This window comes from Myripristis murdjan, chromosome 23 (genome assembly GCF_902150065.1).
Source record: "Myripristis murdjan chromosome 23, fMyrMur1.1, whole genome shotgun sequence".
NCBI classification, from domain to species: Eukaryota; Metazoa; Chordata; class Actinopteri; order Holocentriformes; family Holocentridae; genus Myripristis; species Myripristis murdjan.
Window position 1 is genome coordinate 9229251 of NC_044002.1, and position 141812 is coordinate 9371062.

Genomic DNA, 141812 nt, shown 5'->3' on the forward strand with positions numbered 1-141812 from the left:
ATACAGTACAGGCCAAAAGTTTGGACACACCTTCTCATTCAATGCGTTTTCTTTATTTTCATGACTATTTACATTGTAGATTCTAACTGGTCCCAACTCCATTGATAAAGCAAGAAATTCCACTAATTAACCCCGATAAGGCACACCTGTGAAGTGAAAACCATTTCAGGTGACTACCTCTTGAAGCTCATGGAGAGAATGCCAAGAGTGTGCAAAGCAGTAATCAGAGCAAAGGGTGGCTATTTTGAAGAAACTAGAATATAAAACATGTTTTCAGTTATTTCACCTTTTTTTTGTTAAGTACATAACTCCACATGTGTTCATTCATAGTTCTGATTCCTTCAATTAGAATCTACAATGTAAATAGTCATGAAAATAAAGAAAACGCATTGAATGAGAAGGTGTGTCCAAACTTTTGGCCGGTACTGTATATATATATAGATAGATATATAGATATATATGGAGACAATATCAGAGTCCCAGTCTATGACAGTTTGATTCTGTTTCATGTGTGTTTCTGTCATGGTTTTGTGTTTCTTGTGTTTTGCTTGATTCAGTTTCATGTGTTTCTTTTGCCTGGTTCTTTTTAGTGGTTTCACCTGTGTCTTGTTTTCCCCTCCCAGTGCCACACCTGTCCTGTGTCTGTTAATCATCCCTGATTGTTCTGATCCCTCCCAGTGTTTCCCTCAGCCTATCCTCTGTGTTCTCCTGTCTTGTGCTCCAGCCCCTTCCCCAGGTGTGTCTTGTTTGATCATTTAGTTCTTGTGTATTTAAGTCCTCTTTTGAGTTCTGTTCCTGAGGGGTGTACTACAAAGCAGGTTTAGTGGGTTAGCGAGGTACAGTGGTGTGAAAAAGTGTTTGCCCCCTCCCTGTTTTCTTATTTTTTTGCATGTTTGTCACACTTAAATGTTTCAGATCATCAAACAAATTTAAATCTAAGACAAAGATAACACAAGTAAACACAAAATGCAGTTTTTAAATGAAGGTTTTTATTATTAAGGCGAAAAAAAAATCCAAACCTACATGGCCCTGTGTGAAAAAGTGTTTGCCCCCCCTGTTAAAACATAACTTCACTATGGTTTATCACAGCTGAGTTCAATTTCTCTAGCCACAACGGGGCCTGATTACTGCCATACCTGTTCTCAATCAAGAAATCACTTAAGTAGGACCTCTCTGACAAAGTGAAGTAGACCAAAAGATCCTCAAAAGCTAGACATCATGCTGAGATCCAAAGAAATTCAGGAACAAATGGGAAAGAAAGTTATTGAGATCTATCAGTCTGGAAAAGGTTACAAAGCCATTTCTTAAGCTTTGGGACTCCAGTGAACCACAGTGAGAGCCATTATCCACAAATGGCGAAAACATGGAACAGTGGTGAACCTTCCCAGGAGTGGCCAGCCGACCAGAATTACCCCAAGAGTGCAGCTACGACTCATCCAATAGGGCACAAAAGAAGCCAGAACAACATCTAAAGAACTGCAGGCCTCATTTGCCTCAGTGAAGATCAGTGTCCATGATCCAACAATAAGAATGAGACTGGGCAAAAATGGCATCCATGGGAGAGTTCCAAGGCAAAAACCACTGCTGACCAAAAAGAACACAAAGGCTAATCTCACATTTGCCAAAAACATCTTGATGATCCCCCAGACTTTTGGGAAAATATTCTGTGGACTGACGAGACAAAGGTTGAACTTTTTGGAAGGTGTGTGTCCCGTTACATCTGGCATAAAACTGACACAGCATTTCATGAAAAGAACATCATACCAGCAGTCAAACATGGTGGTGGTAGTGTGATGGTCTGGGGCTGCTTTGCTGCTTCAGGACCTGGACAACTTGCCATAATTGATGGAACCATGAATTCTGCTCTCTACCAAAAAATCCTAAAGGACAATGTCCGGCCATCAGTTCATGACCTCAAACTCAAGCGCACTTGGGTTATGCAGCAGGACAATGATCCAAAACACACCAGCAAGTCCACCTCTGAATGGCTGAAGAAAAACAAAATGAAGACTTTGGAGTGGCCTAGTCAAAGTCCTGACCTGAATCCTATTGAGATGCTGTGGCATGACCTTCAAAACGCGGTTCATGCTCGAAAACCCTACAATGTAGCTGAATTACAACAATTCTGCAAAGATGAGTGGGCCAAAATTCCTGCACAGCACTCTAAGAGACTCATTACAAGTCATCGCAAATGCCTGATTGCAGTTTTTGCTGCTAAGGGTGGCCCAACCACTTATTAGGTTTAGGGGGCAAACACTTTTTCACACAGGGCCATGTAGGTGTGGATTTTTTTTTCACCTTAATAATAAAAACCTTCATTTAAAAACTGCATTTTGTGTTTACTTGTGTTATCTTTGTCTCATATTTAAATTTATTTGACGATCTGAAACATTTAAGTGTGACAAACATGCAAAAAAATAAGAAATCGGGGAGGGGGCAAACACTTTTTCACACCACTGTAGTTGTATGGGGACGTCATTTTTAGGAGACAAGGTTGACTGTCACCGTGGAAATGCATTAATCCTGTTGCTGCTTGGTTGCAGATAGTTTGTCTGTTTCTGCAACATAATGCAACGATTCCCATTTTTCAAACCATCCTCGTTGGAATAATCTCTCAAAATTCTCGAATCTTCCAGGAAATTTGTATGCTGGAGAAGGGCTCGTTCTCGTCTGTGACACCGGTGGCCCCTAGTCATCCCAGAAATTGCACAACAAAATCAACCCTTTGTTCTTCTTTCATTTAACTTACCCAGTCCCCACATTTAAAACCATCCATCAAGTTTTGCAGCCCAGTGAACCCCAATAAACTATGGTCACATCGCTTCGTTTTTTTACACTCATGACTATGCACTTGCTCACCAGAGATCCAGCCAACAACAGCAAGGGCGGAGAATTTCCACTTGTCTTGATCTCAAAGGGTTTGGTGTGGTAACAGTCAGCAGCATGGCTCCAGTCAGCCCCTCCAAATGTAGCTTCTGTTAGCTTGCTCTGCTGTCCTTGCTTGTGGTGCGCCCCCTCAGCCCTTCTCTGGCCCTCTTTGACTTGCCTGTCCACCTACCTGTCAATACCAAACTGCTTGACTGTCAACTCTTTCCAGGTGCACTGCTTTAATGACATAAACCCAAAGCAAAACAATACACCAAACTTGCAGACAAAAGCAAATCCACTCCCAATTATTCAAAAAAGTCCAACTCAAGGAAACATAATAGTCCTTTTAAGTCACATGTGGTTTTATTATGACAAACGGTTCAGCTATGGTATTACTGAATCTGAGGCTTTTTAACAAAGATTTAATCACTCAGAGTTTAGGTACAACCAGTAACCTCAAAAGAATGTTACACAGTTCTTGATGCTGCTGATGACTTTTCATGCTTTTTAAGGATATGAACCAGGATATGACCCAATTAATTCTCAAGTTGGTCAAATCTGTTTTTCTGGCTGTAAAAGAACAAGAAAGGTATCACAAAGGTATCTTTTTTTCCCAAAGTAAAGTAAATATCATTGAAATTGATACAAAGATTAAAGCGTTTCTACAAAGACTAAAGACGAACAATGCTGTTGCTCCCTCTGTTAATTTGAAACTTGGGCCTGAAACTTGTTCCTTTCTCTGTTTTGGTCTTTCAAAGTTACTACACTGTGGAAATACGTCAGTAACTTTATAGTCAGTAACTTGGTTGTTATGACTGCAAAGCCATAGTTGAGTGTGTTTTTTGCTCTTATTGATCTAATCTTAAAATTGACAAGATTTCTGATTCACAAATGCAAATTTCTGAAGAAAAAAAGTTTATAGTATTTCTAAAAGAAAGAGAGCAATGTATTTCCACCGCCAGTAATGTGAAATGTGAAAGCAACGAAAATGTTGAATATGTGCACAGAATTGAGCCTTAATTTAAAACTCTTTCTCCTTTTTTTTTTTTAGTATTCCTACCTGTGGCTTGGCCTACAAGAGCTAAGATGCTTAGAAAGTCATCAGCACCACATAGGGAATTGCACCCCAGGAAATTCAGGGTGTTGGAGCCATGATTTGGAATGAGATGCAGTACAAGCAAAAGTTTAGAATCTAGTAATTGCGAAAGTAATGGCATGAAACTTCCTCCAGGCAAAGGAGCAATTCCTAAACTAATAAAATCTAACCTGAGAGCAAAGGAGGTCGAACTAAACTACATTATGACAAAGGTGAAACAGCATGGGTGGCAACCATAAAAGAGACAAAAATACAGATTACAGACATAATCTTGAAAAACTTACCAAGTGATGTAAGAAAATAATACTAAAAAGGAAAATACCACTGAGCACATGAATGATTTGAACAGGAGGTTGTTCCATCAATCACAACGAATAACAACAGACAATGGCTGTACAAGAAGTAAGCAATTTGGCATTAGGATGAAACGGCACTTCTACCTTTCCTAAAAAAAAAATCCATACTTGCACAACTTACTGTTCACGTGCCATTGGTTAAGCTACTGCAGAAAAATATATTTTAGTACAAGTCACGCAGAAACTCAGTCTAATCTTTTGTTTCCAAAATCCTGTTTGCTGATGTGATTTATATCCCACGAAGTTAACCCCAGTACCATTTGTTGAGATCATGAAAAACTTGGTAACCTCTGTGTTTTTGTAAGTAATCACATGATCTGCAAGCATGTTCACGACCAAACTGTGCTTGAATGACCTTAAAATGTTCTCTCCAGTTGAAGTATCTGCTGTACTCAGTAGGATGCTGGTCGAGGTACAGCAGCCTCTCTGCCAGCTCCTTTGGACTGGCAAAGTCATCCACATGGATGAAAGAATCTCCTGGGACATAATTCTCATAATTTTGTCTTGTAGGGCCCAGGACTACTGGCACAGTTCCCAATTTCAGGGGATTGTACAACTTCTCTGTGATGTAGTCTGTGTGGATAGAGTTTTCAAAGGATAAGTAGAACTTACAACTAGATATTATTTTTGGAAAATCTTGGTTATTTACACGTCGATCAAAGGCATTCCCATAAACGTCTATGTTGATGTGGTTTTTCAGCTCATTGTAGAACTGAACTCTCTTAAAATTGGGGTTCCAGTTGCTCACAATCCAGCAGACCAGTTTGTCCTTGGCTGGCAGTTTGAAACTCTGATCCCTGTCTGTCACTGGAACCAAGTACCCATAAGGCACTGGGATATCTGCATCGCGGCGATAATTACATGTCAAGTTGAACAAGTGATCGAACCCAGGTATTCGACCTGAGTTTGCAGGCGACTCGGCGTTTGAACACACCCATTTCTGAAACCAGGGCCGTGGCTCCTTTGGCATGTTGCCCAGATCTCCATGGATGTCCCTGTGATGGAAGAGCACACCATGGGCCTTTCTGTACAGACTCTTGTCATCTGTCAAGTGACATCCTGTGATACCGAACACTCTGCAGCTCAGATCAAACTTGAAGCCAAACGGCCACATCCAGATCAAAATGATGGTGTCAGGCTCTGCATCCCCTTCTGCAGCCTGGATCTTCTGCACCTGACTGATGTTCTGCTCTGAGGAACAATTTGGTTGTTGTGGACACACAACTGTGGGACGGGAATGATTGTCTCCCTCCTTTTGAGAGACCATGTGGATGCTAAAAGTGGGGATGCTGATGTCAGGTTTGTAGTACACGATGAAGACACCCAGAACACACAACACCATGAGGGTGGCGAAGACACAGTGACGCAGCCAGACCCACGGGAGGACTGAAGAGGACATGGCTAATCCTAGGAGAGAGAACAGAGATTGACTCCAAACAGAAGATGTGATTTGATAATGATGCTGTCTGATTCACACTGTATAATACTGCCTGCTGCACAGAATATACAGAGAAGTTCAGCATTCACATCAGCCACTGCTGATGTTGCGTTCCTTCTGAATACTGTGTTTGAACGGTGCTTCTTGGCTTGGATCTCAGTTATAAAACAACAATGATTTTTTTAGAGCAAAGACAGAATAATATAAAATGTGTCTGTCTTAAATTTTATTACAGTTTTTCTGCGTTGCTTTAGTGCATTTCTCAGATCAGAATTGAAAGTCTCAAAACCTCTAATTCAACCTCCACAACATTAAGTCACTTGTGCACATCACAGTAGCGATTTCTCATTGCTTTTAACAAAGAGCAAATGCTTTTGTACATCATGCAGTTTTGTCAGTGCAATTCTCTGTTGTTTTGTAACATTATCATCTTAGAACAATTAAGCTTAGAACAAGAATGTGACTTCTCCCATTTTACTGTATATTTAGGCCCCTGTTGTACTCATTTACATTAGGTCTACTGTGGTGTTTTACAGCACTGTAGCCTACATACAGTAAGGATTTGCCATTTACAGTACTGTGCTACAACATATTTTAGAGTGGGAAGTATTGGATGCGATATGATTTACAGTGATATGATTTACTGCTTACTGTAACTGTAAATTCACTCTGAAACACATAGGATTGCAAGACTACCTCAGAGAGGTGGAAGAGGACTCATTTTTACTCCTCAAGGCCAATACACCTGGCGGCATAATCAGGTCCTTAAGTGTCTGGCAGCTACACTGGAGAGTAGACGGAGGGTTGTCAACGCCCTTCCTCCACTGTCCTCCCACCCGACTTCCTCAAGACAGTTCATCCGCAAAGGTGAGAAGCTACTCAAGACCTGCACACCAATATCAGAGGCCGGGCAGCTGGGTGCAGCATGAGATTGGAGGCTCCTCCCGACCTTGAGCAGAGACTTTGCTTCCCAACAGAAATTGCCACGACTAACCTCAGACCTGACCTTGTGCTCTGGTCCCCTTCAATACGAAGCGTATACATCATTGAGCTCACAGTGCCCTGGGAGGATGCTGTGGGGAAGACCTGTGAGTGCAAGAGGCTTAGGTATGCTGAGCTGGCAGCTGATGCAGAACAACGGGGCTGGAAAGCCACAGTTCTCCCAGTCGAAGTTAGCTGCAGAGGTTTTGTGGGCCACTCAACATCAAGGCTCCTCAAGGACATGGGAATCTGAGGACAGGCCCAACGTCAAGCCATCAAAGCCCTGTCTGGAGCTGCTGAAAGGGCCAGTCAGTGGCTCTGGATCAGGAGGAGAGAACACCTGGGCTCCGAAATAACAGCATGCTGTCATTGGGGGTGTGAGAGGTGGAAGGGCTAAAGTGGAGGGGGGCACACCTGGGACGCCAGATGATGCTGTTGAGCCCTCTGGAGGTGTCGTGGGCCTCATCAACGAAACACCAAAGAAGGCGGGTGCCCACCTGACGACCCCGGTGAAATCGTCAGCTCCTTCAGCCACCCAACCCCGAAATGTCATCATCTGTTTCACAACAGAGCATCTGATATCGAGCAGGAATGGCTGAGATAGTCGCTCGAGGTATAGGCAAGGATTGTACCACCTAGTCCCAAATTTGGTATGCGGTCAGGCGCAAGCTCGGCTCAGGGAGGAGGACGCCCCTGCCAAGCAGAGTCTCCAGCACTCTGAATCTTAACATCTTATCCTGTGTATTTAAAACTCAACAAGAAGAAGCCATTGGCAAAATGGTGATTGCAAACAATGCCATTAGACTGAGGAAGATACAGAGGGCTGTGACAGAGGACAGCAATATGTTCAGGAACATCCAATCAGTTTCCATCAGTACAATTGACAGAGGTTGGTTTCAATCTAGCCACAATTACAGTTTTTTTTCAGTCGCTTTTTCAAGTATAATGAAACTGGGATCCATTTTGTTGTCATCTTCACCTCCAAACCACAGCAGAAGTTTTCTTTTGCAAAACCCTTGCTAACCCTAACCCAAATGTGTTCATACCTTTTTCATTGGATTCACACATTTTTCACGCTTTTTTGCACAACACTTCTCATGTGTCATTTACATGGCCCCGACTCCATTGACTTCACTGTGGTAGTCAAAAGCAAAACATCTGCTCACAGCTGATAGAAATGAGCTGAGTCAATATCAATATAGGGTACCATTTGGCGTCCCGAGCAGAAATCACTCACTTTTCATGAAAAATTTGCAAAATAACAAAACTCTGAGGGTTTATTATAAATGGCCAAACATTTAAACACACATTGGTACAGAGATACATCTTTAAAAGGGTGTTTTTCATATTTAAAAAAAATGTTCTATGATTAGATGCATGTGATTTTGCCATGTCCCAAACTCCTCTCTACTAACTTCACTGAGTGAAATAAGTAGATAAATGATATACAATGTACAAACCTTTTACATGCTCTTGTTGCTCTCATCAAGTACTTGAATAAAATGAGTCAATTGGATCATTTATGGTCTAATTTCATAATAATAATAAACGTTTTGCATGTGTCCCTAGATTTGATGTCCACCCCGTCATTAGGTGGTTACTGCCACTAAAAGAAACCACCTGCTGTAATCAGTGACATCACTACCACTGCTTTGTCTTTTACAAATGGAGTGAAGAATAGCTCCTGCAGAGAGAGTACATATAAACATTTATATTTTGACATTTTCATCATTTTATGATTGAACTTGAATGTGTTCAATCTTAATGTGTCCACCCTGTCATTGCAAAAAATGAATCTATATAAATGCTTTTCAGAAATTCAAAATATGTTTGTTAAAGTATACACAGTCACCTTCCTAACTAATACATGTTGCTAGCTAATGGCCCACCATGTGCTCATTAAATGCAAACTTCAGCCAAAAACGTCCACCCTGTCATTGTCCACCCCGTCATCAAGTCTAGTTTTATAACAGTTTTATAAGTTTTTCAGTGTTTTTTTTTTTGTGATAGGCCTACATTTAGGGACCAACATGTTTTTGTTTTGTTTATATTAATCTTGTTTTTTTCATCTAGTTGAAGGTTTTATTTATCTATTTTTGCTGTTGTTGAGTGTCATTTCCAAATGTAGCCGACCTGTGCACAATTCAAAATACAGTAGGTGAAAAAAGTCATGTTTTGACAAAAAACATTTGTTGACAAAACCATAACATTGTTTCCTTTAAATATATATGAGGCACTTCACTATTGTCCACCCTGTCATGCCAAGGTCCACCCCGTCATGTTCATGTTTTATGTGAATAAATAATTATTTTCACAAGTTATCAAAACCTTTTGTGTGATTTTGCTCTGAAGAGATTAGGGCCAAACAGTATTATTTCAAAGTTTGACCAGATACCTTTATTTATAGAGTTTATTCAGAAAATAAAGTACAACTTTCACAGATTTTACATATACAAACATATTTTTCCATAATTTCTGTATTTTTGAGAGATGTTTTCCAGAAACTAAAATATATTCCTGAACGAGGGACCAAATACCTTTCTGAAAATGTACATTTTGTAATCAATATATGATTAGAACATATTTACTCTATTTAGAAATTGTCCCATGACAGGGTGGACACATTTTGCAATTCGCTATGCTTGCAGTCAATTTATAAAAGGTGCAGGAGCTTGACCAACATGCATTTCTAACAGCTTAAGGTCTACTTTATACAATGGATATGGAGTTCAGTGGAAAATCTCATCTTTTTTTGTGTGACATTGGGAAGTCTCAATGGCACTCTATACTGATATTGACTCAGCTGCATCACTGTGAAATCACTAGTGCACCTGCATCACTACCCTTTCCACAAATCACCATTCACCAATCAATCAGTATGCACCTACAAAAAGGGGCCTATAAATTGTATTCTATATATTTTTTCTCAACTCCTTTGAGTTTTTCTGTGTAATACTGTATGTGATTTACAGTATTTCAGTTTTTGCCATCAATACAGTAAAATTTCACTTCAAAGTCTTTCTGAGTTTGGATGCAATTCTTTACTGTAAGTTCACATTTGAATGTGTAGCACACAGGAGAACCTTGTTCAAACTGATAGCTGTATTTTGTATTGTGTTGTGAGCTGTGTTACAGTACAGTAGAGCTGATTGAAGGAATCTACTCATTTGGGCATAAGTTGAGTTGTTTGAGGGAAATGTTGGCTTTTGCTACTTGTTTTACAATATGTAATGATGTAAATTGTCAAAAAAATATGACTGCAATACACACAGGAAAAAGTAAGGTTGAACCTGCTCAGACTGAAAAGGGTATGTTGCATTTTGGTGTTGAGTATGAAGTGAGTGAGTGGCAGGATTAAGTCGCTTGACTGCAAGTTGTATTGGGCGGTGACAAAATGTGCTTTTGCTGCATGTTTGAAATGTTTTGTCATGGTAAGAGCCTTTTGCAAACAAAATGTGTTATTTTGGCCTCTCATTTGGCCTGTGTATTAACTGTTTTGATACCATGGTTTCTGAGTTGACAGAGGAGGTAAAGCGATTGAAAAAATACTGTAAAGGCGTGATAGAAATCGGATCTGCCAGAGAGCTACAATTGATGTGCCAGGCCAATGAGGAGGGAATATTACGATGTGTGCAGCCATCTCAGACAATGGTATACTCACCCATATCCCCCTCATTGGCCTGTACAACACCCAACATCTACTCACATTTTTAGACGCCCTTTACAGGGACATTATCCCTGAAAATGAAAGAGGTCTGGTTGGAGACCACCTAACCAAATACATGGTCATTTGGGATAATGTACGATTCCACCATTCACAGCTGATAAAACAGTGGTTTCTGGCACATGAGAAGATGATGGTAGAGTACCTCCTCCCTGCTCCCCTTTCCTCAACCCGATAGAAGAGTTTTTTCTGCCTGGAGGTGGAAAGTGTATCACAGCAGAGTCCTGCAGAGGATGGATTCGCCATTCAAGACGGCATTTACATCAGTGTGTTGCAAGGGCCGACATTGGCCGCGACGTTGATGAGAATATGTGGCCAGACAGACAGGAACGTCTGGATGCACCGGAATAATTTACTGTATCCCTGAACAGTTACAATACAAGGATACAAGGAAGTTTATTGGTCATTATACAACAGGTTGCATAATGAAATTAAAGTGTGGTTCCCTCTTGATTGATGAATTGATTGTATAAAAAATAAAATTATTAAACATGGAGGAGTTCAGATGGTGCATTTAGTAGTCTCACAGCCTGAGAGAAGAAGCTGCTCTGTAGTCTGGTGGTACGGCAGCGGATACTTCTGTATCTTTTGCCTGACGGCAGCAGGGTGAACAGGCTGTGGCTGGGGTGGGTGTTGTCTTTTAGGATCCTTTTGGCTCTGTGCAGGCACCTCACCTCCCCAATATCACTAGCTATGTTTACATGCGCAAAATTTCTCCAATCTGATCTAAACCTTGGTTGATCGGAAATTCCAAATCCACTGTTTACATGTACACTAAATAAAATGATCTGATCATGACGTGCGTATACATGCACCAAGCGTTTAATCAGAATAAATCATTTGGGCATGCGCGGAGTTGTCTAATTTTCTGGAAATAGTAGTAGAAGAAGAAGCTGTACTTCTGCCTGTGTTGTAAACAAACGCCGCGTTGTCTGCACGTCCTCAGCTCGTTCACTCTTTGTGCCTCTCACATTTTATTTTCCTCCCCTCTGGCACAGTGTCTGTTTATGTAGGTTTTTTTTTTTTAATATGGACCTTTTGGACCGCTTGCTGCTTGCCGAAAAACGACCGGCTGCCGCAAAGGTGGAAACGCATCACGCTGACGTAACACACATGCGCAGTGGAGATAATTTTACCCCAACCAGGAAGACAGGATCCGAATGGATGTGTACATGGACACCGTTCGGAATAATGATCGGCATAAACCACCTCTCTCTTTCGGAAAGAAATTTCTTTCCGAATGGACCGTATCGGATCACAATCTTCCGATTGACGTGTTTACATGAAGCATTTTTAACCTGATTTGGCCTTTATTCCGATTATTTGTGTCCATGTAAACATAGCTAATGATGCTTGGTAGATGGGTACCAATGATGTTTTGGGCAGTTTTAATCTGCTGCAAATAAAAAATCGCTGCAAATAAAAAAAAAAAAAAAAAAAAAAAAAAAAAAAAAATGCTGCAAATAAAAAAACGCTGCGTTGCAAATAAAAAAAGCAACGATGCAAAGAAAAAAGCTAAAACGGAAGTGAATTACTGGGGACTGTTATTGCCGATGCACAGGTGTTTTTTTATGTGAGAGAAGAAGAAGAAGAAGAAGAAGAAGACGACGCAAAACAAGAAGAAAAACGAACAAAGTTAAAAGTTACTGTTTAAACAGAGGTTGTACTGCATTAACCTACATATAGCCTATAAAATAAACACACAAGAAAAAATTCAATAATTTATTGGTAATAATGCAACAATAAAACTGAGAACTATTCATTCTTCCACCAAGCAAGATAGAGTGGACAGAATGGTTGCCAAACAACACAGCCGCTAAGATTGCTTTGTGCCATCCTCATGTCACATCAGGCTATCTGGGCTCGTTAATGTTGAATTGGATATTTCCATTAATAGTGCAGTTGTTAAAATAGTGTTCAATTATGTTTGGACTCCCCTTTGCAGAGACGGTGGTGTGCGTTTTGCGACAGGTGCGTCTTTGCACAGACGTATGCCTAACGTCGGTTGTAACAATAACAATAAAAATAAAGTTATACTGTTAATGTACCATACATCGGCGCTGTCTTGGGTGGAGATAAAAGGCAGGTGGATCAGGAGGCAGCAGGGAGAGGTAGGCTATTTCTCTCAAGAGCACAATAAAAGTGTGAATCATACTGTATTCAGTGCCTTGTATACTGTAATCAATCACTTCACAAAATACAGAAATATGTAACTTTTAGTTAGAAATGTAACTTTAGGCCTATAGTTTTCAAAAAGCCAGGCTACCATCATCTCAGTCAAGATCTGGTATCAGAAAACAATTACAGAGTAATGAGAATGACAAAGGCATTTGACTATCTAATGGTGACTTGTCATTTTGATGACACCGACAGTTTCATGGGGATAAATACTTGCTTTTGAGACATAAACTAATCATTTTGAACAAGTGCCACGCTTTTGCAGGTTATCCAATAGGTTTTGCAGTTTGTACTAATTGTGTCGTGAAATGCACTAAATCTTGTGCAAATGTTATCAATCTGAGAAATGCACTAAAGCAACTGAGAAAAACTGTAATTTCATTATTATTATTATTATTTTTTAGCATTTATTTAACCAGGTAAGTATTGTTGAGACAGCAGCATCAACACTTTCATATACTTCATTTGCGACAAGGTGTGTTGAAAAAAACTGCACTAAAACAACATCTACTACATTAGAGGGAAAAAATCTGTTTGATATCGGACATAAAAATGGCCATCAACTGGTTTCATAGCATTGCAATGAGAAATCTTGAGTAAAACTCTCACCTCGAAGCAGGTAAACAGCTGTAGCAAAATGCTTCACAGAATTTTATCAGGTCATTCAGATCCTTTCAGTAAATGTCACCGATACAAGCAGCTGAATTTTTCTCCTTTCTCAGATAAAACTTTCCACACCTGTCTTGATAATGAAGATGTGAACTGGCTCTGTTTTTGAGCTCAAGTCATGTTTCAAGGAAGGACCGAGCTGTGATCTGTTTAAGGAAATGACTACACAGTTTGCTTGATCAGTTTAATGTTTAACCCACATCAGAGACATTGTCATCACATCATGGACACAGTATTTAACGCTTCAGTCCATCCCTGACCAGGCGCTTACTGTGGAGTGGCACTACTGCTCTGCTGAGGTGACTTGATTTTATTGGAAATGACTTAAATCTTCACTCTATTTGGGCATTGATATTAGACAATATGCCAAAAACCCATCAAACCCAAAGAAAAGATATATCAAAAAAAGTTGGTATTTTTTGATTTTGAGACCACTCAAACCAGTGGAACTCATCTTCCCGTGCTTGTAGTGGCTCAATCACTGGATGGGGAGCGACAGATCTGGAAAGGGGCTGACTGTGCTGTCATGTTCCTTCTCCACTACCGGCAAAAACGTCACCAACACACGACTTTCATTTCCCACTATGGGAAAGGGTTTGATCATCACATCATTTTTGAATGCTTATGTGAGTCAAGGCAAGTCACCATTTGTCATAGCCCAGGGAAGTAAAATCATTCTGACTTCAACCTTAAATTTACTGACTCGTTCTCATTCATTCCCATCCCACTCAGAGAATTCCCTAAGGCGCTGGGCTGTAAAACTTAGGTTTTACAGGTTTGCCATGCCATTGTAAAATCAGTGTAACGGGGCTTATTGCTTAACGTTTATAGCATTCACAGTCCCTGTTTTGTTTTGTAACCCCACCCACCAATGACGTGGTGGGTTGCGTCATCGGTTCTTTCTCTGGCTCCTGTTTAGCCCCTGCTCGGAGTTGGTGCTTGCTTGGAACCAGTTTGGAACCAGTTTGGCCCGTGCTTGGGCGGTGGAAAACCAAAGAACCGGTACTAAGTCAGGCACCAGCTCCGAACCAGCCCTGGAACCGCTTTGGTGGAAAAGGGGGATTACAGAGGTTTCAAGAACCCATTCCGCTAGAGCCTAGAGCCGCCTTATATGGAGGGCGTACGGCTGCTACCCGTCTGCGTCATGTTGTCGGAGCGGATGAGCGTATAAATTATGTTGATTTCACCTCCTTGTATCCTTTTGTAAATGCCCATTTCCAGTACCCCTTAGGGCATCCAAAAATAATTAGAAAGGATTTCAACGACATTGAAAATTACTTCGGGTTGATAGATGCTAAAGTTTACCCTACACGTCAGGTGTTTTTCCCTGTACTCCCTATAAGAAACGACAAAGGGAAATTGATTTTCACACTTCGCTGTTCATGTGCATTCATAAACAATCAGACTACTGCATGTACACACAATGTTGAAGAGAGGGCACTTCGTGGTGTGTGGGTAACGGTCGAGCTTGTAGGATCCAGGCCTCCCAGCCTTGAGCCCCCACCACCAAATGGCATGTCTGCCGTTTGACCAGGGCCTGACACAGCTTACACAACAACTTTTGCCAGGACTGGGAGTCGTAAATGTGTCCTATTTGTCACCCTGGGGCCACCTGGAAAAATACTGAAATAAACATTTTCCCTTTTCACAGAGAAGTACGAAGGGACTGGAGGATGGTCTCTTTCCCCCTCAATGACTTTAATGGTCTCACTGGCCAACTGATCCCTGATTTGCAAATCAGAGGTCAAAAGACAAATTCCCAAACCGTCTGGCACACACACACACACACACGCACACGCACACGCACACACACACACACGCACACACACACAATGGACATTCTGAATCCTTCAGGAGCTTTGTTGAATCCTAAAAAGGTGGACTTTATCCTTCTCAATGGACTGTGCAGCTGTATGAGTAACCAAACGGTCAGCAAATCAGTAACAAGGGTCAGGCTTGTTGGAGAAGCCTAAGTTACATCTGCTTGAATGAATTGGTAGATGTGGATGCGACCGTGTTGTGACTGCGTATGTCATGTTTGGTATCATTGCGCTACTCAGGATAAGGTGAAGTCAGTTTTTGGGTAATCTCCAAAATTCCTCTTACAGGTTGAATGATATGAAAACCTGTTAGAGGAATACTTTCATCCCAGGGCAATTAATTCCCTGTCTGTGAATCTTCTGCTGCAACCAGCTGGCCCTCCGTCGTCAACGCCGCGAACTTCAAAACTCTGGCAAGATCTGCTTCCAGGCTCAAGCAAGTAACCGAACCCTCTATTTGTTTAGACTCTGGTGCAGTATTTTAACTTCATTGGTTTACACCCCGCATTCCCAAATTGATGGTAGAAATAATCAGGGCTCACTCTCTGAGGTACACATTGGTTCATTTTTATGTAGCCTAGTTGTGATATCTGTTTTGGTGCCACTTTTCAGTCACTGTTTGTTTGTTATCCATTCCATGTTTTTCAACCCTCTTTGCCCATCCATTACATGCCTCATCGTTTGTTTGTCTGTTTGTATTTTGTTTGCCTTAATCATATATTCATATATATTTCATTCTACCATAGTTAGTTGTTTATAATCAGTAGTTGTCGTAATAAAGTGTGTTTAAATTCACGTTCGTTGTTGAGTGGTTTTGTGAGTGGAATTCTTGATCCCTAATCGGAAAAGATCTAACTATTTGCTGTGTTTATGATTATTTCCATGTCAAGCCTATCATCTCTAAGGGTGTAATATTCCCGATACAAACAATTTTTTTTGCCTGATCACCAGAAACATAGTTCAATCGGTCATTGTTACATCTCTCCTCCGGCCAAGTTGCCGTAATAAACTAATCATCACTCTCAGGGTGGTGAATAGTTTATTCTTATCATTTCTCCATTTATTTGTGATGGTCTATTCAAGCGAGTAATCCTACAAGCTCATTGAAGCATTGAGAAAAGGTTATATTTTGGCTGAAATTTATGAAGTGTGGCACTTTGAAGAGAAATCAGACGAATTGTTTAAAGAATACATCTACACTTTCCTTAAACAGAAGCAAGAGGCTTCAGGCTACCCTCCCGGAGTTGAAGACCTTCCAAGTCAATGCGCTTACATCCATGATTATAAAGAGAAGCAGGGTATTCAGCTCGATCCTCAGAAAATCGTGTACAATCCAGCAAAAAGACAGATTGCTAAATTTCTACTCAATTCTCTCTGGGGAAAACTAGCACAAAGATCGAACCAGCTCTCAACCAGTCTGGTGAGCACACCTGAACGTTTTTTTGAATTTCTCTTTTCTAGCAAATATGACATTTCGCAGTTTCACTTCATAAACAACAATGTTGCACTCGTTCAATGGTGGTATAATTCTACGTCTGTTGTCACCGGGCAGAAGTGTGTTTTTATGGTTTTATTTGTAGTGGTTATGCATGCTTTTATGTTTTTATTATTAATGCATGATTTTATTTGAATTTGGTTTTGTATGTATTTGTTGTGTTTTTACCTTTGTTGATTTTTATGTGCATGCAAGACCGAGTTTTATATGCACACTTCTGTCCTTAATTGGTGGCCTGGTGAGAGAGTACCTGCACCTGGAGCTGTTGTGATTAACAGCTTTGACAGCCACTGGGGGAAGGGGAACAGTACTCCTGCAGCCAATCAGCGCTGGGGAGGTGGGCCTCACCTGCGGGGCAGCAGGGTGAAAAGATGGTTAGTACCCTCTGATGTAGTGGCGGACCTGTACTCGCTGAGTTGTCCTTTGTCTCCACAGGGTTTTGTGCCGAAGGCGAACCCGCGGACTGAGGTGTGGCGCCAGGACGTCACCGATTGTTTAGACTGCGCCGAACTCAGCCAGGAGAAAATTTAGCCCTCTAGGACCTGTGGTGACTGTGGGGTGGGATAAAGGAAAATCATTTTTGTAATAAACCCTCTTCCATGTATTTTAGTCTGTTTGGTTATTTTAAAACTCTGCCATCCTGATTTCAAAGAACCTGTTCTTAGAGTCCTAGGCTCTTAACTCCTAGGTGGCATTGTCGCTAGTTTTTGGTTCTGATCATTTTAATTCTACAGTTTATTTATTTAGTTTTTATAGTTGTTTTAGGCCTTTCCCGGACAGCCGCTTTTACACTGTTTTACCACCAGGCGATGCCAATGATTTTCTAGCAGCATTCACGACGTCCTATGTGCGACTTGAACTCTATAAGCAATTCGATTTACTGCAAGAACGTGTTCTGTACTGTGATACCGATTCTGTCGTTTACACACCCAGTCCCAGTGATCAATATAACCCTCCACTCGGTAATTGTCTGGGAGATTTGACATTAGAATTAGACCCTGGTGATTTATATTTGTAACTGGTCAGCTGCAGGTCCGAAATCATACGCCTATCTAACAGAACGTGGCAAGGTGACTTTACGTGCTAAAGGGATTACACAAAATTCAGAAAATTGTAAAAAATTTAACTTTGACACTCTCACAGACCTGGTAGAGGACTATCTCAAAGACCCTGACACCCGTTGTGAAATCCCTGCCCAATACAATAAAATTACATGCAATATGAAAACTTTTGAGCTCACTAAAACAACATGTAATCAACTTTGCAGTTGTCTTTGAGGCGTCTCCTTGCAGATGGGAAAACATTACCATTTGGGTATTAATTGCAAAGTGAAATACATGGTATTTCCAAAAAGACTGTATAGTTTTATGATGGGGTGACCTGATGACCTTTCTATACAGTTCTTTTGGGATAATATTATGATGATTATTCTGTATTGTGTATTATACTTCAACATCTATGCTGTATTGTGTATTATACTTCAACATGTATTCTGTATTATTCTCCATGAATTCTGTATCCTGTATTATTCATGAATCATGTATTCATATATCAATAAATCCTTCTTCATTGATCATCTTCTGTCATCCTTTTCAGCCAGAGATCTATGCCCATAAAATGAGCGTTCGCAGTGATCTAAGCCCTCAGTTTACAGAAACATTGGATGCGAAACATGGAAGAAGTGTATTTCGACCCTCGCTTCCAACTCCCGTTTACAGCACTCCTTGTAGGAGCGAGTGGGAGTGGCAAGTCATTTTTTGTCAATGACTTGCCACTTACTCCAAAATATGGAGCATACTCTTTCAAGACTACCTGATCAGATAATCTGGTCCTACTCCTCCTGTCAACCTATGTATGATGAATTGGCTAGACATGTGAAGATTAAATTTATTGAAGGAATCCCTGACTCTTTGACAGATGAAAATATTTTTCCATCAAACCAGCACAATCTTTTAGTGGTTGACGACTGCATGGATATCGGGTCCAGTCATGATGGATTAATGAAGGCATTTACAATGTACAGGCATCATCGAAAATTATTGGTAATCTTTCTAGTTCAAAACTTGTTTCATCAAGGGAAACATAGTAGAACAATCAGTTTAAACAGAAATTATATAGTCCTCTTCAAATCCCCGCGTCATAAATTGCAGATAAGAATTTTAGCGCAACAAATGTTCCATGGACAAAGAGAAAAATTTTCTACAGATTTTTAATGATGCGACCAAAGATGCGTATTCATATTTAATCGTGGACTTAAGGCCTGAATGCCCAGAACATTACCGACTGAGAAGCGGGATACTCCCTCAGCAGTGGCCTGTAGTTTATCAGTATAAAAAGTGATTTAAAAATGTCGTCATGGGATCATTTCATAAAATGTACATGATTTCACCCCAGCAACTGGAGACTTTAACCCAGAAGAAGGCGGGTAGTGAAAATATTGGCGAGAGAGCTCAACATGTTTTGGAAGAGAAAATGGAACGTGTGTTAAAACAACCGGCCCTGCATACACCAAAACCTTACCTTATAATGATCTACTTGAAAAATATCTGGCTTTACTCAGAAAGGAAGAGAGTCGAGGTCGTGAAATAGTTTTGAAACTGCCTACCGCGTCCTCTGAGAAACCAGTTGAAGATGTTGAGGGTCATATGAGAGTTGAAGAGGAAGAACCTCCTGACAATATGGAAGAAGAGATTTTAGAGAATATAGGGTCGCACAATCGGAAAAATGTTGCCTATATTCGTCAGAAGCTTCGTAATTCAGACCTTCTAAGATGGAATCGTTCAGGCGAGATCATTGTCCAGGACAAGACTATTAAAGGCTCTCATATTTTCGATTTAATGAAGACTCTGCCAAACCGCCGCTTCCATGCACAAACTGTACCTCATGGCTGGGATATATTTTTAAAAACAATTTCTGAATTAAATATTCCAATCACCACTGTGATGAACATGCACACGAGCAATTATGGCTTAAACCCTCCAAAACCTTGAGCGAACCGGTTCCTCAGATACAACGGAGTAAGAGAAAACGTGGGAAAAAATCTCCGCTGTCAACATCACTATTAGACAGGGGTTACAACAGGACACTTTCTAAATGGTCTGGCGGTGTAGTGCAGCCGTATACACCGAAAGCCTCTGAATGGCGACTGTCTACACCGATCCCCTCCAAATGGCTGGACTTCCACTGATAAAAATGAATTCATGCAAACTGTATGTTTTTTTTTTGTTTTTTTTTAATCAATAAATGATTTATTGAAATAGATTTTTTTGAGAGAGTATTCATTCAGAACAAATACAACAGTCATTAAATAGTTTTAAAGAGCATGCTTTCTGATGACATGTTTTAGCAGTCTTCACGCGTGAAATACGTTTAGCATATTTCCTGACAAACTTGCTGACAAGAGCATCATTCTTTTTTAAATGATCAGAATACAGTCCCATGACTTCTTGAAAAGAGAGTCCTTTAAAGCGTTGGCAGAGGAAGAATATCACGTGGGCGCCGCATGACGCAGAATAATCGTCTTGAGCTTGGAGTTTGTTGTAGCGTATTTAATGGGAATTCCAGGTGAGGAATGTTATAAAACTTTCAGGATAGAATAGAAAATCCGGTCCATGACCATAACTGTCGAAGAAGCTTGATTTGTCTTGTTCGCCTTCAATGATCATCCCCACCCAGTGTTAACGACTAGATAGCATGGTCGTTTATCAATCATAGCCGGTAGTAAATCACTAGGCCAAACACCTCCAAATGACTCGCTTAAGGATAGATTCTATGTGAAGATTGTTCATGTTGCTAGTTTTAATAGTTGATCAGAATGGAATGGAATGGAATGTCTTTATTGTCATTGCAACGAGCACAACGAAATTGAAAGGCGCAGTCCTCCCTAGTGCCATTTAAAAGGTTATAGAAAAGAAAACTCACAAGAACATTTTAAAAGAAGACACACAAGAAGACACAAAAATAAATTAAAAAAAAAAAAAAAAAAAAAGTTGTAAAAATATTGCACATTATATTATATTGCACTTATGTTCATAGTCCAACAGTATTTAGTGCGGCTATGGCTCTTGCATAAAAACTGTTTCTCAGTCTGTTTGTTCTTGCCTTTAAGGCCCTGAAGCGTTGGCCAGAGGGCAGCAGTTCAAACAGCACATTTCCAGGGTGGGTTGGGTCCCCGAATATATGCTGTGCCTTCCTGAGGCAGTGGGTATTAGAACTTGTCGCTTCGAGTTTATTTCTATGACACTGTCATAACAGGCGTAGACAATCAACATCATAGTCCTCGGTAATGCCACTCTGAATCTTAAATCCATCTGGCATGTCCCATGTACTGAGGGTGAGAGAGCTTCGCTGTCCATTTCATCATCCTTCAAGAGATTGAAGAGAAATAATGTGTAATAGTCCAGCGGCTACGCGCAATATTTTGATGGAATCGTGCACTTTACAATACAAGCATGAAATCTGGCACACTGTTAGAGCATGCCCTAAGGATCATTTTTGGCTATAGGGACAGCGCAGATTTGTCCCGTGGTAACCGTGGCAACCATTTTTCAAAATGGCTGACACCTGCTGTGATTTTACCTGCAACTCAGGTTCTAGACCACCTAGGATCTTGATCCTGGTGGCTAATCCTACATTTTCATGGATGAGGAATACAGTGGTACTATTTGCAACATGCTAGCAACTACCTAACTACATATTTCTGGCATTCAGTTAATTAAATAGTAGTAAAAAACATCAAAATATGTATTTTGGTAGAGTATACTGTTTTCTAAGATGTTGACATATGCCAGCTGGTGACGGCTGGTGATTGGCTTCGCCAGCAGGGGGCACATTATAGCACTAATTTAGTAGCGCTCTTTCTCCATCACTGTCTGGGGTCTGACATCATGATGAACGTCTGGGCGATATCTCACCAACAGCCAGATGTGCGATCTTGAACAGTCGACCAGAAAAGAACCACCCAGCGGACGTGCAAGTGAATCCGTTCTCTGTGCTACACTCGGCAGCATTTCCGTAAGTCCCACATACCCCTGGTCGTGCACCAGCTGCATGTAATCGATGTAGTCTTGAATGGAGCTCTTCAGTTTTTCAAATTCGGTGGAATAGATTCTCAGTTGTCGAACCTCAGCTGGCATGCTCTCATGGCTGTATGGTGGTTCAATTCAATTCAATTGATGTGACCGCATTTCTTAGGGAGCAGTTGTTTGTTCCTCTCCTTATCTGTATTCCATATGTGTATTCCAGCTGTGACACTCTGGAACATTCTCAACCATTTCGGTGTAGTTGGCCTTGAGTGAGATGACATCATGGTCTAGGTTAAGAGGGCGGGATCCTTATCTGTTATCTCCCTGCTCTTCCCATCCACCCAGGCTTCTGCTTGTCACATATGTATTCCACTTGTGACACTCTGGAACATTCTCATCCATTTCGGTGTGGTTGACCTTGAATGAGATAACGTCAGTATCTAGGTCAAGGGTCAAGGGGGCAGGACTTATAATGTTCTGGAATTATTTTTCATGATTCCATTGATGCGACGTCATCACATTTTGACAGAAGGTGATGTCACACTTACATGCTTAGAGTGTCACACAGGAAAAGTCCAACTTACCAGTGTGCCCAGAACAGTGTTGTCTTAGGGAGCAGTTGTTTGTTCCTCTCCTTATCTGTATTCCATATGTGTATTCCACCTGTGACACTCTGGAACATTCTCATCCTTTTCGGTGTGGTTGGCCTTGAGTGAGATAACGTCAGTATCTAGGTCAAGGGGGGGGGGCGGGACTTATAATTTTCTGGTATTATTTTTTATGATTAAATTTATGTGACGTCATCACATTTTGACAGAAGGTGTATCTAATATTCTCTAGAAAAAAACAAACAAACGATAGAATCAGTAAAAGGCCAAGGATAAGAGGTGGGTTTTAATGTGCAGAGGCAGATCATTCCACAATTTAGGAGCCACAGCAGCAAAGGCACAGTCCCCTCTGATCATCTGCTCAGTTTTAGGCACACTCAGGAGTGGCTGATCAGCTGACTAGAGAGAACATGTGGGTGTGTAAAAGTATAGTAGCTCGTAATATGCCTAGGAACAAAGACTGAACTAGATACTCAAATGACTTTCCTTGCTAGGGGCCAGGCAGGATAAGCTGCCAGGTCCCTCTTGTATTCATGTGTGTTCTTCTTCTTTCTTCTTTCTTTCTTCCGAGGAAGTCCTACTTCCCATGCATGAAAAATCACCAAAGTTTGCACAAAGGTCCAGTCCCATGCCAGATTACCTCAGATGCCAACACAAGCCAATAGTCCTGATGGAGATGCTACAGCAAGCCTCTAAATTTCAAAACTTTGAAAATTCATAACAAATCAACCATGCATGCTACAGCTTTGCAACTTTCACTAAAATGTATCCCCAATACTGAAGAAACATTTGTGCACTTAAACCTATTGCAAATTATGCAATCCATCACTCTTTTTTTTTTTTCAAAAACTGTAAAACTTATTAAACCTATCTCCTCCCACAATTTTTGCTCAAATGTCACCAAACTTGCTACAGAGTATCGTCAGACTGTCTTACACAGACAATCTACACAGATTTTTGATTTATTAAAAATTGAGCCTACAGTGCTTAAAAATGTTTGACTGTAAACAGTACTGTAACCATTCAATTGCAAATTGAATGGTTACAGTAAAATCTTCAATGTTCATGAAAAAAAAATTGACAAAATTTTGGAGTCATGGTAGATGATGTGTAGCAAATTTCAGAACTGTATCTCAAAAACTCAATTTTTGACAGCATTTTGAATTTTGTTCATGTGAACAATTGGAGTCAATGCAAGAATGGCATTTCACTTATGAAGCAAATCAATCATTGTTAAAAAACAAATGATCAACATCTACATGCTGTCTAGATGCAATATATGTATCTTCAGATTTTTGTCTATATAATTGAATTTTTGACAGCTGTTTAAAATCTGTCTTTCCATACATGGATGGCTGCTGTCCTGCATGTCAGTGATTGGTTTAATTTGTGAAGCTACATGTGGAATTTTAGCTCAGTGAGATAGAGGCCAGTCCTTGGTGTCAAAGATTGCAAGTTCAAGCCTCAGCTTGTGCAACATTCCCACGTGTGAAAACTCATCAAACTTTGCACAAAGGTCCAGTCCCATGCCAGATTTCCTCAGCTGCCAACACAAGCCAATAGTCCTGATGGTGGCGCTACAGCAAGCCTCTAAATTTCAAAACTTTGAAAATTTATAATAAATCAACCATATGTGCTACAGCTTTGCAACTTTCATCAAAATGTAGCCCCAATACCGAAGAAACCTTTGTACACTTTACATTTAAACATCAGTTTTTCACTTATGGAACAAATCAGTCATTGTTAAAAACAAATTACCAACATCTCCATGCTGTCTACATGCAAAATGAGCATTTTCAGAATTTTGTCTTGATGACTGATTTTTTTTTTTTTTTTTTTTTTTTACAGTGGTTTGAAATCTGCCTTTCCGTGCATAGGCGGCTGCTATCATGTGACTGGCTTAGTCAACTTGTGAAGCCTCACATGGATTAACACTTGCCCATTAGCTCAGTGAAATAGGAGGTGCTCCTTGGTCTCAGTGATTGTGAGTTCAAACCTCAGCTGATGCAAAATGCATATTAAAATGCCACTTTTCTTTTCATCTTCCTATTCTGCACTTGTTGCTCAAAATTGCCTAAAATTGCCCAGCCCCGACCATTGCTGCGCAGCAGCTATAATTTATTCTGTGCTTTATTGGCATGAGTGATGAACAACCATTGTTGCCAAAGCAGATCGATAGATAACAGATAAAACCAATATCAGTCGATCAGAAACATTTATTTTGGAGCTTTCTTCCTCTAATGTGTTGCAACATATAAGATGTGCTGCAGGTAATGTTGCACACTGATGTTTTCCCCACATAGTTACTGTGCCCCCAGGGAGTCAGGGAGACATTTAGAATTTGGGGTGATTTTACCTATTTTTTCCCCAAGTATTTGTCTCTTATTATTTTTTAAAGGTCAGAATGGAGTAAAACATGCATTCATGCTCTAAGGCAGCTTGGCCTTAGAGCCTAACTGCTAATCAAAAAACTATGAAAAGAAAAGGATGAAAAAGAGCAGCATTGGATCTAGAAAAATAGAAATGAGGTGGCACGAGGATGGCATGGAAATTCCTACTAAACCGTGTGTGTCTATGTATCTACCTGGATAGAGGGATTTAGATATTTATTTATGTTAATCATCTCCTCCCTCTCTACAACACTCTGCATTGTAGGACAAAAATGCTGATACAGTTGAGTATGTATGTTGATATTCATGATTATACTGCAGTTCCATACTTGTATAGTGTGAATGGATTGAAACATTACATACTCAATACTCAATAGCATGCTCAATAGCATGCAGCAGGCTATAGTTTTGGACACAGCTCTTTTCTCTGCAGACTAAAATGCAGGACAAAGTGAAACCCACTGAATCACCTGTACATGAAATGCAATATACAAATACGGCTGCCTTGTCTTACCTCAAAATACTGTGTTCTGCACTATTAGACCAGTAGGGACCGCCAACTCTTTGCCAAAACTGCTGCCCCACACATATGCTGAGTAATAAGTAAATTTGATTTGTAGTTGTTTGACAGAACTACTAATGGTACCCTCCAGACATAAGATAACATGTTTATCTGGAGCATGTTTATCTGTGGCTGCACAGAAAGCTGCCAGGGCCATCAGGAAAACCCAGCTCTGTGAATAAAATCAGATTTAGAGCCTTTGTGTATTCCTGACACACACCTCCCCGGCCAGAATCAGTGCTGGCCTGGTTCTCTACTAAAGTATGACTAACAATACTTCACATACTACTCACAAGCTTAACACTAGTTAAATTAACCAGCTTGCGGCTGCTATGTCATCTCATGCTGCATACACTTTTTTTTTTTTTTTTTTTTGCTGCATTTAATTTTTTTTTAGATTGTCCAAAAATTGAGGAGGCAGCTGGCGTGTGGAGTCCTATTCTTAAGGTGGCAAGTGCTACCCCATGCCACCCTGGTAGATCAGCCCCTGGCCTAGAGGCTTTTCTTTGTAGCATTGGCTTTCTGTGCACTGGATGTAATTGTTAAGAGACAAGTTCAAATGTATTTAGAGCCCCAAATTATTTTTTACAGTCTCAAAGGGCTTTACAGGCTGTAGCAGCCACCTAGGCTATGTAAGTCTCCTGTATTTTCTATGTCCTGTGGTTTTGGTGGTGGGTGTGTTCACCGGGGCTCTGGTGGCAGTGGTGGTGCGCAGATGTTACTGTATTCACCTGTCGACCTTTTAGCACTGACAGAAGGAGGGTGGAGCTTGGGAGTGAATATTTTCTGTTCATTGCATTTATGCTCGCCAATTTATGGTTTGGTAACTGGTAGCCTACCAGTTCCTATTTTTTTTTTTTGTGTTCATGAAGAGAAAAAATAAATGGTCAAACACATGGGCTACTGTTCCCTCACAGCTTGTTTGGACTGCACACACAGGCCCACACGCCCACAGGTTATAGCAAACACAACAGGATGAAAACAAACCCATGGTGTTAAATTACCTCGGATGAAAACCTTACAGTAAAGTGCAACCTGTGTTTACAGGCTCTTCACTGTTGTCTCTGCACTTGTACAGTTTGGCCATAGTTGCACTCTGCTATCAGTCTGCTCTTAAAATATTACAAGACATGATTAATTTCAGTCCATAGGCCAGACCCTAAAATTTCACTTGTCAGTACCACTCAAGCTGGCAAAACTTACTTAGTGGCAGGTTTGTGACAGTAATCAGCTCATAAATATAACCATGTCCTACAGTAAATCACATTTTAGATGTTGGTGCATAACCTAGTGTAGGCTCCTGGTCAGGACATTTATCAGTGTTTTATGATATTGTATTTGGTGTCATTTCAAAAGGACCTTCTTGGGTTTCACTCAAGCCCAGTTGTGAATCCTTCTGACAAATATCAGCATCGCTTGAGGCCTTCAAACTGTAAATTACACACATTCCCCCCAAATTTTTGCCTGAACTTTGTAGCCTTACTTTCTTATTGTTCTGTGGTATCTAGGAACATCAGGGGGGCAAAACTCAAAATCTGGTATACACTCTTTTTAAACTTTGTTCTCTGCACTCACTGCTGTCCAACAAGTGGCAACTGGCACGCACAAATGGAGCTAACCGTGATCCAATGATTCTGTGAGTGAATTTCACCTACACCTCATAGAGAGGCTCAGCATCTGAAAACAAGAATTTTTAATTTATTGCATAGGAAGGAGACAATTTAGTTTCAAAATGTTTGGGAATTTATTACATTTCCAAAGAGCAAAGTATTTCAAAGCTGTTTTACCCAAAATGGACAGAAAAACCTTACATGGAGAGCAGTGCTACAGAGCTAAAAGTCTAGGCTAAGATTGCAAGCTAAAGTTTAAAAGCAGTTGCTGCAACAGTAACAGCATCTTCCCACAGTGAGTAGTTTTCCACTTTTACTTTCTTCATACCATAGAATGGTACAGCAATTTCAGGAACTGTGATGCTATCACAATTCCTGAAATTGCTGTGACAGGATCTCTTAGTGCATCAAGATTGGCTTCTCAAATTTCCATCTCACATGGACAAGTGACAGGCATTTTTGTTTTGCCTTAATAAAGCCAGACCTGTCCAGATGTGCTCAGATATGTATGTAAAATAACTAGAGTGACCACCTGCTAATAAGCCCAATGGGGGACAAGAGGTATGATTCTGAGGGACCATGTGGGACACTGCCCGGCGTGGTGGCGCCCCCACTCGGCGGGCAGACTCACCGATACCGGTTTACCGATTTCTAGCAGATACCACTTTACATGGTATATTAATGTTGCCCTGTTCCCCTAACATATGTAATTGCTGCTGTATGCTCATGAATAGGGTTAATGAGCCCATAGCTTTCAATGTGTTTTTTTTTTCTAAATAAAAGATATTCATAATATTTTAAACATTTCAATTAATTGACAGATGAATTTCCACTAAAGATTTACTTTTTATTTAAAGTGAATGAATTGCAATGGAAAATATAAATATAATTAAATAGCTTATAACAGTGTTAATTTCGTTGGCTATTTTTCAATTTAGTTTTAGTCTTAGTCTTGTGTCAAATGCTCTTATTAGTTTTAGTCATATTTAGTCAACTTGAATTCTTTTTTGTTTACTCACATTTTAGTTGATGAAAAGTCTTTGCATTTTAGTCTAGTTTTAGTCGAAGAAAATCCAAAGTATTTCAGTCTAGTTTTAGTCAATAGTCTTTTTTTAGTCTTTGACCTGGGCCCTACATTTGCTCTGATTGCAGAAAGGTTATTTAAAATAACCTTTCTGCATGCAACAGTATGCAAGTTTAGGTAAACTTGCATACTGTTTATTCAGATTTGTTCACTGATGGCACATGCTTCAGTAAGTGAAGTCAAGTTTCTGCTAAGAGCTGCTCCTGCCCAACTGGAGCCCTTAGCAAATTTTGATATGAGGCCCTCCCAGTGTACACTGTTACCCACCACGTTTACAGTAAGTACAAAATCTGTGCATAGGAAAATGCCATTTAACATAACAGTCATTATTAATATGAACAAACAACATCTGAAATTAAAAATAAATATGGTCATCAATTAATAATAACAAAAAAGTATCTGGCTATATTAACGTTGAGGTTGTTGCAAAATGTTGACATTTCAGAGGTGAATGTAGAGTACAGACAAAGATGTGAACAGGCAGTAATCCCTGAATCTCAAGTCGCCTGTGTACAGAAACTGGACCTGAGCCAGCCTACCGCCTTTTATAATTACTGATAAGGTGCTGTTAAAAAAACAACTTTTACCTCAAGTCTCTGTTACGGCAGTCTGAGCTAAAAATAGCTTAGCAGTCCATGAATCGATGTCATCACTTTGCATCATTTTGAATGCCATGGATAAGCATCTCTAGTATATGTTGTGCAGTCCTGAGAAATGGACAGACATTTAGAAAATAAAAGTGCTGTGTTGTATTCTAGAGCTTAAGATCCACCATTTCACGCAATGTATTGATGTTTTAATTACTGTGGAGTTTTGTGAACAAAATGCAAATAATTGGGGAGGCAGATTTAATACCTCCATGTTGCTTCTCCCTCTTTTTTCGTCTTCATGTCATAATAGTAATACTTTTAAATTATTAAATTATCACTGATCATCATCATTATTATTATTATTATTTATTATTATTATTATTTTTTAGTCGTAGTAGTAGTAGCAGTATTATCTCAGGAATTAAACATAATTCTACTGAGTTGTCAACTAAATTGTTACGCTTTTCACTTTAATTCAGAATTTTTTGAAAAATATATTTGGGAACAAGTCACCCAATAATTAATTGAAGAGTTCATTTGCAAAAACAGATATCTCCATTTGAATTTATTAAAACCTTTTTAAACTTTTTGGAATTTGATTAAAATTTACTTGATATTTATTTCTATTTTTATATGTTTATTTAGCCTGGTATAATTTTTATTATCCTAAATCATGTTTTGTGTGTGTGTGTGTGTGTGTGTGTACTCCAAGCAGTATCAGTGAAAAAAGTATATTCATTTTAACAATGGCTTTTATCTGTTTTTGCAAATGAACTCTTCAGTTCTAAACCTTTGTTCCCAAAATTTGTTCCCCATTTGCTGATGTGTTTTGTATAACAGGAAGTTAGCCCCAGTACCATTTGCTGAGATCATGAAATGCTTGGTAGCTTCTGTGTTTTTGTAAGTACTCACATGATCTACAAGCATGATAGATACCCAGTGTTGTTCTTTTGACCATAAAATGTTCTCTCCAGTTAAAGTATCTGCTGTACTCAGCAGGATGCTGGTCGAGGTACAGCAGCCTCTCTGCCAGCTCCTTTGGACTGGCAAAGTCATCCACATGGATGAAAGAATCTCCTGGGACATAATTCTCATAATTTTGTCTTGTAGGGCCCAGGACTACTGGCACAGTCTCCATCATCAGGGGATTGTACAACTTCTCTGTGATGTAGTCTGTGTGGATAGAGTTTTCAAAGGATAAGTAGAACTTGCAACTAGATATTATTTTTGGAAAATCTTGGTTATTTACATGTTGACCAAAGGATTTCCCATAAACGTCTATGTTGATGTGATTTTTCAGCTCATTGTAGAACTGAACTCTCTTAAAATTTGGGTTCCAGTTGCTCACAATCCAGCAGACCAGTTTGTCCTTGGCTGGCAGTTTGAAACTCTGATCCCTGTCTGTCACTGGAGCCAAGTACCCATAAGGCACTGGGATATCTGCATCGCGGCGATAATTGCATGTCAAGTTGAACAAGTGATCGAGCCCAGGTATTCGACCTGAGTTTGCAGGCGACTCGGCGTTTGACCACACCCATTTCTGAAACCAGGGTCGTGGCTCCTTTGGCATGTTGCCCAGATCTCCATGGATGTCCCTGTGATGGAAGAGCACACCATGGGCCTTTCTGTACAGACTCTTGTCATCTGTCAAGTGACATCCTGTGATACCGAACACTCTGCAGCTCAGATCAAACTTGAAGCCAAACGGCCACATCCAGATCAAAATGATGGTGTCAGGCTCTGCATCCCCTTCTGCAGCCTGGATCTTCTGCACCTGATTTATGTTCTGCTCTGAGGAACAATTTGGTTGTTGTGAACACACAACTGTGGGATAGGAATGATTGTCTCCCTCCTTTTGAGAGACCATGTGGATGTTAAAAGTGGGGATGCTGATGTCAGGTTTGTAGTACATGATGAAGACACCCAGAACACACAACACCATGAGGGTGGCGAAGACACAGTGATGTAGCCAGACCCACTGGAGGACTGAAGAGGACATGGCTAATCCTAGGAGAGAGAACAGAAATTGACTGACTCCAAACAGAAGATAATTAAATGATCATGCTGTCTGATTCACACTGTGTAATACTGCCTGCTGCAGAGAATACTCAGAGAATCAGGGGCAGATCTGCTGTGCTGGCATGGGATGACACCTCCCACCCTAAAACAGGTTTTGCCACCCAAGTTTGGGCAATCTAATTAAAAAAAAAAAAAAAAAAAAAAATACATACTAGTTGCTGGTTGGAAATTTACAAGATTGAAACTCCAATGTCTGAGTACAAGTGAATGCAACCTGATATGACAAAGCTGCAGGTACAACCCTCCTCCCCTCCACCAGCTGTGGTAAACTCTGACAATTGAATCTACCCGTCCTCCTCAAGCACTCTGTCAGCATGCATTTTTCACAGCGACTTCACTAGCAGAGGTGAAGAGTAATGAAGTACATTACTTGATTACTGTAGGTAAGCCTGTTTTCTAGTATCTGTACTTTACTTGAGTATTTTTTGGGAACATATTACTTTTACTCCACTACATTTCAAAGACAAATACTGTTCTCTTGACTGCGCTACATTTCTGCGTCATTACTTGTTACTAGTAAGTGTAGCTTTAAACACAGCTGTTGATTTTTTTTTTTTTCTAAAATGCAATTGGCCACACACTCTAAGCAAGCAAGACATGCACTTTCAAAGTAAAATGCATCTGTGCTCTTTTATTTTTAAAGCACAAATAACCAAACCGGGGGTGGGGGGTTTGTCTTTACTTACTACATAAGTAAAGACAAACACTAGGATCTGACAAAGGAACACAATGAACACCAGCAGGAACAGGTGGCAAGGGGAGTAACAGGGAGCTGACAGGCCAGGGAAACCCAGCCAGCAGGACAAACAGAGTGGGTTCATTTTTTTTTTTTTCCAGGAAAAAACTGTCTGTGCAATGAGTCAGAGGCAAGTCATGGCTACATTTAAACCACAAAGAAAATGAAATTCAGTAGCAAATAAGTTTGTTTAAAATGGTAAATATCAGTAGTTGGACTATTCAATAGTTTAAATGAGCAAAACAAAGAATACAGTGTCACATTAGTCATAACAAATAACAATCTACTGATTCATGAAGACAATACCGATAGTACAAAGTGAAATCTTGAGTAAAACTCTCACCTTGTTGTAGAAAAAGTGCTTCACAGGATTTTATCAGGTAATTCAGATAATTTCAGGAAAAAGCAAAAGTGACAACCAGCCAGACTTTTCTCTTCTTGTAGGCAAATTTTCCACCGTACAGTATGTCTCAGAGTTCTTCATTTGCCAGCTGGTTGGTACAGTGATGCTTTTTGTGGCAGCTGACATTTGTATGTGTGACATGAGCTCAATGCCCTGACCACATATATCTGTCTTGTGTTTCTGAGGAAGTGAACGGGTGTTTCTGTGCAGCGACACGCCTTTTCAGGAATACAGAGCTGATCTTCAGATATACTCAAAGAACATGCCTGCGCATTGTGTTTGTGTAGTCCAATGCTCAATCTAAAAAATGAAATCTTTAGACTTTATGTGGAAAAGCATTTGACATGGTGAGTGTGCAGATCTACATTTTAACAGTTGGTCCAGGCAAACTCACTTTAACAATAACAAAATCATGTAGCCTAGCAAATCGAGGAGTACAAGGGTCACATAAAAAAAGGAATACTAACAACACAATCAAGTTCATAGGGGCCTTTCTCACTGCATCGTTATGCTACATCTCAATACATACAGTACAGGCCAAAAGTTTGGACACACCTTCTCATTCAATGCGTTTTCTTTATTTTCATGACTATTTACATTGTAGATTCTCACTGAAGGCATCAAAACTATGAATGAACACATGTGGAGTTATGTACTTAACAAAAAAAGGTGAAATAACTGAAAACATGTTTTATATTCTAGTTTCTTCAAAATAGCCACCCTTTGCTCTGATTACTGCTTTGCACACTCTTGGCATTCTCTCGATGAGCTTCATGAGGTAGTCACCTGAAATGGTTTTCCAACAGTCTTGAAGAAGTTCCCAGAGATGTTTAGCACTTGTTGGCCCCTTTGCCTTCACTCTGCGGTCCAGCTCACCCCAAACCATCTGGATTGGGTTCAGGTCCGGTGACTGTGGAGGCCAGGTCATCTGCCGCAGCACTCCATCACTCTCCTTCTTGGTCAAATAGCCCTTACACAGCCTGTAGGTGTGTTTGGGGTCATTGTCCTGTTGAGAAATAAATGATCGTCCAACTAAACGCAAACCGGATGGGATGGCATGTCGCTGCAGGATGCTGTGGTAGCCATGCTGGTTCAGTGTGCCTTCAATTTTGAATAAATCCCCAACAGTGTCACCAGCAAAACACCCTCACACCATCACACCTCCTCCTCCACGCTTCACAGTGGGAACCAGGCATGTGGAATCCATCCGTTCACCTTTTCTGCGTCTCACAAAGACACGGCGGTTGGAACCAAAGATCTCAAATTTGGACTCATCAGACCAAAGCACAGATTTCCACTGGTCTAATGTCCATTCCTTGTGTTTCTTGGCCCAAACAAATCTCTTCTGCTTGTTGCCTCTCCTTAGCAGTGGTTTCCTAGCAGCTATTTGACCATGAAGGCCTGATTGGCGCAGTCTCCTCTTAACAGTTGTTCTAGAGATGGGTCTGCTGCTAGAACTCTGTGTGGCATTTATCTGGTCTCTGATCTGAGCTGCTGTTAACTTGCGATTTCTGAGGCTGGTGACTCGGATGAACTTGTCCTCAGAAGCAGAGGTGACTCTTGGTCTTCCTTTCCTGGGTCGGTCCTCATGTGTGCCAGTTTCGTTGTAGCGCTTGATGGTTTTTGCGACTCCACTTGGGGACACATTTAAAGTTTTTGCAATTTTCCGGACTGACTGACCTTCATTTCTTAAAGTAATGATGACCACTTGTTTTTCTTTAGTTAGCTGATTGGTTCTTGCCATAATATGAATTTTAACAGTTGTCCAATAGGGCTGTCGGCTGTGTAGTAACCTGACTTCTGCACAACACAAGTGATGGTCCCAACCCCATTGATAAAGCAAGAAATTCCACTAATTAATCCTGATAAGGCACACCTGTGAAGTGAAAACCATTTCAGGTGACTACCTCTTGAAGCTCATCGAGAGAATGCCAAGAGTGTGCAAAGCAGTAATCAGAGCAAAGGGTGGCTATTTTGAAGAAACTAGAATATAAAACATGTTTTCAGTTATTTTACCTTTTTTTGTTAAGTACATAACTCCACATGTGTTCATTCATAGTTTTGATGCCTTCAGTGAGAATCTACAATGTAAATCATCATGAAAATAAAGAAAACGCATTGAATGAGAAGGTGTGTCCAAACTTTTGGCCTGTACTGTACATACATACTTGAAATTTCCCCACCGTGGGACTAATAAAGGAATATCTTATCTTATCTTATCTTATCTTACATACATACATACATACATACAACCATACATGTCAGGATGCAGCTGCAAGCAGCAAATAGAGGAACCAAGTGGTTAGAAATAGTAAGAAAATGGATGTGCCAATAGTGGTTGGCTGTAGCTTTGGAGCCACCGTTTTTTTTTTTTTTTTTTTTTTTTTTAAATCCAAATCTACTTTTCTCTAGAATATTAATAATGCAGTCAAAGGGTACAAAAATGTATCTAAAATATAAAATTATGATCTAAATAGCTGTATTTCCATACCTTCAAGAGGTTAATATATAAAAAGATGAAACTGTCATATGCACTCATATTTGATTAATTTTATAGGTCTATGCAATATAGGAAATGTGTTAATATCTTATATACAATATAATGTGATAGCTGATACATTTATTCCTTAAACTGTCATGCTAATACAAGATGTTTTAATACAGAGGAACTAATGACTATTGACAAAAACTGTACCATGAAGCTGTATTTTAGGCTTAATTAATGAAAACCCCACCATAGCTATCAGAGAAGTTATGTAAGATTTTTCAAAACAAATGTCCAAAATGTTGAATGGCTGTTGAGCAAAAGCAACAAAATACAAAATAATCAATACAAATTGTTGGTGGTACAATGAGTTTAATTATTAAATAACATGCTGGGAAAAATGCTCATTAATAAATAATTCAATTGTTCCTGTGGAAACTTTACACAAGTGCACACCTTTCTGCATGCACCCAACACCGTCTCTTTACACACGCCTCCATATTATTATTTCAGTAGGCCTCTACACACAATATTCTGCCCTTGCCAGGATGTTGCTGATTTCTAGTTGGGCAGATAGTTAGACAGCTCCCTCAATAAACATCCAGGAGTCAGCAGGTAAGTTTCAGATGTTTAGTATGAGAAGCACTGTGATCTGTGGGCTAATACAGATATAAAGAATAAATAAATAAAATGTTACAGTTTGTAATGTATTTACTTTTCTTTGACATCAACGCTAAGTAATTAATCATTATATAAAACACAAATTCACAAAAACATGCTGAAATTATCCGGGATTAGCAACTATGTTACAACTAACTGCTGATTAGCTTAATGCTAACCTAACATTGAAAATTCCACAAACGGGCTAACACGTTAGCATCGCTCCCGTTTTTAATTTTCCATACAACTATTAACTGCTTCAGAACACTGGTAACAGGTAAATTTAACATAATAAGGAAGGCTAAATATGACTCACAGACATGCTCTTTTAGGGTTCAGCAGAGAATAGGGAATGAAAAACTAACAGCTTTTCTACTTAGTTTGTCAGTTGGGAGGAAACCATGGCAACCCAGCACAACAGAACCCAGTCAACATTCACTGAAATTCTTAATTCTCTTAGAGGGGTAACACACACACACACACACACACACACACACACACACACACACACACACACGTCTACATCATGTGGATAGACACATTGCCACACAAAATACACACAGCCAACAACAGAATATCATTGGACACACATAACCCTATTATATTTGTCTGTGATGCAGAACTTGACTACTGGTGATTTTAAAAAAGACATTCAAGACAAGAACATTTGTAGGCTATTCTTAAGAGCTTTTAAGTTAAACCATATGGTTATTTTCTTCGGTCTCTGCTATTTTTCAATCATGGTTCATTGAAACCTGAATTCAGATTCAGATTCAGATGAACTTTATTATCCCTCAAGGGAAATTTGGTTTGGGCAGGAAAAAGTGCCGGATGCATCTAAAGTTGCAACATCACAAAAGTGCATCCTTGATGCATAGTAACACATAACATGAATACAGCCACTTACATGAGTATAAAAAGTGCCTGGCCCCAAAACAAATACACTGGAGCAACAAATTAAAGTTAAAGTTAAAGCTCAGCACTCAAAGAAGGTAAAAAAAAAAAAAAAAAAAAAAATTAATGACAATTCATGAAAATAAAAATGAATGAGGTAGTATGTACCCCAAAGAATTGAAATAGAATAAATACTCAGTAAAATGCAACCACTGGTAAATAAGAAGTTATTGAGCACACAACTAATAAATAACAATATTGCACTGTCAGTATTAAAACACCGGATGAACCAATGGCTTCACTAGTCAGAGTCTAGCACTCTATCTTTCTTGTGAAACACTGCCTCCTGCAGGGAGTGGAAAAAGTTAAATTGGAGGTCCTCTTGCTTCAGGCCTGATTCTGGAGAGGGGTCTGGGAGCGGACAGGAGGACCTGCAGAGCTCCTGGGACACGCCTCTCTGGGAACGACCGGATCGACTGTGAAGGACTACCACATAGACTCCCATCAACTCTGATCCCCAAGTTCGATGTGCTGTGTTTCAGGAACAGTACTTCCAAAGCAATGAATATAAAGTCAATCTAACATGGTATGGTAACAGTCCCAAAGAGTGAATTCCTAAGAACCAACAGTCATTGACCTTTGTGGCATCATTGATGATAGATAGTGGAGAGGCTGCAGCTTCTGATGTCTGCACAGAACCATCACCACAGGCCCTATCTCTCTAAAAACCCCATTGTACCTACAGACAATACATGGAGCTTATCTGACTGGACAAAGGGCGGCAATTTGTTGCAACATGAAAAGTAGCAGTGTTATTACAATCCAATTTGAATAGCTCCCACAAAAGTCTGGTGCAAGATAATGGAAGGCAGCACTGGATGGATAACCATCGGGAGCTGTCTTCTTCCTGACTAGACTGCATGTATCAGGTGCTGATGGGCTCTTCTGTCCCATGACCGGACTGCAGAAAGGCTGTTAAGTGGGCTGTGACTAAAAGTGAACAGAGTGACAGGTGGCGGGTAATACCGGGTGCATCCGAAATCTCTGAAAAACATCCGAAATCTCTGAAAAACAAAGAAACTTACCTCTAACTGTTTTTTCAAAGCGGTCTCCTAAACATCATCTTGTTTATCCCAGTTGTTATCTGTTTACCCCAGAAACTTACTCACTTTGTATAACTAGAAAGTTAACCCCAGTACCATTTGTTGAGATCATGAAAAGCTTGGTAGCCTCTATGGTTTTCTAGGTAATGACACGTTTTGCAAGCATGATCGAAACCCAACACTGATATTTTAACCTTAAAATGTTCTCTCCAGTTGAGGTATCTGCTGTACTCAGCAGGATGCTGGTCGAGGTACAGCAGCCTCTCTGCCAGCTCCTTTGGACTGGCAAAGTCATCCACATGGATGAAAGAATCTCCTGGGATATAATTCTCATAATTTTGTCTTGTAGGGCCCAGGACTACTGGCACAGTCCCCATCATCAGGGGATTGTACAACTTCTCTGTGATGTAGTCTGTGTGGATAGAGTTTTCAAAGGATAAGTAGAACTTACAACTAGATATTATTTTTGGAAAATCTTGGTTATTTAAATGTTGACCAAATGCTTTCCCATAAATGTCTATGTTGATGTGGTTTTTCAGCTTATTGTAGAACTGAACTCTCTTAAAATTGGGGTTCCAGTTGCTCACAATCCAGCAGACCAGTTTGTCCTTGGCTGGCAGTTCGAAACTCTGATCCCTGTCTGTCACTGGGACCAAGTACCCATAAGGCACTGGGATATCTGCATCGCGGCGATAATTACATGTCAAGTTGAATAAGTGATCGAGCCCAGGTATTCGACCTGAGTTTGCAGGCGACTCGGCGTTTGACCACACCCATTTCTGAAACCAGGGCCGTGGCTCCTTTGGCATGTTGCCCAGATCTCCATGGATGTCCCTGTGATGGAAGAGCACACCATGGGCCTTTCTGTACAGACTCTTGTCATCTGTCAAGTGACATCCTGTGATACCGAACACTCTGCAGCTCAGATCAAACTTGAAGCCAAACGGCCACATCCAGATCAAAATGATGGTGTCAGGCTCTGCATCCCCTTCTGCAGCCTGGATCTTCTGCACCTGATTGATGTTCTGCTCTGAGGAACAATTTGGCTGTTGTGGACACACAACTGTGGGACGGGAATGATTGTCTCCCTCCTTTTGAGAGACCATGTGGATGTTAAAAGTGGGGATGCTGATGTCAGGTTTGTAGTACATGATGAAGACACCCAGAACACACAACACCATGAGGGTGGCGAAGACACAGTGACGCAGCCAGACCCACTGGAGGACTGAAGAGGACATGGCTAATCCTAGGAGAGAGAACAGCGATTGACTGACTCCAAACAGAAGATTTTGATTTGATAATGATGCTGTCTGATTCACACTGTGTAATACTGCCTGCTGCACAGAATATACAGAGAAGTTCAGCATTCACATCAGCCACTGCTGATGCTACGTTCCTTCTGAGTACTGCTGCACCGTTTTCTAGTTGTAGTTTTATGTTTTACCCAAATCCACCTTCACCCCCAATAAATCTAACAATAAACCAGTAAATAAACAAACAAACAAATACATAAATGCATGAATAAATGATTACATAAATAAACAGACCTGTACTCTATTTAGTCAGTGCAAGCAAACTCACTTATCTCACTGCATCAACAACAAAACCTTGCAGCCAATAAAAAAACAAAAGAAGACGGACATCAATAGAAACAACAGTATAGGAGTATAAAGGAGAATATACATTGCATTCATAAAAAAAAAGAAAATAGCTTAACTACAGTGAAAAGTAGATACTCTGCTTCTTGACAAAACCTCACACAATCACCCGTCATACATGACATTTCATACACTTCCCTCTCAGCCGGTCAAACAACACAATAAAGCTTTTTAAGGAATGACAAACCTCAGGCTTCCATAGTCACACAATGCATGCTTTTGTGGCTCTGCAACTTAATACTTAACTGATTTTCTATCAGGAAGTTAAGCGTTTAGAGCGGGACATTAGATACCCAGTTTTTTAAGCAATTTCTTATCACACACCCCCACGGTGACTGCATGATTTTTCATACGCCTATTTTATATTATTATTGTTATCATTATCATTATTCTTTTTTCTCAAGTGATTTCCACATTGATAGGATGCCTGCTCGTTGATTTCCTTCACTTGCCCCACCTTAGGCTCCTCAGATGAAGCCAAATTGTAAGCAGTCGGCACACCTTGCTGAAGGCTACAGAGCCGAGACGTTCTTGTTGCCAAAATGTAAAAAAAAAAAAAAAAAATTGAAAGACTAAGGCTGGAGTGTGAACCTTAACTACTAAGAAACAGCCTCTGGCATTTTTATAGTCATTCAGTGCTGCAGCAGAAACGCGCTTGGGCTATAGGCCTATAATAATGGATGTGTATTTATTTATTTGTAAGGCTGGAAGCAACAGTGATTGATGAGATTTTTCCCCCTCCTCCAATCCGGGCGGCACTCCTAGCCTATAAACGAGCGCACAGAAACTTACATTGATTTGGACGAGCTTTCCAGAAGAATCACAGAGGATGGAAATAGTCTGGGTCAGCATCCATCCGGTGAACTTGAGTTTACCTGCATCCCTGAAGCTGGCGGCGCAGCTCTCCTGGCGTCATGCGTTTCCCAGGCAGAGACTCAGGGTTTGGCGCAGGTGCGCCCTGTTGTAATTATATCCTCATAACAACCACATGCAACCTATTATTTATTTAACAATTAAAATGGGTGGCTGGCGTTTCAATGTTTGCAGACTTGAGGGCACGGATTATGAATGAGATTTCTAAACCGAGAGCACAGATTTACACATGGCTGGCTCTTTATTTCAAGCTGACCTCAGGGGGCTCCGTACTTCTCTGACTCAGACAGATGGGGGCAGTACTGCGCCTTTAAGCATCTGAACGGCCGCAAACTTCACTAGTCGAAGAAGAAGAGGAGGCAGCAGGAGTTGGTGATGGCGGTCGATTTGACTCCTCGATTCAGACGCTTGAACAGCCAAACGCGAAGTTTTCGTGAAAATGTGCAGCCTGGTAAGCAGCTCACGTTTCGGTGGTGAATTTGTTTGCGCCCAGTTTCACAAACACAATGAAGAAATCTTAATGTTGAATGGTTTGTGGGGTTGTAACAGTGGTAGCCCGCTAACATAGGGCTAACATGCAAGCTACTAATAAACAGTGTAACGTTTCTCAGACAGCCGCTTCTGCGTTGGGAGGGTTACATGGTTTTTTCCAGTGAAATGAGCTGAATTTCTCTCTTAGCTCACAACAAAAAGTCCAGAACTTCTACTTGTGAACTATTTAAGTTACAGGCACTTGAGCATTTGCAGTTTTTAAGACTTCATAGCTACATGTCAGTACTTTTACCGGATGTGGTGGTTGTCACGTTAGTAAATTAACAGACTTTATACTTAATTTCATGTCAGGGTCATTCTCCAGAAAAGGTGGAATCTGGGTGATACAAATCTGCTGAAATGCATTCCTTTTTACACCCCTAAAACATCATTAACAGCAATAACTAACTTCTTAACTTCATGAATCCACAACAAGTCAAGCTTAAAGTATTTTTATTATTTTTATACATTTAACTAAAGAATTAGTGTGCCGTGTTTTTGTCATTGGTGTTACCAGTAATGTAAGCAACATTAAATGTTTATAAAAATATTTTTTCTCAACACAGCCTGAATATTTAGTTAAAGGCATATTAATAGAGTGATAAGACCATGAAACATATTTGATTATCTTGTTTTTTTTAGGATAATATTGCACATTTAAACAACCGTGAAGGAACACATTTGATTTGCACCACAGTTTTGTTTTCTGTCAAACCAACAACAATTAAAGGATTGACAAACAACATGTTTGATACTAACTCAAAAGTATCAAATAATGATTACATCATGAATCAACAAACAAATTATTGCTAGAAAGTTTAAAAAATACATTTATAATATCACACCCCTGAAAAAAACATGTAGTAACACCAGTGACGCAATATAACACCAATGACTTGACAACAAGACATTATTTATTTATTTATTATTTTTATTTATTTATGTGCAGACAACAACAAATCAAGGGTCAAGACTGCCTGTACTGTTCTCATCAGATGTCTGTCTCTTGCTTGGTTAACATGCCACTGCTTTCTCTGAAGTAAAAGCAAACAAGAATAATGATAACAATTAGACAAAGATTTAAATATATTCACCTTTTTTCTCCAAGTAATGTCTTTTTGACGCTCATTTCTATAGGAATGTCACTGGTGTTACCAGGAAGAAGAGTAACACCAGTGATGGTAACATCAGTGACAATTTGGGAATAAAACTACAATTTGAACAAAATGGTTGCCATTTGTCAGTCCACATGCCTTCAGTCAATATCTAAATCATTTAACTCTTCAATGTAGTACATTTTTATGATAAAATGTTTACCCCTGGGGCCATGGAATGGGTAACACCAATGACAGACTTAAAAGCTTTACGTAAAATTCTAAGATAAAATGACATTTAAAACAAAGAAAGTAAGATGTATCTGACTTACCTTATGCCTGTGTCCACTGCACTGCACAAAATAGCCTCTTGATCCAGCAAGTACCTCAAGGTCAGTTCATTACTTCAAAATAAAAGTGCGTTGTGTAGCAGTAACACCAATGACGTAATTTTGGGTGACTGATATTTATTTGATATTATTATTAATAATAATTTCTATTTCTTTATCATATCAGTGTTGTATTCAGTGTATGTATTGTTATGTAAATGTGAATGAGCTTTAATTCATGAAAAAAAGTATTTTTAAATTAAAACTACAGGCTTCACTTCCATGTATGATGAAAGTGACAAGACAATTCCTTGAACTTGGCATTTTAAATAAATTCCTATTTTATATTTTTTTAAATTTTTATATATTTTTCTATTTGTATCAATGCAAAGACAGTCTTTATTTACTAAACATATATAATGAATGTGATTATTAGGTCAACTTAAAGTATTTTGGCATCTGCGAAAGTAAGTGACAGCACTTCCCACCATTTTTGGAGAATGACCCGTCACTGGTAATACTTGTAGGTCTGTATTTGAGTAAAAAATTGGATAGTACCGCGTTTTCTTTTAATGTAGTATTTTCCATCGTGGTATTAACTCAAGTAAAGGGTTTCTAACTTTTCGCACCACTTCTGAGCACAAGCTAGTACAGGGAGGAAATACAGCTTTAGCCTTTATTCTGATCACTTTCTCTGTGGGCATTCTTGGGTCTTTGATCTGAAGTGAATCAGTGTGTGTGTCTTTGACATGACGAGATTTTTATGAGCTGTTTGCTACAGATTATTCAAACTAAGCAAAGTACAATCAAGCTAAAATTGCTTCCTTAACCTTGAGAAAACTGTAACCTATAAAGACCTCCACTGCATCACGGTTGTTCAGCTGACTGAGGACATCTCTTCCAGGTCCGTTAAAACATACTTTTTATGGGAAGCAGCCTCTTTTGACCTCTCCTTCTCACTCTCTGTCCCCTGTTAGGATACTCAGGGCCCTTTGGTGCCACCCACCTGTGGCAGAACATCATAAAGGCCCTGCAAACACAGGTGGAAGTGCGTCGTCGTCGTCGGCACCTCCGCATTCATGCCGAGTGTTTCACAGGCTCAGATGCTGTGGACGCTGTCCTCAGTTATTTGATGCAGAATGTGGTGTTTTGCGCCAGTGAGGTGTCCCGTCTCAAAGCAGCACGGCTCTGCCAGGCACTGATGGAGGCCAAGGTGTTTGAGCCAGTGGGTACAAAGCTTTTTCGCCGAGATAAGGAAATGACCTTTGAGGATAGTAGTTGCAGCCTCTACCGATTCCTGGACTGTAAAGCCTTTCCTGGCTCTGTCAAGAAGGACCATGGCAGTGACACAGAAAACATGGCACCAGAGGAGCTGGAGAAAAAGAGGAAGAAGGGCTCCAGGTAGGGTTTGCTTGAAATCCTCACTGTTTGATATGCTATGTACTATATTACTGACTTTTTCCAGTATGGAGCGCATAATTTGCAAACTAGAGGAACTGTTGGATAAATTGAAACACACAGGCCTTTTGTACACACACTTGAGTATAAATGAATCATCATAATGATGCCAGTTTCATGTCCTGTCCCTAGGCTGAATGAGATGAGGACTATCTCGAATCCCCTTGCCGTAGGGCCGTCAGACAGGAGGGTTGAGAGGGTGCTGAGATACATCAACCTGCGACCCTCCCTGTTCCCACCTCTTGCCACAACCCCCTCCTCCACCTTTTTCTCCAGGACAGGTAAGCCTGACCTAATCTGTTTGCCAGTATGAATTCCTCCTGACTGATGTCCAACGGTTAAGCAAAGTTTAAGCAAGAAAATTTGCTTGTTTTTTCATGTTTAAAGTATATAAATTCAGTAGGTGATGTGAGGAAACACATCAGCTCAAGAAACTGCAAGTGTCTTTAAAAGAGCTGACAGATATTATTGTTTTTTTTTATGTCAGTTCATGTTGGCCATATTTCATGCTGGGCAAACATAAAGTCAAAGAAATGCACTAGGCAAAACTGTAAAGCTTGAGCTAATCGTTGTCAGGCTACAGTAGGCATCTTATGCATGAGATTGACTGTACAAACCCTCTAGGAGGACAGGGTGGACAGATATTTTACGGACGTCACTAAACAATATTTTATTTGAAAAAGCATATCTGTCTTTATCACACTGTCACACAGATCAAAGTCATTACTTTGCTCTTGGCTTATTCCTTTGCCTTTTGTCTATTCCATATTTTTTGTCTCTCATGCCCTCTCTCTACTCACTCTCTGTGTCTCCTGCATCCTGTCCCTCCCCTCAGTGGTGGATGATGTGTGGAAGCAGCAGACGCTGCTGCAGCTGCTGCAGATAGTGGAGCTGCCCATGCTGGACTGCATCCTGACTTCTCCTGCCAAGGTGCAGCCCCAGTCTTGCAGTGCTCCTCTGGCCAGCCACCAGCAGGACTTGGTTATCTCCAACACCTGCCTGGAGAGAGAGCTGCCTCACACCCTCAACCTCCCCCAGTGAGTGCTCCAGTCGACACACAAAAGCTTATTGCACGCTCACAAAACAGAAAACCAGAATGATAATACAAACACACACTGGCAAAATCGAAAATGTGAGGTGATTAGTTTTATGTGGCAGTTAATACTTGACTATACTAATTTAACATTTTATTTTGAAGGTTAGTATCATCAACAACATGAACGTTAAACTGGATAGTTCAATTACCTAACCAGTGGCATGCCACACTATGACAGGCCTCATTTTTTGTCTCATCATCTTCTTGTTTCAGGCTGGATGTGTGGCTGTCAGCAGCAGCAGACTGCCTGGAGCTCTTTCCTGATCAGCTGATTGTGGTGGCAGGCGAGCAGCTCCGCCAGCAGGGCGATGATGCTTCCTCAGAGGACAGCCAGGCTGAAGGGTTGGCCTGCCAGAAAAGGCTGCTCTTTGACACCATGGCCAAATACTACAACGGACAGGAGAAATCACCACTGCTATCTGGACGCTACCTGGATGTACATGTTGCAATTCTGGATTTGCTGGGTACGATGTTGTTGTTTCTGTGTTTGTATTGTGGCAATGGGAATTGTGGAGACTGATTTTAGGGCCCAAGCTGTTACACAAAATCAGATAAATGTTATGTATATATAGAAGTACTGAGACAGATAGTTACTCTGTAAGGAAACCGGTCTATTGTCTGACATGGTTTTGTTGAACTCTGAAGATGAATGCTAATTATTAAAAAATATCGCCTTGAATACAAGGCCATCATAACCTTAATTGAAGTATAAATTATAACTTGTGGTGTTTTTGCATTTCCTTAATTTTTAACGTGAAGTTTATATTTTCTTCTCTCCATTAAAATCGTAATTCTTTTCTTCTCACCCCTCTCATCGCATTACTCGCTACTTTAAAGATGGAGGGAAGGTGGAGGAGGCGATCAGGGCGTCTCAGCTGTGTTTGCGACTGCTGGAGGCAAGTGTGAGAGATGAGATCCGAAGACTCCTGGCCTTCATGGCCACAGCTGCTCACCTAGATGCCATCCGTCTGCACAAACAGGTATCCACTTAGCCTCCTTGTCTATATTAACTTGTCAGCTGCTGCTGTTGGTGCAGGTTTATTTCTAATATGAATGGACTTAATCAAAACACATAAGAATACAGAGCCATTTCTTCATGTGACAGGTGTCTAGCAACATACAACAGACCCAAACACTATTTCAGCTTCCACTTGTTTTTACAGCCGATGTTGAATATTATTCAGTCAATGCCCTGGATGTTATATCTTCATGTAATCTTAAAGTTTCCAAGGATGTTTCAGTGGTTGGTATTTTGGAATATGCTTTTGGCTAATTTGTGTTTTCTCTTTAAGATTGATAACAGGGTTTTGGTCAGCCGGACCTTTCAGAAGACCATAGTTCAGAATCATGAGCTGACACGAGCCCAGTGCGAGACTCTAGTGCTGTTTCTCATGGACAACCACACGCAGCTCTTCAAGGTGGGCTTTTGTTCCATGCCACCACTCTTTTGAAATTTGGGTTTCACAATGTGTGCACCCTGGAAGATACTGACGATGATTCACACTTCCTTATTTGCTATTTGCTCAATAGAGAAACTTCATTGCATGAATTTCACTCAAGTTTAACCAGTGTTGTTGAGTGTCTTAAGTTCCCCTTTCTGCTGAGTTCATTTTGTTTGTCACATAAATGTAGACTGTAAATCTGCAGGTACCATTTAGACACTTAACATTTTTCCACCTGTAATGATAACAGACTCCTGAATCTTTGACTGAAGCTGTGAGGAGAGCGCTGAGAACTATGCAACAGGGCAAAGACCCTGACTCCATTTCCAGTAAGTCAAATACAACTTCAGAGAAATTTACTCACAGTGGATGACATTGGACAATAAACTATCAACTGAAATGATAGAACAATTAATCTGCCCTATAATATCAGTAGAAGTTTTCACCTTTGATGTACATGCCTTCTTGGTTGCTTCCGTTTGGAGTAACATCAGAGTTTTTGGATCTACTCAAAAACAAATCAGAACCCTGCAAACTGTCTGTTTGTACTTGGCTTTACATGAATACACCAGTGATGTCGGTTTTAAGTTTGTCTTTGTCCTTTTTATGTTTGCGCATAGAAAACACATAATTCATGTTATTTAGACATTTCAAATAAAGCCTTTTGTGATCCTACAGGAATAAATCAGTTCATTCCTTGATAGCTTTTTTAATAATCAAAACTTTTTCTTCAGAGGCCCTATTTAGCCAGGAGAATATTTTAATAATTTGTTTGTCTGTTTGAGCCTAATGAGAACTGCTCATTTATTGTAATTGATAGGAATATAGAAACACATGCTGTTAAGCTACTTTGAGGTGCTGATTATGGAACAGTTCATGAGAGTCTATGAGTCAAGAGACAAAACTGATCGCACACTACTCTGGACTCATTGCAGGATCTTTTAATAAATCAGCCTTACTTATACTTACTGTAGTTGAACATGGCTTTATAGTATACTGTGGATTTAGGATGTGACTGTCTTCAAATACAATTAATCACCCAAAAATGATGGATTTCTAGAAGTATAGTGCTTTGAATTAATTTTGGCTGAATTAATTTAGATTTTAATGAAATATTTAAGTTGAACACAAATTCCCTCTTCGTTAGAGCAGATTCTCAAGGTGTACCTGAACTCACTCTACAGCATAGCGATTGCCTGAATGATCCCCCCTCTCTCCCCCTCCACACTGTGTTGCAGCGTTCACCTTCTGCCAGCAGGTGACGCCACAGCAGTACGAGGACCAGCGTGAGGCGGCCACCCTGGAGAGCCTCAAGCAGCTTCTCCACAACATCTCCCTCAATGACAGCATGCCTGTCAAGGAGAGGAGGAGGCTGGTGAAGGAGTTTGAGAAGCATCACCCTGTTGTCTTCCTCCAGCACTTCTCCAGCACCTTCTGAAAGAGCACACGACCAAATGATACGGGTATGACTTCCTGCCAGGAAATAGGTGATGATTAGTAATTAGTGTTCAGGGCTTGTATTCACAAAGTTGGTGGGAATGCGTTTACAATGTCCAATGATAATGAGTTTGACACCTCGTGGTTCTCATCAGGGATCTTGAGGTCCGTACAGTCCCAGGTACTTTAAGACTGGAATGCAGGCTCACATTTTGGGTTTGTCCTCAGATTCTAAAATAACCTCTAGACCTCTGATCACATCTGTAGAGACGACCATCACTGTAGATTTCACTGTGGAAAATATAAGTACTTCTGCTCCACTATTACCCACATGGCATTAGCCTCTCCAAATCCATTTAGTTGAGTTTTAATCTGATGATTTGTGGTTGAGTCACAGGGGAAAAATTTGTTTTCCAACAGCACTGGATGTGTTCTGATGTTTGTTTTGTAATATGGTTTAATGGATGAGCACGATAATTTGCTGATACATTTAGGCTGGAAGGATTGAGCACTAGATTTTTGCTGTTTCTTTGGGCACTGTCTTTATAATTTTTGACTGTTTTTTTTTTTTTTTTTTTTTTTTTTAAATAATGTTTTACATTTACAACCCATGAAGTATATGCTCACCTGGTGTAGGTTCTTAACTGATGTCTGTCTGTGTGTTTGGCTGTTCAAACTCAGCTGCTGGTGGTAAAAGTTTGCTGTTCAGTAAGGGCAACATTTCTGATGTTTTGACAGATGGATGTTTTACAGATGAGAGAATTGTGTTTTAAAGGAGCCACTTGTCTTTGTGTGCTAGGCTGTTCTGAGATTAACATAAAACAATAGAATGAAAATTTTAAAACAAGTATTAATGAAATAAATTAGTGTTTATCATCCATTTATCTAGCTGCTTTGTGGCAGAAACTCACAGCTTGCACACTAATTGACATATTGCTAACGTGTAGAAACTTGATATGGGTGAATTTAACATGCTATCCTTGAGTCATTTAGCTTGGCTTGATTAGGGGGGCATACGAATTTCAGAAAGCAATAATATTTCTACATATCAAATGAACAACACTAATATAGCAGCCATTGTATGTTGGCAATGGCTGGTAATGGCAAATGTAGCACTACTGTAGTTGAATGTGATTGTGTACCTAATTTATTCTATTAGAAATGGAATAAGAAACATTCTCTGTAAAGATTTTACAGTTAAAAGGTACAATAATATTTAAGGCTAACCATAACTGAGCTGGAATAATTTTTTATATACTGTACTTTTTTTTTTTTTTTTTTTAGGGATTTTTAAATCTTTATAGTTCCACTAACTTTGTGAAATGTCTTTTATTTTAACTTTGCCTCACTGATGGCATTACCTCTATTGGGCATTGGACTTGAAAATGATGGAAAAGGGCAGATTAAAAGTTTGTATATCCTCAACAACATTTAGGCATCATGTTAAATTTTGGTGAAGCAGGATGGCTACCAGTGGACTTTCTTTTTTCATTTTTGACTAATCAAGGAAGCCGTGTTCATATAAAATGTCATTTGAAACATTGAACCCCCACCCCGAAACACCCTCCCCCTCTTAAAATACATGTTATATTAGAATGCACTTTATCATGCTGAAACATGCCTTGTGTTGGTGAAATTAATGATCTATTAAAACTTTGTGATGTTCTATCAAATAAGGCTTTCCTGTTCGTTTTTGTTCTTTAGTGCATTGTTTTCCAAAGTGAGGTCCAGGGACCACCAAAGGTCTGGGTACCCAGCATGGAGACTGGTTAATTACAATGTTATTTCATTCAGGGGGACAACACAATGACAAGTTACTTGGATGACTATTTTGATCTTTGGTTTTGCTGCTCAATTTTTTACCTCCAGACAGTTTGATAATTCTGTACAAGACCAAGACCACAGAGATCTCAGATCAGTGTGCAGCACAGTGTTGTAAAAAAGCTGTCCTGCGGTCCTTGTGTTTTTTGGGGTCCCTTCCCTCTGTCAGGAGGTCAGTGAGAAGGAGCTGTTCGGCATAAAGACAATACAGTGTGTATATGGAGGTGCAACTCAGGTCTGTGTGACTGGATGGTTAAATTCAGGAAAAAAACTGTGAGACGTGCCTGTTGCAACACCTGACTTCTGCATGACAAACCCTGTAAGTAATGAAGGAAAACCCGGAAGTGAGATAGCTCTTGGACTAGCATGCTAAGCTAACTAATTTCAACGCCACTGGAAGACATGGAGGCTGTGTTTCACAGCCACCACTGACAGCTGTAACACTGACTGTTCTCGGAATAAAAAAGAAAAGAAAACGGAGACCTTTCTTGATATTAAGGTAGGTGCAGAGGTTTGGGGGTTGGCATTTTGGTGGCGAAACCAACGCTGCATTGTTTTTAATAAGACACGTTAGCTAATAACAACCACAGCTCACTTAGCTAAACGCAGCGCTACTTGGCTTGGCTAACGTTAACTGGTGTGTTAAACATAAAAGTAAATGCGTTTCAAGGTAGTCAGATAACACCAACATGATGAGGCTGTTAGCTGTAGTAGCTTCCTCTGTAGGACGTCCACCTCAGGTTGTGTTAGCCTGCTGTTAGCTAGTTTAATAATAGTACGATAAGCTGGTTTGGTATGTGCGTGTAAGTATCAGCTAGCTGGCACAAGAAGCGATTTCCCGAGCAGACGTGACAATCATGAAGACGTTTGGTTGGTTGAACATGCTTTGACACGCTCCCAAGCCGGTAAAATTATCTTTTTAATCTGTTTTTTTTTTTTTTTTTTTTTTTCGTGGACAGTTTGTCGGGCCATGCTCACTTGGCTATGTACCTGAGCACTGATGTCATGCTGCTAACCAGCTAAACATGAAGCTAGCTCAGGTTGTCTTTGATCAAGTGGTGCTGATGATGTGCATTTCCCCTCAAACTTCACATCCTCCCTCGCTCTGTGGTGTTGTTTGTCCGACCACCAGCCACCAGTGTTGACACACGCCTGTTCGTGTCTAATTGCTACCGTACAATGTCATCGTCGTAAAAAAATGCATCAGAGAATTAGTTTTAGTGCACAAGGTGTCTGACACATGGAGGGTTTAGTGATGTCACTCCAAAGCTTTCAGAGACTAGGATGGACTGAAACATGACTTGATTGGTTCTTCTGCTAGTTTAAAGGGAGGCGTTAGCGATATTTTCACTCTTTTGGCATGAACTGAAATTTGCTATGATGTTGACAGTCCGTCTGCAGACACTTGGGTGTTGTTTTAGGCGATTAAAAAACATCCAGGCTTTCTCAACACAGCTCTGTGTCTTAAATTGAAGTCTTGCTCGTTTTGGATCAGGCTGAACACCACTGGCTCTCACAGAGACGAACAGGTTAGAGGTTGAAGCAGAGAAAGATGGACACACTGACAAAACCAGTTGTCAAGCTGGCAGCATCAGATATAGCCATGGCTGCTGATTGCTTTTGCCTCCTCTCCCTGAGTGAGCTGATTTTGGCTCTTCACACTCTGTTATAGTAGTTGGCAGTGGCAGAGCGTTAACATCAGCGACTTGATTTACAGCAGCTATGATATAGCATCAGTATCAGGCAGATGCACAAGCAAAGCTTCTTGTTCACTGAGAGAGCGTTATAATTCAAATAAATCATGTCTCTGCACCAGGCTGTTGCCAGATAGATGCTGTTTGAATCAAGCTAGTAATTGATTATTCCTTTTTATACATGCTGTGTTTGTGCTTTGGTTGGCACTTGAAACTGCTCGCATGAAAACATTTATCTCAATATTGCTATATTCCTATCAGCAATGATCTTTTATCTATCACCGTACTACCTACCTACTAGCTAAGTAACTCCCGTCATGTTTAAATGAGAGCCGTAATTGAGGTGTGCTTAAGTTTGCTGTTAGTGTGTCCTCTCATAATTGAGGTGACAGCTTGGGCTGGCTTGCTGCTTAAGCTATTCTACACAGCCAGCACAGGATGTTAGCTTGCACTTTCATACAAGTTTGTCTCATTTAAACGCTGACGAAGAGGAAGATGTAACTGCAAGAGCATGTGTGATGGATTGTTGAAAACATAAGCTGGAAGGGGTTGGGCTACTTCTCCCTTCCTTCCTCTTTGCCAGTGATTGTAGTTTCTACGTTCGACCCGCTCTGGTTTTTCCCTGTCAACTCAGGCCTGTATTTTTGAATCCTTTACCTGCTAACCTGTACTCGTGATCTGCCCTCTCTGTCTCTCACTGCAGTTGCCAGATCAGGCTTGAACATGGAGTCCATGCTGAACAAGCTAAAAAGCACGGTCACCAAGGTGACCGCCGATGTCACCAGCGCTGTCATGGGCAACCCGGTTACTCGGGAGTTTGAGGTGGGACGACACATTGCCAGCGGGGGGCCTGGCATGTGCTGGAGGATCTACAATGGCACAAAGAAGTCCACTAAACAGGTGTGTGTGTGTGTGTGTGTGTGTGTTTAAATCCAAGCCCTGACCACTCCAACACATCTCATACATTATGTTAATTTGATGGTATAGGGCGGTGACTGCGCTAGTGTTGCTGAGTGTTTTGGGGGGCTTGATGATGCAAATTCAGCACCTTGTTGCTTTTCTCCCTCTAGGAAGTGGCAGTGTTTGTTTTCGACAAGAAGGTGATTGACAAGTACCAAAAGTTTGACAAGGACCAGATCATCGATTCATTGAAAAGAGGGGTGCAACAGCTGACCAGACTCCGTCACCCCCGGCTGCTCACTGTGCAGCACCCTCTGGAAGAGTCGCGGTTAGTGGAAACACACACACACACACACAAGCAGACAAATAGTCTTGTACTGCAATTTTTCCCTTGAATGTCGAGCCCTCTTTTGAGATCTGACTCATTCACTTTGCCCTTGTTAAGTGTGTGAGTGTGTGTGTGTGTGTGAGTGTGTGTGTGTGCAGAAGCGAGTTATGATCAAAAGACTCTGCAGACTGGTCCCTGAATAATGCATGGTCCGTGAGAGCAGCATAAGGTTTAGGCTGACTTGCAATTTCTCACTTTCTCTCACACTGTACTCCTACTTTGATCCTCGATAGGTCTTAATTATCTCTAATTTTTACATCTCTCTCTTTTTGCTGTTTTGCTATGCTCATGTAGGTAATTGGCGTATCTGTTGAAGGATGACTCAGTATTGTCAGAGCAGTTGTTTCAAATTAAATGAATATGTTATTTCTGTACTCTGCCCTCAGGGACTCCTTGGCGTTCTGCACAGAGCCAGTGTTTGCCAGTCTGTCCAACGTGCTGGGCCAGTGGGACAACCTGCCTAGTCCTGTACCCACAGACATCAAGGATTACAAGCTGTATGATGTGGAGACCAAGTATGGCCTGCTACAGGTGAGAGCACAGATAGATAGACTGAGGAATTAAGATGCATTACTGTACCACCATTTACTTAAACAGATAAGCACTTTAATTTGACACACAACAAAACACCATAACAAAATGAAAATCACAAAAAGTGATTTTAATGTAAATAGTTGTTGAATGAGGTAAAAAGAACATACATGACACCCATGTTATCACAAACTGACCTCACCATATGACCATCAGTCCTGACTGATACTAGCCTCATCATGAAAACAAGAAATCCAACTTTCCAGCAGGTTTTGTTAGTTTGCAGCTAAGACCTGGATGTGCACATTCACATGCAGTGTCCTCTCAAAGCCAGTTGAGCCTGCTCAGTTCCAAGCCGCACCCCTCTGTCTGCTGAAAATTGAATACCAGACTCCTTTTCAGTTTTGTGATGTAGACTGCAAAGACAGTTAGCTTTTTACCGAGCTATATTTGGAATTGGACACTTGGATCAGTGTGTTCTTTTGTCAAGTGTGGAGATGCCTCAAGTGTCACAGATGATTTCTGTTACATCATTGCTTCTTTTTCCTTGCCTCCTTAATTTATTTTCATTTTGTTTAATCCTCTCTCCTTGCCTCTCTCCCTCTGCCTGTCTCTGATTCTGGTTGTTTACCTCTCTTCAATTCATAGGTGCTTTATTGGCATGAATTACTATACATAACTTTTCTTAACTTAAATTTTCCCTCTCCACCCACTCAATCTCCTCAGATGTCGGAGGGCTTGTCCTTCCTCCACAGTGGCGTGAAAATGGTCCACGGCAACCTGTGTCCAGAGAACATCATCCTGAACAAGAGTGGAGCATGGAAGATCATGGGTTTTGACTTCAGCATCTCGTCTATCAACCCCTCAGATGCTGAGGTGTGTTCATGTGTAAAACAAAGTGACTGTTAAGTTGTAACTGTAATGCATGCAGTTGTTTGTTTATTTGTTATGTGATATTTGAGCTTTATTTCCTCATCAGACAAGTCAACAGTGAGCTCGACATCCCCAATAACTTATCCAAATCACCCATTTTTTTTGTTTTGTTTTTGTTTTTTTTGTTTTTTTTTTGAAGGTGTTATGTGTGTTGTTTGAGACATTGCTGCCTGGGGACTTTTTGGCCTGTGGTTGGCCAGTCAGTTTAATTCTATAGATGCTGGATATATGAGTGTAAAAACACATCATTTCCCAAAGGTTTGTGAAATTTGACCCAGCAGTGTCTGAGATACTGAGTGTGAAGCTCAGGGTCCTGTTGGCCTGGTGGTGGTACTGCAGGGGGACAATGAGTTTTCAAAATGCCAGACCGCAGTGACAAAATCTGTCATCCCCCCCAAGTTTAATCCAAAACAAGCCAGCAGTAGTTTCGATTTTCACTTAAGAAAAAAACAAGAAATCCTGGCTACTCTAAGGAATAAACCAAGCATTTTCTGAGGCGTTACTGTAAATGGCTATGTCTCTCTCTTTTATCAGAATTGCTCTTACTGGTGTTGGACACTTTACAAGACAGTAACACAAGAGAGAATCAACATACTAGCCGTACAGTTAGGACCTCACATACAGTGCAGACATGACACACTGTAGTATAGCAGCTGTAACATAAACACACAAGTATACATTCAAAGCCAAAGAATTGGTCCTGTGTAGCAGCAGAGCAGCGGCTCAGTTGGGGGTGGGGAGTTTGTGATTCCCTCGTAGTAAAATAGTCCAGTGTATACTAGTCACAACAGTGAATGGGTTGAACAGAATAGGACCAACTTGATGGCTTTCATATTAGCGTCCATGCGTGGGTTAGCAGGGTTCAGTCAGTCTGTATGCTCACACACCTTTATGTCCTCTCACCCCCTTTCAGCCTAAGTACACATGTAAAGAGTGGGAGCCCAACCTCCCTCCACTCTGCCTGCCCAACCCTGAATACCTGGCCCCTGAGTACATCCTGTCCGTCAGCTGTGACTCTGCCTCCGACATGTACTCGCTGGGCGTGGTCATGCATGCCGTCTTCAACGAGGGCAAGCCTGTTTTCCAGGTCAACAAGCATGACATCTTCAAGAGCTTCAGCAGGCAGTTGGACCAGGTGAGTTAAAATCTCACACTTGGCATGTTTTCACTGGAGAGATGTACACAGCTTATGATGAGGTAAAGGCTGGGAATGGATTCAACACTACAGGAGTTGAAACACCACGCAACCTCACAGTCTTGTGAAAATACAAGCTCCCACGCTACTACACAGAGCTAAAACAGACATGGAGGTGGGGCATTTTTCTTTCCACACTTGCTGTGTATGTTATTCCTTCTCTCGTGCTTATTTCTCTGGCACCTGATGGTGTCTACTCAGATTCGTTAGTCAGCTCACATTACTGGATTAAGTCTTGCCCAGACTGAGTCATAACAACAGGAGGCAAGATATTTCAAGTCTTGAACCCCCTCACAAGACATGATCATCTGTGCCAACTGCCCATTCTGACAATTTCAAGCTAGTGTGGATATTGTCCGATCTTCAGAATCAGCCATGACCCCAAATTGTGGCTAGAGTCAGCCTGTTTGTTGCGCAGGGTGTCACCAGTCAGACACTTCTCTCAGTCTTCCTTTTCATCCCTTCTTTCACTTCTGTAGCTGAGCAGCATGAGTCCAGCTCTGCTGAACAAGATCCCAGAAGAAGTGCGGGAGCATGTCAAGATGCTGCTCAGCGTCACGCCCACTGTCCGGCCTGATGCTGACCAAATGACAAAGGTTTGCAGCGTCCCTGCAGCACACACAGGCACATTTGTGGCATATCATCTTCTCATGTGTTTTTGCTGATAACATCTTGGTTACTGTTTGAGGGCAAATATATTTTTTGGTGTAATCCAGATCCCATTTTTTGACGATGTGGGAGCGGTGACCCTGCAGTACTTTGACTCCCTGTTCCAGAGGGACAACCTTCAGAAGTCCCAGTTCTACAAAGGCTTGCCCAAAGTGTTGCCCAAACTACCCAAGGTAATAACCTCCAGATGGCTTGTCTACAGGAAATATCACCATTAATTGGTACATGTTAGAGTCTGGTGATTCAGTGAGCTCATAGGGATTGGCAGTAGGCCGAGTCCATGGCTGATGGAAATTCACTTAGGTTTATTTATTTATTTATTTATTTCCCTGTTGCTTTTCCGGTAGCACTTGACATGCATATAGCTTCCCTTGCTAATGAACAGATTGACTGCAAAACACTGCAAACATTTGCAAATCTCCCAGGTTATAAAAGTTGATCTTCATTGATCCCAAAATCATGTTGAATACAACATCTCACTGTGACATCTGCTGGCCAAAATCAACATTGCAGTGAATGAATAATAATATTTTGGATGTAATCATCAAACTGTGTGAGGAATCACACTTAATTGTACCACCTTATGGTGATGTTTAGACAAGTCAGGCAAGTCTGTTAGTCACTGCAAATCATGACTGCACACCTGTAATAAAGTTGTATTTTCAGTCTCAATACAAACTCCTTTAATTGAGTTATTGTCATTTCCTGTCAACCAGAAACTGTAAATAGAAAACAAGTGTTTGTTATATTTTAGATGTTTTGTATAGTCTGCAACTACTGTCTTGACTAACACATTGACACTGAAACACACATTGTCCAAAATAATGCCCAGGTTGATTTTAAATCCGGCATGTATTTATTTTTTCTGTAATTTGAACTGTAATTTTAAGAATAAAAATGATTCCTTGCCAATTTCAAAATTATTTACAAATCATCTTGACTACTCCATCTTTTGATTTTGTGCATGTGTGTGTTAATGCTCCTGGCATGATGCCAAATGCATCAGAGCCTGGCACTGTATGTGGTAATGTTAGTTGATGGATGACGTACTCTGTCCTCCCAGCCCCAACAGCAGTGTTGACCTCAGTTGCTCTGTGGGGGTAGTCGATTTGTCTTTGTGCTGTTATGAAAACTCTTCATCACGTTATTGCCCCTGTAATCTCATCAGTACTCCATGTAGACTTGCACACATGTGGGTGGTCACAGCTCCCACATGCATAACAATCTCACACATGGACATTGTGTTCTGTTTGTTGTATTTTATCCTCCTCGTTTTTCTGTTTTTGCAAATCGGAGTCCTTTGCACAATATACCGTCTGTTAAAAGTGCTACTTGCACTAACATACAAGACCTATATTTTCAAATCAAATCAATGCTTGAACCTCTTCCCATGCCCTGTCTCTCAGAGAGTGGTGGTGTATCGGATCTTGCCAGCGTTGACATCGGAGTTTGTCAATCCAGACATGGTTCCCTTCGTGTTGCCCAATGTGCTGCTGATTGCTGAGGAGTGCACCAAGGAGGAGTACATCCGTCTCATCCTGCCTGACCTCACGCCTGTTTTCAAGCAGCAAGAGCCCGTCCAGGTACACACACACACACACACACACACACACACACACACACACACACGCATACAAATACAGTACATAGACATGTAACTCTGCACCAAGTACTCCAAATTCCACAAACACTGTCCATTTGTCCATTTAGAAATATTTGCAACAGCAACGCTTTTCTCTTTGATCCTTTGCTATGGTCTGTTGTTTGGTGTTTGATATTTCACAGTGATGCTGCATGGTTCTGTATAACCCGACAACAGAGCATGCTCTATATGTTAAGGTTTGGTGTGGGACTGTATCAAAACTTGTCTCTCTGTATTTTTCTTTCCACGCTTCCTCAGGCTAGCAATATGGTGAGTGGTCTTTGCTATGAGTATGCCTCAATAGCATGAACTAGTCTGTGCGTTGCGTTTGCTGTAATACTAAAAATGTTATTATTAACCCCACTCAAATTATAGTCTCCCTCCACACTCACCCACCACCTTTACTTACCACTGAGAAACGGGATAGAGTGCTCTTGCTCTTGCTTTTTATTTTTCTTAACCGTATGTCTGTGCTGTGCAGATCCTGCTGATCTTCCTGCAGAAAATGGACCTGCTGCTGACCAAGACGCCAGCAGAAGACATCAAGAACAGCGTGCTGCCGATGGTCTACCGAGCTCTGGAGGCCCCATCTGTACAGATCCAGGTACAGGGGGCAAGAAGGGGCTGCTCTGGGGTCAGCAGACCTCCCCACTGTCAACTTAATATCAGCTGTTAGTGAGAGATATGTCATATGGATGAGTTTACATGGGAAACATCACCCTAAAGAGAGTGGCATGATGGTCTAGCACACAAAACCAGCACACAAAACTGGGAAAAAATATGAATTCCCCCTTTTCCCTCAAAAAGAATGTAAAAAAAAAAATAAAATAAGATGGTAGCTATTTGATAGGTGTTAAGACTGTGGGCGATGGTTGTAGATGAATTTGAATGTGGTAAAGCCAATTGCTGGATCAAAAAAAACAAAAAAGCCGGTTTATGTAGGCGTTACTGTTTCTGGTTGTTATTTACACAACCTATGTCAACATGATAAAACACCATGACAAATGTAGCACACAGTGTTGGCAACTTGTCTGTCTGCACACGGGAACCTTTGAACAGTTTTTTTCTTTCCTCTGTGCAGGAGGCCACAGCTTTTCTTTTTTAGGTTCTCTTGAATACACATTGAGAATGGCTGCTCTATTTGGCATCGTAGAGATATCATATAATTCATAGCATCTTGTTATCTGTGGCCGACCAGGAGCTGTGCCTGAACATCATCCCGACTTTTGCCAACCTGGTCGACTACCCCTCCATGAAGAACTCCCTGATCCCTCGCATCAAATCAGCCTGCCTACAGACCTCCTCACTAGCGGTGAGTTACCGACAAACTTCTGTCTTCTTTTTTTTATCTCATCCTGTCCCTCTCAACCATTCTACCTCAACACAAATATATATTTTTCTGTACACATTTACTGTATCATGTTTTTCCTTCCTTTTCTAGTGCTACTTCTGATGCTACCACCCCTCTTACTCTAATACCTGTTTTTGTAAAACAAAAACAAAAAAAGCTGTTACCAATTGAATTTAATCTGTCTGTCAAAATGTTGTTACCTCTGGTGATAGACACTGCTGCACATATACAAAAATTCAACTTTATATTTATTCTGGTTTTGTATGCATCTGTGTCTTTGCATAGGTGCGTGTGAACTCTCTGGTGTGTTTGGGGAAAATTTTGGAATATCTCGACAAGTGGTTGGTCATCGATGAGATCCTGCCCTTCCTACAGCAGATCCCCTCTAGAGAACCAGCAGTGCTCATGGGCATCCTCGGTAAATCACAGAAAATACCGACAAAGAGGATATTTTTTTATGACTGAAACAATTGAGCAGCCTCCTGGCTCAGTGCGGGGTTGGTAATTTGATATCCTCCCCTCCTCAGGAATCTACAAGTGCACCTTCAGCCACAAGAAGCTGGGCATCCCCAAGGAAAACCTTGCCACCAAGAGCCTTCCTCACCTCGTCTCCCTCAGTATAGACAACAACCTCAACCTTAACCAGGTACACTCAGCCGCTGAGCAGACTAAATTTTAGACTACAGTGTAATTTTATATTTTCTCCTGCAGTGGTTTTCCTTCCACTCCTGATGAACACAGAGGAAACATTGCAGATGGATTTATAATTTTACTGTACATCTCAACATATTCTGTACATGTCCTTTAATCTGTAAATCTGATATTATTAACAGCTAGGAAAGCACATCCACTAGATAGACCTATAACCTGCAAACATCTGCAAACCTGTTAAATTAGCAAATTATCCTCTGATTATTCTGCTGACTTTTTGTTGTATTTAAAAAAACAACAACCTCTATTTGCCTTATTTTTATTTTTTATTTATATCATGTTATGCTGCTGCAGTGACCATTTCCATCCTTCAGATGTCATCTAGTTTAAATGACCTGCTCTTATTTCATACGATAAATTGTGTGTTTCAGTTTAACTCCTTCATGGTGGTGATCCGGGACATGCTGAGTCGCATGGAGGCTGAGCACAAGACAAAGCTGGAGCAGCTGCATGTCATGCAGGAGCAGCAGAGGTCTCTGTCGCAACGCTGTTCATTCCAAACAGTAGAACCCCTATTATTCATTCTGATTAAATATTTAATGGTCATACATATTGATGGGGATTGTAGACAACACAGGCCCAGACCTGGCCACGCAGGGGTAATTGGATCTCTTTTGTAAAGTAAAGCGTAATCATGCTATGCTGGATGATGATGATAATGATGAGGTAGAAAATGCTTTGATTCATTTTCAGTATGCCCTCTGACTTTGTTTGTATTTTTCTCCCTGACAGGAGTATGAATATCTCCAACCAAGGGAACCAATCAGAGGAGACTAAGAGCACACCCAGCCCTGGCAACCAGGTGAGAGGTCAAGAAAGAGATCAGAGAAGATTGGTGAAATCACAAGATTTCACATGGATTTTGTTTGAAGAGAGCCTTAGGGCTCCTCCTTGGATTGTTGTACCTCTTTACCAAAGTGACCCCTTGTTGTGTCCTTTCAGATTGATGATATCTTTGGCAGCACAGGTGTTAACGGGAAAGAGAATGGCTCTTCAGCACCGGTCTCCCAACCTAATAGAGTATGATAGCAGTGTCTCAGCTCAACAACACTAATTTCCACTTTTGTCTCAATTAGCTCATTTTGTTCACAGTGTTGTGTCTTTGTTCATCTCTTCATCACGCTTTCCATGCGTCTCCTCTCTCCTCTCCTCAGATGTCTCTGACACTAGAGGAGAAGCAGCGATTGGCTAAGGAGCAGGAGCAAGCAGCCAAACTGAGGAACCAGCAGCCATTAGCACCGCAGACTGTCAAACCAGCTACTAGCACCACACAGGTAACACAAACACAGATACTTGTCCACAAAAACAACTCAAGCTCACTCAATCATTGGTTCTGACGATCCCCCTCCTTCTGTCTTGCAGGCGAAGGATCTGACCAGCAGCCTTCTCAACAGCATGACTTCTCTGAACAACCTGTCCTTAGCCAACACAGCGCGACCAGCAGCCGTTCAGGGCACCACCATCTCTGCCTTCCCCTCCAGCAGCCCCATGGTGGGCTCCATGGGCGCACCGGTCTCCAACGGCTTCAACCCGGTAATGGGGTTCCAGGCAGGGGGCATGGGGATGAGCATGCGTCCCACAGGCCCCGGCCTCTATGGAGGCATGGCCACCACCACCAGCACCCCAAATTTTGGCGCCCTCACTCAGAATCAAGCATCCTTAGGGCAGACAAGTAAAGCCCCAGACATGTCAGCCTTGGACAATCTGTTTACCCCCAACAAGCCCAAAGTCACCCTCAACCAAATGGGTCCCAAGGCCAACCCTGGAACCAGCAGTCCTTGGCTCAATCAGTTTGGTTCAGCCCAGAACACACAGACTGCTCAGCTGCAGGGTGCACCTTTAGCCATGGGAGGGGTGTCCACCGGATTTGGGATGCAGGCTAACCCTTTTTTCAGTCCGCAGAACTTTTCGCAGCCTGCTGCTGCCTCTAGCATGAACCAAGGTGGGCTTAAACAGAGTGCATCTGTCAACAATGATCTCAAAGACTTATTTGGCTAAATGTAAACAACAAGATGACAGATGCAGTATATTCTTTTAATGACTGTAGACAGAGGAGCCTTGAATTCCTGCAGTAAAAGACCTTGATTGAATGTGAAAAATTCAGACTCTTGCTCCCATTCAGCCGGCCACTTGGCGTAAACGGTTAAACTTCACCTGAATTCCATTACTACTTGACCAGAAGGACGAAAGGCTGTGGTGGCAACTTCTTATTCTATACCATGTTCTTAACAATGCTGGGGATATCCCACTCTTTTGTACTTGAAACACTTTTAAGTGTAAATGCTATGGGTTGATTCCAGCTTGGTTTATTCAGGAAGTTGTGTTCAAATGTGTGATTAAGAGTGGACCGAAAGTAAATTGTTTTCATTTCCTGAATGAATTGCATCAGAGTTAACCCAGAACCTAAGGAGACATTTGTCTAAGACAGAAAACGTGGCTTCTCCGGCATACATCTGCTCAGTTGCTCTCCTCTTGCTTGGATTTTTGGACACGTTTATTGCTTTTCCTGACTATTTTAAGACAAACCACGTGTCTAAAATTATCAGAGGGTTGGCGTAAACACAAAGATTGCACCAAAATGTCTGAGTCCAGTGGGAGGTAGCATGAAGTGTAGCACTGACAAGCCTCTAATCACTGATCTGCATCCAGGACGCTCCTCCATTGAGACAATCTATAAGGGGTGTAGAGAATCAAACTGTTGCGGCCTAGATAGGGCAAACCAAGTAGCCCCTCCGAGGCCTGTCTCCATGGTAACTGATTCTCTGCAGCAGCAGTAACCTCCATTTTGTGAACTCAGAATGGACTGATGAGACATCCTGTGTCTAATCTTCACTTTATCCTCCGGTCTCATTCTTTTATCTCATCGCTGCTCTCATCTGGAGCAAGTTCTTTAGGTATAAAGCTTGCTCTCCTAGATTTTATGATTTGATTTATGCCAACTTGTTACAAAGGGTAATCTTTATTTTTCTCTGGTCAGTGAATTTTTGTCAGTCCTGTCTAGAAATCTGTATATGTGTGTGTAAGAGGGTGGACGGCATTTCACTTCACCTTTATGATAAGGACTTATTGTTTCCATTGAAATGCAGTATGAATGACTGGTCCTTAGGATGAAACTGGAGTAGGATGAATGCAGTAGGTCGTATAGCAGTGTCCTCTCATGAGGTGCTAATGGAAAGGGGAACAAAGACTCTATACACTGCTTAGGCTGTTGTGCCTTACATGGGTACATGTTTTTCCTACAGCAAAATTCTTCACAGGTTAAAAGTAGACAGACAACATCGAAGTGTTGACACCCCTCCTCCCCTCTTTATTAGCTGTCTGGTAGGTCTGTTTGCCTTTTAGATCACTTCTTAAGTTGTTTTGTTGCGTGTTACTGACCACAGAAGTTCTATTCATTGATTTTAGCAACTTTATATTAATGATTCCCAATGATTCCAGTGACCAATGTTATATTTCACACATTGAACCAGGTTTGCTCTTGTGAGTCAAACCTTTTTCTATGGCTTTGAGGATCACTGAGCTTATCATTTCTGTTAAATGATGTCTACAATAAAGATATCACTTTATATAGTTTGATTTGAGCACTTTTCAGCCTACAGGCACCTGTGCTGTTGATATAGTATGAAGAATATATATAGTTATTTAAAAATGGAGCACTCTGCGAAGGCCTTGGTATTTTCATGTTCTTGTGAATGATTGGGAGGCCTTAGAAGAGTGGTGTGCAATAATCCTTAGGGGTGGTTGAAGGAACAACCGGGGGAGCATTCTGATTGGCTCAGGCAGCCTCCCATTGTGTCCTTTCCTTCAGCTGCACTGATCGAGAATAACCACACACCAGATTTGCTAAACCGATATAAGTTAATGTGAACTCTGTTGTTTTTTTGAATTGCACCCTTGATCACATTATGTTTGTCGAAAATGCAAAATTCTGATGGGGATTGTTGTCCACATGCTGAAGTAAAAACACCTGTTCTGTTGATTGGTTTTGTTTCTTACTATGTGTAATAACAGTTTCCACTCAAGCTGTGTAGTAGTTGTTCTCTGCTGGTGAATCTGAAGACATTTCTTCAGGTTCTCCTCATCTTCCCATGGGCCAAACAAGAGTTCAAAGGTGATACAGCAAACCCTTTTCTGTCTCTGCAGATCTACATCACAATTTTTATTTGGCTGTAGCTCGCAGAGTGTGTGTCACATATCCTGGCAGGACCCCCAAAGCAGAAAACAGACGCCTATTCTTCTACAAGAGTTCTGATCCTTGTATACTACTGCTGTCATTTATGTGTAGTGTGGCCTTCTATGGACCCTGTCTTGTGTGTTAAGGGCTGTTCTCTGAGGGTGTTCAATGAAAATCTGTACATATAAAGGAAAATACACAATCTGATATTCTCTAAGGGTGTTGATTATTTCTGTGATGGCTTGGACTGCAGACGCTAGAACATCATGCTTTATTGGAGAATAAAAAAGTGCACTTTCAACGCATTATAAACCAGTTATATGCAGTAGCAAAGAAGAAGTTGAGGAAATACCTCATGGCTGGTGGCCACTTGCACAACAAATAGGCAGTATTACATTAAATACAAAGATTACCTTTGTCTTTAGCTTTCTGTAATTAACTAGTAAAATCTGATTTCATATGTAACAGTTTCGTTGCAAAAAAAACAGTACCAGATGTTTTGAGTAAAACAGAGAAAACCAATCAATCCAAAAATTAACACAAACAATATTCAGTATCCCTCTTACAGTCAATGTCCCATATTTAAATTACTTTGACTGCATGTGTTTGCATGTTAGAAATGTGGTTGAACCACTCTGGTTTCGCCTAGGGAGAGGAACTGGAGCAGGCAGTGAGGTAAGAGGCTTTACTGACTCACAGGACCAACACCAAGTTCACTCCCGACCTCGGCACCTGTCGTCTCAGTCACGGCTAGATCCGCCGAACTGATCTGGTGGTGTTTGTGGACAGGTTCCTCTGAGTCATGGCTACAAAAGACAAGACACCAAGTCAGTCTGGACACCAAAGCATTACACTATCACATCATCAGAAAACTGCGCTTCTCAGCTCGGTTGCAGCTCACCTGAAAAGTCCAGCTCGTAGTTAAAGTTCACGGTAGTAAATGTCATGGTGCCGAGTGGGTTTTGCTGATACTGGATCTCGATGTCCTGACTGGAAATGCTGCATCCGTCATGTCCCTGCAGGAGGCACAGGGCCGTGACTGAAAACCCCTCAGTGTGTACGTTTCAGTATCACTGCTTTTTAGCTTGCTTAATTCAGAGCCATGAAACTGTCACGCTGCTGGCACGATGCTATGACTAAAGGAAGTCAGCTGAAAATCATGTCAGCGGCTGGTGCCAAAAACAGCCCATTTGTTGGTATGACCCATTTTTAGAGTGTTTGCATCCAAAAACTGCATATACGGAAGGATATATAGTCTTTGATGATGCCGGTGTGACAGTAACTTGGACTTAATTTGCTAAGTTCCAGGCCCACACCTGACACGGAGTCTTTTCTAGTGACAGTGTTGGTTTGAGAGAGGGCCAGGGTGATAAAACTTTCAGTTTCAGTCCACAATGAATCATCATTTCCATGACTCACTACTGAATCGTTGAGCTCACACTCAGTTGTTTACACCGATGCCTGCGACTTGGTCGAGACACTTGGAGATGAACACATTATTTTAGACTTACGCTGACTCAAAGTTTATTAACTACTCCAAAATGCCTCCATTTTTACTCAAGAAAAAAGAAGGCTGCGTCTTACCTTGAAATAATTGTTCCATATTCCACTGACGTCTAGGAACTGCCATTGTGGCTGTGCACCAACGCTGTAGAGCAGAAACATTCATCCTTTATTTACACATCCACCCGATGTGATTTTTTTTTTTCTGTCATAGATTTGAAAACTGAAAACACAGCATGGCATGTACAGCTTTTGTAAAGATGGCTGCAGCTGACTGAACGTGTCCTCACCTGCTATTCTGCTGACTCCCGTCGACAGCGGTCCTCCTCACTGCTCTTGGGGTCCCGATGCTGTTGTTGACTTGCTGCATTGCTGTGAACACCACAGAAGGTTTAATGATGAAGCCGTGTAGAGGATGTTTTACTGGCAAAACAAACTGTTGTGTTCAATGAAAGCAACTTTTTATGTGTGTGTGTGTGTGTGTGTGTGTTAGTTACTTGAAAAATTCAGGGTGTATGAGAATCTGTTGATCCTGAAGTGCAGCTGGCCCTGTGGGTTCTGCTGATACTGCCTCTCAATGGCAGCGCTGTCATACGCACATATCTGCACACAGAGACACACAGCCTTCATGAAGAGGGAAGACACACTGACACTCAACCACACAGCCACAGCCGTCCTTATTCACTAACACGTTCATGGATGTTCACGACTGACACTGAGAGCTGTAGGAACATTAATGAATTTTCAGGACTTTCATCACTGATTGTCGTTCAGTCAGTTCTATCACTTTCGCTACAAAGCTGACCCTGTCTTGCCTGTTGTGACATGGAACAGCAGGTAAACTCAGGTGTGACTAATGCCATTAATTCAGCTTCTGGTCCATTTGGCTCTAACAGAGCCAGAGTCCTGCTGCTGCTCATGCTGGCTCGCTGCAAAGGCTCTGGTTCATTTAAATGGAGTAGAACCTTAATTACTGTCATTAATAACATCTCTGCTTACCTGCTATTTCATGTTAAAATGGCTGCTCAGTTGCACTATGTAGGGTTTAAGTCTTATTCTGAGATTATGTTTTTTTTTTTTATTCTAGCTGTTTAGCTAATTAAATCAAAGTATCAGAGTCCGTTTCATGGATAAAGTGTGCAAAAAAGGTGAAAACAGCTCTGAATGTGCTCGTTTCAGCTTGATAGGTAAAAGGTTAAATTCATTAGAAAGAATTCAGTCGAATTCATGCTGAAGAGTCCAAAGTGTTCTTCAATAAGAAAAAAAAAAACTTGATTCTGACCACTAAGGACATTTTAAATGCATTATTTTTATTGGCATTTTATAATTTGTAAAGTATAGTTTTTTGTTTGTTATAGGTATTGATTCATTCATTCGTCTCTCATCGGGTCATTATTGTCTCTGTGTGTCTTGTCCCTTCTTTCAACACTGCAGGGCATTCAACTTTTTGTTTAACAGAAGTGATTGTGTGACTAAAGGTTGAATTGCTTGTCTCCTGTCTGTGCTGCTACTACGACTGCCTACTAGTAATAAAAGTGCTAATGATAAAGAAAAGGTAAGAATGGTACGAGTGTACTTGCTCTCAGGTGACACACAAGCAAACCAGCCACACCAAACCGAAGCCAGCAGACATACATGTTGTTGCCACATGACTGAGTCCACCTGACTTACATGAGCTTGATATTCTGACCACATCCCCTCCTCTCCCATGAACTCCCACTTGTAGCTGGTGGCAGGGAGCTGTGAGGAGGAAGCTGTGGGAAGCACTGAAGCTGACAAGAGGCTGCGAGGAAACAAAACACCAACACTCACACACACAAAATTATTCACGTGGAAACCCACCAAACACTCCAGATTTGTGACAGTGTGGCTCTCAGCGTGTTTGGAAAATATAAACTCCAGATATTTTCATAGGTAGGCTCCAAATGTACATTTTCAGCCCAGCTTTTTCTCAGTGTTCTTATGGCTTTATTTGATTTTATTTAGTGATTTCTTATCATCCAATCACTATTTTACTCTCCCATTTCTGTTGTTCTACTGTTATTTTATTAGATTCTGTCGCAAGTCAAAAGGGCATAAAAAACACAGCACGGCATGTACAGCTTTTGTAAAGATGGCTGCAGCTGACTGAACGTGTCCTCACCTGCTATTCTGCTGACTCCCGTCGACAGCGGTCCTCCTCACTGCTCTTGGGGTCCCGATGCTGTTGTTGACTTGCTGCATTGCTGTGAACACCACAGAAGGTTTAATGATGAAGCCGTGCAGAGGATGTTTTACTGGTAAAACAAACTGTTGTGTTCAACGAAAGCAACTTTTTATGTGTGTGTGTGTGTGTGTTAATTACTTGAGAAATTCAGGGTGTATGAGAATCTGTTGATCCTGAAGTGCAGCTGGCCCTGTGGGTTCTGCTGATACTGCCTCTCAATGGCAGCGCTGTCATACGCACATATCTGCACACAGAGACACACAGCCTTCATGAAGAGGGAAGACACACTGACTCAACCACACAGCCACAGCCGTCCTTACTCACTAACACGTTCACGGATGTTCACGACTGACACTGAGAGCTGTAGGAACATTAATGAATTTTCAGGACTTTCATCACTGATTGTCGTTCAGTCAGTTCTATCACTTTCGCTGCAAGGCTGACCCTGTCTTGCCTGTTGTGACATGGAACAGCAGGTAAACTCAGGTGTGACTAATGCCATTAATTCAGCTTCTGGTCCATTTGGCTCTAACAGAGCCAGAGTCCTGCTGCTGCTCATGCTGGCTCACTGCAAAGGCTCTGGTTCATTTAAATGGAGCAGAACCTTAATTACTGTTGTTAATAACAGGGCCACAGATTTGTTCTGGTAGCCAGACAGGCCTTGGTTTCCTCTGCTGAACAGGCACCAAGGCAAGCTGCAGTCTTGGTGCCATCCCAACAGGAAGGACCTCCTGTCTCAACTGGGAGGCTGGATTTGGCATCCTGACCCTCGCTGCCTACAGCTACAGACAGTTAGGAGTACGATTGTGAATGCTGCTGTCCGCCTGGGTGCAGTATGACACCAAGTGGAGGCTGTTCTCTGACTGGTCTGCAGACAGGAATGAGGACCCAGTGCACTGCTCTGTGCTTCCGTCCCCTGAGGGGGACCCGTGATGGATCCCCCCCGCCCTTGGTGTTGGATGCTCTGTGCTTGCCTGCCAATGAGCCTTTGCTTTTTGCCTGGTGCAGGCCCTCAGAGCCTACGTTGAAGCTACCGCATGCATACAGCAGTCAGAGCAGCTCTGTCCAAACAGACCCCAGTGTTTCTTGTGCAGCTGAGTGTCCAAACCAAACCAAAGCCAACAGATATATAGCTTGTTGACACATCAAGTCCACCTGACTTACATGAGCTTGATATTCTGACCACATCCCCTCCTCTCCCATGAACTCCCACTTGTAGCTGGTGGCAGGGAGCTGTGAGGAGGAAGCTGTGGGAAGCACTGAAGCTGACAAGAGGCTGCGAGGAAACAAAACACCAACACACACACACACACACACACACACACACACACACACGCACGCACACAGAAAATTATTCACGTGGCAATCCACCAAACACTGCAGATTTGTGACTGTGTTTGGCTCTCAATATATCTGTGAAATCTTTGTGGAAATCTAAAATCGAGATATTTTCACAGGTAGGCTCCAAATGAACATTTTCAGACTGGCTTTTTTCTCAGTGTTCTTATGGCTTTATTTGATTTCATTTTGTAATTTCTTTATCATTCAATCACTATTTTACACTTCCATCTCTGTTTTTTTATTGTTATTTTATCCCACTTGTTTTTTTTTATTCTTACTTTTTACATTTTCTGTTTGTTATAGTTTAATGCTTTTCAAATGTATGCACACAACTTTCTGTGCAGTCTCCACTGCCTTATTGCTCAATTAATGCATTTTGACTGACTGATTATGTAGGCCAGTGCTTCCCAAAATTAAGAAACCAGAAAAGTAACTAGTAAATTTATCAATTATTTGACTATTTTAACACTGACACTGAAAAAAGTCTATTAGAATGTCAGTTTTTAGTTCTATAACTCTGCACCAAGTCATATCTTACAAAAAACCTGTTGGTTGAGGCTGTTTGGGAAGCAGCCATGTCCAAGGTCTGCATTTGACATAAAGGTTTAAACTTTTCAAGATGAAACCTCTTACCTCCCTGTATGGGAAGCCGTGGAAATGAATTTTGGACGTCTCCGGACATTCCTGTGCACGCCCGTGTGGTGGTTTGTTTGAGTCATGGCTAACGAGAAAATGCGGTTAGTGACATTTAGCTGCAGCCACACACATTCTTTGAAACTAGCCGACATTTCCTTGTTCACAGATGTGCAAAACTGATCACAAGTGTGACGTACTGGAAAAATCCAGGATGTAGGATATGGAGCCCACAGTGAAGCTGAAGGCCCCCTGAGGGTTTAGAGTGAACTGATGCTCTATGTCTGTACTGCTGACAGAAGAGACGGAGCTGCTGGTGCCCTGACGGAGGGAGAGAGGAGACACAGGGCAGAGGAGCACGGTGACTGATGATGCTTTTGCGTTCAAGCACGAAAATGAGCATAAGACTCAATATGGAAGACCCCTCCTCACCTGGGATCCATATTCCCTCCAAATCTTGTCGTCTCTGAAGTACCAGCCGATGTCCTCCGCCTGGCCCTGAGGTAGGAAGGTGAGCCTGTGCACCCTGACAGCAGCACTCTGAGTCTGTAACCTGTCAAAGTCAATGGACACCTTCCTGCAGAGACAATAACAATAATGCATATATTCTTGAGCAGGGTAACACCAATATACTGCTTGTCTTTTTATTTGAAAAATCAATTCAAATCATACAATTGGTGTCATCCATCTCAAGCATGATGGACATGATGGTTTGTTTGATTGCATATTTAGTGTAGACTTGCTCAATACTCCACTGGTTGTTTATGGGAGGCCCTTAACCTGAACTGATTCTAATGTGACTTTTTGATGAGATTCCTCACAAGTATCCATGAATATGTTACAATTATTATTCATATTTTTATGATAATTAGCACCATCCAGGGTTTCACAGGAGAGGATCCCATCTTCTAAATGCTATTTCAGAAGTTTTACCATGCTGGAGCTAATTTATTTTCTACGGGAGACACTGATCCTTGTGATTTTCTTTTACTGAAAATGATTAAATTTAAAGGTATGAAGTAATGATGTAAAACAGCAGCTTTGATTTTCCTGCCAAACAGCATTGAGAGCATTCTCTCTTGATCTTTGAAGGCTTATGTTTGTCGTTGGCTTTGATCACCAATGTAGATTTGTCTGAGAAATGAACATCAAATTGCAATCTGCCTTGAAGAGATGTGAGAGAGGCTGAAGAAAACTGTGATGTGAAGTGAAGGTGAGGCCGGTCAAATTCAAACACACTGACCCATGGCTGGCTGTGTTGATGGTGATCCCTTTCGCTCCTGGTTGGCAGTAGTGGGCCTCGATCACATGGTCGTTGTCAATGCGCAGATATCGGTGGCCATCTGACAGCTGCCACTCATAACGCTTCCAACTCACTGTCAAAAGGAAGAATGACAATCAGGTGTTCCCTAAAAAACCTATGTTTCTCTTAATAACCCATGTTTCTCTTAATAACCCATGTTTCTCCTAATCAAAGGCTGCAGTCAACACCACTGTCACACTAAGGTTGGCAGAGTAGTCCAGGCGGCTTTCATGGCCTTGGACAGGCTGCCATGTTGGCTGAGGTCAGATTAGAAACCTGGACGGAGGAACTCAACATAGCATTCACACGTCAAAACTAAATTTTGTCTCATGGCAATACATAGTGTTCTCTAAGGGTCCAGAACATCAAATTATGGAGCAGATATCATTAGAACTGTATGGATTATAAATCTTAATCTTAAAGTTAGAGCACATACAACCCGACCTTTGCACTCAGGCCTACTGGTTCCTTGTACTGATGGTGATAGAGGAACTCTATTTCTATATCTCTTTTATTATGTTTACTTTATTTCTACTAAAACATCATGTGACCATACCTGTGGCAGACTGGCCTGGAGTTCCCTGCCAGTGGTTATATTCCTGTCAATGTCAACAAACAGTTTATCTACACCAGACATACCTTTAAAAACTTTGATCAGAAGCAGGAATAAAATGGAATAAACTCAATATAGATCGTTTTCCATCAGACTGATTACAACTACATTATAATCGCAGGACGTCGAAACTCACCGTGTGGCTGTAAGGAATGGCAGCAGACACTGTGACAAAAATAACGACAGAGGCAGATTCATCAAACACGGAGGGAAAAGAGACTTAGAATAAACCGCGATTATATCCTTGTGATTATAAAAATGCTTTGAGAGTTTCATTAAACCCACTTACTTGTTGTTGAGACAGCGATCTACAAGCTTCACCAGTCTAGTGAAACTGGCCCAAGCTTTTTAAACTTTTACTTTCGGTTCTGCTAATTTGGTGCTGATGCATGTTATGGGCAGTGACGTCACCCCAAGCCAACCAATCAAACAATGTACTGAAGTTTATTAATCTAATTAGTGCAACTCTAGTATTTTAATAGTTTCAGAGTTCTTCAAATACAGAGGAACCACATGGCAACTGCACAATGAAATTATCCTTTTAAAAAAATACTTAAATAACAGTCATTACTGTGTTGGTTATTTAAAAAGGCATGTACAAATTGAAAAATTCAGGTTTTTTTTTTTTTTTTTTTTTAGCTTCCATCATTAAACATCTTAACCTCCTTATGGTAACAGATTTATTTTCACTTTAATCTAAAAGTGCAGTTTTCATTACAGTGCGCTTGTGTTACCTTGCTACTATACATAACTTAAGATCAACGAAGGCTTCAAATATACCTTGCTCCTAGTTTCAAGTAATTAATTTTGTGATTGGGGACTTTGTTAATTATGATTCAAAGCAGTGGAAAGCAACTGCACCAATGATTAAATAGCTGCTCTTTTGATTAATTTCGCTGATTGATTAATGACTTAAAAATGAAAGGCTAAATGAGTTCACCTAAATACTGGAAGTCCAATTCTTTATCCAACAAAAATAAAAACAATGAAGCAAACACTGAATGAGGTTGTCACCAGCTGTAATCCTTTATTTTCTTTTCACATTATGAAATATACCTGTGATCATTCCCCAGCGTTACATGTCCCAGGAATTTCTACAGAGTGGGAAGTCCCTGAGATTGGATATCCACCCTGGAGAAGTCATGCATTTGAGGTGCACTGTTTAGCAAATGTAAACCTCCTTAAAGATTATGTGCAAAAGGCAGCATAATGCACTCTGGATATTGCTCTGAATTCATTTTAAAGATACAGAAATCATGTATTGCATCAGATCAGGCAGTACATTCATACATTAAACACTTTAACAACAAAATTATGCTCCCTTATCTATATCAGTTCATCTTCATCCTCATATTTAGCACCACTGTTGCTGCAAAAATATAACCATAATGTGCACACTTGTGGCATGGCAGTGTCCGTGCTGTATCTTTGGTGCTGAGTTATGACACAAACCAAAGTACCACACATGATGGCATCACTTGTTAGGATACGAGAAACAAGAAGTCACTCAAAACTGTTTTTTTTTTTTTTTTCAAAGGCAAGAGTCAATCTGTCAGGCAAGATTTGGCTTTGTTAGACTGTTTCCAAAAAAAAAGAAGGCATACAACCCAAAAGATGAAATAATCATGCCCCAGGTCCTAGGCTAATTGGAGCATAGTATTAAACCTAATGTTTCAGATCCAAGCAAACCCATGACTCATGGAGGGGCAAGGCAATAATAAAATGTGCTCCAAACACCCAAAACCAGAATAATCATGTAGTAGAATACACCGATATTATATTATACTGCAGTACGGTACAGTATAATGCAATTGTAAACTGTCTCGACATCTTCTGCAGCCCTCCTCGCTGCCTATAACAGTCGTCTGATCTTGCGGGAGCGCTTGGTGCTTTGGTTGGTTTGGGTCAAAGCTGTAAAAAACATGGCATCATGGTTAATCAAATGCACAAGAAACACAAAATATGAATGTCTTTTTAAACGGAAATTGTATTCTAATAGTGTCCGTTAGTGGTGGATTATCTTTTCTCTGATGACAGGAACAAAAATATAACCCAACCTCTGAAGTCCAGCTTATAGGTCTGTCCGCTGACGGTGAACAGCATGCTGCCGTTGGGGTTTCGCTTGAACTCCTTCTCAATGTCACTACTGGAAAGGGAGCATTCATTCTGAGAGCCTGTCTGCTGAAACAAAGCCATTTGACACATCATTATGTTTCTCAGCATTATGATATAAAAGTTGAGGTTTACCGGATGAAATGGTTTGCAATGTTACCGTACCCTGATTTTGAACGAGTGCCATGTTCCCCTGTTTCCTTCAAACTGCCACTGCGGCGTCTGTGCTGGTGCTGTGGCGCCCAGAGACAGCCTCTGGAAATGTGACGCCAACAAGGGAGCGCTGTTCAGACAGAGAGGAACATGTAAAGCATCAGATTATGTCTAATTCATACAGTTACACTAGACAGTTTGTCCACACTTAACAAAGGGTTGGTGGGGCTGCAGTTGATATTTTCCTCAAACAAGGAAGGGGGCATCTCCTGTAACACACCTACAAATAAATGGTATTCTTGAAATGAAAGTTTTTTACAATTGTTGATTTTTTTTCTTAACTTTTCTTAACTAAATTTCTTCACTAACTCTAAAATCCCTACACTGAAAAAGTAAGCCTCCAATTTCATATGTTTTAACAAGTTGTAGATGATTGTGTTATAGTACAAAGTCATTCACAGGTTTTCGTACAACATTCAGATTACTGTTTATTGTAAGGCTTAACTGGGGGTTTATTTGGTCCCAGTATGTCTCATGTCTACTGAAAATAAGCTAAATTTTAGTTTCAATACAGGCTTTAGCCAAATGATAACTACCAATGTTAAAGTCTTTTCACGTATTTACAAAATGAAACTGTTGGCTGGGTTTAGTGAAGCAATATGATGAATTTTGCAGCCTCATATATCAAACATTTCTTAAGGCCTGTTTTGACAATAAATAGGCCAACAGACACAATCCAAACTCACCCTGCAGCTGCTTGGTGCTGTCGGTACTGTGGACGACGGCAGACCTTCCTTTTCCTCTTTGCACTCACCTGATGCATTTCTAATGAAAACAACAACAACAACAACAACACAACAACAACAACAACAACACAACAACACAACAACAACAACAACAACAACAACACACACACACACACACACACACACAGACAAAAGAGAAAATAATGAAACCAGTATCTCGGAAGTAATCATCGGTGTTCACCATACTGAATTTAGTCAGAAGTGGGTGGTAAAATGTACAACATGAGCTGCACCTCTGAACCTAATCTCAAAGGTATCAGTGCCGATGTTGAAAGTGAAAGAGCTGGTGGTGTTACTCTGGAACTTCTTCTCTATGTCAGCGCTGTCGGCAGGACTGGGGTTGCCCTTCGAATCCTGAAAAAAAAAAAAAAAAAAGAAGAACAAACTCAATGTTCACAAACACCGAGACAAAAAAAACAAAACTAAAATGCACTACCAAGTTCAGATTCAGATTGTAGGCAAAAAGACAAGGATCCTTTGTTCATTTTACTGGCTGTACCTTTTCTCCATACTTGGTCCATTTACGCCGGAAGCTGCAGTACCAGAGCCACACGGTCTTCCCATCATCCAGCCGTCTCACTCGCAATTTTTTTCCATACACTCTCATCTTCTTAAAACCTATATTCACCACCCTACAGGGAGGGAGACCCATTAATGACACTAAAGAGAGTGATCATCAAGCCATACCTCTCTTTATTGTGGATGAAAAGTTACACTTCCAGTCCTTACCCATATGGCGTGTTGTAGATCTTGATGCCTTTAGTGTTGGGCAGGCAGTACTGGGCCTCAATAATATGATCATTATCAATTTTCTTCCAGCCTTTGCCGTCATTCAGCTGCCACTGGTAGAACTGGCCGTTTGTGAGCTTTGTCTCTGAGTTAAAAAAGGGGGGAAGAATTTTTACTTCTGTAAGTAAGATTTGAAAGCTAAATATATGAGCACTATGCGAAGTAATCGTTGAGTTACAGGTACTGATCAATGGCTATATCAAACCCTGACATATATATTACAGTCCTGTTGTGCAATTAGGAAGGAAAAGTCTTACTTATTGCTTCTTTAAACCAGAAAAAGCATCTCTCTCTCTCTCTCTGTCCTTCTTGCTCACCTGCAGACAAGGCTGTGTCCTCGGCCAGGTTGTCTTCCTCAGAGCAAGCTGTTGCACCTCTGGGGTGTTTGAGCTTACAGCTGGAGCCATAGAGACAGTTTCCTCTCAGGGCGTACTTGCAGAAGTGCAGGTAGTGGCATTTCTTACCATATTTACAATAGCCTTTGTTGTAGTAATTGCAGGGCACCCCCTAAGACACACACATCACAGCTTATACTGAAAATATACGGGGGTACATGGTAAATAACTACTGTTATGATGTGAATTAAAATGTGAATCATCTCTAGGATGCAAACAACTATCAGCTACATTTGCAGAAAAACATTCATTTGCTGTCCTCCACTTAAATGACAATATTTTCATATAACCCCCATTTAAGTGACTATATTTTCTCAAAACTTACATCTATTTGACACAATTAACCATGACGTAGAAGATGCATTCATCTCATGATGATTTATGCCAGCCTAAAAGGTGAGCAGTCTTATTCTGTAAATGAAATAACTGGCTTTACCCTCCACTAGATCTCTTTTCATAGCATAATGTGATAACAGTATGGCTGCTTTCATCATGCTCCATATGAAACCACTCCCTGCTCCAAAATGCAAAGCCCTACTACTTCCATGTGCCAGCAAAACCAACCTGACACTGGACTGAGCGAGAAGTAAAGATTTCTTCCTCTGAATAGTCAGCACTGTCCGTGTCCTCCTCTGAATCACTGGCGCTAGAATAATCCTCCGAGGAGCTTTGCTCTGCCAACTCTGGGCGGAAAAACACGAGAGAACTGGGATTACATTCAAACATAATATTCAGTGGGTGCTTTAAATCACAACATATAGACATCAGTTATGCAGTAGTAAATATAAATATGATCTCCAATCTGTGATCATTAAAGGAAAACAACCACAAACATAAAATCAATTACATTTCCAGGAGAGCAGTAATTTATATTTTCCCTTCACAGATCCTGTTCTCACATCAGCTTGATACTTCTAGTTTACGCAAAGATTTGGGCGATTTTCTTGTGTATATTTAAACTGAAGGCTGCAGTTCCTGCAAAGTTAATGGTCTAATTTGGAGGTGTGAAGTTCTCATCCAACAACAGCGATATATTTATGGCTGACCCAGGTGAGAGGAAATCCCTGACTCTAGTTTACACCATGCTCTTGGCCTTGGATCTGAAGTGATATTAAAGTGGCACACTAATGGAAAAAACACTAATATTCCCGTGGGAAGTTCCAGTGTGTGTCTGCACACACTGTGACACTGTAGTGACCTTATCAGACTTGATGGCGTTTTAAAATCTCTTGTGTCACTGTAATCTTTGTTTTATATTTTATGACTGCAGTGTACCATCAACACTTGATAGTGTAGAGTTACCTTATCATATTTAAGATACTGTTTTTTAAGTATCTAAACATTTTCTGATGTATATTTTGTTGACCTGTTGCTATACTGCATGAGATATTTTTAAAGATATTTATAGTATGTCTCTAAAATTAATTAATAAGATTATTATACAGTGCTCTCTTCCTAAATGGTTGTTCTGTGTTGCTTTTAATGTCCATCTGCATGACAAAGTATATAGTTTATAGTATTCCCCTCAATATGTCTGGAACACAGTGAACTACTGCCCCCTATTGACCAATTTTATAATATACTGTCATAAAACACAAGTATGGACGAAACTGGACTAATATAGACCAACTGGACCAAAACAGCAGTGCCTGCTGCCACAGAACAGCCGCTCAACAGTCTATTTACACACTGTGCAGGTTACAGGACAAATGCTCTTCAGAATATGGGATTTGGCCTATAGTATACAGTAGGCGACTGCTTTACTGTGAGGGAGTTTCACGCCCAAACATGATAAATGAAACTGAAAGTAAAATTAAGAAAGAAGCAACACATTATTCCTATAATAGGCAATTATTAATAGTTGAAACTTGTGGTATTTCACTGGAAGTTTGTGCCCAGTTGCCTATGAGCTTCCTCTGATCTTATCTTACTTTATGAAATTGAACGAATCGCCTTATTGTAACAATAAGGCGATTCGTGTTGCAGTGATATTTATATAGACCACTATATGTATTAATTTTTGGCTGTAATAAGTGGCTATTTTGCGGGAAGTTGGATTATGTCAAGGTAAATAATCTAAAATTGATGAGTTTGGAGACAAAAATCACGCGCAAACCAAGCAGGCAGACTAGCAAAGATCCGTGCGGCGACAAAAGAGTCAAAGTGTCACACTTTAGAGAGACAACAGAGAGACACAAACAAGAACAATGTGACATGACCTGGACAAGAGCAAAGTCACCAGGACCAACAACAACAGAGCTGGAGGCCACTTACCTTCAGGACTGGCACACGCCATGGTGTGGGCTGCAAATGAACCTCAGTTTCGCTTTCATCACTTCAAACTAAACTGGCAACAGTTCCTCACGACACACTGTTCAAGTTAACAGTCATGTGTCCTGCCCAAGTGCCCATGAGCAAGACACTGAAACTCGTATACTGTAAGACTGGCAGCTAAAAGTTTATAGCAGGAAATAAAGTTTGAGTATCTTTTGTTTTTCTCTTTTCTTGTTTCATTCATTGGTGACGACGTAGAACAAAATAAACATTTATTACAGATTATCTACATTTTCAATCAGTTATGCAGATTTGCGGACGTTTTTATCTTACTGCTGATGTCAGCCCACGCATTTCTGATATGTTTATACTGTCTTGTGGGATCATTCAAACCGAACATACTGACAGCGGATCACACAACAGGTAGCAACAAAGTGATCTCCTCAGCTATGGTATCTGTATTACAATGAGGCAATCTGTTTTGGAGCAGCATTTAGAGAGATCCAGTAGAGTCATGAAGGAAAGTTTCACATACGGCACTCATGTTTTACTGGGCCTGATACATACTGTGGTGACAGTGCAAGTCTGTAGGAGGTTTTTTGGTGTGAACATGTCATCTGAAGCCTATCACTATTAGTAAAACAGATATAATATAAACACGTTATTGTAGAGTTAAATGTTAATGACAGTAATCTCAGTGACTGTGTTGTGGGTTTATGAGGTCACAGCGGCCGTGATGTTCCAGAAGTTGATGCTGGCCTAATGAACTTGCGTTGAGCACATTTCTACAACTTCGTTAGCGAAAGCAACTCTGAGCACTTTGAAAATGGCACCCGACGTACTTTGGAGAAATTTGACCTCCCGTACTGCACTGGAGGTTTCCGCTCTTTTTCTCCACCAAGTCAACTCCGTGACTGACTCCGCCGCAGCAAATGTCAGCTCCGGGTACGACTCTGGATATGAATCCGAGGATGACTCGGATGACATGGTTCAAGCCCTCCTGTCTAATGATGAACATGCGAGGCAGGCGGTGATCGACTGCCTCAGCACGCCTGTGGGGAACAGCTGTGGCCCCCCTGCTGCTGAGCACATTGCCACAGGTGAGAGCTGCTCTGTCCTACAGTCTTACCGCTAACCAGAGCTGCAAACTAACAAGGGCTCATTCACAGGACAACTTCCATCTGATCTCTCACTTGGTTGGTGAACATAATGAAAAAACTATACAATAATGCTGCAATGTAAATTTGAGGCCAAGAAGAGAAAACAGTGCCATAGATTCATAAATTCCAGTAAATGTTTCCCAAGAAAACTTAATGCTGTTGCTTCATTTTGATGCAGAGGGAAACAAAGGAACAGCACAGCCAGTGAGGTTACTGCCTTTGGCCTTGGTTTCTGTAGCACTTTTAATAGTTTCTGCAGATGCAGCCTTCTAGTTTTTCTTAAAAACGAAACAGTCGACACAGGATATTTACCATCAATATAAAGCAGGTCTACCAATTTTTTTTATCTCCAGATTTCAGACTCAACAATGACCCGGGTCTGGATAGAGGCTGGCCTTCTGACCCATCCTCCAGCACTTCCCAGAGCTCCAGCAGCTGCTCTCTCATCCCTGACCACGGCAGCAGCAGTGGAGCATCACACACGGAGGCCAGCATTCCCCTGACTAGCCCTACTGATCTGGGGACCAGCAGTGGTATGCAGCTCGATTGTACCCAGAGCACTGGTGGCTGGCCAGCAGCTGACTCTGGCACTGACCCCGCAGCAGCACCAGCCTCCACAGCAGCTGCCTTCACCGTTGATGATCTGCAGATCCTCTTTGCTGTCCTCAGCCTCAGCTCTGAGCCTACGACAGCTTCTCCCTGCTGCCAGTCAGCACTGAGGACACAGACCACACCCAGGAAGAGAAAACTGGATGCTTGCACAAGGCTGGAGAACGAGGTGGTGGCACCCAAAAGGAGGACCATGTCCTCTGGTCATGTCATCCCCAGGCTTCAATACTTCCATTAACTTACCACCAAGAAGCAAACCAGCCAGCCAGCTGGAGGATGAGCAGTTCATATACATTTAGTGTTCACAAATAAATACACTAAACAAATACAGACTTGTGTACAGCATTCACTTTAATCAAATTAGATAAGATTATGATAAAGCATAAATAAAAGTATGAGTTTGATAATAACAAGGGCAAACCTATCTCCCCAGCTATTGTGTTCTTTAGTCAAAACAAGGGTTGTAAAGGGCAGAAAATTTACAGTAAATTTTCAGAAACTTTCCAGAAGCTTTCCATGGGAAGTTAAGATAGGGAATTTTGGACATATTCCAAGTTGGAAAGTTTCCATGGGAATTTATGGAAATTAACTGGAAATTGGGTCTAATAAATACAAACAATCATATGCGAACATATTTCGTCATAAGCAGATGTGTGCAAACTAATAGGACATTTAAAAATGACATTTTTGACATCCTATTCAAAATGTTAAATGAAGGCATTTTCTCTCAAGGTTCTCAACCCTCTAGTTTTGTATATTTTTCTGCATTTTTGCTCGATCCTCTCAGATCTAGTATGCCGGACTCTAGAAATAATCTGTGCATGGGACAGAGGAGTGCACAGTGCAGGGCAGAAGTTCAACTGAATTTGCATTAAACCAGGTTGTTTTAACCAAGATTATGTTGCATTAAACCAGGTTGTTTTAACCAAGATTATGTTGCAGGATGTTTTTTTCAATGACATTTCAATGATATTTAAATTCCCTGTTATTGGTGAACCTGCTATTTTGCAAATTTCCAGCTTGTTCCCATTAATTCCCATGCAAAGTTCCCATTTCCCATTGAAAATTCCTGTAATTTTGCCACTGTAGTCACAGCTGTATTTGATTCATCTTATTAACTCCAGTTTTATAGTTTTCATTTTTCAGGGGACCAGACAATATTGGCTCTAGATAACGTTAGGCCACTTTCATAACAAAAAAATGTAAAATTTCTGAATTGTTAGCAGCATTCACGTCAATAACTCGTAGCACAGGGGTGTCAAACTCGTGCCATGGAGGGCCAAGAGGCTGCAGGTTTTCATTCCAACCAACAACTCCACCAGGTGATTTCACTGATTAGTCCCGCCTCTCTGTTTGGAGGTAGGGCTAGTCAGGGGAATGCTCGATGGAAATCACCTGGTGGAGTTGTTGGTTGGAATGAAAACCTGCAGCCTCTTGGCCCTCCATGGCACGAGTTTGACACCTGTGACGTAGCAGGTAGAAAAACACGGGAGAATATGGATAATGGCGACCGTTAAATAAATTCAAATTAAATACTATTGTTGTCAGGAATGCATTTTAACCAACCAACCAGCCTCTCCCTGAACACATTTAGTCAAATTAACGATTCAACAGCGTTACCTTTGATATGGACTTCCACACCTGTAACATTAGCACACTTACTTTCCTGCTAACCTTCACACCTGCCGTCCTTCACGTAAAAACATGAACACAGCATTACCTCCACAACAGTAGGTGGCGACAGTGAGCTATACTCGACCTGTCATGACTGTCTAGGTGGCGGTGCAGAGCTGGGAGTGTCTCCTTAAACCAAGAGAAGAAGGAGGTAGGGTCCCTCTGAAGGAGGAACGGGCAACATTTTCCTACGAAGTGCACTTGAGAAATACACTAACCTGAGGTGCAAAAACAATTTGAAAACATGGATTTGCTGGACCACGCGTACACCAGCACCACATATGATCAAATCAACCCCGTGGAGTTCACGTATAAATGTAAGTATAGCCGACAGAGAGTGTCACGTTTTGGTAGAGGCTGTGTGCCCTGCCGGGCTCACACAGGTTACACGGTGTGCTTAGGCGGCCTAGCAAGGGGCCTTCCTGCTCAGAGTACCCCGACTTCACTGTTTGGATCTATTAGCAAACTCAGTGTTCACCCTCCAATGTCCCTGAAGGGTTTTTGTATCATTTATCTAAACCGACGCACACACGTGCCTCATGCAGAAGAATCAACAGATAATTTTCATTGATAGCTAATTGTTACCCCAAACTTCCTTAACAGTTTAAAATCACTGTAAAGCATTATATTGTTAGGGTTGTTGCTTTTATAAAATGTTGACAACACACCATTTGAATTAAAAAAGCAAATAAATAAATAAATAAAAATGATGACCACAATAAATCTCTGAATTTTTAAATAATTTAGGTAATCAAATATTTTTTCATCCTCCGAGCAGTTATTGAGCAGTACACAGATGATAACCTAGACCAAACCTAACTGTGGACATTATCTGATTCTGTAATTCTCAATTATACAGCAGCTCTCATGTAGTCCTTTTAAACATTTTAATGGTTTAATTTCTCAAACATTTTCTTTGATCCCAGTGAGTCCAAAGGAAACTGAAGACTTTGTGAAGCTGAGGGCTTCAAACAGCTACCTCTTCTCTGGTAGGAGAAACTCTTCCATGTGGGCATGGAGGTAAGTCAGCACCTTAAAACTTTCAGAGATATGTGTGTATGAATAGGAAAAAGGTTTTAGCGGATATACTACTATATAATCCATACTTGCACCTTTTTATTCAGACAGTCTACTTAACATGTTTCAGTGTTGAACCTGTTGGTGTGTTCATTAAACCCCCATTTGCAATATCTTTATTTACATCCCTTTTATCTTTGCTGTAGTGCTGTGTATAACTGTTTCCTGTTTGTCGCAGTAATCACAATTCCCCATGAGGAACATTACTGCCATGAAAAATGTTATTCATAAAGTAGTTTTAACCTGGAGAAAGCCTATAACCTTTGATTTATTCTGACAAATACTGTTACCGGAGTTCATTATCATAGCAAAGACAATGTATTTCTGTGATGCTGAATTATATTTGTAAGCAACTGTGATGATTATATTTTTAGGGCCATCCTGAAACATATGGGCTTACACCACAAGATGACACATTGTCAGGCAAGCAAAAAATGGGAAAACATGAAGAAGAAATACAAGGTATTCCATTTGATCCCTGTTTTGCTTTATCAAGTAGTGTGGTAGATTCATGTTTTGAGCTGCTCTTGACGTTTTGTATCTGCCTGTCTCTTCAGGTTCTGAAGAACCCCCCTGAAGGGGTCAAAGTGTTTCCTGAAATGTGGCCTCATTTCAACTTGCTAGATGATGCCATGGAGGGTCGGCTGGAGGGCAGCGCCCCCATCCTCAAGGCCTTCCCTGAACACAAAGATGACACTGATTTCTTACCCACCTCCAAACCCAAGAGGAGGAAATTTTCCATGATGAAAGCTGCACCATCCGCTGTGATGGTGGCTGGGCCCGAGATCGAGGTCTCACTCAACGGCGATGAAGAGGAGGAGCAGGACGGAAGGGAGGCAATAGAGCACATCATGCAAGATGTGGAGAGCGAGAGGACGTCTCTAGAGAGCGACAGGGCGATGATGGAAAACGACAGACGGGTGATGGAAAGGGAGAAACGGGTGATGGAGCGGGAGAGGCAGGTGCTGCAGAGGGAGAGAGCCGTGCTGGATAGGGAGGTAGCCGCCCTGGACCGGGACCGGGCCTGTATGGATAGAGAGAGGGCGATAATCGAGAGGGAGAGGGCGGTGTTGGAGAGAGAGAAGGCGATCATGGTGAAGGACAGAGAGGCTGTGAAAAGGGACCGGCTGGCTCTGGAACTAGAAAGAGCCACGCTGGAGAGAGTGGGCGCAGCCAAGGAGAAGACAGTGGAGAGCACAGGAGAGGGGGAACACAGCAGCAGCAGAATTACCTGTGAGACCGTGGACAGGAAGGAGCGGTTCCTCAGCTTGTTTGAAAAACTCATTGAAAACTTCTGAGAGAACCATTTGAACTGCAGTTTCCTACGCTGCTTGGATATGCTGCAAATGTGTTCAGTCAGTGGGGATTAAAGACATTGTGACAATGGCTTTTGGTGAGGACTTTGAACTGAATTTAGATTTTTTAAAATTTATTTAGTTATTTATTTTTGTAGATCTCAAGCCATTAACTATTTTCGTTTGTGGAGTTTGTCTACAGCACATGCCTTCTAAGCAAACATGTTTCCTCTGTTTGCCAGAATCACTACTGGTACTGTTTCAGACTGAGCTGGATCAGTAAACAAGGGTACAACTTAAGTTTCTTATTAATAATCCAGTGTACTCCTCCAATAAGTTGTCAATGAAAACGTTAAGCCACTCCTCATTTGGAGAGGTCATCAAAACAACTTTATTCAATTGTGGTTATTCCATACAGAGCACACAATAGCAAGCTATTACCATTATTCTTAACCCCGTCCACAGTCAGAACCCCCCCCTCCCAAAATAAAACAATAGTCTTTAGGTGACTCTAGACATTAGAGTATTATGTATAGGCTATTGTGCATGGTTAAAACATCACGTTTTGAAATGTAGTATACCAAATATTGCAGTCTTGTAAAAAAGTTTTTTTCAGACTATATATTTTTATATTACAGTACAGACTTTACAACAAATGATTGTGTTTAAATGCTTCTTTTATTTTATTAGATACTCAATTTACCTTTCATTAAGCTCCAGCTTCAATAAGTTTATGCTAGTATACATTTCCAAAAGTGTTAGATTCGACATTAATATTAATAATATTATTTTTTTTTTTTACAAAACAAACATATTTAAACAATATTGCTGGTTGTTTTTGCCAGTCTTGAATAGACACCAAACAGAAACATACATGCTGTTTGAGGGTTTCATCAATAAACTGATTTGTCTCAAATGCCATCTAGTGTTTACACTTAATCAAGTTGCGGAACAGTTTGGCTTATGAAAAAGTTCCTGTATGTAGGCCTATGTATGTGTGTGTATGTGTGGGTGTTTATGAATGTGTTTTTGTTGGTGAGGAAATGAGGGTGAAACTGGCAGTGTGTTTGTGTGTGTGTGTGTGTGTGTGTGTGTGTGTGTGTGTGTGTGTGTGTGTGTGTGTGTGTGTGTGTTTCACCTGGTCTAGATTTCGGACTAGGCAGAAGGTAGATCAGAGTGTGTATGTGCTTGATTACCAGAGTGTGATAAATCTGCAGGAGTCTGGCTGATAGTTTATGTGTTTGTGGATGTTTATGAAACATGAAAGTATGCATGCACAGTTGTACCATCTGTACTATGTACATATGTCAGGCGCAGGTCAGGTGAAGTTTGTGTGCTTGTAATTGATTGTTAGTCTCTCTGTGTGTTGAATGGAGTGTATGCATGTGTCAGTATGTACAAAGATGCGCGTGTGTGTGGTTAGATGAGATCCCCGATGGGTATGCGGGGCAGGCAGACGTAAGCCTGCGGGGTCCTGCTGAGGTTGATGGGGTTGCCGTCCAGACGGATGTCCTCCAGCGCGTTCCTGATGTAGTTGAAATCCTTCAGATTACAGAATGTGTCCTCGTGCATCATTTGAATGTTGTTACGCTGGAAAAGGGGATGCAGGATACATGAGAAAATCAAATTGTAGACTGATTCAAATTGTAGACTGATTTATTGATCGCCATAGCGAAATTGGGCCATTGCAGCAGTATGGAATAAGAGGAACATAATGCAGGGAAGGATCGTTCACCAGTGTAAACCAATAGGACAGACCAAACTCTAACCCACATCCAATAGGATATCAGTTTGAGAGAGAACCACAACTTAATTTAAAGGGATAGGTGGATGAGAGAGGATGTTTAGAGATTTGTGAAGATTTCATTTGTTGAAATTTTAAATTATACACACTAGTACAGCATGATGTCACTATTTAAGATACTCTGTTTTAGAGAAGTAGAAGTCAAATTAAGTCATTTCATGAGGACTTTCAGCCACAGTCATGATAAGTGTGTATTTGTCTTTGTTAGCTTTGTGATTGACTGGCAACCTAACCAGGGCTTTTCCCTTGCCTCTGTCCAATGCATGCTGCATGCCCTAAATAGAAGTAAACAGGTATTGAAAATTAATGAGATGAGAAATTAATCCAAAGCAGGTACCTGTAGGTGTAGAGATCGCAGACTGTCTGGTAGAGGCACAGGGATGTAATCAATGCGATTGTCTGTTAGGTACAGGTACAGCAAGCCAGTCATATCCTGGACACAACAGGAAAATATATGGATTATTGTCAGTCTTGGCCTGTTGATGCCTGCAAAGGTATCAGTATTGTGACAGAAGCATTCCCCACATAGATCAAGGCAGTATTTAAATGTGGTTTAACAAAAGTGAAACTACAGCTGTTTCTTACAGTCTGTACAGTATGGCAGAGTACTGGTGACTACAGTGTTGCACAGAACATCTTGTAGGTGCACGTACTTTGAACGCCTCTTTGTGGATACCCTTGTAGGCGATGTTATTATGACTGGCATCGATGAGGGTCATTGTCTCGGGCAGAGCAGGCAGCTGTGAAACATGATTTTCCCGAATCACCAGCTCCTCCAATGCGGGCAGAGCCAAGAATGCTTTGTCATCGATGGATGTGATCTGGTTGGCGGTTAAGTCGATCCTCTTCAGCTTGTCTGTGAGGAGACAAGAAAACACACGCTGACATGCTGCTGTTAGTGTTCACTGAAGGTACATTCAATCAACATCAAACACGTTTACATTCAATCACATAAAAATCAAGAAAAGGACCGAGTATGACTGAATACTTTCACAGTGATATTCACTCGGAATGGATACATACTCATGGAAGCGAAGTCAGACTTGTTGATCTTGGTGATTCTGTTGTAGCGAGCATAGAAGTGAGTGGTGTCTTTGGGGAGAGGTGGCACACTATCCAGCTTCAAGTCATCACAGTAGACCGAACTACCAAGGCATGTGCACAGCAGGCAAGTGGGCATATCTGCAGCACATGGACACACATGAAAAAGGACAGGTAGAGGGAGGAGGAAAAAAACTGAACATATTTCAAAGGACAGTTGGTAGGTTGGTTGTAGTGGACATGAATAATGAGGCCATTAGACTTGATCCAAAAAAGCCTTCAGTGGTCCAGATCCACACGGCCTAGGCAATCAAAATCTGTATCAGGATTTCAGAAGATCAGGTTTTTCTTTCAGTGCCCGTAAACCATACAGGCTTATGTATCAACTGGAGTTTGTCTCGCCTCCCGGGGTTCTAAAATTTAATAAGGTTTTGATTGTTTGTTTGCAGCACCTCTGTTGCTTGGTACTGACCTCGCCTGTCAGGCTCATCAGGCTCATCGGGCTCATCGGGCTTATCGGGCTCTGGCAACCCAGAGTCCACTGACCCTTCTACACCCCCAGTACCCTCCTCAGGGGTTCGTGGTGTAGTCGGAAGCAGCTCCTCCTCTTGTTAGAGACAAGATTATGCGTTAAAGAAACAGGTTAGACCAGCATGGACATGAAACAGGACGTCTGGCAATCAGCAGCCCACTGTTTGCCGCAGTGATAAGTTACACATATTAGCAGTGTTAACAAATGACGTTAATACACAAAGTTTTTGGCACATTTAAATGACAAATGGAAATTAAATGAACATACGTTTTTGGTGTTAAATGACGTAGCTGACTGGTTACAAACAGTTTGCTTTGTTAGCAGAGACAGGCAAATGGCCTGGTGATGAATGGAAGATTATATAGACTCCAAGGACATTAAGTCAAATGGAAGAGTTTGCCACTTATCTATTAGCTGGGTCTATATACTGGCCTAATGTAGGCCTAGATATCCACACTGGACTGGCTATCTGTGTTTGCCTTACTAAGGGGAAGGAAACCTTGAATTGGACTATTGCTCCCACAAATCTTTACTGTTTAAACTAAAATGTATTTACTTTATGAATTATTTTATGTGATTTATATTGATCTTCAGGATGAGCCCACACACCCATGCTGATATTCAGTACAAGAACTCTCTTGTGTGTTATTGTTTAATCATTCTTCAAGTAAAGCTTACTAGGAGCAATATTCAGAGTAAGGGCATTGCTCTTGCTTTGTAATGTATTGACCACAGCTTTTGCCCTAGATCTTAAGATACCTCCCATAAGTCTAAGTTAGATACTGACCTTCATCAATGTCAGGGAGCAGTGTGACCCCAGGTTCCTCTCCAGACCCGGAGACCCCAGAGGCTCCAGAGACCCCTAAGTCTCCAGAGGCTCCAGAGACTCCAAGATCCCCTGAGGCCCCTGAGGTTCCTGAAGCTCCTGAGAACTCCCCAGAAGCACCCGATGCCTCCTGGGGGATAGTGTCGGGAATGAGGGGCAGCTCCTCCCCTTGTTAGAACCAAGGAGTTGGGGTTAGGAGACAAGATGTTAGGAGGGTGGGGGTTGGGATGGACAATCAATCACCCCATTAACCAATCAATCACACTCACAGATGAGACACTAGGTTAGGATGACACTGATTATGATTAGCATCAATACAATGACAAACAGTAGAGCAAATGAATGAAATTACAATTGCAAGCAAAGAATGGATGGAATTATCAACATTTAACTACACTTAAAAGGGACGCAGTTAAATGGACTTAAAAGAATTTTAAATGACATAAATCACTCATAAAGTCAGGTTATTTCTACAAGATGAAGAATTTCTGTTATCATAACTCTTTCTAATAATTACCCAATTGTTTCAAATCTACCTACACCTTAAAACTGTGTTATTTTTCCTTATCCCGGAAATCCCTCATTGTTGGACATTTTAGGAGTGCTTTGGGTCAAAATCAAGGGTTATCCAAACTAGGAATGAAGATAGACATGTCTACTCTGTAGAAGTTCTGGTACTAACCTCCAGGTACCAATGTTATTATTGAGTCCTCCAAGTCACCAGAAACCCCAGAGATTCCAGAGGCCCCTGAGCCCAGGTGATCCCCGGAGAACCCAGAACCTAACAGGTCCACAGACACTCCAGAGCCCAGGGGGAGGTCACCAGAAATCCCAGAGCCTCCAGAGCCAAGGTCTCCAGAGGCTCCAGAACTTGCAGATCCCAGGGCATCCCCAGATCCTAGGAGATCTCCAGATGCCAAGAGATCCCCAGATCCCCCAGAGCTGAGGAGGTCCCCAGAACCTCCGGAGCCCAAGAGAAGGTCACCAGACCCCCCGGAGCCACCCAAGACCAGTAGGTCTCCCGAGCCCCCAGACCCAGAGGCCCCAGAAACTCCCGAGGCCCCAGACCCCACGGAGCCCCCAAAATCCCCGGAGATATGAAGGATGTCAATGGGCGTCAGACGCAGCTCCTCCTCTTGTTAGAGACAAGATTAGGCGTTAATAAATAGACAGATTAGAATGAAATCAATAATAAATTAGATTTGGATTCACAATGATGATCAGGTTAAGTATTAGCTGACACAATGATTGAATGGGCCACATTTAACCAATCACAAACAGTTAAATGGCACACATGCATACAGGAAGGCAGATGTTTGACAGAGTGGTGAGTAATTGCTGAGGTAGGAGTGTAGATAATAGATCTGTGGGTTCCTTAGTTTTCTGTGTTTATATTGTTTATATATTTGTGATGCTTCTTTCACACCTCCATGTGTGCCAGAAGTAGCCAGGCTCTCTCTCAGACAGAGTGCACCTTGGGAATTAAGTGACCTCATGTTTGTGATTGTGCAGACCTCAATCTGTGTGCTTTTTCAGACCTTTCTGTGTGTTTGGGCCCATGAGAACCCCAGATCCCCCTGAACCCTGAGGGATCAGCTGTGGTTTTAGAGGCAACTCTTCCTCCTCCTCCTCCTGTTCCTCCTCCAAAGAGGCCTCAGGTACAGGGTAGTTATAGTCAGGTGGTGCCAGTGTTCCAATCTCTATCTGAGGGGAAGACAGGAGTAATCAGTCAATAGATGCACTCCGCATGAGGGAATTTAACTTACAGGAATTTGGTGAAACACCACAAAGGATCTGATGATCAGATGTAGGGTATTCTTTCTACACGAATAGTGTCTTTTTTTAACTGGTTGAGGTGTAAATACATGTACTAAAATTAGGTTTAAGCATTTTTTTTTAGTAAGCAACAGCCTGGTGTAGTTGATCACCACTGATTCATATAAGAAAGGATCAACAAGTCAAAATAACCTGTGTTGGCTGTGTGGAGATTCTGTTGCTGTGCAAAATCCCTGATTACTTGTACGAGATTTAGATGAATGATTGTCATCCCTGCTCCACGTTTACCATATTTGTACACCCATGTCCTGTGAAATAAAAGGATGAAATTCCAGGACTATCAGATAATTATGTTTCATTTTTATTTTGCCATGGTCAAAAAACTGCTTTGAAATTTAAAGCTTATCAAGTTTTGTGCCCATCCTGTCGTCCTAATTATCAATAACCGCTCATAATATTTTGAGACTGAAAACATCTCTGTGCACTTTTTAAAACGGCTGTTAGGCTTCTTTTCACAGGAGTGGGATGTGCTGAAGTTATCCAGCAGTCAACAATGAGCTTTGGATCATTGCACATGTTTGGGGGCCTCAATGATCTTTCCTGTTAACATCATTCATCACATTTGTCCCTTTCAAATTCAAAACATTTTCTGCTGAATACTCCAACCAACTCTCATTGCAGCACCAACATTTAGAAATGAACAACATTTGGAACAATGCCTCAGGGTCATCTCTTCCTGACCACCTACTGCCAAAGAACAATTTCAGCATTTGTCATACATCATCTTATTGCACACTGATATTGTAAATGAAGACTGAAATTGAGTGTGGAATTTATTGATTATAGAAATATTGCAGAGCATACAGCATCAGTACAACTCTCAACGCCTCTTTTTGGGTGTTGCCTCTCTACCAATGAATGAAGTCTACTTGAAATTTATAATGTATCTCAAGATACTAAGCTCTTGCATGAGAATGATGATGAGAAAGATTTACAAACTTAGATCAGAGCAGGTAACCCCACTGAGGCATCTCAACTCAACCATCTCATTTTGCATTTGTACAAGATGGCACTACTGGCAATGAAACACAGACTCAAAGATGTTTGAAAGTGATGGTCAGAAGAGATTAGGCTTGACCTCACATTAGTTTCACTGTGGCTGTGTATTGTTGAGGACATGGAAAAAAACACAGCTGTATCCATGCAAAACTGGTACAAATGTCAACACGATGTCCCTCTCAGCCTCTTTATATCCCATTTCCTCTCTGGTCATCATGAGGAAATACATGCCCAATGCCTTTTATACACTTGTATCTGCCCATTCTATTCTGTCATGAACATAGAAGTATAATAAAATGTTGTATGAGATATGCTTTATAGTCAGTTACCATCAAAAGGCAACAATGGAAATCAGTACAAACAAAAATAAATTCTATCATAAAATGATTGCTTAAAGGTTTCACTAAATGACCCTATCTCATAATGTACATGAGGTTGATGTGACTGCCATGTGCTGCTGTGAAACTATGAGTGAAAGTAAATATTTCCCTAGGAATTTATGTTGTACAGGTTTGTGCCAGCAGAAAATGGCAGGTAAACTGTATTCTGCAAATGTCAAGGCAAATAAACTGAGTTTAGATAAAATTTTCCCACCAGAGCATCTAAGTTATGAGCCGCCATGTTGATTATGAATCCAATGAAAGAGAAATGCCAGAGGGACACTGACTCGGCTGATGTGTCGACTGCCCTGCAGTACCACCACAAGATGGCAGCAAAGTGTGCACAATTGAATGTCAAGCGGCAGAGACATCAGTGACCACTCAGATGGAGCCTTCAGCTAAAGGTAAAGAGCACAGTCTTGCAGTAAAGACACCAGTGATGGTTTAATAATTTTATATTAGTTTTTACCTATTTTTGGGGACCCTGGAATTGTCCTAACTTTTCCCGCATATACAGCGCCCCTGGATGTGATATCAGTGGCAGATTTTGATTTTGTTGCAGACTGATGCGATGCTTGGCCATTCATGTGTTGTTTTCTAAATTATTATCTTTTAAGACCGCATATGCATGAAGAAATTGAATTTCTTTAGGTGGATGAATGAATTGATCAATATTGGAATGTTTCCTTTAAATCAGAAGACAAAAAGGGTTCTAAATATGTGCAAATCCAGATTTTGGCTTTAACTTAAAGTATATGTACTGAATTGCATTTAAAAAAATGTTTTTATACGGCCATTCATACACTCATTCAAGAGCATTACGTATTTTAATTGTATTAATGAAAAAAGAGGGCAGTGCCCAAACACTGAGAATCAAAGCCAGTGTTCATTAGTGCAATGTCTCATCCTGTAGGGTCTTCATCAGACTTGACTTTTAGTGTGTGGACATTGCCTTCATTTCTCAATGACTTGTGATTGTGTCCTGCACCTGTACCCAGCTTGGGTTGAATTTGCACACCCTTATGTTTTTTTTTTTTTTTTTTTTTTAACATTCAGAGTTAACCATGGTTTGTGTTTGTACTTTGTACTTTGTTTGTACTAGTGATTTTGGCAAACTCAATAGACTATAGGGCCAGCAATACAGTGTGTATCTAAGTAGGAAAGACTGAAATCATATGATTTGGCTAAATGTATGATACCTGTTTTTCCACCAAACAGGCAGCATTTTGTGATATTACAAACTAAAGGACAAGTAATTCATGAAATCCTCACATTTACTGTCTTTGCAGTTACACTGTTTTTGGTGCGTTGTGATCAAACCTGCAGTTCCATCACTCTCCAGACGAGGGCAATGAAACCTCACACACTGCCACAGGTAATACCTGACACTCTCTCACGCCCAGCAAGCCTGAGTCAATCTTTCAGAGAGGGAATGGTCCTTGTGGAACCAAGACACACATGGTAGCTGCAAGAATCCATATTTTAGTCATTTCATCTGCTTTTAACCACAGCATTTAGCTATCCACTGGCCAAGAGGTACCAAAATTCAACAGACAGCAATATAATTGGGTGAAAAAGCATCGGAAAACACTTTATAGCCCTTAGTGATAGCTCACTAAAAATACATGTGATAAAAAAGCTAAGTCTTATTTGTCACACATGCAGAGACATGTAAAGCAGCAGTGGAGAGATATCCAAAAGTGAATGTCACTGTTGAGAGCCTGGCAGAAACAGAGTTTGGGATATAACAAGGTAGGCCTTTGAAAAGTCTTGCACAGAGTTAGCTGGTTGCAGCTCTCCCCTCCATTTCCCCCTTCCCAAAGCAAACATATACACCCGGGGGAAAGGAGAGCGAAGGGCTGGCTACCAAAAATACAGGGAAAAAAACCCTCTGGGAAACAACATGGGAATACAGAATGCACAGGGAGAGAGTTAAATGTGAGCATCAGGTCCAAGCTGAATGTTGCTGTATGTTGCTGCAATGCACAGTCTGCCCATCAGTAGATGCATTCAACAAGGTAAATGGGAGACATTTTCGCTGCAAAATGTTGAAGCAATTTTGGAAAACTGTAGTCACAATGAGTTTTTCCAAAACATCTTCACTGTGGTTGACCGCCAACTAAGGCTGCATACTTCGCAATGCATGCAACGAGAGAATGAGCTGCCACATTGTTGATGTACCACAAAGGAAGGAGTATTAAAACTTCTGTGCTCGCTCCTTTTAGTCCTGCTGTACAACTGAGACATCACCAATCCCCACCAAAAGAAACACATACAATGTCATCTGCACTGTTGAGATAATTTCTAACAGTGGGCAGCATGTTGTAATTTTTGGGGGTCATGCATCTGTTGCTCAAACCCAGAGCAGTTAGTAAAACACCAACAGGCCTAACGTGTGTGGGCCAGCTGAAATGTAAAATGTCAGGTCAGTAATCATGTCCTGTTTGTTTTCAAATGAGATGATTTCACATATTAATATCAGGGATGATCATGAATAAGGTAATAAAGTTATTTGGATGTTTGAGGTGACACAAAAAGAACATCTGTTGTAGGAGTTAAAAATTAGGCTCAGCAGCTTCAAATAAGAAAACCCACTGGCTCCTGAAGTTGTAATTTGACCCATGAGACATGGCTAGAGGAGAGACATGGGTGTCTCAACCTAAAAGGGTGCCTTAATCTGAAGTTGGAAAATCCAGAGTTTGCGAAGAGTCTTGAATGCAGCAGACTGAAGAAGATTTGCTTGGATAACATCTTAAATAAGCCTTTTCTTCTCTCAAACAGCACAAGCCCCGAGGAGAAAGAAAAGAATTACCAAAAGAGAGCTGGATGTGGAAAGTAGAGACTCAGCATTCCAGAGGCATGGATCTCATCATCGCTTCATTTCTCCCTTGACACTTGACATTGTGTGTGAGTATGTGTGTGTGCAGTGTGTGTGTGTGAGCGCCTTCATGAAATCCATTCAATTTACTAAGCTCTCTCCCCCAACCAGTCTAGCTCAAGATCTGCCCTCACACCTTTAACTGCCGTGTCAAGGAGACAACATGGCACATCCTTGCAATATGGTATCGCCCAACACTGCAAATATGAGTCCAAGCTTTGAGCTTTTTCACTGCACACCACTGTTTGAGGGGGCCTACAAAAAATAGAAAATGAACCCTCTTCTTCTCGCACCCAAAAATTCCCACAAAGTCTTATGTAATATGCTGCATCATGTCCAAAAAGACCCAGGGCTGTTAAACAACAAGCCATTATCAAAGCCATTCAAATGCAACACATTACAACAAAGTCTTTCCCACACTCAACACTGCACTCTGTAATCCTTTGCACAGTTGAGTTCAATTCATTGACACAAACAAAAGGTTATGATTATACCTATTCTCAAGAGTGGATGACAAAATAAGTTCACACAGCAACACTGCCTCGTGTCCCCGGTTCTGCTACATCTTGTCATATCAGATAAGTCTGCACTGGATTGTGGGATAGGTCTTGGACAACAGCAGTGGTGTGAGTGCACTCCACATCAGGTTTAACTTAAATGGCTGGCTTGGAGGGAATCTGTTGAAAATTTGATCTGGATGATTTGCCTCATGCCATCTTGACATTGTTTTGGCCTAATTTCCTTGTTACAAAGAAATATAAACGGGAACCTGAAACTTGGCTGAAGCTCGCCTTCCCAACTTGCATTGCAGACCAGCCACATCATATCCAAGTTGGGCTGACATGAAGGGCAATTCTGGAATCTATTTTTCCTGTTAGTAACCCCTTCTGCTTTTCTCCACTCATCTTTTAAGGGTTCATGTGCTGAGCAGAATCTGAGCAGAATGATAAAACAGACAGCACAGCAGTCTTTGATTTCTGCCCACCTTCTATTACTTATTTACTTAATTAACTAGGAAAGAAGTGTTTTCTGAAGAAAATGCACATGACGAAAATGCACCTGAACTGATAAGCTGATTGTTTTGGTTTTGCATTTATGTGTATATCAATATAAGAGTGTGCATGGTGGATCAGCATGGCATGCTGAGCATTTCGAAATTCAAATGGAGTTTCTACTGTACACAGCTGCTGACTTATAAATACAGTGGGAGTGAGTGGGGCTTCACTGACTCATAAACCATATATGCCGTCATTATGAGAGTGTGCTCATTTCATCAGCATGTCATACTGAGCATTTAGAAAATTGTTGCTATTGTACATCAGCAGAACAGGACACGTTCACAATCACAAGTACTTCCTGTAGCATTATGATCAACGTAAGAAAAGTGGCAAATACACATATTGACCCATTTCGGTGTACAGTGGGTGTTCTGCATTGAGTGCAATATATAAATTACATTAAAGTTGTAATAATCTGTGTTTGCTATTCTATTCTGTTTTGGTTTTCTTTACTTTCCTCCTCATACACTACTGCTAACATGCAGAGATATTTCTTTGAGGAACTGAATTTGAAGCTAAAATGAAATCATGCATCTCTGACCGGATGCAAACTGTAATGGACATATGTATAATTTATATTGAGCATTACATCATTCCACACAGGTGACTTTTTGCATGGCGAGATATAAGCAGACCTGTGCCTGCTGCCAGATCAAGCTTTCGTAAATTTATTCAAGCAAATAAATAACATATACAGCTATCACTGGAGCATAAATATGGTTTGATTTCATGGGCAAGGTGCTCCAGGTGCAGGTGGGTTTCAGTGGAAGATTCAAGGGCATATACTCTGATGGTGGATGGCCAAGATTTAAAAGTGGAATATATATAATGGTGGTTGAGGCTTGCAAGCAGTCTGCCCATCTTCCAAAGGTCCTATAGCTGCTAACGCCTGATCTCTGAACTTACTGAACCGTGGCAACCAATTTAGTAGTGTTACATTTTGACAAAAGTTTGTGTAGTCCAAAGAAAAACAAGACTTCAGAGCATTTTTGCAACCTGCATAATTGAGATGTGATATCATATTGATCTGCTTTCATTATGATTTGCTGTCTCTGTCCAAGTCTCAAGCCACTTCACATACTACAGGAGGGATGGGCATTAAAATCTAGAAAGAGCTGATGCATGTGATAAATGTTCAATTCAAGTCTTGTTCGCCCAGCACAAAGCTGACCATTTTTTTTTTACTGCCAACACTAAATGTCACATAACTCACATGTCAAACACAAATGGTGTTCACTGAATTCATCTTATCAAAGGTTTGTAAAGGATTTGTTGCCATTCCAGTGAGCAGCTCAGAGTGACAACATGGGTCAAGACATGAGAATTAACCCTCTTATGCCAATGTTATTAAAGAATAAAGCCCACAATGAATCACTGATAATTACCCCAACACCATCAAAATAATGTGCTGTGGTATATAGAGTTTGTTTTGTTCCGATGGAGCTGTACAAATGTCATAACAGTGACCAGTTGGCCAGTCCTTGGTAAATGGAGTTCTAAAATTGCAAAATGAAAGGTTGGTCAAACCAGTTCTTGCGGCTCTTGTTGATGGATCCATGGTTTCTTACCTGAGGATTATCAATTGTCAGCCCATCTTCGTAGTCATAGATATCCTGGTTCTCCAAATTTAAATTTTCTAGATCCACATCGTAGTTGGTGCTGTCATATGTGTCTAATTCCACTTGTCGGGCAAATCTGGGGCTGGCCACCACCGCTTTGAGGACGAAGAGTCCCACCATGAGCTGCACAAGCATCCTCATATTCCACCTTGACATGGACAGAGAAGTGAGTGGTCAGAAGCAGAACCTCCAGCCTTAGGCTTACAATAGTACATAGTTTAATACAGAACACGAGGAAGGGGGTGAATCCATGTAAACCAGGTTTTACTGGTGATAAAAATTGATCTTTTGGAAATGTGTTGTTTTTTTGAGGTTGTCAAGTTGTTATTGCCCAGATGGAAATTACCAAACAGTACAAAACCATGTCTTTTTTTATACAACCTAGGCAAGAACTTCTATTTCTCATGTAACTGGCATAAAAATCTATATGCTGTATTTTGTGTAGGGGTTTGCAATAAAAGGACATAGAGGCAGAAGTAATTTTCTTGAAATGCAAACAGGGAAAATTGTCCCTTAAAATAACTACAGTATGACCAAAAGCATATTTTGTGTGAATTGAGGACATGCTATGTCATGAAGAGTAGCAATATAGGACTAAATACATTTCAGTAGTATATGTTGTGTCTATATACTGTAAATACACTCCCCATGGCTGACTATAGCACTGTGCTAAAGCCCTGTGCCCGAGTCCAGAGAGTTCAGTGTTCATTACTGAGGTGCAGACAGCCAGAGGGCCCAAATATGAAGGCCTCTTGCCTTGCTGCAGCCAGGGGCTCACTGTTCCAGGGAGCAGCCATCTTGGCTCAAATCAGTGCTCGCCTGTGGTGTGTCAGAGGTCAGAAGTCAGAGTTGATCTGATAATGAACCATGAGAACATTTCCATGAGCCTATGGGGAAAACGCCTTTGAGAAATCTCCTTTCAGCCTGTTATCTTGCCATTTCAAAGGGATTATTGGGTGTTCATTCGAAATACATTTGAGTTCCTGACTCTTCAATTACTTTTCTCAATCACAGCCTTTGGGCAAGAGCTTTGGCAGAAACACTTAATAAAATCCTTGGCAGCAAGTGCTGATGTAACTGACACATTATTTTTATTGGAAGTTTGAGATGAGGGTACAGACCACAAGATCTCCTTCCTCTTAAATGTGAAATGCATAGAATCCTCACCAATGCATATTTGCAAAGCTTACTGCAATCTGATTAAGTTCAAAAGTGTGAATCCCAGTGGGAAAGCTAATGAGATTAGCATGTGTTAATTTCCTTTAAATAAGCCGGCACCTCTAGGCAGACATTAGCTAGAACTTAAAGTTCATCATCTGACAGTTGAATTACATAATGCACAAATGGCAGGTGTGGCCACATCTCTGAGACAGATCACACACAATTAGGTCAATGAAAATGGCAAAAGGAGTTTAGAGAGAGTCCTCTAGGCCGGGGCAGAGAAATGGAGAGCGAGGGAAGGGAAGAGGAGAAGAAAAGAGAAAAGCAGTGAGATGCAGAGAGATGTGGACACGATGTTGGCCCTCAGGGTTAGATGGAGAGAGTGAGGAAAAGACTGAGTGAGAGAGAAACCGAGAGAGGGAGAAAGAGAGAGAGAGAGGTTTCTAAGGCTGACTCGACCCCTCGCCCCTTACAGAGGTCCTTTATGAGGCCCGGTCGCTGCCTGTCTCAGCACTCAAGCTCGAAATTCCACCGAGGTTTGTGGACAGGATGGCAGTGAGTTACGGCTGCAAGGAAAAGCTTCATTCAGCAATGAGGGTGCTCAAACATACACACACACACACACGCACACGCACACACACACGCACGCACGCACACACACACACACACACACACATCCAAAGACACATACTTTCACAGATGCACACTCTCTCCCAACACACCTATCTTTCAGGGAGAGAAAATTGAGAAACCTCTGCTGCTATTTTTGGGATGAGGACAGATATATAACAAAAACCCTTCCCAGGTTATTTGAGTCATGAATCTCATCTTTGTTGATATGTGATGGGCGGAATAATCATGTAAATCAATTTGCACATCATCTCTATAGACATGGCCAAAGTGCACTGAGTTTCCCCTTCCAAGAAAAAGTCAGGTGATTGGTTGGCATCATCACTGAAACAGATTTTCAGTCAGTCTTCGTAATGTCATGAAGCTATGAAATCCGGCATGGCTACACTGAAAGAAGGACTATACTAAAGACAGAGGTGTGCTTTTATGCAGGCCATCACAGCGTACAGTGTGTGGAAACTGTGTATGTAGTGTGTATGAGTGTAGCCTACAGACTGCCTCAGTGTTATGCTTGGCTCTGCGTTGGGCATTCCTGATATCCAGTGATTCTACCTTCTTCCCTCAAAAGCCACAAGCAAACTTGACAGACTTCCCTCCGCTATTGGTACTGAAACAACTCGGTACATCTGAGCCACAAGAGGGTTACCAAAATAGATATTTAAAAATCATCCATCAAGAAACAACAAAATTCAAATGAGATGTCATAGATCTCAATAAAAAGAGAGGATTCTGTTAATTTTGTGCTGCAGAAAGCCGAATGCTAACAGAAAGTTACTGACAACTAAATTTCTAATAAGCTTGTCATCACAGTTTCTGAAAAGCTTGAAGGGTGCATTTTAACCCAAAAAAAAAAAAAAAAAAAAAAAAAAAAAAAAAAAAAAAGGGCCAACGGGGGTCAAGTGCTTGTGAATTTCTAGAGGCAAAATTCAACAAGTTTGACTTGAAATTTAATCAAAAGAAACATGCTCTCAAGAATGCAAAAGAAAAAAACCCCAATTAAAAAATTAAAAATCCCCAATGTGCAAAAATGACCCCAATTCAGTCACTATCACCTGTGTTGTCATTAATCCAAAAACGACCTGTCGGACAACCACACCTGAATCACATCTAATGAAGCTTGTATGGCTACTGGCCAGCATAGCAGGATCATAAGACATTGATGAAAGACAGAAAAGACATCCAAATTTCAGAAAACTGCGGATGTCCGAGAGCGAACGACCCATGAAACCTAACTATACCACCAACCAAATTAGCTCGGCTGCTCCTCTGCAAACCCTCAGTTGCAGCAATCTTTGGTGGGTCTAGCTGAGCCAGTCTGCCTGCCTGATCTTCTGCACCAGAGAGCCATTGAGCCAGCATGAAGATAGTACCGAGAACGCTTACCTCTGTCTCCTGCTTTCCCGAATGGTCCCTTCAGCCGTGATGGAGATGCTGAGGGCTCAGGGACCTGGCCAATGGTGAGAGGTCGTGCAGGGTGCCTTGAAGAGGGAGGGTGTGTGTGTATGTGTGTGTGTGTGTTGGAGTGTGTGCGTGAATGTGACAGTGTGTAGGTGTGTGTGCATGTGTAGGTCTGTGCGCTCTGACAGACCTGAGTGCCCTGCCGCTTATGTGTCAAGGTAGGCACTGAGAACGATTGGACTGGAGCGGCTTGCTTTTGGTCACTCGGAGCGCACCCACCCCGCACCATATACCCTTTCCACACACACCCACATGCACGACACTCTCAAACATGACACACACACACATACACACACCAGACACCAGACACAGAGGGAGGCCCCCCCCGATGGCAAAATACCTTTTTATCCCTTACAAGAGTATCCTTTATTTTTGTAGAGAAGAGTGTGGCTCAATCAGACTGAAATATTTGTCTGCCTTTTCCTGAGGTGAAACTCTGGCATGTGTTGCTTTCATGTATGGGGGGGATCCGCGGGGCCCCTGTACACAATGGGACCTCTGTGAGGAGCCCCTGTTAGCATGGTGCTGAGAGGAAGTCCCTGCCTGGAGGAAGGCCTCTGCTCTCCTTGAGCTCTATGCTGCTTTCTCTGTGCACTGTCGCTAGCACAGCGCTCCTCCATCTGGATGCTCTCGCTCTTAGCTACAGATCTGAGATCTGCAGAAGGTTGAACATAATGGGCGGGCTTTAGAGGAAAATAGGCCAGTCTATGCTCAGAGTTGGACAGGACTTGAGTGAGTGAGACTGAATCTCAGATACATGTTCTGTTTGCTTTCGTGGGCTTGGAAAAATCTGCCCTTGCATGTGCATCCGATGAGATGCTCTCTCACTGCATGTACACACACACACACGCATACACACACACACACACACACACACACACACACACACACACACACACGGTCTGTCTTCAGTGTCCATTGCTGAATGGGACACAGGAAGTTATTGGCTCGCTTTCATCGTTCAGCTTTATTTGGCCTCAGTTTTATTCAACCTGCCCACCTCTTTCTCTCTCTCTCTCTCTCTCTCTCTCTCTCTCTCTCTCTCTCTCTCTCTCTCTGTCTCTCTCTCTCAAGGTAACCAGACCTTTTGGTGAGTGAGGGGAAAAGGAACTTGCATGAATGCCAAAAATCGTTTGCACCTGTGATAAGCATACAGATTATGTTCCGATGTCTTTTACTACCAAGCCCTCTCAAAAGGCATGAAAATGGAGTGCAATTTGCCCCAGTGACACCGAATAACCCCAAACATTCATGTGCCGGACCAACACAATGATTGAGATCTATATGTGTACAGAGGAGTGCATTGTGAAGAGCCTGAGAAGTCCTGGAGACTCTGGACGCTTATATACCGAGGAATTCATATAGTAACTGACAATGGGATTGAAATTTTACACCCGGTAATTATCATGGAGTGGCTTTGAGCCTAAGTTTTTCTTATTTCTTATTTATTTTCTAATTGAGATTTTGTGACAGGAAAAACGAATGAGGGATACAATGTCATATTTTGCTCACATCTGTCAGTGAGGTTCTTGAATTATTCATTCCAGTTTATTAGCCTGTATCTTGGCAGTTGATTCCCAAAGAAGAATACAGTGGAAGTGGAGCAAATGAAAAAAGAGGTTGCTGAAAAGCCATCTGTGATGTTATGATGAAGCAGTATATACCAGAGAACAGTGGAGGAAGTATTGACCTTTATACTGCAAAGAAATGTAGTTTTTAACAAGAGAAATGGGGAAAACAAAACTCACGTGAATGTGAAAGATTGATTGAGACTAACACAAGGGATATTTGCCTCATAGCTATTAATTTAAAATGAATCTTTTTCAGTTGATTGCCCCAAGATGTTCTGCGGATGCCAACGCAGCATATTGATTATAGGCCTGGTGAGTCGAAGCTGACTGAAATTAGACTGTGAACGCCGTAAATCTTCTGGTGTTTACTCTTTAAACATGTTCTGCTCTCATTCCAAGATTTTCCTCCCTCAAATTCTGAGTGGCATAAAGTATAAATCTGTGACACTGATGAAATCCATCACACAAATGTTTTAATTACCTAATGAAGAAAATACATTCTTGTTGATTTAACTGCCATCTGTTCATCAGGCTCAGCTATTAAAAAAAATCAGTATACCACATATAGCAATCATGTCCTATCCTATGGTATTTGTAGCAAAACCTTATATATCTATATTTTGTTCATGTAAGGCTCCGGAGTTGTGAAATCATATGAAAATAAAACATGCACACCGGGGTGCCCATTTACTTTCAGGTGTTTTATTCACATTCAAGACAATTACAATGGAATCTGAGGCTAGGTTATTCAGAAAAATAATGACCAAAATCAAAAATTTGTTGGCGTTTTTAAAAAATAGTCATCTGAATTTTTTTGTACAAAAAGTTAAGAAATAGTGACCATGAAATATCACAGGAATTGAAGAAGTTATTTTTACCCCACTATTAAATAAAATAAATTACCTACATATGCATATTTATTGAATAGATTTGTTTCCAAAAGATATCTAAGCCTCATACAAAACCACCAAACCTTAGAACACAGGGCCACTCATTTGGCTTCAAGTCTACACATACAACATAAACTTTAAGCTTTTCTAGGAGCAATAAAAAAGGTAAAAAATAATATTTTGGCTATGCATTCCTAAGCATTCCCTCCTGGTCAAAGACGGATAAGAACAAGGAGTTGTCAAAGCTGTCCACATGCCATAAATACAAACTGTCCTCTTAGCCTTTCCTAATCACAGTCATGCTAAACTATAGTCACAATTTTTAATTCAAATTCTCACATGCAGATGTTTACACCAATATAAGGCACAACTAGTGGTCAGTGATAGATACATATTGTAGTCTCATTGAAGTATCCAGCCAGCCAGGAACTGTTATTCCCTCCTGTTATTCTGTTCATATGGAAAATTGTGTACTGGACCTTAAATTTTCCAAATACTTCTCTCTAATTAATGAATATTAAAAGATATTGACACCAAACTTTGTGTGCAATATTTGAATTTTAACAACATGCAAATAAATACTGATGTTGCCATTCTTGACCATGGTTTATCAGACCAGCATCGACACAGCTAGTGGTCAATAAGTATAAAGAATCTGGCACCCTTTAGATTCTGCTCAGATGAAATGTTGTTTTATGAACCTGGAAACTATCCAACAAGTTGATGCCAACTCATTGTCTGATATGTGAATTTTAACGACATGCAAAATGTTACAGATGTTATCATTCCTCACCTAGACACCCACAGGTCATGGCTTATCAGACCAGCACATACATTGTCATTACTTATGTAATGAGTTGCAGGAAATAAGACCTATGTTTTCTTTTTAGATGACGATGGATGTGAGGAGACGGAAGCACACGATGATATCCCTGGGAATTGGTGGCTTAATCTCATTGCCATCTAGCCGAAGGTAGCGCAAACGAGGAGCGCTATCGTTGATGTAACCATCCAAAGCCTCGGCTGGCAATGGGCACATACTGCCACTCACACCTGTAGACACACAAAGCAAATGATTAATGTTTTTAGATGTGACATAGCACTAGAGCATACCATTTTAGTGAGTAATATTGTCTAATAAATGTATTGAAGCAAGTGTCAAGGGGCTTTTATGTATTAACACACTAAGGAATATAACTTGTCCTGCTGATAAGTAGATCCACATGACATTCCTTCTCTCCCTCTTAGATTTCCTGCCTCTGCCACAGTGGAAAATGAAAAAAAAAGAAACTCCTCTGCAACCCTTGAAGAAAATGTGCCAGACTTACTCTTGATCTTGTTATGGTCGAGGTGCAGGTGCTCAAGGCCTGAGGGAATCAGGGGCACCTCGGTCAGCTGATTGTGGGACAGCTGCAAGTCCAAAATGCTGGAGACGTTGAACACATTTTTGGGAATCCCATCGCTGCCAAGCTTGTTGCGGTTGAGCCTAAGGAATGCCACCTTGGGCAAACCCTTGAAATATCCTGCTGGGATCTTCTCAATGTTGTTGCCATCCAGGAATAGCTGGGTGGTGGTGGGTGGTAGGCCAAGAGGCATGCTGCTCAGCTGGTTCTTTGCTAGATTGATCTGCACCAGGTTGTTCAGACCCTTCATGCTCACCTCTGTCACAGCATCATCCATCAGCTTGTTCCCTTGGAGATCCAGGAGGTTAAGCCTGTCCAGACCAGAAAAGACACCAGCAGGGATCTTGGAGATGCGATTGCGAGAGACTCGTAGCTGTTCCAGGCTGGATGGCAGGCCAGAGGGGATAGAGGTCAGGAGGTTGTCGTCCATGTAGAGGTGCACCAGATGAGACAGTTTGCCCAGCACACCTTCCTCCAGTCCCTCATTGGTGATTTTGTTGCGGCTGAGGTTCAGCCAGCGCAGCTGTGTGGCATTGCGTAGGGCGTCCGCTGACACTCCCTCAATTTGGTTGTTCTGCAGGTAGAGGTACCATGTGTATGGAGGGATTTGGGGGATGGTCTTCAAGCCCTTATTGTCACAGTAGACGGCATTAGGGAAGTTGTTTGGGCAGTGACACTCACGGGGACAGGCTTGGATCTGGGCCATAAAGTCCTCATAAGGCATATCCTGGCCCAGAAGTGGTCCAACCAGACATGAGATGAAGAAAAAGCTCAGGGGAAGTGCCATTTTGGTGTTCAACCTATGGCAGAGAAAGAGAACAAACAGAATTATTGCCAAATAGCTATGTTATGTATTTACATACTAGAGATGGCTTTTACACTGGTCTCGAGACAGAAGAGGTCACGGGACAGAAGTGGAGACTGCATGATCTAGATATCCAAGGTAAAGAGGATCAGATGACGGACTTTGAAGAATTAAGACCACACCATAACTGATGACCTATCCTACTTTTTGGGATCTATGAAATCTCACAGACAGTCAAGGTCAAGGAAGCTTTGAAGCTCTTTAAATGTTGTTGTCTTAACAAAACCTTGTCTTCCAGGCTGTCTAAATGTAGAATCTGCTATTTTTCATTGAAACACTTATATATACAGAAAATATTGTGGCTAGCTTATTCATCCATAACAGTTCAATGCGAATTCAGAAGACTGTTCAAGTGTTCAGCATATACACATACACATACTTATATATGCATACATATATAAAATATTTTACAGTTAAAACTTAAAACCAAACCTAAATAGCCACTATCAATTGCCTGATGATGATACTGCCTAAGACTAGGTAGATAGACAGACATACATTGTACTTTGTTGGTCCCTGGAGAGGAAATTTATGTTGTTGCAGCAGTTAAAAGTACTAGTGCTACTAATATATATGTACTAGTCCCTAGTGCATACATATTAATGCAATTATCATAACGTTCCAGTTGTGGTTGCCAGCACTGCCAAATATAGAACACATCTTGTGCATTTTCCAGCTCCTCACTTTGTTTGTGAATGACAGGTAAACCTCTTAAAAACAGGATGCAGAGCCAGGTCACCTTTAATTGCCTTACTTGGCTGCATGACAATCTTACTCAGAGTTCAAAGGTAGAAGCTCAGACTTTAAGATGCCACAGCATCATTTTTGGTTGTATGGTTTGGTTCTAAAATACACACAGCTGATCAGACTGTAACTGCATGAAATGTATGCCTGGCTTGCATTCCAGCCTTTGTTTAGCACAGCTGATAATGAATGGAAATAAACACACATGCAAGCACATACACATACACACCCTCAGTGCAGCCAAGCATCACACGCAGCTCAGGAGAAGTGAGTTTATTCCCCTGCAAGGGATCACAATCAGGGGAATGGGAAAAGGAAGGGAGTGCAAGGGTCCAATGTCTACTGAGAGGGTTAATGCATAGGAATAAGTGGGCATTAGAGATCAAAAAATAACACACAGTATAGAAGCCACAGATCACAGGCACACAAAGACAAAAAAGAGAGGTAAAGGAGGGGGAAAAATCAGAGCCAGGTCAGCTTTGCCATCTTCTATCCCCCCGCTGCATCAAACCGTACTCCTCTCAGCAGTCATCTGGTGCTGGTTTACATTCTTGTTGCACTCCAAGTTTGTCTGGAACTCATTTTGGATAGGCTGAGCTTATCCATGGATGAGCCCACTTCAAAGACCAGGCCTGCACACCTGCTTTTAGACATGCCCTGCCACCTCGTATCTCACTGTGCTTGGGTCAAAGGCTTGTGACCCTGCTACGCTTAAGACTTCTAGGTGTGGCACACAAGATAAAGGCATGACCAATGCTTCCATAAACATGAAAACCAAAACAGACAAAAGACAAAAGTTCATAATTTCCTGGCCCGTTTGCATGCAGATTTACATGGGAAGCCTGAACACTGCCACATGCAAATTTAAGGGGTAAACCCTAACATTGCAACAGACATGATTAGAAAAGTTTGATTGCTAACTACTCAGTAGTAGATGCTCAGTCACTACAGAGCCTTTGCAAACATTATTGCCTTTGCCTGCCATAAAGCATTAAATTCAATAAGTTGCTTCTTGCCTTTGTCCTCTCTTGGGAAGGTATGAAGGTGTAGTTCCAAAATATGAAGCTATTCCTCTCACTTCACCTCTATTTGTACCACTGGCCCTTTCATTCATCTTGTGCCAACCCCTTACCGCTGGTGACACTAAAGCTTCTCTTGGCCAATCAGATGCTTCCAGGATCAGAGGTCATAATCCCATCGTGGTGGGCACTACGCTAAGCCTTCTCAGGGCTTGAGACATGGCCTACTTAGAAACAGGCTAATGCAATCCTATCCGTAGCTTGTTTGCTAACTTCCACATGGACAACACTTCCTCCCATGGCGGGTATCAGTGATCCTTTCTAGCCTTAGTCACAAATCCCTCGGAGTCCTTTGCTGCCCTTTGTACTAATTTTGTGCTGCTGTCGTCCACAGTGAGATCACAGATGTAATTAGTCTTCTGAATGCAAATTATACTTTGTCTGTTTATCTTAGACATAATGACGGCAAGAGATTAACGTTTGACCTGTGCTTTTCCACTTGTTTTGACCTGACAATGACAGTAATAAATGGCTCTCATGTTTACCATGATGCGAGCAATATTCAACAGTCTGTCCAATTTAAAACTTGACCAATTCATTCCTGTGAACTGTTCAATTTGATATTTTGTGAAACATTTAGTTAAGATTTCCATTTAGATTGTCAAGAGGAAAGGCATGTTGGAACAGTTGTTCCAGCTTGTCTTCTATCAGCACAGATAGCATCTGACACATGAAGATGGATGACACACTACACTTTAGCACAAAACAATGTGTACAGACCTGAGAGGTAATGGTGTTACAGGCAGGATGAGGCCAGGGTATATCTAAGGAGATTTAAAGGTTAGGGTCCACTGCAGAACGGCCTGTCAAAATGTTTTTGAAGACGATGGCGGGGAGCAGGACGGGTGAGGGCTTTCAACGTGTCAGCAAGTTAGCTTGTTAAGCATGCTCTCGTTTCCAATGATGACGGCAACGGCTTCAATGCAACAGGATAATCCCATCTGACTGGCTGTATGAGGATAGGAGCAACACTTATCCATGATCAGCCATGCAAGCCCATTAGGGAAACTCCTGTTGTGTTTGCCAAGGTGTGACTGTGAACTGTGGTCGTTTGTCAGTGCCGCTCAAACTGTACTGGCATGAGGCACAAGCGTGTTGTAATCCACAGGGCCAACTAGACATGAGTTCCAAACACATTTACACAGCCTGTACGTCAAGGAATTGTTGCCAAGTAGATAAGTGGACAGGACACTACTTAAGACACGGTGCCCTCCTCACGCGCTATGTTTAGAATTAGATTAGGCAGCATCATTTTATTTGCCAACCTGCTGAAACTGCAAGTGCTTGGCATACATCTCAGTCTGCCGAAAGCAGCAGAACAGCTCAGTCCTAACCTCCCCATTCTCAATCCACTCACCCTTTCTATTCCTAAGCAAAACCAGCTGTTTCATGATAGGTTTATAGATGAACCTAAAACACAATGAAACTTATAATAGATTTGCAATCATCATTCAAATGTGACTTTTCGCTCTATATAGTATAGTCTATATGATCGCTTCTGTAGTGCAGCAGTTTGGATTCTCTAAAACTGGTCATTGGGCAGACAGAGCTTTCTTTCCCACATATCTCACTATGTTACAATTCAGTTTATGTGTCTGTTTACAGGCACTTGCACATTAAGAGCAAACACTTATGCAGGGTGGAAGAAATGTGTGTGAACCTCGTGCTTTGATTTGATGGAAACTCGCACATCTCTACACACTCTAGCAGATGAGGTATGGTCATTGTCATTACTAGACAATAAAGTCATTTTTGATGTGTGTCAGCAATCAAAATTAAATATTCCCACTGCAGAAAGTGGTGACTCAGGTCTTCACAGTTCTCTGCCGAATGGAACAAGTATTACTGAAAACAAATGTTGGCTCCAAACTGCTTGACAGACTAAGGAGAAACACATGCAGGGGAATATGATAATGCTAATTTCCTGCCAGAGGCTTTGTGTCTGAGCCAGCTATGTTAATTACACAAGGGGTTGTATTTGCTCTGGGTTTCAGGATCGGTTCCACTTGATGGCTTTGCTGAAATCTCGTTCACGACTTCCAAACATTTGGAAGAGCAAGCGTGGCTTACTGTACTCAGAGCTGAGACAGTTACGGTGTGTGTGTGTGTGCGTGCGTGTGTACAATTATTTCAAACCAGGTCTGGAAAAAAGCTCATTTGGCAGTAAAAGTCCCTCTCCATTATGTTTGTTAAATTGGAAACTTGTAGTAATGGGAAAGTCATCTCAATTAATTTATTGATTCAATTAATCCAATTACTGAAATATTTAATTAATTCATTTCCAGGTATCACTGGAGTTGTTAGAGGATAATCATGTAAAAAAAAATCATGATTGCAGAGGAAAAGCACAGATACAGCAATATAAAAATAGTGAATTAATATGCTTGTAGCAAGAAATATTAACACAATTGTCAAGGTCATTTTTAATTTCCGATCCTAATTAATGCAACAAAAGAAAATCTGCATGTCAGATTTTTGACTCTGACCTCTAACACTTCCAAAGCCCTCTTTATGTTGCAAAGCCACCTCTGTATTACCTGCATATTTTGCATTATGCAGACAGATAATAACCATATCAAATCAATCAGATGTCAACGAACAATCTGAAAAGTGATGCAAAACAAAAGAAGCACAAGAGAAAACTTACCTGCTTATCCAACTAGTGTGTGTGGCTCAGTCAGGTGAGGTCTGGCTAAAGGGAAGTGCTGCTCCTCTGATGCTTTGCTCTAGTGATTGTCCGCAGTCTCACTGGCTCTCATATGGTCGCTGCTATGAGCTGGCTTTATCAGACTTGTGTTGTTGTTGGTTCTATTCCCCCAAGGCTGCACCTTGGCCATGCACTGGTTGAACAGAGTGAATGGAGCATGTGTTGTTGTGGGAGGACGGGTGTGTGTGAGTTGGGATGTCCTTTTGGGGTTGTATTGGTTACTTTTCTGCCAGCCCAGCATTTCCCCCCCCCCTCTTTCGTTATGTCTCCTCTTTTATGTAAAAGTGAAGTCATCAGTGTGGTGTTGGTAAAACTGCAGGTGGTGGTCAGGGTTAAACTGCAGCCCTGACCCACCCAGTTGCACAGGTGGCTTGACAAACACTTAACCCTTTGGTCTGTAATGGAAGGTTAAGCCTTCACCGTGGGGGATGGTCTCCCTCTCCTTTCATGGCTCATTTCAGCTCACAGGCCTTGGGGCGTATTTATCAAGGTGAGGTTAGAGCAGAGGTCATGGGGGTTGCACCCAGACGTTCACACCCAACGTTTTAAGAACAGCACACCTTCACTCTCTCTACACTCAAGGAACCCAAAAGGTGGATTGGGTTAATGCTGCAGTCATCCAGTTTCATCTGTCACCCCCTCCCCATCTCCTTGCCCCGTTTCTCCGTTCAGCTGTGTGCGTGTGTGTGTGGTTGAGGCCACAGATGGGACATCTGGACCCCATATCTAGTTCCTAGACTTTTGGGGGATGAGAGCGGGAAAGAGAGGGATAATGGATGGATAGAGAGAGGAAAACCAGATTGAGAGAAAGAGATGGGAATAAAGGAGGAATGGGAAATGTCTTAGAACAAATTGGACCAAAGAGGAAGTGTGAGATAAATGAAAATCTTGGGAGAGAAGTCAGAGATGGTGACCTTGATGAGGGTGGATGGCTAAAGTCTGCAAATTGAAACAAAAATTGTCTAACAGGGAGAGAGATGCAGAGTGAGCACAGCTGGAGAGGGTCTGGATGGTAGGATGGTTTCTGGAGCGGGACCGCCATGCTGCAGCAGCTGATTAGACTTTCAGTCACCGTCTCAAGCAGAGGACGTGAGAGCCCAAGGCTTTATAAAGGACTTTATTGTCTAGACGTGGGCAGCAGGAGCTCCATATTGGATTTAAATAAGGGTGAGTCAGGAGGAAGAGGAGGAAATTGTTCCAGATCAGGGACTGGTATAAATGACCATGTAAAAACATGTGAAATGCGAATAAAGTTGTTAAAACAAACATGTTTCGTGTTCTAATGGCGATGGTAGAGAGTAGATCACTAATGCTATTACCTCTCAACTAGGATCAAATTTCCTTGTGCACTATAGTGGAAGTAGACCTTTAAAACATCGTGGTATAGAACAGCAGGTATGTACAGACAAGTGGTGGGTTTCCAAAATAACTCCCAGCACACACACACACACACACACACACACACACATGCACAGAGACTGCCACTGCTTTTCATTTACTTAAGTAGGCCAAATTTCAAGTATAATTGACCTTAAAAGCTGGAATGATTTACAAACACCTACCTAGAAAAAATAGAATGGAACATCTGGAAACCCTTTAAAGGAGAGCCATTAATGCCATGTACCCAATCAACAAACATGGCGTCTCTAAATCGTGTCTGCTCTAATAAGAGATGCTCGAGTCCCAAGTGAAGCCAATCGGCCCAGCACATATGGTGCATATCAGCCAGGATTTGTGGTGCTGTAATGGTTATGGAGCTACTCTACTGATACTGTAAAAAGAACTGTCGAGTAAACTTTAAGAGCACGCCCCAAAAGGCAATGATCATAAAATTTTGGTTGTGATTAATTATCCAGTGTCAGTGCGCTGTTAACTTATTAGCTCTATCACAAGGAACTTCTCAGAGCTTGTAAATTGTGGCTTTTATTGTAATTAATGTGTATGGAACCTGTCATTGCTGCATTCACTAGCAATGATCACAATTATAGCAAGTGCTGTACTCACACATGATATACCCTGCACATGCAACGTATATGATGCTGTGTGTTGATGATAATCAATAATAATACTGATAAACTTTATTTGGATAGCACTTTTCAAAATATGGTCACAAAGTGCTTTACATAACAAGTTAAAATGATACGTAAAAAGTAGTAGTAAAAATGTGAGTTGTAAAATATAGATAAGAAACAACAAAATCATTTGCTACAAGAAAGCCTTCTTGTAAAAGTTTTGTTTGATGTGGTGAGAGCAAACACTTATTTGGACATTAATTTGGACTATGATAGTATTAAAATTAATCTCAGCGCTATTCTAGTTTTATTATCATCCTCATCTTCAGAATGTTGCGCCTGTTATCTTTGAAAGGTGTCTGATGTCACTTTGACTTCATGCACAAGGAATCAGAGATTTTGTAGGCACTGACTGTAGAGTTAATTGAGTCTGAATTATTTTCTGCAGGCAAAAGCACAGAGAAACAGTCTTGTAAGTTCAGAGGCAAACTCACCAACAGCACCAACTCCACATTTTGTCTCATACGGTGGATTTTGGTTTCTAGCTTTGGGAGAGAGCTGTTCAAAAACATTGATCGAACTGTCCGAGGTCAAAGGTTGAGTAAGTAACTTTGTAGGGTGGGCGGACTTTCGTCAAAAACAGCATCCACCTGAGAATCAGTTCCTCGTCCAAGTCGCTCCCACGTCGAAGCAGTGAGGAAGTAGGGCCTTAAGAGCTACAGTAAGACAAGCTAAATTACTAAAGCCAAAGCAGGCCAGTTGGAGTTTCTTTGGGGAGGGGTGCTGGACTGAGATCTTGACATTTCCTTGAGGTGATTGTTTTGTTGGATTCATGCAGAGTGGATTTTAACTATGAGACCATTATAAGACTGCATTTTTTTCTAAGTGCATTCAGTTTGGATTTTACATGGACCCTCTTTGTGAAATGGTGATTTGTCAAAATTAAGGAGAGAAAAAGTTACCTTCAAAAACTTTAAAGTAATAATTTATATTGGACAGACCTGATGCTGATGCTTTTAGATTATCATAGGCTTTCAATTTTGAGTATATGAATAGATACTATGTGGCTGCAAAAATGTTTCATTTACTAACATGCTGGTGCGCTCTTAATAGATGAGATATATAAGAATCTTTCAAAATATACCATACTGATTCCATTTAAGATTCAATCTGCATTCCTAAATTGGATGGCACACCTCTGCAAGACATTCTGGGAAGAAACTAAATCTGCTCCGAAGGAATGTGCTGTTGTTGTTTTTTCTTGTCTGGCACAATGTGAGAGACGCATTAGTGCACCCATGGTCCTGGTTGTAATGGTAGTAGTCAGACTCCACCAGCCAGCAAAGGACAACAAGCGTGTCACGTTCACTAAACCCCCTGGGGAGTCTGTCTGCAAGAGGGGCAACAAACCTACATAGAAATCCGCGGAATGCTTAGCGTTCTCTGATTGTTTCCCAGAGCAGCAGCCGCTTTTGCACATCAATTTGAGCCTGACCTGATGAGGTGTGAAAGTGTATTTTTTCCATCGCTTTAATGGCTTCAGCTTTTTCACAGTGGGCTGTGCTGCAAAACATTTGGTGAACCTAGATTTGAAATCCTATTCTTTTAATACCCTAATTTCCACAGCTCATAAACCCTTTTCATCATGAGATGCAGTGAGAACTTTAGTTCCACTCTGGGATGAGCATGGAACCTGGTTTATCTAAGCATCTAATCCCATACTTCGATAAACAATACGGTAGAGATGTGACAACACTGACCACTTTTGACCTTGTGGTGGGGGATTACATTAATGAACAAGACATACCAACTAAAGCCTATCTTACCGAAAACAGAATATAATATTTTGTATTTAGAGAAACTTTTAAAGTGTGCCGGGGAAATCCATAACCATTACAAAGTATTTCTCTAATCGCCATGGAACCTTTGTGGTTCATATTTGAGACAGATGGAATGGTGGATTTGCACAGAGCATATCCTAAAGCTGCTGCATTAATCAAAACCCTGCAACCCCTGCATCCCTCCAGGACCAGCAGTCTTTTTCTCCACTGTACAGTCTATACAGTGTGACAGAAACAAGAGGATGCGTCCCCTATATACAGCAGTGTGTATAAACTACAACAAAAAGAAACACAAAACTCAGGTTTAAAGCGAAAGGAAGAGGGATACCACAATTTGGTTAGAGCCCAAATGTAGCACTCCTTGGTCATAAAAGTTAACACCATAAATTTGAAAATCACTGACAGGCCTTGAAGAATAAATATAGAGAGTGACCTTAATATTTACAGTATCTCCCGTATCTCTCTTTTTCATCTCCGTAAATCAAGGAAAACTGGATGACTTCATCTCTTAAGCTTCAGGCCAGAAATGGGACGTTGCAGCTGCACATGGATCTGATTCAAAGTTGTGCCAGCAGGCATAACACACTCCAGACACAAGTAGAAAAGTGCTGCACTGTAAGCCGCCACTAATCATGCCCTGTCTTAATACTTAGCCGAGGTCAAGGCTTTTACAGCACATCTGAATACTGAGGGATATATCTCTGCAGACAAGACTGACAGAGCTCTGCAGGTCTTTTAATTGCTTAGCTGGTGGGTTTCATTTGGCTTCACTTTCTCTCTCAAGGGAGATTTTACTGAAGAGTGTCTAATGTTTATGAAGCCTGTAAATGTTAATTCATATTACAACCTCTATGGGGTGTTGTGGGCCATTCTATTTCAATAAAGTTGCTGGTCTTCTAGGTTTACAAGGTACTGTTAGTCATTAATATTAAAAGCAAGAACAACAACAAAAAAGCTAAAGATTTCTAATCCCAGTTCAATTAGTGCTAAAGATCTATACAGCATACCCTGACATTTTGGATTTACATTTTTAGCTGTACCAAAAAATGGCTCATTATTGTCAGCATTTTCCAATAAAACCACCTGGCACTGGTCCCTGCAAGCTAATGAACAAGATTGCGGCTAATGATACCCACTGGTTTTGATGACAACTGTTAATGCTGCCAGTAGGATATTTTTCCATGAAATGGGGTGCCAAAACAAAAAGGTATTTCTGAAAGTCTCCAGAAATCCAAAACCACTTTACACTTGGACTAAGTCAAGCATCATTTTGTACAGATTTTGCTCATGTGTTTCCAAGCACAATGGAAATAACCCGTGATTTACAATAGGCTTAAAAAGCGATGTCATACAAATAAGTTGGAAATGTAGTTTATTCAACTGCATTTTGTATCCTCACAGTAAATTCACCAGCAGTTACTGAGTCAAAGGCCACAAAAGAAATCATGATAAAATGAGAACCAAACAAAAAGTGATAATCTGATTACAGTGCTCCATCATTCAGTCAACATGACAATACTGTCAAGTTGATGTTTTATAATTATTGAAAAGTATCTATCAAACATGACAAGCAACGTAACCATGAACGCACCATAACTGCAAAAGCTGTAGTTTATTATCATAGAATGGTACCATTGGATGCATGCAAGTAATGCAAACGTTGTATACAAATGAGCAGTGTACATATCTGAACAGCAATGAACTGGAAAATGTATAGAAATAACTTGACTCAATTGTGTTTTCTGAAAAACATCATAACATGTAAATGTTTAAACTCAGCAGAGATATTCAGTGTGAGGAGTATTTGATTTTCAAAGGAGGATAATACCTGTGTCTTTAATTCTTGCAGTAATTGTTTGGTCATTTATTGTACTAATGTTTTACATTATTCACAGCCCATTTCCCATTTCAAGCAACTGTTGTTATGATATGTTATAGGCTCCGGTGACAATAATCATTATCTGTCACCTCCAGCAACATGGACTTGGAGGTGAAGCTCAGTTAGGCTGCAAATGAAGAACAACAGTATCAGTTTCATCCATTCCAGCGCAAACCTCAGTTGTTCTTGCTGAGCACACATACACACACACAAACCCTATTCATGCTGGGATCCTCCTGACACTTATTGCTGGTCAGAATAGGAAGTTATGACCCTGCACACTAAATTCATAGTGTTGAATTATGGGTTCAGATTATCAGTGAAGCAGGTTAGCAAGATATTTACTGGCATATTTAACTGGATGAGATGCTATGATTGGCAAAATGTGATGCAACTCATCCGACATGATGTTTGCTTCGAACCACTGGCTATGCAAGTTCAAAGTAGACAAAAAATGGTGGGCAAGAGCAAAAACTTAATATCACCGGTATTTTCTTTGAAAACATTTTGATTCTTTTAAGCTATTGAAAATGTGACTGTTGTGTAAAATCATTCCTTTGATGATGTGCAAAGGAACAAACTCTTACTTTGCTATTTGTTTTATAATTTCACCCCAGGCATTATACACCTACAGTAACTTGGAGTACACAGTCTTTCTCATTACCTGCCAGTCTTTTGCACAGCAACAGTATCTATAGTGTACCCATTATAAAAAAAAAAAAAAGATGCTAAACACTGGAACATATAAGACAGACAACAAAATTTAAGACATGGAAATGCTGATTTCAGGCACTGTATACTTCATTTCGTCTGTATTCAATGCACTGTAAATCAAAAAAAAAAAAAAATCATTTGGAATGTTTAAAGTGTGTTTACTTTTTGATAAAAAGCATTTCATTTCAGTATTTTTAGTCAGTTACTTAGTTTTTCAGTCTTTTTTCTTACGCTTTTTCCAGACATTTTATTACTTTTTTTTTTTTTTTAATTAGGTTTTGTTTTAATGTTTATTCAAAAAAGAGAAATTCACATGGTTATCTACAAATATATGGAGCCAAAGATGTGGAATAGCTGTTGGACATGTAATGACTTTGACAGCCAGATTGGCAATAATGCAAGATATTTGATGAAAAGATTTCTAAAATGCCTTTCATATGGCTGATAGCTTGTGATGCTGTCTATTATTTATGCATACAGCATTGGATTTGATCTAGAAAACACAGCTTTGGATTTATTCAAGGTATATTTTAATTGATGAATCATTACATTACAATATCCCAAGCTTGCATATTACTTTATATGTCAGAGTGCAAGGACATGAAAGCAGTACAGAAGAAGGGATATCGGGACATCCAAAGGACTTTGGGCTTAGCTGTGTCATGGAAGTTGTGGGTCATGGAGGGGTCATAGGTTTGAAGGAAGTCCTTAATCAAACATGATATCCGAAGCTTGGCGCAGGCAGTTGGAGGTGTCAGGGGGCATGCTGCTCTGTGTGATGTTGTTGGCATCCAGACGCAGATGCTTCAGGCGGGAATAGTTGAGGGGTCCGCTGAACTTGCAGAAACTTCCTAGGTCAAATTCTACAAAGAGAAAAAATAGCCAGAGAATTGGTGACCGAAGCAAAATCTAATGTGTTGTTGTCTCACAAAATCCTTTAATTACTCATCTGTACTGCTTGTAGCTGATATCTGATATGACAATGATTGTAACTGAACAGTGTGCTTTTCCTTGACCCATTAGGCCAGAGAAAACAGTCAGTACTTGTAAAAGCAAAATGTCAAAGGCATAATAGCAAATGCTCAGAAATTAACACAGAAATTAACAAGCAAACAAGACATTTGGAATTGTACAATGCTTTTACCAAGATGATTGAAAATGGTGATAATGAAAAGATTGGTTAAGGAAAATCCACTTACTGCTGATCTCATTGGCCTGGAGGTAGAATTGCTCCAGCTGCTCATTGATCTCAGGGATGGACTGCAGCTTGTTGAAGGACAGGTCCAGTTCCACCAGTGATGACACATTGAACACACCAGCAGGGATGCCGGAGTCCACCAGCTTGTTGTGGGAGACCCTCAGGTACTGCAGTTTTGGCAGCTTGTTCAGGTATCCAGCTCCAATACTGTCAATATCATTGTAATCAGCATAGAGGATTTCCAGTGAGCTGGGGACCCCAGCAGGCAGCTTCTTCAGCTTGTTGTTGCTCACATCCAGAGACATCAGCTTCTTGGGTCCTTTGAATGCTCCGGCAATGGCATCAGATGTTAGCTCGTTGTGCTGAAGGTTGATGGAAGTCAAGTTCTCCTTGTCACTCAAGAGTCCAGAAGGGAACTTGGTCAACTTGTTGTGCATCATCTTCAGCTCATCCAGGGACTTTGAGGGAGGAATGACTGGCTCTGTGATGTTGTTGTAGCTGAAAAACAGCTTCTCCAGGGCAGTAAGTTTATCAATGGTACCCTTGGCGATCTTGGCGTTGGTGAGATGATTTTTGTCCAGTACCAGCCAGCGCAGTCCATCAGTAACATTGTCAAACACTCCTGCCTTGATCTCTTCAATCTGGTTGTTGTGTAGGTACAGGTACTTGATCCCTGTTGGAACCACGGGAACAAACTTGAGCTTGCGGCTGTCACAATACATGGCACTGGGGAAGTTGATTGGGCATTCACACTCTTGGTTACAGTTAGGTCCTGAGGGTCCTAGCATGGAAGCAGGCTGGTAGTCGTAGTCATAGTACTGACACAAGGCCAGGCTGACCAATACGGCCAACAGGGGTAAACGGAGAGGAATCATAATTTCTGGAGATGGAACAAACAGAAGGAAAGGAGGAGTCAAGACAGATATGTTGGGAATTAGAGTGATCAAGACTTACAGCAGAGAGAGATTTTAAATGTAAACAAGTCAACAGGGAGCATGGCAACCCCTACAACTGGTACAAGTTGTCCAGGACATTGCTGCTGGAAGGTTGAGAACATTTTGGCAAGTTGGTGGTGCTACGGTGGGGTGGGCCAATCGGGTTCATTTTGTAGATGCTCAATATCAATGTAAAAATACCAAATACCCCAAAGATTCATGAAATTTCATGAGATATTTAGCATGAAGGCTGGGGCCTTCTTGGCCTTTTGGTGGCGCTGTGGTCAATTAGGTTTATTTTCACAATTCCAGAGCCTAGCGTCAAAATCCATTATTGCCCCAAGTATTATCGAAACCCAGGTTTGAATACACTGAGAAAATGTAATGGATGGATGGATGGGCGGAGTCCAGTCCATCATTCCTTCCCAAATCTCCGATCGTGAAGGACAACTAATAATCTTAAAACGGAATGAGACGTGAATGGGTTTGTTCTGTTGAATTTTACACACTACAAGTGAAGTTACAGTTATACATCTGATTGTTTTTTTTTTTTTTTTTTTTTTTTTTTTTTAGCTCAGGTTTAAATCAATCATCAAATCAAATTTATGCTCAAAGTGAAATAACTGTGATGCTGAAAGGATCACAGCTGTGAACCATTACCCGCCCCCCCCCCACCCAAACACAAACACTCCACATACACGCCAAACCATTGAAACCCCTGCTCTGCCACCCCCCCTAAAGGAGACACTGGGTAGCCTAGGGAAATAAAAACTGCATATTAATTATATATTGGGGTTAAGAGTTCATATCACTCAACTGGAGACCAATGAGTCCTACATTCCTTGATCCAGTCATCTGCATGTAGAGCGACAACATTTGATCCATACTGCACATTGCTTTTGTTACAGCACAACTTCATCAACATGAGAAAAAAAAACATCATATAAGCTGTTAAGTCATACCAGTAATGCACTGCAGATGTTTAAAATGCATTCGTACTGTGTCTGAAATGAAATGAAATGCTCAAGAGGATGATTATAGTCCTTGATGCGGCTTCAAAGTTATGTAAATCATGCTGAAAACTCATTCACTAAAGCATAATTATAACTCTGAAGAATCAGGTAGACAATGCATAAACCAGAGTGGCATCTTTAAAAGTAGCAAGAAAACTGCAGAGCTATGGAAAATGCAGACAGACATTTGATCCAACTGCAACAGATTAAAATTTGCAAAGATCTTAAGTCAATGTAATCCATGCAAACAGCATAAAAAGGCAATGCAGGCACAAATCAATTTATATATACATACTAGAGCTAGATTAATGTTCTGCCCGGAGCTCTCCTTCTGCAATGTGGAAATCATCAGACTTTTAGCAGCTCCAGCACTCTTTTTTTTTTTTTTTTTTTGTTTTTGCTCATGCACGATTATTCTTGCCTTTTCCGCTGAAGCACTAGCTCTGTCTCAGCCACTGCCCTGGAGCCTAGGAATGACAGTTGATAATCCCACCCGGAAAACAGAAATAAAGAGGGATAATCAAACAGGAAATCACAAATCCACTCCTCCATATGCAAGCTTACCTGAGGTTCTCTCTCGTTGTGTGCGTGGGGTGGAGGGCCAGTAGGTAGAACACTGTAGTGTTCAAAAACTGGAAGTCTCTGGAGAAAAAGACAGAGGGAAAGAGGGAAAGAGGGGGAGGAGAGAGAGGGGTAGATGGAGAGAGACAGAGAGAAAAAAGGGGGGGAGAGAAAAAAGGGTGGGAGGCTTCTTCAGCAGCCCAAACTGGAGTCAGGCCGTCATATAAATTAAAGATGTCATCAGTATGAACATCTGGGTACTACTATCCAATACCTATGTCTTGTTACCTACCAGCAGCAGGTGCAGCAGGGCACCCTGGGATATTAGTAGTACAGGGCAGCCTGCTCACTTGTGGACGTGACGGAAAATGCCCCAAAAAGCACTGTATATAACTGCTAATATTACCTCCACCCCACACCCCATCTTTTTCTCCAAACAATCTCCTCCCATCACCCCTTCACCTCTACAAACCAGCCACTTATTGTGCATCCTGGTAATCATCTTACAAACAACCAGCCCAAAATGTTTTGCTGTAAAAAGTTACGTGGGAGTCGGGGAGGCTATGTGTGGAAAAATATGAGCAATAGGATGTGTGGAAAAACGGGAAACGATCTCTGTCTGCTGTTTAACTCAGAAGCCAATTATGATGCAGAGAAAATTCACCAAGTACCTCTTGGGATGTAAATAAGGCCTTGGAAAATTTGACAAAGAGGTTATGAGACAGCCAGAGAGGACTTACATAACACTTGACGTAATCATTTCTTCTGTTTCTCTGTGTCTGGCCAGAGGCATGGCAGTGTAAGTGGAGAAAGGTAGGATACGGCAGATGTACGTCCAATGCACCCCATATGTCCTCACTATAAATCACTGAACTCCTTTAGACCCCTGCCTCTGCACATATTGCTTCTCTGCTTACTTCAAAGCCTTGCAGTTAACTGCTGTGTATTTAGATAGTAATCTGGACTCTACGCCTCTCTATACAATAGCAAGACAAGGCACTCTCAGCGGCCAAAAAATGGGAGAGTGTAGCGTTTACTTATTTGGAAGGTGTGGGAGTAGTGGAGGAAGGGAGACAGGGAGGCTGCAGCCAAATGTTTCTCCCATTTGTTTGTGGACATCTATCACAATGCCAGAGAATGCGAGAATTGACGTCTGGATTTAATTGGTCCAGGCCAGTCTGTACTCTACTCACATACCATTCCTAGAAACCATTTTGGAAACATTTCTTATGTGTGCAAGCCTTCATACTAAACATTCTCTCTCAAGATGTCTGCAGTCCCAGGGTATTTGTCTCTCAGATGAAATAATGCATTTAGCAACATTTGAAAGTTTCACTATGTCCTCTCCAGAAAAGTTACCTCCTCGTTCGTTTGACCCTCATTTGACCTCATTTTTAAAATATTTTTTTCATTCACATTTCTGCTTATTTGCCCATGTGGTTTCTTGGAATAGATAACATCATCTATCTCATAGATCTAGACAGCCATGTGTAGGGCTGATAATTTATGAGCTAGATCTAGGCCACTTACCAACAAGGGAAAACTGGTTGGAATGAGTAACCGGACAAAACAAATGCACTGTATCATTTAAGCACATTTAGAAAGCATCTCAAATTTCTATAATGAGAAGGCATGATCTGAACTACAACAATCTTTCTCTCTATGCACCTCATTTTTTCCTCTCTCACTCCACCCTCTCATTGTGCCTTTGTCTATTCTTCCTTTCTATTATGAGGTTTGAGCCACAGCACAACTCCCTCCTTTAATCCCCTATTGTGTCCTGCTGCTGTGATTCAAAGATAAATGACGTCCCAAACGTATGGCCATTATCATTACATTACATTTAAGAAGGTATTGTCTTGTGATAGTCATTTAATGCAAGGTAACTGGATGCATAGTGAACAAAACACGACTTATATTTCAGTCAGTGGATATAAACTAAAAAGTACAGCATTAGGACCAGATTCAATGTACTGTAAAACATTCTAGTTGTCTCCCTGATAAAGTTTGCGTTTGAGCAGCAGATTAGAGGGAGGGTCCAACTGGTTTCACCCCCTGCTGTGCCTGCTGACTCAGTGATGGACGACTTCAGAGTCAGAGTTCATGTCTCAAAGGCCAGTGGTGGTCAGCACTAGAGGCAGCGATTTATTACATCTTCATTACATGTTCATTACACACACAACCAAGTGCTACAGCATGCTGCAGATTAACTGATGCTGATTTGAAAACTCACTGCATATGTGAGTGTGTGTGATTATTTTTTATGAAGGAACATTTTACTATTTGCACATGTGGCTTTTACATTCCAATAAAATGCACACCTCAGCTCACTCCAGAGCACCCTGGTTTGCCACACTAGGGCTACATCTAATGTGAACCACTGGTTTTACTAAACATTGGGTTTAGCTTCCCTCACTTTAGTTAAACAGTGTCCTCAAAGTTTCAACAAGTTGGTTTCTTTTGTTGACTGCTTGGAACAGCTGTTCTCAATCCTGTCGATGAGTAACAAAGCCTTCCTGGCTTTAGAGAATTCACCAGGTGTGCCAGGGTTGCACCATTCCCGGATTAGAGGATAGAGTAACGCTGCAACTCGGAAAGAAAACAAGCTCCAGGTTGTTAAAAATGAATTGAACGGTGTCAAATCCAGAAATTACAAGCTGGAAATTCAGATGTCATTTCAGAGCTCCTATTTATCTGACTTGGCCTCAGTGACATCATCAAATATGGTTGCTCAGGTCAGGATGTGGATTCATAAGTATTTAGCTAAATGAACAGGGTTTTAAGGTGTCAGAATGGCATTGCAATTGGTAATTTATTGGCAATTGGTAATTTATGTTGGTAACTACTCGAACTCACATTTAAAAAAAAAAAGAATTTAGCTTTAATGTTGTATAGGTGTGTTCAGACCAAATGCGAAGCAAGTTTTTAACACGGCGTGATTACATAGTCAATGCAAAGAGACATGGATTCATGGCGGGTGACTGGCGGTTTCTGCGTTGTGAATGACGCAAACGTGAAATTCACATCATTTGCCAACATCATTTTCAACCTGAGTGAAAAATTCGCGGCTGTATTTGCATGAATCCATGATGCTTCATGTTTGGTCTGAACACACCTTAACAAACATTAAAAATAGAGCTGGGCTTTATGGTTGGCTACATGCAGCAGCTGGATATAGTCCTTATGTTTAGAGACCAATAACAAGGACAACGTGCAATCTCTGTCCTGTCAAAGTTCAACTTGTATAGGTGTAGCTGGTCAAAAAAAATCCCATTTAACTTCAATATTAGTGGCACCAAAATAGCACCAATGCAAATCTGGTATGCTGCTGCCATAATGCAATGTGCTTTCCTTCTTGTACATGTTGCTTGCAGAAAGGGAATGAGGACAACAGGCCCTACTGCCAGCTACTAGTAACACATGGTACACAGATTTCTCCCCACCCATGTGGTATCAGAATTATTGGACACATGACTTTGCCATACTGAACTTCCCAGTGAGTTGCATTCACATGCTTACTGGGGGATAAAATAGTCAATTCAATGTTAACGTTATTAATGAAGCAAGCCGTAGCAGAGCTAACTGGTAGTCTTGGGCATTTGAGAGGATATTGCTTTAAATCCCAAGAGAACTCGAATGCCATTGCCTTAGAGTTGTAAAGGAAAATTCATGTCCCTTTAGTTTGTCCTTGTAGTTTATTTTTGGTGTTATTGTATGAAATGTAAACTCCCATGCTCTGTTGGTCCATGTTTGAAAGAGCAAGTAGGTCAAAATTTGCTAAATTTGAGTTATTCAGAATCCAAATTTCCCATCTCTAAACATGTTCAGGTAGTACTTCCCTGTTGGAAACTTGTATATCTGATATATCTGACACCACATGAATGCAAGGTTTGTTTACACAGACGAGCTGAACATTTAAAAACACTATCGGGTATAACAGTCATTGTTACTGAACAGCTGAGGAAACCCATTATGGCCAACAGGGTTAATGTGACAACTGAAAAACCCTCTAAACAAACTGAAGGTAGAATATTTTACAGATTACATGGACATCAAATGCTTATGTGTATTTCAAAGGCTAAAAGATTCACAAACCCATCGGATAATAGATAAATACATTCATAAAACAATATCAAATAATATAACTCAAAGAAATAAAGAAATAAAATACAAGTTTTCCATTGGTCCAGCCACAGTCCACTTTTTTGCATTTACTTTGAGGCTGGTGTGTTTTTAACTCTGTTACTGGCAGTGATTTGGTGCGAACCCAGACTTAACCTATTCCAAACTGTTCTCAGTGTAGAGGCTGGAAAACAGACATTTTGACATTTTGCTGAGTCACTCGGCTTCCTCCCTGCGTAACTGTTGATGTCTAGCTCATGTTCTCACAGCCTTTCCATGAGACTAAATTGCAGACATTGGCTCTCAACACTGTTTTCCTCCTATTTTATTTGTACTCTGGAGCTCAATGGAACCACTCAGTAGCTCCATTGAGCTCCTTGTAATAATGCCAAGTGATGGATGACACTGGAACATTCAGTCATGACCAGACTAGACTCTAACCAAAAGTGCACTTAAATTATGTTTGGGTGTCATCACTGACTTTTAAAATCATTTTGCTTTTATTCAATTGTTTACACTGAAAAGAGACAGGAACGGAGAGAGAGGAGGCTGACATTCAACACAAGTCCTGGTCTGGATCTGCAAACCCAAGACACCAAAGTTGCATGGTATGTGCTTCAGACCACTGAGTCACAAAACACCCCTTCATTGTTTTTGTGGTTTTTATTTCTACAGAACAAAGCCTCTTCTTGCTTCTCGTGTGATCACTCCCTTGCTTTCTCCACAGCTGCACAATTAGGTGCAACTATCCTTAAGTGATGCAATTCTATTAAATGTTCTCAGTGTGAATATCTGTATGCAACACATATTATGTCAAACTTTTTTTTTTTTTTGCCATTAAGTGACAATAAAGTGCCAGCAAAGAACAATGAAACAATTTAGTCCACCTTTTCATTCCAGGGGAATTGAAGCCAAGCAAAAGCCTGTATAACTGGGATTGGCTTTGTTCCTCCACAGACCAATCTAATTAAATGTTAGTATATTACAATAACATTTACCATAAAAACATTTTATATACAGAAGCACTGCAGCAATTTCTTGACCTTTACTACCTCTTTATTCAGCCCACAGTCCTGAGTGGGCGCCGGCAACACACCCTTGTGCAGGATCCACACCCTTCTTAACACTTACTCATTCATTTGATTGGATTGAAGAACGTGTTAGGACATGTGATTACTGACTTGAGTGCGACATGGTCAGTTGTCTGGGCTGATTCAAATGCGGCAAAGCTGATTTTTTTTTTTTCTCAGAAAATTTCTGGATGCATGACTCATATGCTTTCCTGGTGAATCTGAGCTAGACTATAGATCAAACAAAAAGATAAAGAGCAGCAAATCACAGCATGAAACAGTTTGCCATATCACTTCTTCAGTAACGTCTTCCATCTTGTTGACATTGCATAGAGAGCCACACGCAGACTGTCAGACGTAAACACTAGCACATGAACAAACACGTTAAAAGACACACACACTGACGGCGGCACACGGAAGGAGATGCAAGCACATTAGCACACGCAGATATTTTGGGACTTCTTGGCATGGACTCATAGAGGCTGCTAATAAAATCTCAGACAGCACCCAGACACCACCTTCTGTTCCTACCATGAGGCCATGTGGTAAACACTAAGCTTAAAACAGAGGGCTCATCCCCGTGCAGGCCAGCTGATTTCCTCACACACATGCATGGTCTCACATGTGCTACAAGACTGGACCGGCAGACGAGGAGATCCACTTAATGCAAGGCAGATCAAGCTGTTTAAAAGCTGTATCCCTCAGCTCTGTGTGGCTATCTCCAATCCACACACACCCACAGAGAGAGAGAGAGAGAGAGAAAAAACACACCATAGACATGACTTGCAATAGCTACATTTGGGGATAAAATAACATTCTTCAGTAGCCTGAAATAGAGCTGCTAGTGTGTCTCATGTCCATATGAAATCTGATGTGTCTGCTGCAGTATAATAACAGTATTTTATACATTGCTGTGATGTCGGTGGGAGGAATTTGATCGAGCAATGTAGTTTCACGCTGCAGGTAGACAGATATAACCATAGGCGTCAGTCTGTGTTCACATCTGCTCCTCTGCAGGATCTTTCCAACCCTCCTTCTCGACATGGTGAGGAGCTCAGGTTACCTTGGTTACATAAGCAGCATAAGACAGGTACTTCACTCACAGACACATATGTACACACACACACACACACATACACAATCAATCAATCAATTACTTAGACACACTTGCACATGTAAACACTAAGCAACAAAGATATGTGCAAATGCACTCTGACCCTGGCAGATGGAAACATATTTGTGCACAACTGATCTGATTTTCTCCAGCCCTCTTCTCTTTATGCTTTTTGCGCACAACTCCATACACATACACACACCCGTATTTGCGCACACACATTGGAATTTCTCAAGACACCAGTACTGACCACAAGCCTTAAGAAATAAGACTAAATGCTTAAGGTCTAGAAGAAAGACGGCTGCACCGGGGATCAGGTTGCACCACGCTTATGTGTGACAGAGAAAAAAAAAAAAAAGACCAGAGAGTGCTCTACTCTTATTGACCACATGGGGGCAACAGATACGGTGACACGGTGCTCTCATTGCAGCGTTGAATTGATCGTGAGGTGCTGGGATGAGCGCCAGCACTCAAACACTGATGTGTTTTATTCTGCCCTTGAATTTGAAGAGCTGCCTCGCTCCTTAGACCTAGACCCCAGTCATATCAGAGGGGGTGGATTCTGAGCCTTGTTTTTTCATAGCTTCTTTTTTAGGTAGGCCATTTTTAGGCCACTTTTGCAAACTACCTCAAGAAGAAAGAATGAGCAGTGGCACAGAGTCCTTTAATTCCTGGAATCAAAGCCAAACAGTCTGCAAGGGACAAATGCTTCATATGTCCATGTACCTCAGTATAGTGCCATACATCCTCAGTACATACCCTCAGTGTGAGAATGCACAGTGAGAGAAACTGAAGAGAATCATCTGATGAGCATTAATCATTAGCCAGCGATGGAAAAAGCTCCCAGAGGCAGACGTCTTTACCACTACACCATCGCTAGGGAGCTCCATTGCTTCCTCCTTTCACCTAAATGCTCCCATTACACACTTAAATGAGTGGGAGGACTATAAATCATTGGTGGCTCAGGGGCCAGAGATGATCCCTATGCAATTTTTTTTACCTACCCATATGAATTAGAGGCAACAGGGGTAGTTAAAAGTGAATTAATCTATAGCAGAGTTTGTTAAGTTGCTTTAATTTATTCCTTTATTCCTTTAATCCTGGACATTGTTCTGTGTCAAGGATGTACTACAGATATGATAACTGATTTTTATGTAAGTTGGTTATTTCATACCAACCTGCTTCTGCAGTACCGCTACTTAATGCGGTCATCTACAGTATATCCTATGCAAAGGCACATAGTAAAAGGCTTGTAAAAGGCATTGTAAAACTGTGTTGACATTACAGACACATGGGAGGTAGCACGTTACAGTCAATGTTGCTCATTTTCAATTTGGTATTTGGTTTCATCAGAGATCATGAAAGTAACTACTGCATTGTAACATCTGTCTGTCTCTTGCCATCTTATTGCTCACACAAACTGGTCAAGGTGTCTGTGACTGAACTGAGAATGATTGAAAAGACTTTTAAAGGGGCCCGTAAGGCTAAAATACATTTCAAGCCAGACTGCTTTTTAATTTTGTGTAAAAAATGCAGTTGCCAGTTTGTCAGAGCCTGTATGAAACTGTGATTTATTTCAAATTTAGAAGCGTAGCTAAACTAGTCTACCACAGTATACCTCTTGGCTAGTCATACATCAAAATGAGTATTAAACCCACAAGCTGTATACTGTACCTATTCTGTGACCGGTCTGTGACTGTGTGATATTATTAGGGAAAGAGTTGCGGTCAACTTAATTTTCCCATAAAAATATAATTAACTGCTGCTTATGGTAGCTTTAGACTGTGATCCTAGCTGCACTTGAGACGTCGCCATAAATTTTGAAGGGGCAGTGTAACATTTTGATCTGTTTCTGGGCAGAAGAATAATCCATTGTCACCCATACAGGACGTCCTGACACTAGCATAGCCTGAACAGACCCTGGAATGTTAATATAATTGCAAAGCAGCTTCACAGTCACTTTGTCAAATCTACACTCAGAACCCCTTCATGCTGCTGTCTGCATTCTCAAAACTCTGAGGGTGTCGGTGTGGCCTCTCACTGTGTGTGTGAGGGTGTGTGTCGGCAATAGCGTTGATGATTTCTCACCTGCTTCTCTGTGCATCTCACCTGTTCCTCCTCTTGACCTTGTTCGCCAGGAAGCCGCCCCACTCCTCACACTGTGCTGTAGCTATTGCAGCGCCATCCAGTGACCAGGAGCACAACTCTCCATTCAAACCACCGATAATAACTTGAGCTTAGGTTGTTACACCCATCAAGAACTGCTACTTTTTCCATTAGTATTTTTATTTTGTTCAGGACACCTTAGCTGGAGCCCCTGCTCCGGGAAAAAAGAGGAACACCTTTGTTGCTGATATATTAAGTCTGGGCTATGGTAAGTGCTTGTGCCTTTATGCAATGAGAGGTTTTTATACAGCATTTATATACAGCGTCTATACATACAACATTCACACCAACATGGATGCTGTGGGCATGCCAGTCCACATGTACCCCTCCTATTTTCTTGACTCTTAAAAAAAGAAATAAAAGGTAGAGAAACAATGAGGGAGATACATACACGCATTAACAAGAGCTTCCAGAAACCACCTGCTTCAAGTTGAAAGAAAAACAAAAGCATGCATATAAATCTTTGGGAATGGCTTCTGTTCAAAACATATATGGTTTATTCTACATCTTTAGAAGCTATGTTCACCTTGTTTTGTGGAATATTACATACCAGAAAGGGAGCAGGGAGTGGAATGTGATGAAGAACAACTATTTGTAAAAACACCCAGAACTAAATCAACACTGAATCAAGCACAAGAAATCACAATGTGATAGAAGTCACGGTTGCTTTTATCTCTACTTGAATTGAGAACAATACAAATAGAAATTCAAAATCCTGTCTCAGAGAGTGCAGCATGGTAATGTTACACTCTGAATGCTATTCCAACTACACAGGTAATATCTAGTACATTCTAGTTATACCAGTTGTTAAAGGTATTGTAAAATACAAGTTAACCCCTTGCTGCCTGCTCTACAGGCCAGCCTTTTAAAAATTCATATGATGGCTAAGGGTCCAGAAAGCCTACAATTTGTCAAACTGGGATTTCATAACATTTTCAAGTGAAATTTGAGAGCTTGAAATCTTTTAAAAGTGGTTATGTCTTTTCTCTTTGATGCTGAATGTCATTTTGTCCATTAAATGAACTGCACACAGTCCAAAACAATATTGCAATTGTGTTATGATGCTGAGAACTGATGTACAATGTTAATACTCAGTGAAGTTGTATGAATTGGTTTGATATGATGTTCCTTATTATAAACTGTATGTGAGAGCACTGCTGTGGTATTAGGCTGGTGATAGCTGTAAGCTGGACGCACTACTGATGCTCCAGCCTTGAAGCTGTGAATATGACTGAATGATGCGGTTCTTGATAGTGATATGTTGTTTTTGAGGTCAATGTCCAGTAGAGTTTTCTAACATGTCCAAGCCACCAGAAAAAGCGCAACGGTTAATGACATCATCATCTGCGGGGAGGCAGGGGGTTGTGTTGGGGGTCAGTGTTGTGGGGCTGTGGTCAAACACACACACTTACAAAACTTGCACACGCTCATTCACAAACACACACTTCCTCTGAGAGGGGCGGGACGCTCTACTTCTTCCTGTAGTTGCCGAGCTGGATGGCGGAGCGGTCGAAGACGCAGCGGAAGGTGATCGGCTGCACCTCCCAGTAAGGCACAGGGTTGCTGAACAGGCTGATGCCAGAGTACATGGCCTTCTTGGTGTTGAAGCCGGGAGGACAGAAGTCCTCTGTTCCCACGGCAGCAATCTTGTTAGCATGGAGGTAGACCACCTGCGGAGGGGATTTGAATAATGACAATGTTTGGTCACTGGAGGGGACTTGGATGGCGCCGATGGCTGGCTTATTGGACTGTTTACAGTAAATACAGCAAAAAATAATAAATTAATAATAAGTTAGATAAGTTACCCTTTTTTGCTTTGTGCTATTCTACTGCTTTCGGGCACATCCTCAACATGCTGTAATTATTATTATTATTATTATTTATTTCTCTTGTAATGTTTCACTGTAATGTTGAGGCTGCTGGAACTGCTGGCCGTGTTACATTGCTCTATCTTCATTTTTTTTTTCTTCTATAATTGCTATTGCTACAGCAGCATCTCAGATTCCCGACAAGGAGACATCTTGTCCTTATTTAGTTTATGAGTGATAATAGAGTAAGGGTGCATTCATAGCAAACATGTTTGGAGTGGCTCATTCAATCTCTACAGTGTTTACTCCTTTGCTTTGCTATGGCAGCTCAGAACTCCTCCATTTGAACTTGAGTGTCATCACATAACTTTACCAAGAGAACTCAGGTGTGGTTTGTTAGAAGTGAAAACATAATCTAAACCAGCTACAGGAAACAACCTAAAATGCAAGGGTTTATGGGTACAAGGAGGTAGATGGTGATATCTGATAGCCTGCAGTAACTCATGCTTAGGAAGCCTAACAAAATCAGCCGGGTGCAAACTAAAGCTAAAGTTACAGATGAGAATCAGATTTGTTTTGACTCCCTCCTGCTGCTGTGAAAATCTTTAAACTCGTGGATGACAGGTTAGCAAAGCTCTGTCCAATAAACAAGTTAATTGAGTCCATGTGGCTTTTGTTCACAAGCCGGGTAATTGGACAGTATGAACCTTAAACAAATCAAATACAAAAGTGAAACAAAGTGAACTTCTCCCTTATAGCCTCCACCAAAGAATTTGTACATGGAGGTGTGACTGCACCCTAAAAAATAATGCTCAAAGGTCAAAGTGCTGTTACTAAAGGGTTGGTTTAAATATCTCCTTGTGACCTTGTAGTGTATTCAAACCCAAACTGATGACAATGAAAGGTACGCTGTATGTCAGGCCTCTGTACCTGGATGTACTTATGCTCGGGCAGGCCGGAAGGAACGCTGGTCAGGGCGTTGTTGTCCATGTGCAGCTCTCGCAGGTGGGGAACGTTGCCCAGTGTGCCGTTCTCCACAGAACTGATGTCATTGTAGCTCAGTCCCAGCCTGCAAGACAAAGCAGAAGAGACAAAGACATTTGTAAAAGATCCATGAAGGGAATGTATGATCCATGAGCTGGGTGTGCTGCCCTACAAATCCAGCCAGCAGCGAGGAGTGAAAGCGAGACAGTGACTTCAGTGTTTATTTCCTGTCCCGCCAAAAGTATTGTTTGTTAGTAATGCTATAGTTAGCGACATGCGTAATTGAATACATTTTGAATCAGTGGGCTCGACGGGAAAAGGAGAATGTGAAAAATAAAACCTCCTCTGCCATTGAGGACATTACTTTCCTATTACTTAACAGTGAGCAAATGGAAAATTAAAAGCATTTTAAGGCCACATCCTCTCCAACATAAACTACTTGTGCTGCATAAAAGTCTCCTTTGTTCGAGTGTGGAATGCCGTTTTCCCCACCATCTGTCTTATAAACACAGTGTATCTGAATTTTATAAGCAAACCTGTTATTCTGATTATCCAGAAACTACTGTTTTGGTGTAGGTTTTTGGTCTAAGAAATCACTTTAAAGGTATACAGGTAATAATACCCTTGAAGTGGGCTAGCATTCCAGATAAAGCTAATACCTTTAAACCAGAGAGAGGGAGAGAGATGTAGAGAGAGAGAGAGAAAGAGAGAGAGATAGGGATTAGATGAGTCACAGATTGGGAGAGAAAGTTGTGTTCTCGTGTTCACAAAGCATTGCAATAAAGTGCAGCAGATATATATAAAAGTCTCATTTACTTAGCCAGGTTCTTCAGGCCCTTCAGGCTGTCAGCGGTCACCTTAGTGATCTTGTTTCCATCCAGGTGAAGCTCGGAGAGGGAGCTGGGCAGACCTGGCAACCCACAGGATACACATCCCATAGTTATGAACAGAATAAAAACTACCCCTGTAGCTTATTTAATTTGGTATTATTTGAAATAGATGGTCTCAGAGCAAAATATGTTAACTTGGAAATCCACAATAAATTGGCTTCATGCACCTCTGCACAGTTATTTCTGCTATTTCTTCTCCATCAACATTCAGCCGAGCAGAGCTTTTTAGTGTGATTATTAAATGTGGTAACACCCATGAGTTATCTGATAGTGTTAACAGTTTACATTAAACATTCATTGGATTTCAGCTAAATGTTTGTTTTAATTTAGTGTCTTAAATGCTCGGTTTCATTTGAAGAGCAGAGTAAATTGATACTCATGCCAGTGCTAACAGATAATTTTGTTGTTATAATAAAAAGTGGAGATTGGTGATCAAAGAGTGGCTTTTTTACAATAAATCTTGGCTGTAAATGTTTCTTATTACATTTAGTCTTATATTAAATATGGCAGAAATGTTCACACAATGGGAAAGTGCAGTTTTGAATTACTATGCAGGTCAATTTCTATGTTTTAACATTCAGGCTATTGTTTTGCCTCTTACTTGAAAAAAAAAAAAAAAAAAAAAAAGCATTCATTCTTGTGATGAAAGATGGTTGTTTTCAGCTGAGCCTGACTTGATAAGACAGAGTACACCAAATCCCCTCATTTATGAATTATTAAGGGAAATCAATAGCACCACTGTACCTTTAGGGATCTCTGTGATGTTGGTGTCTGCAATGCGAATGTAGGAGACCTTTTTCAGGTCGCCAAAAGCACCGGCCTCAAGCCCTGCGCCCTTCAGGGGGTTGGAGCCGAGCTCTGACAACGATCAATGAAAAGAGACCACAGAGGTTGGGAAGGAGAGAAAGAGATGGAGAGAATCAGATAGAGAGAAAGAGAGAGAGAAAACAACAGATATGAACCATATTTATCACGTTAATACTTTTTCTGCTGTGTTACGGGAACATGGAGCTGAGTCATGAGTAAACAGTGTGTTTGGCAAGAGAATAGCTAATGTTTGCAGTCCTGCGTTTTGCTTTGCAGAACCAAGATTTGTCATGATGGATCAGTCTGAGCTAAGTATTGGATCAGTGCATTTTAGGTGATTCACTCTACTTTTGATTCAGCTGTAATGAGCTACAGGGAAATGCTTTGTATCCTGTGAAATGGGACGTCTGCTGGGGAAGAGGTGAGTTGTCAAACTGAGAGCCAAGGGAAAACATAGAGTGGGGAAAAAGGACAAATCATCTGTGATTCCTTTCCAGTGTTAAAAGAAAACACATAGATGCTGTGCGTGCATGCATCACTGCAAACTACCAGCAACACCTACTCACTGTCACACACACACACACACACACACACACACACACACACACCAAACACACGGTACATGTAACATTTTATTCTGTAGTACATCATCACTAGGAAGCAGTACAGTGTAAATCTTGTCTCAGCAGTGAATCAAACTTTCCTTCTGGACTTTGTAGGCAAATGCTGGCAGGACACCAACGACAAACTGACTCTCACTCAGCAATAAGATGCTTAGCAATGACGCGGGATGTCTTCAGTCTATATCTTTAATTCTCTGACTCAGAAATCAAATGTCGGTAATTATCAACAGTTGGTCTTCCTCCCGTTTTCTTTCTTTTGTTTTTTTTTTTTTCCTCTGGAGAAGGTATCTCTCCTTTGAGGCAGCAGAAGCCGTCTCAAACAGAGCAAAAACCTGTCATTATAGCTGCAAATCATGCTTAGTGTTTGTTTTCATCTAAGTAGAGTACCAGATGGGTGGGATTTGCCACATGTATGAAAACACAATGACTACCAGAGGATTCACAAATCAGTCTGCGCAAAGTTTTTGAAAGTAAATTTAGCACACTGTCCCGTGGCTGACATCTTACACTTTGAATTGTTCTGATGGCCCAAATCCTTTCCAATTTTTTTTTGCAAATAATGTGCGTTTCATGCCTGCTATACTGTACTCTTATACAATAGGTTCTAGATCAAAACAGGACATCCATCATGTCTAGCCAGCTGAAGCCAAATACAGCTCTCCAAACTGTTATCCAAGCAAACATTCTCATACTTGGACATACAGTATCAGGAAAGAGTTTTTATTTCATACCCATGACGATGACATGGGACATGCCCTGGAAGGAGGACTTCTTGATCTTGGTGATCTCATTCTCGTGGATGCGCAGCTCCTGCAGGCTCTTGGGCATGTTGGCGGGCACGTCCTTTAGCAGATTCTTTGACAGGTAGAGACGCTGCAGCTTGGTCAGGGGGTTCAGGGCCTTGGCGTGGATGGTGGTGATCTTGTTGTTCACCAAGATCAGGGCCTATATGGAAGGAAGTTAGGGAGAAAGGCTTAACATTGAACAAATGTTAATATTTATGCTTCATGATGTAAAGCGACCAAATGTCACCTTTTACCACAGCATCTGATGCTGAGGTGAAGTTAATTTTTTTCACAGCACTTTAGAAAATATTTTTGTGTATCTGATCTTTTCCTCAGTCAGCCATGGTGAAAACTGAACTATGAAGCTTCACATCTTAGCTGCAAATTTTCCCGCAAAGCCTCTTTCACTAAAACAGAACTATACATCATTGCCACAATGAGCTGTGGGATTGTAGAGAATCTGCACTTTCTGGATATAATTCCTGACATAAAATCTGTTTTGAGCTGAGCAATTGTTTGTTGTGGTTGTAAACATATGGTGCCTGGGCAGTCAAAATCGAGGGCCAAGTTCATATTGACCCCGAAGTCAACCCTGATGCAATTTCTGACAAATCTCACTCCTGCTGTTGCACTCTCACGTAAGCAGACAGGAGGCAATGTGAAGTATGCCGTGCACTCCCCTTGAGAGGCCAATTACATTACAGTGGAAACAGCTTTGGCTGTCAGACAGAGGTATTTATTGCAAGCAAGAGAGCTATAGGAGTTTAGAGGTGTGAGGCTGTAAGGCCTGAGGGTGAATAGTTTCCATGCACCTGGGGATTGGGGGAGTGGTGGTGCAGGGATTCAGTGTTTCTGGATAGTTAACATAGGAGGAGAGAGGCATTATGGGTGGCTTGATGGAAGTGGAGGGTGGGGCACTATGCTGCAGGAATAATGAGAACTCATTATTCGTCTCACTGTGTAAGGTGCAAATGCATTTTGGCAATGCAGCTACTAAAGCATGCGGTGTACTCACACACAGACATGCATACACAGAATATAAATCCGATTACTACCACTGCCCTCCAGCCAACAGACTTTGGATCAGTCTTCTTGATACTTACGCATAAAGACTACACTAAATTCCAGCTAAGCACTAGAGCTTGAGATTACTGTGGTCCCTCTTTGAAAAGGGTTTTTCAAAATTGGGCGTGTTTTGGAAGCATGTCGGCATTCTGTAAATGATTCAAGATGTGTCCCCTGGGGATTACAAATGCTTCATCCTATCTATCGAGGTGTGAAACCAGGGTATTCAAGCGGACACCTTGCAGAATAAACATTAGAAAAGCCCGCAAGCGTCTCTTACATGGAGTCCCTTCAGGTTCTTGAAGTCGTTCTCCTTGATCTCGGTGATCTTGTTGTTCTGCAGGTCCAGCAGGGTGGTGTCATCTGGGATGTCCTCAGGAACATTCTTCAGACCTGAGCGTGAATGATTACACTGTTATCAGATACATATCAAGTTATGTATGTGTGCGTGTGTTGGTGCCTTCAAAGTCTAAGATGGTCCAGAAGATTACCCCATATCTGTGCTGCAGCTGTACACTCAGTCTGATGGAAAATGGAGTTTGAGGTGGAGCGTGACTGACAGCCCTGGTTCTGGTGGTGAGGGGTTAACCACATTGTGACCGCAACAAGAAACAGACCAAAAAAAAAAAAAAAAAAAAAGATGGCTGCCTTCTGGTCTCCAGCTGCCCACTGACCATGGTTGGAGTCTTTGATATTCAAGATTTCAATTTCATCAAACTGTCCATGGAGGATCAACAGTCTTGAAAATCTGATTTCCTCGACACTGAGAGTCAAACAGGAACTGATCTGAGGCACCACTGATGCTGGCACAGCAGGAAGTTGTGGCAGATATAACTGAGTGCTGATCTTCATAACAACACTCCAAAATAACACAAAGTCTGCTCTGTCCACACGGCACACTACATAAAGTCCCAATCATAGGGAGCTAGAGTAGAATGTGTTTTATGGTGACATTCCAGAGAGAGAGACCAAATAACTATTTAATGTGCTCTGAGGCACACATGGTGGAAATGGGCCTTGAAACAAATTTCCTTCTGAGTACGCCAATCACTGCATACCTGGACACTGAGCTCACACAAAACTTTGTTTTGCTTGAACTTGAGGAAAGTGTTGTGACACAGAAAAGTGCTATCTGTACTGTAAGACAGATTAGGTTGACAGGACTGTTTTGAAGAAATGACCAAAGACAGCTGGTTAGGACTAAGATTTACAGTATATGCTGTTTTGAATCCTACTGACTGAGATTCACAATGGGCAGTTTACATTTCAGAGGAAGAGACTTAGAATAAACTGTTTAGACATAAGAGGCTTACATTTGCTATCTTCCAAGGTGTACTTACTTATATGAGGACACTTTTTGGCTTAAAAGCTTTTGACTGCTTCTGCTTCGCTCACCCAAACATTATTTTCAGCTAGGTTTGCCTTCCTGTCAGCTTTTCCAAGTTGGCCGAGGAAGACCCGCAATCCTTCACAGCTGTTTGTGGTCAACGCCCACATTACAGCATCCTGTGTATCTCTCCTACTTGTACACCTATTCTTTTGTTCTTGATTTATTGCCCCTCTCTCTTTTTGTTATGGCATTTCGGGCAAACGGGAACCATGTAATATGGTGTTTTCCCACCTGACCTGGGCATTATAGCAACTGTAAACAGTTTATAACGAGTCTGTCTGTGTGTACAATGTCAATGAGGCATTTAAAAAGAGGTCAGAGATCTGTTATTCAGAAAGGCTTAGCGGAGTTGTTTAGTCTCAAAGGTCAAAATACTTCCCTAATACTGGCACTAGCATATGGATAGGAAGTCTAATCCTACACTAAACACCATCTATTTTGGTGGATCTTAATTCAAACTGGAGGGGTGTGTGACGTCCAATTACCAAGTGCAACACACCACAACAATGTCCTAGAGAAACCTCTGGGTCATATGAATCAAAATGATGAGCGCTGTTGTTAAGTTTGGCCATGCAGTCATGACAGTGACATCAACTGAGTATTGAGTCTAAGTGATCCAAATGAAGGTCATGTCTCGGTCAATGTTGTACTCCTGACACGCACTGATAGCTGAATCACAGCCATTGTCCTGATTGTGAGAATTCACCCCATTCTCTGTAATAACTAACCTGACCATTCATTCTCTTGGCAGGAAAGGGACAAGAAAAAATGGGACTTTCAAGCCTGGTCTCCCCCTATTGTAGTCATTTTAATCATTCTATTTGAAAGCAAAGTGATTGGGATATCAAGCGTATGATTGCTTTGGACTGCGGGCATCTCGGTTTTCAGCAACTCCAAGCATTAATGACAGTGTTATGTAATTGCCTTCCTTGTCTGCCGCTGTGATTCATGGGTTACAGCTAGAGGAGAACTGTGTTGATCTGGCTGTACTGTCAAAGTCCTGATTACCCCAAGGGATTTGAGTGAGATTGGATATCTTGGACGGTCATTCAGAGCACATGCAAGTGTGCATGTGATGTGCACACACAACTTGCACACACTGACTAAAAGACAAATTTAGAGTCATAGAGAAATTTTATGGCTCTATGGCGCAGCAATAACCCTTCTCTAACAGGGCTGGCAAACGGTACTCACTCATTTAAACCTGAGGCTAACTTTCTTTATCGAATGTTTTAGCTGTAGCTGTGCCAGCTGGAAACGGCTGAAAAATTAACTTCTGCAAAAGCAAAGGAGTGTTATGGGATGGTGAGCAGACTCTCGCTTTCTCGCCCAGGCCAGTGTGTAGAAAATAAGTCTTCTCAAAAGCACGTGTCTGAATATATATGTGTATTCCCGTGCGTGTCTGTGTGTGTACGTGTCGCTGTGTGTGTGTGTTCGTGTGCATGCCAGTAGGTCTGGGGAACAGATGCCGGCTCCGGGCCAACGGGGCCGATGCCGGAGATGAGAATCCAGCTCTGGAGCTCTGTCTCCAGGGAGAGGCTGCTGCTAGCTGGGGCCCCGGCTGGAGCGCTGAGGTAATGGAACCGGCCCCTTTCCTGAACATCACTCTCTCCAACTGTCTCTCTGACCGCCTGTCTGTCTCTCTGACTGTCCAGCCACCTGCCCATCTGAGTCTGATTGATTCTGCCTGTCTGTCTTACCCAACACACTTTCATTATGATTGCCTGTCTTGGATCTGACCACAGATAAGTGCTTTTATTCTTTCACTGTTTCACTGTTTTCCTCTATGTTCCTCGCAACAACTTGCCATTGGTAACCTTGCTAAATGAAATGGTAATGAGTCTGTCAACTCTATTATCTCTTGGGTTATTTATTTTCCAGTTTCCCTCTCTCAGTTCATCCATCTGTTTTGCTGCTCCTTGTCTTTGTCTGTCTCCTTTAAGTCTGTGCCCCTCCCTTTCAAAACAAAAGCTGAGCCAGAACCTATCAAAAACCAAAGGTGAAGAAATGTGACTTTATATAATATGCAGGAATAAATGATACCAGAAACTTTTCCATGGAAGAGACGGCACGATGACTCAAGCCACTGTGTATACTAAACATCAAATTACACAAACGCACTTGATAACCTCCAAACAATGAAGGAGACAATTGTGTAAACTGTTGTAATTTTGCTGCTGCAAAGCGCTGACTAATTGATTGTAGACTTCGAGCCTTGGAGCGCAAACTTAACAATGAAAAACAGCTTTTGGTCGAATTGTTCTTGTTCAAACTGGGGCACACTCAGGACTTTCCCAAGCGCAGGCTGATCTTTAATCGCCGTCATCGTCTGAGAAAATGGTTAGGAAAATGAGGAAAAGAGGCTGAAATGGGTCAAATAATGTAATTGTCACAGGAAGACAAGCGAGGCTCAAAGCATCTGTGAGCGTTTAAGAGGATTCACAAGCTGATGATGGGCAGATCAAACAGCATTCGCCCTTTGAACATCTCTATGGCTTTGCAAGGATGCAAGAGACACCTTTTTGGAAGCTAGACAGACGGAGCTTGTAAAGTCTGTGACTTACTCTTTCCCTAAACCGGGGATGTGACTCAGCACAGTAAAATTACAGTAAAACCACTGAACATGCATCCATCTGACCTTGCCATCAGCCCAGCCCTAATGAACTAATTTTTTTGGAATCTAAGACAGAACACAAAATGGAGGACTGGATGAAGTGCAGCTGTAAAATGGATGTGTGCTGATGATTTTGCTCAAAAATGTTGACATAAAGGATCTTATTTGTGTACATGTAGCATTTTTAAGCATCGATATAAACAGTAAATGTCATTAATTGTGATACCTAGGAAGAATTTCCATAAGCAAATAACACCAGGATCAAGACAATTGTGGGCATTTCTCATGTCATAAGAGTGCAACTGTTAGAGGTTGTGTTTCTCAACCCAAAGAGATGTTGCTACTTGTCTCTCCTTCCTCTACACAGTGTTGCTCCATGAGTATTTGTTTTCTCTTTGGCTTCACTGTAGAGTATAAACATGTTGGAAGAGATTTTTCCATTGATGGATGCAAGACTTTCTGAAAGCTTTAGCTCTATTTTCACTGGAATAATAAAGCTCCCCTGCTGCTTTCTGGTGTAATTTAAAGTCCTTCTGTGCTGTAAACAATCCAGCAGGTTTTCTGTGGAATCGGATGCAGTAACACACAAGATAAAATGCAGTGTAGAGGCCTGTAGAGGTTGCCAGTTTTCTCACCGATGGTATCCTTTGTTTACAGGAATTATCATTATGTCAAAATGAGTAAGGTAATTCATTCACATTAAAAAAGGTACACATAGCATCTTTAATTATGAGAATGTATAGTCTGTATTAACACATAAGCATCCGTGGGAAAAGACTCTCTCTTACCGAGGTCAGAGCACTGCACCACGCGCAGGTGGCACTGGCAGCGGAAAGGGCACTTGGGTCCTGTGGGCATGGAAGGGGCCCCTGGTTCTGTAGTCAGGTCAGGTAGACCGGGATCCCGCCTCGTCCTCCATCATGAAGTCCAGGAAGCCGGACTGGCGGAAGGGCAATTGCCCAGCAGGCGGTGACCAGGAGCAGAGAGAGACAGGCCGACCTCATGGTGCTGCTGGCAGGGAGCATGGGGAACAGAGGACACAGGTCAGGGGTTAAGGTGGGATGCTTTTTGAATTTGAATTTGGATGTGGTTTGTTCTCTTTCGCAATTTTCGAGCACATCATTCGGTGGCAAACTATCAGTAGAGATTTATGATCCTAAGAGCAGCGTTGAGGGCAATAATACACTGGAAATGTGTCCAGGAAGGCAGAGAGATAGAAAGAAGCTGAGAGAGAGAGAGAGTTATTGTGAGAAAGACCGACCTGAAGAGACAGAAACGGAGAGAAATTCAGAGAGGCAAAAGTGAAAGGTGAAAGGTCAGAAGCTAGAAGGCTAAGACCTGGGTGTAATTTGTGGGATGAGTCAAATAAGTACGCATTTAGCTTGAAGCAGAGGTGAAATAGGACTCTGTATTGTGTAACCAAAGGACAGAAAATGATGCTGTATTACTTTGCCGTAGGGGAGCAGCTGCTGCATCATGTGAAGTCACCACTGTGGTAACTTCAACATGATGCAGCGGCTTGAGACCAAACAAAGAATATTCATTCCAAGGGCGTGAAGTGATGGTATGCCTACGCTATAGCTACAATTAACAGAGTAACAGTGTTTCACTGTTTGGGCTTGTCACTGAAAAGACGTCAAAAGAAGAACTGGGCAACCAGTAACATCACACAGTCTGTCCGCTTAGTCTGATTTTGCAACAGAGAAAGAATAAACTACAACCCCTATACTGATTAGCATAATTACCATTAACTGACATAATGCAGGGAGGATACATGATAGGGGGGTTTCTGCTGCGGTTGCTACTGTAATACCTGTCAGGATATTTAATTTTTTCTTTTCAAAATGAGAGGATATAAGTGTTGAGTTAATCTGCATGAAGTACTTCAATTGTCAACGTGCATCAAAAACACCAAACAATACAGGCACTGAAAGGACCTGGCAAGTATGCAGTAGTGGAGTCACTGGGAGAACCCTGTCTCTGTATGCAGGCCATCTATTTCTTACCACAACCACAACCCAGTTCCACACACGCGCACGCACACACACACACAACACACACACACACACACACACAACCTCTTTCTCTCTTCATACCTCATACAGACATACACACTGTGCAAACATGCGGCACAACTCCCTGACCTTTTCACACAAACACACACCACACACACAGACACACACACACACACAGTCCCAACGACCCAGCAATCTCCTCGTCATGCATTAAACCAAACGTTCCTCCTTCCCGCTTGGTGCCACAATAATTGAAGGGCAGATCTGAGCCGCAAGCTGCTACAAATGATCTGGGAGCAGCAGCCTGCAGCGGACCTTGACCTGAGCATCATGACCCGGACAGACCAGGACCAGACAGCTCAAGCTGAATGTGGACACGAGCCCAGTTCATGGTAAATTTGACTGATTAGAGCGCGTGCCTGTAGCTACATGTGTGTTGAATATGTGAGTGTGTGCATTTGGATGCCCTGAGATGTGATTGAGCGAGAGAAATGAATGAGTGCATGTGCTTCAGTCTTTCAAAGTGTGTGCACAAACTGCATGCATATCTGTATGACCTTTATAAGTGCCTGTGTGTGCTTGAAGTGAACGTGAATGTGTTTGCATCTTTCAAAGTGTGTTTTCTGAGCTGTGTGAGTCCGGTGAGAGTGAAAGAGGGAGAGATAGGGATGGTGAGAGTGTGTGGGTGTGTGTGCTGATGTATAAGTCCTGCTCAGGGTTGCGTCAGGTCATGAAGATTACGGCTCAGAGTGACTCGCAACACGAGCGGTAATTATAGTTCCAGCCCACAAGACAACCACCGCTTAGACACACTGTACAGCTACACTGCAGTGGTCACAGTTGCTTGCATACAGTATGTGCAAGTATGAAACACAGTCTTTGTCACTTCCTTTTAGAAGCTTTTTGGCTGCCTTGGATAGTATATACAGTGCCTGCCAGTTAGATATAATAATATATGTCTTTTTGCTATTGCCCTGTTGGTGTGCATCCAAAACACATAATGCAATAATAAACTGGTACTTTGTCACACAGTGTGTAATGTCTAGATGTAGTTTTCCATGCAGAACGTTTTGTCCCACTTGGAGTATGGGGGAGAGAGGTGGGACATGAGCTCCAGTGTGAGCATACAGTAGATCCAGAGTACACATTGTTCCAGGCTTCTCAACTGACTGAGTAATCTTGGCTGTGTCAGAGTCCTTATCTAAAGCCTAGCTGAAACTTCAATCCAGTGAAAATCTTGTCTGTACACTTGGCAGGAACGCTCTGCTGGCTTCTTGGATTTGAGGGGTGCAAAAACCGTCCTGGGTCAAATAGTATTTGTAGATACTTTTTTATGGTTTGTTTTTCCTTGATTGGTTGCCAGATGGGTTGGGTTCGTCTCACAGAATGACATATTGGCTGCCAGGAAGTTTTCACAGTCACTGGAAAGTATTTTAAAGTCAATTTATCATACTTTTCTTAGTCATGTGGATGCAGTAAACTTTACACCTCTGGTACATTGTGCAGGGTAAAACAAATACTGAGGATTATCCGCAAAACTAGCACACCCAGCTCTGATCTAAAAAGGAGGGATGCATGTGAAAGAGGCACGGAGGAGGTTTCACCGCTCACCTCTGAACCCTATTTTGACCCATGACCACAGACCCATAAAAAGACCTGAACGCACACACATGCACACGTGCGCCAACGTATGGGATATCATTTTAAAGATGGCCCCCTGTGTGTCCTGCCATCAGTCAATGTCAATAAACCGTTAGGCAGCTTTTAATGGGAACCAGACAGGCAGCAAGAAGAGAGAACAATTTCAGAGCAACCGCTGATAACTGAGCGCCACGAGTGTTTAACAACTCCAGCTTTACTCCACAGACAAGAACATTTAATTACTGCCAGCTACTTAGTGAGTCATAATCTGATCCAGGAGTTGTTCCCGTGAGTAAAACAAGATTTTGGAAATAAAGCCGGGGAAAGGGAAAGCAAGAGATTTTCAAGGGATTAGAGAACT

General features: G+C 41.3%; 13 protein-coding genes across 20 annotated transcripts; 4 read left to right on the plus strand and 9 right to left on the minus strand.

The window, feature by feature from the left end:
* Positions 1-4564: 4564 nt before the first annotated feature.
* On the minus strand, positions 4565-5692 carry LOC115355119 (alpha-(1,3)-fucosyltransferase 9-like). Its single transcript, XM_030045787.1, has one exon. It carries the CDS (start codon positions 5660-5662, stop codon positions 4565-4567), a length of 1098 nt encoding a protein of 365 aa, XP_029901647.1. The 5' UTR covers positions 5663-5692.
* A 23556-nt stretch (positions 5693-29248) lies between these two features.
* LOC115355391 (alpha-(1,3)-fucosyltransferase 9-like) lies at positions 29249-31757 on the minus strand. The gene is made up of 3 exons (XM_030046168.1): positions 31652-31757; positions 30358-30500; positions 29249-30279 (listed from the first exon to the last, which is right to left on the minus strand). The coding sequence occupies exons 2-3, from the start codon at positions 30490-30492 to the stop codon at positions 29338-29340; spliced, it is 1077 nt and encodes a 358-aa protein (XP_029902028.1). The 5' UTR covers positions 30493-30500; positions 31652-31757; the 3' UTR covers positions 29249-29337.
* A 5179-nt stretch (positions 31758-36936) lies between these two features.
* Positions 36937-38095, minus strand: LOC115355390 (alpha-(1,3)-fucosyltransferase 9-like). Its single transcript, XM_030046167.1, has one exon. The coding sequence runs from the start codon at positions 38089-38091 to the stop codon at positions 36937-36939; it is 1155 nt and encodes a 384-aa protein (XP_029902027.1). The 5' UTR covers positions 38092-38095.
* A 1585-nt stretch (positions 38096-39680) lies between these two features.
* On the plus strand, positions 39681-48438 carry depdc4 (DEP domain containing 4). Its single transcript, XM_030046166.1, has 9 exons — positions 39681-39835; positions 42316-42739; positions 42929-43077; positions 43632-43833; positions 44106-44356; positions 44730-44872; positions 45185-45310; positions 45585-45663; positions 46573-48438. The coding sequence occupies exons 1-9, from the start codon at positions 39760-39762 to the stop codon at positions 46770-46772; spliced, it is 1650 nt and encodes a 549-aa protein (XP_029902026.1). The 5' UTR covers positions 39681-39759; the 3' UTR covers positions 46773-48438.
* A 499-nt stretch (positions 48439-48937) lies between these two features.
* scyl2 (SCY1 like pseudokinase 2) lies at positions 48938-62987 on the plus strand. Of its 3 annotated transcripts, none has more exons than XM_030045689.1 (19): positions 48938-49091; positions 50990-51186; positions 51357-51514; positions 51961-52105; positions 52832-52981; positions 53952-54173; positions 54713-54829; positions 54950-55075; positions 56309-56485; positions 56803-56814; positions 57026-57148; positions 57743-57856; positions 58181-58313; positions 58423-58541; positions 58978-59078; positions 59339-59408; positions 59549-59626; positions 59761-59880; positions 59969-62987. In XM_030045689.1, exons 2-19 carry the CDS (start codon positions 51010-51012, stop codon positions 60602-60604), a joined length of 2778 nt encoding a protein of 925 aa, XP_029901549.1. In that variant the 5' UTR covers positions 48938-49091; positions 50990-51009; the 3' UTR covers positions 60605-62987. The 3 variants fall into 3 exon arrangements, with proteins under 3 accessions (XP_029901549.1, XP_029901551.1, XP_029901550.1); XM_030045690.1 differs by lacking the exon at positions 48938-49091 and adding an exon at positions 49302-49497; XM_030045691.1 differs by lacking the exon at positions 56803-56814.
* A 49-nt stretch (positions 62988-63036) lies between these two features.
* On the minus strand, positions 63037-70771 carry LOC115355056 (uncharacterized). Its single transcript, XM_030045693.1, has 16 exons — positions 70669-70771; positions 70516-70544; positions 70323-70365; positions 69707-69839; positions 68896-69040; positions 68664-68784; positions 68464-68551; positions 67654-67765; positions 66628-66733; positions 66427-66508; positions 65955-66066; positions 64781-64886; positions 64574-64655; positions 64365-64428; positions 63682-63796; positions 63037-63586 (listed from the first exon to the last, which is right to left on the minus strand). Coding segments are annotated over exons 1-16 (1395 nt in total). The 5' UTR covers positions 70670-70771; the 3' UTR covers positions 63037-63530.
* Positions 70772-71895: 1124 nt separating this feature from the next.
* Positions 71896-76935, minus strand: LOC115355057 (protein mono-ADP-ribosyltransferase PARP12). 2 transcript variants are annotated; one of them, XM_030045695.1, is made up of 10 exons: positions 76909-76935; positions 75199-75317; positions 74557-74746; positions 74180-74324; positions 73950-74082; positions 73684-73804; positions 73391-73469; positions 72657-72774; positions 72437-72557; positions 71896-72290 (listed from the first exon to the last, which is right to left on the minus strand). In XM_030045695.1, exons 1-10 carry the CDS (start codon positions 76928-76930, stop codon positions 72232-72234), a joined length of 1107 nt encoding a protein of 368 aa, XP_029901555.1. In that variant the 5' UTR covers positions 76931-76935; the 3' UTR covers positions 71896-72231. The 2 variants fall into 2 exon arrangements, with proteins under 2 accessions (XP_029901555.1, XP_029901554.1); XM_030045694.1 differs by having other exon boundaries at positions 72437-72560.
* A 764-nt stretch (positions 76936-77699) lies between these two features.
* On the plus strand, positions 77700-79002 carry LOC115355426 (uncharacterized). 2 transcript variants are annotated; one of them, XM_030046220.1, is made up of 2 exons: positions 77700-78008; positions 78422-79002. In XM_030046220.1, exons 1-2 carry the CDS (start codon positions 77735-77737, stop codon positions 78913-78915), a joined length of 768 nt encoding a protein of 255 aa, XP_029902080.1. In that variant the 5' UTR covers positions 77700-77734; the 3' UTR covers positions 78916-79002. The 2 variants fall into 2 exon arrangements, 1 of the variants encoding a protein (XP_029902080.1); XR_003927881.1 differs by lacking the exon at positions 77700-78008 and adding an exon at positions 78010-78104.
* Positions 79003-80238: 1236 nt separating this feature from the next.
* On the plus strand, positions 80239-83644 carry LOC115354886 (uncharacterized). Of its 2 annotated transcripts, none has more exons than XM_030045394.1 (4): positions 80239-80668; positions 81278-81371; positions 81803-81890; positions 81986-83644. In XM_030045394.1, exons 1-4 carry the CDS (start codon positions 80596-80598, stop codon positions 82724-82726), a joined length of 996 nt encoding a protein of 331 aa, XP_029901254.1. In that variant the 5' UTR covers positions 80239-80595; the 3' UTR covers positions 82727-83644. The 2 variants fall into 2 exon arrangements, with proteins under 2 accessions (XP_029901254.1, XP_029901255.1); XM_030045395.1 differs by lacking the exon at positions 80239-80668 and adding an exon at positions 81059-81098.
* A 498-nt stretch (positions 83645-84142) lies between these two features.
* Positions 84143-95831, minus strand: LOC115355298 (leucine-rich repeat protein soc-2 homolog). The gene is made up of 9 exons (XM_030046043.1): positions 95646-95831; positions 88465-88630; positions 87609-88061; positions 86888-87094; positions 86041-86175; positions 85551-85709; positions 85181-85383; positions 84865-84960; positions 84143-84313 (listed from the first exon to the last, which is right to left on the minus strand). The coding sequence occupies exons 1-9, from the start codon at positions 95829-95831 to the stop codon at positions 84143-84145; spliced, it is 1776 nt and encodes a 591-aa protein (XP_029901903.1).
* A 5365-nt stretch (positions 95832-101196) lies between these two features.
* kera (keratocan) lies at positions 101197-108232 on the minus strand. Of its 2 annotated transcripts, none has more exons than XM_030045928.1 (3): positions 108145-108232; positions 102735-103609; positions 101197-102459 (listed from the first exon to the last, which is right to left on the minus strand). In XM_030045928.1, the coding sequence occupies exons 2-3, from the start codon at positions 103594-103596 to the stop codon at positions 102293-102295; spliced, it is 1029 nt and encodes a 342-aa protein (XP_029901788.1). In that variant the 5' UTR covers positions 103597-103609; positions 108145-108232; the 3' UTR covers positions 101197-102292. The 2 variants fall into 2 exon arrangements, with proteins under 2 accessions (XP_029901788.1, XP_029901787.1); XM_030045927.1 differs by lacking the exon at positions 108145-108232 and adding an exon at positions 105409-105484.
* A 5418-nt stretch (positions 108233-113650) lies between these two features.
* Positions 113651-118743, minus strand: lum (lumican). 2 transcript variants are annotated; one of them, XM_030046385.1, is made up of 4 exons: positions 118650-118743; positions 118361-118438; positions 115850-116728; positions 113651-115513 (listed from the first exon to the last, which is right to left on the minus strand). In XM_030046385.1, the coding sequence occupies exons 3-4, from the start codon at positions 116721-116723 to the stop codon at positions 115359-115361; spliced, it is 1029 nt and encodes a 342-aa protein (XP_029902245.1). In that variant the 5' UTR covers positions 116724-116728; positions 118361-118438; positions 118650-118743; the 3' UTR covers positions 113651-115358. The 2 variants fall into 2 exon arrangements, with proteins under 2 accessions (XP_029902245.1, XP_029902246.1); XM_030046386.1 differs by lacking the exons at positions 118361-118438; positions 118650-118743 and adding an exon at positions 118088-118155.
* An 8188-nt stretch (positions 118744-126931) lies between these two features.
* Positions 126932-138812, minus strand: dcn (decorin). Its single transcript, XM_030045964.1, is given in 9 exon segments — positions 126932-128499; positions 129568-129706; positions 130438-130531; positions 131256-131369; positions 132673-132886; positions 134072-134184; positions 138584-138693; positions 138695-138750; positions 138752-138812. Coding segments are annotated over 9 exon segments (1089 nt in total). The 5' UTR covers positions 138800-138812; the 3' UTR covers positions 126932-128298.
* Between the last annotated feature and the right edge of the window lie 3000 nt (positions 138813-141812).

Coding starts and splice junctions, on each gene's coding strand:
- LOC115355119 (XM_030045787.1), bottom strand. CDS start 5,662: ATGGTGTTGTGTGTTCTGGGTGTCTTCATCGTGTACTACAAACCTGAC.
- LOC115355391 (XM_030046168.1), bottom strand. CDS start 30,492: ATGTCCTCTTCAGTCCTCCAGTGGGTCTGGCTACATCACTGTGTCTTC. Junction 30,280..30,357: donor CCACTTTTAACATCCACATG/GTCTCTCAAAAG, acceptor TCCTCAGAGCAG/AACATAAATCAGGTGCAGAA.
- LOC115355390 (XM_030046167.1), bottom strand. CDS start 38,091: ATGTCCTCTTCAGTCCTCCAGTGGGTCTGGCTGCGTCACTGTGTCTTC.
- depdc4 (XM_030046166.1), top strand. CDS start 39,760: ATGGCGGTCGATTTGACTCCTCGATTCAGACGCTTGAACAGCCAAACG. Junction 39,836..42,315: donor TCGTGAAAATGTGCAGCCTG/GTAAGCAGCTCA, acceptor GTCCCCTGTTAG/GATACTCAGGGCCCTTTGGT. Junction 44,357..44,729: donor TGCAATTCTGGATTTGCTGG/GTACGATGTTGT, acceptor GCTACTTTAAAG/ATGGAGGGAAGGTGGAGGAG.
- scyl2 (XM_030045689.1), top strand. CDS start 51,010: ATGGAGTCCATGCTGAACAAGCTAAAAAGCACGGTCACCAAGGTGACC. Junction 54,174..54,712: donor TCAGCAGGCAGTTGGACCAG/GTGAGTTAAAAT, acceptor TCACTTCTGTAG/CTGAGCAGCATGAGTCCAGC. Junction 59,079..59,338: donor GTCATGCAGGAGCAGCAGAG/GTCTCTGTCGCA, acceptor TCTCCCTGACAG/GAGTATGAATATCTCCAACC.
- LOC115355056 (XM_030045693.1), bottom strand. Junction 67,766..68,463: donor ACGGCTTCCCATACAGGGAG/GTAAGAGGTTTC, acceptor GTTTCCTCGCAG/CCTCTTGTCAGCTTCAGTGC. Junction 64,656..64,780: donor ATACACCCTGAATTTTTCAA/GTAACTAACACA, acceptor TGGTGTTCACAG/CAATGCAGCAAGTCAACAAC.
- LOC115355057 (XM_030045694.1), bottom strand. CDS start 76,930: ATGGCGTGTGCCAGTCCTGAAG. Junction 74,083..74,179: donor ATCTACAACACGCCATATGG/GTAAGGACTGGA, acceptor CCCTCCCTGTAG/GGTGGTGAATATAGGTTTTA. Junction 72,561..72,656: donor GGCACTCGTTCAAAATCAGG/GTACGGTAACAT, acceptor GCTTTGTTTCAG/CAGACAGGCTCTCAGAATGA.
- LOC115355426 (XM_030046220.1), top strand. CDS start 77,735: ATGGCACCCGACGTACTTTGGAGAAATTTGACCTCCCGTACTGCACTG. Junction 78,009..78,421: donor TGCTGAGCACATTGCCACAG/GTGAGAGCTGCT, acceptor TTTTATCTCCAG/ATTTCAGACTCAACAATGAC.
- LOC115354886 (XM_030045394.1), top strand. CDS start 80,596: ATGGATTTGCTGGACCACGCGTACACCAGCACCACATATGATCAAATC. Junction 80,669..81,277: donor CGTGGAGTTCACGTATAAAT/GTAAGTATAGCC, acceptor CTTTGATCCCAG/TGAGTCCAAAGGAAACTGAA. Junction 81,372..81,802: donor TCTTCCATGTGGGCATGGAG/GTAAGTCAGCAC, acceptor TTATATTTTTAG/GGCCATCCTGAAACATATGG.
- LOC115355298 (XM_030046043.1), bottom strand. CDS start 95,831: ATGCTTGTGCAGCTCATGGTGGGACTCTTCGTCCTCAAAGCGGTGGTG. Junction 88,062..88,464: donor GGGCCCAAACACACAGAAAG/GTCTGAAAAAGC, acceptor GTCTCTAACAAG/AGGAGGAGCTGCGTCTGACG. Junction 87,095..87,608: donor AATAACATTGGTACCTGGAG/GTTAGTACCAGA, acceptor GGTTCTAACAAG/GGGAGGAGCTGCCCCTCATT.
- kera (XM_030045927.1), bottom strand. Junction 102,460..102,734: donor CGACCATAACAAGATCAAGA/GTAAGTCTGGCA, acceptor GTGTGTCTACAG/GTGTGAGTGGCAGTATGTGC.
- lum (XM_030046385.1), bottom strand. CDS start 116,723: ATGATTCCTCTCCGTTTACCCCTGTTGGCCGTATTGGTCAGCCTGGCC. Junction 115,514..115,849: donor CCAGGCCAATGAGATCAGCA/GTAAGTGGATTT, acceptor TTCTCTTTGTAG/AATTTGACCTAGGAAGTTTC.